At 42.1% G+C, this 142,132-nt stretch overlaps 6 protein-coding genes and 1 non-coding gene across 20 annotated transcripts in view; 4 read left to right on the forward strand and 3 right to left on the reverse strand.

The window, feature by feature from the left end:
* The first annotated feature begins 15,633 nt into the window (after window positions 1–15,633).
* On the forward strand, window positions 15,634–26,165 carry ZHX1 (zinc fingers and homeoboxes 1). Of its 6 annotated transcripts, none has more exons than XM_027645525.1 (2): window positions 15,634–19,009; window positions 22,482–26,165. In XM_027645525.1, exon 1 carries the CDS (start codon window positions 15,848–15,850, stop codon window positions 18,470–18,472), a length of 2,625 nt encoding a protein of 874 aa, XP_027501326.1. In that variant the 5' UTR covers window positions 15,634–15,847; the 3' UTR covers window positions 18,473–19,009; window positions 22,482–26,165. The 6 variants fall into 6 exon arrangements, with proteins under 6 accessions (XP_027501326.1, XP_027501331.1, XP_027501332.1 ...); XM_027645530.1 differs by having other exon boundaries at window positions 15,634–17,968; XM_027645531.1 differs by having other exon boundaries at window positions 15,634–17,968; window positions 25,333–26,165.
* A 6,813-nt stretch (window positions 26,166–32,978) lies between these two features.
* Window positions 32,979–41,547, forward strand: CUNH8orf76 (chromosome unknown C8orf76 homolog). 2 transcript variants are annotated; one of them, XM_027645532.1, is made up of 6 exons: window positions 32,979–33,120; window positions 33,213–33,311; window positions 35,643–35,786; window positions 36,565–37,082; window positions 40,012–40,144; window positions 41,258–41,547. In XM_027645532.1, exons 1-6 carry the CDS (start codon window positions 33,013–33,015, stop codon window positions 41,408–41,410), a joined length of 1,155 nt encoding a protein of 384 aa, XP_027501333.1. In that variant the 5' UTR covers window positions 32,979–33,012; the 3' UTR covers window positions 41,411–41,547. The 2 variants fall into 2 exon arrangements, with proteins under 2 accessions (XP_027501333.1, XP_027501334.1); XM_027645533.1 differs by lacking the exon at window positions 33,213–33,311 and having other exon boundaries at window positions 32,981–33,120.
* Window positions 41,548–48,508: 6,961 nt separating this feature from the next.
* FAM83A (family with sequence similarity 83 member A) lies at window positions 48,509–59,042 on the reverse strand. The gene is made up of 5 exons (XM_027645724.1): window positions 58,891–59,042; window positions 58,196–58,805; window positions 55,195–55,362; window positions 53,601–53,725; window positions 48,509–49,090 (listed from the first exon to the last, which is right to left on the reverse strand). The coding sequence occupies exons 2-5, from the start codon at window positions 58,772–58,774 to the stop codon at window positions 48,544–48,546; spliced, it is 1,419 nt and encodes a 472-aa protein (XP_027501525.1). The 5' UTR covers window positions 58,775–58,805; window positions 58,891–59,042; the 3' UTR covers window positions 48,509–48,543.
* A 1,680-nt stretch (window positions 59,043–60,722) lies between these two features.
* Window positions 60,723–60,795, forward strand: TRNAM-CAU. The gene has a single exon. It is a non-coding gene; the product is annotated as a tRNA-Met (tRNA).
* A 1,358-nt stretch (window positions 60,796–62,153) lies between these two features.
* Window positions 62,154–86,531, reverse strand: TBC1D31 (TBC1 domain family member 31). 4 transcript variants are annotated; one of them, XM_027645728.1, is made up of 22 exons: window positions 86,451–86,531; window positions 83,980–84,126; window positions 83,306–83,421; window positions 81,252–81,430; window positions 78,177–78,328; window positions 77,598–77,757; window positions 77,157–77,357; window positions 75,809–75,985; window positions 74,933–75,012; window positions 74,681–74,827; window positions 74,279–74,412; window positions 73,173–73,306; window positions 72,402–72,581; window positions 71,140–71,372; window positions 70,377–70,529; window positions 68,727–68,862; window positions 67,713–67,805; window positions 65,840–65,980; window positions 64,798–64,992; window positions 64,230–64,380; window positions 63,177–63,293; window positions 62,154–62,491 (listed from the first exon to the last, which is right to left on the reverse strand). In XM_027645728.1, exons 1-22 carry the CDS (start codon window positions 86,525–86,527, stop codon window positions 62,358–62,360), a joined length of 3,237 nt encoding a protein of 1,078 aa, XP_027501529.1. In that variant the 5' UTR covers window positions 86,528–86,531; the 3' UTR covers window positions 62,154–62,357. The 4 variants fall into 4 exon arrangements, with proteins under 4 accessions (XP_027501529.1, XP_027501528.1, XP_027501530.1 ...); XM_027645727.1 differs by having other exon boundaries at window positions 62,154–62,500; XM_027645729.1 differs by lacking the exon at window positions 65,840–65,980 and having other exon boundaries at window positions 62,154–62,500.
* A 483-nt stretch (window positions 86,532–87,014) lies between these two features.
* DERL1 (derlin 1) lies at window positions 87,015–103,015 on the forward strand. The gene is made up of 8 exons (XM_027645737.1): window positions 87,015–87,339; window positions 89,380–89,491; window positions 92,553–92,617; window positions 95,194–95,220; window positions 97,193–97,288; window positions 97,958–98,010; window positions 99,141–99,251; window positions 100,334–103,015. The coding sequence occupies exons 1-8, from the start codon at window positions 87,187–87,189 to the stop codon at window positions 100,470–100,472; spliced, it is 756 nt and encodes a 251-aa protein (XP_027501538.1). The 5' UTR covers window positions 87,015–87,186; the 3' UTR covers window positions 100,473–103,015.
* Window positions 103,016–117,991: 14,976 nt separating this feature from the next.
* The window catches only part of ZHX2 (zinc fingers and homeoboxes 2), a 75,940-nt gene continuing 51,799 nt past the window's right edge, over window positions 117,992–142,132 (reverse strand). For all 5 annotated transcript variants that reach the window (XM_027645733.1, XM_027645731.1, XM_027645732.1 and 2 more), the window contains 2 exons: window positions 124,418–127,105; window positions 117,992–119,254 (listed from right to left, as the gene is read on the reverse strand). In XM_027645733.1, coding sequence (XP_027501534.1) covers window positions 124,422–126,920 — 2,499 coding nt within the window. In that variant the 5' untranslated portion in view covers window positions 126,921–127,105 and the 3' untranslated portion in view covers window positions 117,992–119,254; window positions 124,418–124,421. The remainder of the gene's footprint in view (window positions 119,255–124,417; window positions 127,106–142,132) is intronic.

Consider the following 142,132-nt stretch of genomic DNA (forward strand, 5'->3'; position numbering starts at 1 on the left):
TGAGGCTTACTTTTCTACTTACTGTGTGTTTCTTATAATAATCTCTTCTGGATTATTTCTTCTCCTGCAATACCCTTGATGACCTGTGAGTGCTTTAGCAGTGTCCTGGTGTCTAGCCTTAATTGCTGTCATTTATAACTGTAGTTTATTATTGGTATAGACAATATTTATCACAAAGTTTGTCAGAATACTTATTGTTAGAGACCGTGAATTGAACAGTTCTGCCTTTTGTAGATTCTCAGTACTGAAGAATTTCTATCAAATAATGGACTTTGTAATAACGTTTGGATCCCTTTTGTTCCTAGTGTACGAAAAAGACTTTCTTCTGTCTCCTGCTTTACTGAGTAATCTATAGCGTTTTAGTTAAGCTTATTGCTATCTCTGAGGTGTCCCCCTAGTTTTCTGTCCGCTTGTGTAGTCTGAGGGAAAGGTTTAAGTTTTTGGTTAACTCTCATCTACTTATAACTAGTGACCCATTTGTTTGTATGTGACTTTCAAAGTCTTACTTGATAAAAAGGCATATGTCTTTGAAGTCAGATTCTTTCCTCAAATCTGAGTACAAGATTTTTTGCAGCTTTATGGAGCTGGAACTTTAAAAGAACCAAGTACATATGAACTGGATTTTATTCTGTTTGCACATAATAAATATAACCAAGGCACCATCACCTGTTCTGACTCATCTTTATTTTGATGATCAGTTTCTCTTTACTTGTCAAGCTGAGGTCTAGTCAAGATTTCAAGGTACCAAATTCAGTATTTTTATGTTTTCTGATTTTTATAAATCCTGAACCTGCTGTAAAATTTACAGAATGATCTGTACATTTACAGAATGAACAGTATCTGTTAAATTAAAGTTCTGTGTGATAACAGTTTTGGGGTCATGGCGTGAGGGAATGTTACACCCATTTTTAGCTGAGTGCACGGACGTGCTGTTCTATTCTGTATATTAATGGTCAATATTCTCTCTCCTTGTGCTTCAGATGTGGGGTCATTGATCCATAAATGTCCAAGATGGTTCGCCTCTGAGCTGTCAGGGACTTGTAAACAAGTGATGCAATTTTCAGTAAAGTACCATTTTCCCTTTTGCTTTCTTGCTATTTCCTAAATAGACAGCAATACTGATCTTAGTGTTCTACTCGTGTAGCTCCCCACTCCTGTCAGTAGCATGACCTTTGGTGAATATATAGCTATAAGAATACAATTTTGTTGTTATTAAGTTTCTCATATTGTCAGCATCATTAGTCTTATTAGTTCAAATTTATTGTCTTTATTCCAATTCATCTTCTTTCTCTTTTTTCTTTTTTTTTTTTCAATTTTCATGGCTAGTTCATGATCTTTCCAAGATCATTTTGCTGCATAAAATAGTTCTATGGCATTTCATAGTTCTGTGCCTTGCGTCACTTTAACTGATGGTGCATTTCCAGTTCTGTGGTCTTTCTGTCAAGGAACTGGAATGAAGTTCAGAAGGTGCACTCGAGTCTTTTTCATATACTTCAAAGTTCAGTGAAGTGGTACATATTCCTTAGAACAGTGTCTCTACTACCAGTGGATTCTTTCTAAGTAGCTTCAGGGATCAGCTCAAATTGAGCAAAAATCTGCCGTTGTCACTTATTAGAAGATATGTATCACTCTTTTATCCTCAAGTGCTTTGAGATCATAGTAAATGTTACAGTTCAGTGGAATTCTCTGAAAAGGAGTATGATCTAAAAGGGGCAAAAACTTGGATGTAGTGTATGTTTATTAAACCATTCAAATTATAAAAAGACACGTTATCATGCTAAAGCACAGAAGCTAGGAAAATTACTGACAGCTAAAAGAAGAATGGATGTTACATGGTTAAACAATCTTGGGGAAAAATTGTAAGGAACTTTGAATATGCTACTTTTTGCACTCCCTAAGTGATGTCAAAGGTAGCAAAGAACTTAATATTGCAAACATCCTTTAGCAGCATGACCTCTGCTTGTGCCTGGCAAGTCTAAAGGAGCTCAATATTTTCTACTTTGAAAGAACAGGTTTCACATTATGTTTGGAGCCATTTAAGAAAGTGATTTTGGTATTTTAGGTTCATTCTGTGCAGCTTGGCTTTCTCTCTCAGTGGTGTTTTGCAATGTGCTCCTCACCTTCCTTGCTTATTGGTCTCACTAGGAGCTGAAGGAATTTTACATGCTTCCAGGGACCCACAGTTTGAAGTTGTTGCTCAAGCAAGACCTAAAGGCTGGCAGTTTTGTTTGAAGAGTGGGCAGACAGAGCTGTGCAATGAGGCGTGTGTAACACCAGCCCTCGCTGCCTGGCAGAGCCGGCGTCGTTCTGTGAGTGCCAAGCTCCCTCCACCAGGCAGGAGGACAGATAAGAGCTTTTGAACTTTCTGATGGAGATGGTGAAAGTTCCAAGTGTTCAGCACTCTGAATCTTCAAAGCATCTTTGAACCAACTGTATTGGATGGAAAATAGCTGTTAGCTGAATTAATTCTGTGAATTGGGTAATTATTTTATATAGATTTTAAAGCTTGAGTCACTGGTTATAGGTTAGGATGTGATTATCTTAACATTGTTTTAGCTTAGAAAGTTGCTAAGAACTTCATAGATGGAAATGCATGTTTGTATAGTCCAGGGCAGTCTTGGTAGAGGTTTCTAAGCTTACCTTTCCTAAAAAATGAGACACACTAATGTAAACAAAACATGGTACTAATGTGGTTACTTTCCTCCCTGTATGATAATGGAAAGACATGCTTTGTATGCCAAAATGCTGTTGATTTTAAAACTCTCCTGCTGGCTCTGTGCATGGGTGTAGGGTTCTTGTTATATCAAGTCAGTTGAGATCTAGGAATGTTCTGTGTCCGAAAAAGAGTAAAAGGGGCACAATGGGGAAGAAGTCAGGAAAGAACAGTTATTACTACTTGGGCTGTAGAAGGCTGGCTGTAATACCTTATTTACAGCTGTGTGCTTCTTCAGAAAGTCCAGATTTCTCGTTAATATTTAGAATACCTTAAAAGTAGAAAAATACTGACTTCTTATACATGGGTCAGATGCCTTCAGCAAAATCAGGGGAGCTGAGGGCTCTCTGCAAATCCGAGCTGTATCAGGAGCAGTTGGGTGCTTGGCAGCAGTTGCCAAGTGAGTTAGATGGAGCAAGCATGAAGGTTCAGGGGTTCCCATTTCTCAGGAGGATTCTCCACAAGGTGAAACACATTTGTAGCTTCATTGGAATTTTTGGAGCGTTCAGCACTGCACAATGTTCAGCCTTGTTTGCAGTGTTGAATACTTAATGGCTCTCTGTTCTCCAGACTTCTCGGTGGGTATCTGTCTGACAAAAGCTTTACCATACCTGGAGTGTCACGAGTTCACGTTTTTTGTGCATGGATCAGTGTGAGGAATTGATGCCTTTACAAGATCCCTGCTGGCATTGTAGGTATCTGTTTAAATATGATGCAAACACACACAACTTCTTGTACCTTGTGTTTTTCAAACTTGACTTCTTAATGGATTTTACTTAAATTTGTTGGAGTTTGTTGGTGAGGCGAGGACTAATTTTTTTTATTTCATTAAAAGAAATAATTTAGCATGGAAGAAGACTATTTTTGGTAAGGTAATTACAACTTTGGGTGCTTTATCTTACAGTCCTAACCCATTCATTTTAACTCTGATTCTTGATAAGTAGCCTTTTTTTTTTTTTTTTTAGTTCTCTACTTCTTGGGTTCCTTTAGGGGAAGTATAAGGCTTTGTTAATATCAGCTATTTGTTTCTTTTGGGGAAAGGAGGGAAGAGGTGGGAGAAAAGAGTAATATTGAAGTAAAGTAAGTTTACTCTTTCCACACGTAGTAAAGAAATAATCACATGAGCACATCCTTAGCAAGATATATCAGTCATTGTGTATAATGTCCAGAGAGGGAGAATTTTTACATTACTGAATACACTGAAATTTTAGTTCAGAATCCATTGCTTTGAAAACTTTCTAGTATATTAATACTTTCATGGATGATGACAATGTGAACACCATACTCTGATATCACACACACACACTGACAGAGTGGGAAATACTTCTACAGCAGTTTAAGTCAGATGCATATAGACACAAGCTAGTTCTGAGGGCAGAATTTGCAGCTATATGCTCCTTTATATGAGTGAATATCCTGTTTCCAGATGTAATGCTGAATTACAGATAGTAATTACTATCTGTGAATTACTGAGCAGGAGCCCTCTTCCTCACCAGGCTGCGTTTAAGCCCTGTTGCTGCAGAGAGCTGGCAAGAGAGAGAGACAGGCTGAGGGTGAGAGCTGGCTGGAGGGCTGGGACTGGAGATTGCTTTGCACCAGAGCAGCTTCTTCAGCACTACTTTGTGCGGAAAGATTCAGTCATTTCCACCCAAAGCAGTGAAATAAAAAGCTCAGTCAGCCATTTCATCTTGAGATACCCCGCCCTCCAAAACAAATATTAAAAAGAAAATGTAGGTTTTGGCCCATGCGTATCCTAGTAATTTCCAGTGATTAAGTTGATGCTTGTAATTGGGGTCTAGACAGGCCATGTTATGCAAAATACCTTTTCTTAATTTCTGTAGAGACAGTTACAAGATTTATGTAGTCCCTTTGCTATTTTATTTAACCCAAAAACTGCCTGAAAACTGAAGTGTTTAGTTGTTTGCCTTCATCCTAGTTTCAGTTTTAATATCTAATGTTTAAATTAAGGGGGGGTTTGTCTTTATTCTTAGTGATTCGTGCTGCCTCAAAGCACAGTGGTTTCTAGTTGTGTGCTGCCTTTCCCACTGGGGGATGCAAACAAAAGAACAATAATTTCAGACTCCTCCTTCAGTTTCCAAGAGAACCTTAGCTGCTCAGGGATAGCTTTGAATTTTAAAAGCATTTTTCTTCCAAATTATGTATTGATTGCACACAAAATAGCAGTGCTCTAATATGCAATTTAAAACAAATGCATGATGGTGCTCATTTGCTTTTAATGCTGCTTTTTCCAGCAGAAAAACAAAAAGTGGATTCTGTTCCCATAAACGAGTCTTGCAAAATCCTTACAAACATTTATTAGTCTAGACACTAAATATTCTCACCCAGCCTCAGCTTGAAAATGACAAAAAAAAAAAAAAAGAAAAAAAAAAAGCTAATATTGTACTTGGCTGTCAAAAAAGGAAAAGAAGGAAAAAAAGAAAAAGCTTGCCCTAGGCTAGTGAACCAGTAACATTTTGCTGGGGCTGCCTACGACAACAGATGCATCTTACTCCCATAGGGTTTCCAGGCCTGTCTGTTCTCTGTGCTTAACTTGGACACTCTTATAAACATTCTCTTTGGGTACCACGCCCCAGTCGTATCCTGGGCTCTTCTGATTTGGTTGATTTAATAATCATACTAAACATGTTCATCTTACCTCTCCTTACCAGTATTTGTATTCCCCTATCTCACTCAGATAACCTTTAACTAATGCATTAATTCAAAAACAATCCTGATATATAGGAAATGGAATAATTAAAATAGGTGATTTGATCACAGCTAAAATCTGCACGTAGGGAACCTCGATATAAATGATTTCTGCTTGCCCTGATTTGGATTTGTGCTTTTGATAACTTAAATAAATGATGAGGGATTCTCATTGTTTGATATTGTGGTAGTTTGCAGAGTTTTGTTTTGTGAAGGGATACATTATATTGGGGAGTGTTTACCTGATCAGTCCTTTATCTCAGCATACACTCAAAGTATTCATTTTGGCTTTTGTCATTTTCTTAGAAAACAGTGAATTATACCTATCCTGTTTTTCAGTTAGTGATTAGTTCCTCTTATTCCCAATTTATGTCAAACTACATTTGATTGGAAATTAAAATTTAATTTAAAATTCACCCAAACAGCGTACCATGTCTGTATTATTAAACTATTGTAAATATAGCCTATCTAAGAACACGTTTATTCAAACGTGACTTTTTTTCTAAACCTACTGTTTTGTGAAACAAAATACGATACTTTTTTGTACTTACTAGATTAAATTTATTATTTCTGTGATGATGTATCCATGTCTGTTAAGATTTTAGCCCTCAAGCTTGAATTGGAGGTCTTACCCAGAAAAAAACCTGTCCTGCTTTTTAAACTTTGAGAGAGGACACTTCTGTCATTCAGAAAGTAATTTGTACCTTCACTGTCTACCAAGTGAATGTCTGTATAAAAGTTAGTCATTAACTGTCATTAATTCAGTGTTTTCACTAAGAATTTCCAACTTAGTTAACTAAAAGTGGTGATATGAACTAAAACTGTGGTAATACTGATTTTTTTTTAAGTGCTTTTATTCTCTTAATAAAAACTTAGCTGTTTACAGTTAGGCCTTCAGGCAGTCATTGGTGCTCTTAATAAGTATGTCTGGTTTAATGTTGGTAAATTAAATAGGTGTTGTTTCTCATATGAGAGAATGCGTTCCTGAAACATGAATGTAAATGAACAAAGTGTTTCTGAGTAAAACTTTTGATTTTCCTGCTTGAAATAATTTTGTGGCTTAAACATCATACTGATTCTTTTCCTTCCTTCCCCCAACCCTGATGCTGTTCTGTGCTGTGTAATGTTTTTTAAGCTTTTCTATTGCCTCTTAAATGTGTTTTTATCAACCCATACAATATTTCTTAATAAAATTTTACTGCTCATTGTCACTTCAGTCAGTGAGATATTTATACAGCTTTAAGCTACCTACATTTTTTAGAACAGAACTAATCCATTTTTTGATGGTGTTTAAATCTAATGCAAAAAAAAGAAAAAAGCAGCTCCACAGCTATTAATTTTAAGCGCAGTGTTTTAGTTAACTCCATATATTCCACTTAAATCCTGTTCTGCTAATTTTCCACCATTATACTTTGTACTTGAGAGACAAAAAGTGAAAGTGGGTAGTCTGTTTTTGGAAATCCACACTGTTACTTCCCTGCCAGGACTGAACATCGGAGGTTTGTGTTTCTCCTACAAGAGAGACTCACATGACAGGCAGCTCCAGCAGAACAGGGCAAAAGGTGCAGCCTCTGACTTTCCTCATCCGGTGGCTCCCAGAATGGAAATCGTCCTCTCAAGCAGCTCTGAGCAGTGACGAGAAGGGTCACGGGTCTGGTGCAGAGGAAGTCACAGAGGTGAGGTTTACAAGCAAGGTTTGGAGCGTCAGCCTGGAAAGCAGTGGAAGAGGGAACCAGCCTGGTGAAAGACTTGTTGATTTGCGCTGGGTTAGTCTGCTGCTGCAGTGAAGGCCTTCCTTTAGGTGAGCCAGGAGCAAGTGGGACTGTCGGCTCCTGGTCCAGGAGAGCCTGTGGGGTGGAATATGTGAAACACGGTCACTTCAAAACTCCTGCTCCCTGTGCCATGAGCTGAGATACTTGTTCTGTTCTGCTGACTCTTTAAGAGACTCTTTGTTACTTCATGGTGACCTGAGTACATGGTCATCTCTCTGACTTCTGCAGTGAGCAGGGTGTGTTTGAAAGGCTCTGTAATCCCCTGTCTTTTACTTTTTTTGTCACTGGGCTGATGGGCAGTAAACAGTGTTTATCCCCTCTGTGAATGCATGATGGGGGGCCTGGGTAGAGGTTGAGGGAGTAGGTCTTGTCGCACACAGAGTAAGACATTATCTCCCACAGAAATCAGCAGGAGCATCCAAGAAGTACAGTACAGTACTCAGCAGGGGGGTGGAGTCTGGTCACCATTGCAAATAAAAATGCTTTGCTTTTTGCAAAGGTTAACTTGGTACACAATGGCATTTTACTAGATAGCTGAGACTGCAGAGAGTGTTTATGCAGGCAGCTTGGCCTATCCTCCTTCCTCTTTGTTAGAGACTGAAACGTCTCAAAATCCTGAAGAGAAACATTAGAGTAGAAGGGACTTTTGAAGATCATCTAGTTCAGCCTCCTGCTCAAAGCAGAGTTATCTGTGACGGTAGATGGAGTTGTTCAGGGTCTTACCAAGTTTTGAATACTTTCAAGGATGGAAATTCCGTAAAAGTTCCCAATAGATCTTTACAACCTCTCTAGACAATTAGTTACAGTTCCTTGCCAGTGCTGACGTGCTGTTTCTCCACCATCACTACACCCCTAAAGTTGTCTTCTGCAGACCAAGAGTATGTTGGTGTTGCAGGGAGAGGCAGGCCTGAGTTAGCTTGACAGTCACCCTGGTGCTAGCCCAATTTAGTGCTGCACTAGGAATACTTGCACTTAGTGGCAGTGACCAAGTACCCTAAATAGAGAGGGAAACTTATGTGCTGTATTTGAGTTGTGAATGTGCTGTTCTGTGACCAGCATTGTTTGTTTCAAGGTCAGAGGATAACATCCTGGAGAAATGCTGTAAGATCATCTCTTCTTGCAAGCATGAACGCGAAATTCTTCTGCATTTTTCCAGTATAGAGGAGTCTGTCAGTAGGGACTAGATCAATTCTTTGTTTTGTCTGTCCTTAACTTGTGTGATTCAGCTTACAGCTGTAAAGCTGTTATATGGTACTGGAAATATTCTGGAACCACATTAAAAAAACCTCCTAAAATACCAGCTCCGAAATCGCATTTTTTGCTTCATGAGTGGCGATGGAAATCGTGTGCCAAAGAACATAAAGGACTTTTTACACACTCTGCACTCAACCTTCTCACAGAGTGGTAGCAGACCTGCGAGGCTGGAGAGGCTTTAAGAAGGGCGTGGAGTGGGAAGCAGGTGAGTCCAAAGCACACAGGGAAGGTTCTTCTGCACATGAGAGCAAAAGCCCGTAGTGGACCCAGTAGTAGAGGAGGCTCTAAAGAGCAGTTGAAACCTTGGTAATATGCCTTATAGCCTTCACCTTGACATGGGGTTACCGAAGTCAGTGTAATAGAACTGTGATCTTTTTTGCTTTTCAAGTGACATTCCCAAGTCCTTGCTTTTCCTCATTCATAAAACACTGGTTCATGCAAAGACTGAGTTTATACATTTATTTCAAATATTTTGGGATCTTTTAGAAGTTACCTAAATTGTGGGCCTGTATCCTCATATATGCAAGTCTGTGTATATGTGGAGCATGAATGTGTATTAGTGTCACCTGGTGAGGCCACTGTAAGTCCTTGTTTTCAGTTTCTTGTGATGGTTGAAATGGGAATTTCTCACCCATTGTTTCTGTCTTGAGGCTGCTTTTGTTTTCTGTTCATTGAGTTTTGGGGGAACATTCAACTGATTCAAGAGCAAAATTAATAGAGAGAGGAGGGAAGCAAGGAGAGGAAGAGAAGCAATCTCCATGTAAATGCTGTATTATCTTTCTTTTTCTGAGCAGCTCTGTGCCTCGGGGATTTGACATAGGAACTTGAAATTTGGCAAGGATCTAGCCTTGAGGTCTGAGAAATGCATTCCACTGTTTAAAAAAAAAAGGCAAAATTATGAGACATAATATATCACTACCTTTTTGTATCCAAGGTAGAATTTGCAGGATGTTTTTATTACCTGCTCTTGATCATGCTTTTATGCCTGTCATGCACAACTGCAGACTGCTTTAAACCACCTATATTAAATGGATTCTCCTTCCCTGTCTGTCTGAGTTTTTGTATTGCCATGCATCAGTGTAATCCTTAACCTGCAGCTGCTCCTTGGGCTTCTGCAAAGGCCACTGGCTGAGCAGAAGGTATAAAGGTGCTGGGAGCTGGTCAGCCCTGAGACCTAGTCCTACTTTTTAAGGGTAGAGCACTTCTAATACTCTTAATTACTGTTGAGAAATACATTTTGAACGGTGACAGGCAAATATTAATGAAAGCAGAGAGCAGCCGATGTGAAGTGTGGTTTCCAATGTGACAGGGGCGCGTACAGATAGTGGGAATTAGTGGAGGAGGGGGAGAGGAGAGCGAGACAATCTGTGCTGAGCTGTGTCACCTTCAGAAGCGCGGGGGTTCCTGTGCAGCACCAGGGATGATGAGGGAATCAGTTGGGCTCGGTAGCAAGGACACCATCTGTGGGACTGCGGCTTCGGGCTCTGAAGAAGCTGAAAGGTGTCTGGGGATACAAACTCCAGGAAGTTAAAGGAAGGTCTTGTACTTGCAGTACTAGACAAGGGCCTGGGAAAATGAATGCCTCTAGAAATTTTTCTTCTGGGAAAAAAAAAAAGGCAGAATCATGTCGAAAGAACATTTTGTGAAATCATATGTGTGCCAGATTGTTTCGTTTTAAAGAAGGAAGTCCCATGAGAATAAAATCTTTTGTTTTGATGTTTTAAGGAGAAACTTTTTTTATAAACAATTTTTAAAATGAATAATTTCTTACTGGTCTGTTTTTTTTAAAGCCAGTATGAAACATTTTGGGGGCTTGAATTAAATGTTTAAAATTAAAACTTCTCTTTATGTCAGTAATTTATTTCTTTGTCCTTTCTTTTTACTATGTAAAAGCAATCAAAACAGAGCTGTAAATATGTAAAAAAATATCCCTGACTCTGCTGCCATTTTATTGGGTATGATAAGTATTTACACAAGTCTGATACTCGCTTTCAAGAGTAATCATGTAGAGGTGTCTGATGTTAAAAGTACTGAGTGCTCACAATTTGAATTGGGCACGGTAGAGCCAACAAAATAAAAAATCTGCCTGTGTGAGGTTTAGCTGCTAAGGTGACTGTAATCTCACAGAAGATACATGCTTACAAGACTGAGGAGCAGAGACATGCACCATATATGTTTAAGTCTTCATCAATGCACCCATGACTGTTAAGTGGGACATTCGATCATGATATACATGATGAGATATAAAATCTGGTAATGGCTTTCTGTATCAAAAGCAGTGGCGGAAGTTGCTGTGCTCACTGTAGAGGTAGCTGGAGGGTATTTTGGAAGAGAAAGATAATCTAGGTCATTTAGTGGTCACTTCTGGCTTGAAATTCTGAAATTTACTTTGATGGAACCTGCTTGTTACCCATTAAACCAGTGTTGAGAGGAAGTAGCTGAGAAAGCCTAGTCACATGTCCTGTGGCAGGCTCCCTTCAGCCTCTGCTGAGCTTTGTGTCCCTCACGGGGCTGGCTTTGGCACACTCTGAAGCTCTGCTTGGGCAGCACAGTTGCTTTTGGTACTCGCCTCCCTCATTACCAGTTGTATTGGGGCAAGGCCCCCAAGTATGCCCTTATCTTTGTAGCACATGGGAAGTCCTGCTGAAATCAATGTGACAAGTTTTGCTCCCGTGTTGAATTAGTACCAGACCTTATTTTAAAATGGGAATCAAATGTGAATATTGCAGGATTTATATAGAGATGTGGCTTTGTTTTGTAGTCAGTAACCCTCTGAACTTCGCAGATAATGAACAACTGAAGAAAATGGCACTGTACAAGAAAGTTCTTCACCATTCTTGCTGAGAGGCAGCACAAATCAGAGCATATTAGCCTATTTGAGCTCTTTGCAGAATAGTTTCTGACATAGATACATGTACTCTGAATAAATGGTAATAGAAGGAGGCTAAACAAAGGATCAACAACTGCACATTGTCGTGGGTTATAAGGAGAAGGCAACATTTTCTGTGTTGAGAGAGGTCATAGGCAATTTGTAATCTAGTGGGATTTAAAAGTTAGAAGCAGTTTCTATTGCTTCATCTTCTCCTGAGCCACTCTGTGTATGTTCTTAAAATCACATTACATGGGCTTGGATTTTTTGTTGGCATGCTCTTCCTGCATGCTGGATGGAAGTGTTGTACAGCAGGCAGGAAGCAATGCCTTTTCATAAACCATACACCCTGAACACGCAGCGTTTTCTGTAAACTCATTTATTTTCTTGCTGCATCAGCTACTGCTGTTTGGGGGAAGGAAGGAAGAAGTGAGTAAAAAAATTGTGCTGGAAACAGGTGCCTTACATATGTCTTCCACTGTCAACTCTGTCTTTTTGTTCTCAAACTATAATCAAATGGGTAGAAGGTTTCTGCCCCCATTTAGAAAATATTTATGTAAGTCTCCATCTAAAACTGCTATAGAGACAACTTTAAATGCTGAATTCCACTCTGGAGTTAATCTGTCTTCATATAATTATTTATTAATCAGGATTGCTAACTGTTTCTGAAGAACCGTGTCCTGACCAATTTCCTGCTGAAAGATAAAATATTAGATCCTGGACCTTCAGAAAACTATACCTGCACTTACTGTTTTTATATTCCTAGAAAAATGTCTGTTTTGTGGGCTGATTTGCTAGGAATATCAACTCTGTGAAAATCTGAAGTGAAATTAGAGAAGGAGATTGCAGTGACAAGCATCTTGAGAAATTAAGAGTGTAAATAATTTAAGTTTTTCTTCACATTCTTTTATTAAAAAAATTCTGCTTTTGCCATAAAGCAAACACCTTGCTTAATATTTCATTACAAACCAAATTGCACAATATAATGTCAATATTAACAGTGAGGGATAAAAATACAGTCCAGATCAAAATAGAAAATCTTTAAGAATATTAAATCACATCTTGGACCCTAATATAGGTAAGGGACAAGAGAACACAGTCTCTGAACCATTAGTGATGATCTTCAGGAATTCATGGAAAAGAGGAGGAGGTCTTAACAGACTCGAGGCAGGCAAGCATAGTATCATAGTACCTACTCTTAAACAAGGGAGACACTTGAGTAGAGGAGGAGAGCGCATAGTGCATCACCGATTGGTTAACGGGGTCTTCATTCCCAGGCCAACACAGGAAGAATTTATTAAAAAACAGTCTGTAAGAACCTAAAGAATTGTAACAAGGTTCTTACAAAGGTGGATTTGTCAAAACCCCATTATGTCAAGCCAATCTGATTTAATTTTTTTTTTGGAGTCATTGGCCTACTGGAATGGAATGTTGCAAACCTTACTGAAATCAAGACACATGGCAAGGTCCCAAGTGACATTCCTGTAAGCAGTACAGGAGGGGTGTTTTAGAGGAACTACAGGTTCCAAGGGTGATGCATAATTGGTTTGATAAACTACTCAAGTGTGAGTTTTCATAATCCCCTGCTTAACTGAGAGAACATGTAAGGCAAGGTGCTACAGGTGGAATAATCACATAAGCACCAGGGAGAAAGGAATGGAGGTTTCTGTAAAGTCTGTAGAGGAAGGAAGGCTGGGAAGGGTTGCAAGCATCTCACTTTGTTGAGATTTTAGTGAATGCTGTTGTATCACTTCATAGCCATGAATTAAACAGGGTTTTGACATCACAACATCCTTTTAAAAAAAACCCTCATCTTACATAGCGTAATCAGAAGAGCACAGATGCAGCTTTCTTTTTCTGAGACCCGCTTGCATCAAAGAAACATGTTACTGTGTTGGTAAACAGTAGAGGGATAGGATAATTTGCCTATGAACTGTGAGCAAAACTGAGCCACAATGGAAATGTGATACAGAGATTTAGCTGAAAGGCTGCAGGTGATGTAATTGGATGTGGACCTGTAGGCTTACAGACACTGTGAATGCCATTGGGTACAGGAGGGGACTGGAGAAAAACATTTATTGATTTTTTTGGACAGGTTTCCCATTTTATTCCTTATCTCCAGCCTTATCTTGAGCATGGCTCAACACTGCACAACAGGTCAAATGTTGCTTTCACTTGCACTCTGGGCCATCCCAGAGCAGGACCCTTGGCAAGCCCCTGAGCTCACTCAGGCTGCCTTGTGTGTAGATCCTACATGCTGTCCTGGGAGGAGGCACTGCAGAGTACCACAGTCCCTTTTCAAAATGCAACTTCAGTCAGCAAAACTAGCTGTGCAGTCACTTTTGAAAATGGGCATTTCTGGCATTTCTGAAATTTTACTCAAGATCACAGAACGATTAGGTAATACCACCCAGCTCTTCCCCCAGAGCATTGCTCAACATGGTCTTGGCAGTTGTCTTTCTTTTGTCAAGAGCCCTCCAGCCCCACAGAGAAGCAGCATGGTTAATAATGCTCTACCTCTCAGCCCTCAAGACACTGAGACAAATGGATCCATTTAGGTTTGCTTCATGGTTCTCTCACTGCTGAGAGAAATGAGATTGCCTGCAATATGTATTTTGTATATATATTAAATAGCTTTTGCACTTCTGTGCTCAGTTTTGCAGACTGCCACTATTAACTTGTGGAAGAAGGGTATCTTTCTACTGGAATGATGATTACCCAAGATTTATTGAGTGTTGTCAGTGTCAATGCCATTTAACCATATCCTTGGCATAAAACGTGTATCATGTGAGGCTGTGCACTTTGGATGTAGTCACAGAAGTAGTGCAGAGGGTGACAGAAACATTTGGGGAAGATATTTCTGAAGAAGTGAGGTGAGACATCCAGTTTCAAAAACAGAGCTTATGAGCAGCTCTGGTGGTGTGTATGGATGAAAACTTTTATCTTTTGCCTGAAGAAAAAATGTGAAGCTAAGAATTATTGATCTTCCTTCCTATTCTGCCCTCCCATAATCAAAAAAGAATAATCACACAGTGAAAAATAATTTCTTTTCCCCTTCCCATTTCTTGTAACTGCCTTTCTTCCTTTTGCACTGTTCTTTTTCCTTTAAGACTTTGTCTTGCAAAGATGGCCCTCATTTTTTAACCTGTTACATGCTGTTCCCTTTCTAAACTTTCTGAAACAGCTACTTGGGGATGCATTCCTCTTGGACTTGAGGATACCCCCACTTAGGGAAGTAGAAGATGTTCCACTGTCTCAAAGTTCTTGTGCCTATGGGATTTTTGGTATGAGAAATCAGTATCAGATTTTAATTCAATAAGAAAACTATTACAGAGTTTATAACCCTCTGCAGAAGTTTGTGCATCATTTCCAGCAGACTAGTTGTGGTCTCTGTGGGATAAAATTCACTCCAGTCTATGCTAATTTAAGAATATATTCTTTGAATTTCTGTAAACCTCAGCTTTATTTGGTGGTACTTCAGTTTTTCTTAGAAATGCACAAAGAATTCCAAGCAGAGAATACATAATTTTGTTTGGCTTCTGCTTGGCATATCAGTCTTTAATGCTCTTTCTCTCTGGTACGTTCACACAATCAGTCATCTCTCCGTTAATGCATAGAGGCATGGAAACAGATTTTAGCTAATTGCCATGTGCTAGCAATCAACTTTTATTGGCTTGGGATTGGTCTTCAATTGGAGAATGATATTTGGGAGGCTAGGAAGAAAGGATAGTTGTCTGTCAGAGTGCCTTAAAAAGATAGTTTTGCCTGTTTTCAGATGTGGGAGAAAGGCCCTGCACATGGTCATGCTTGCATGTATAATGCAATAATAAAACACTCTAAACCTGCCTTTTCTGGGACCCCTCAGAGCCTCTGACATGAAGGACATGACAGAGTTGGTAGTGGAGATGTCATAGTGGGCTCAAGTTTAATGATAGGAACTTCAGCTCACAGAGCTGTGGAGAGAGGTTGTAATAGGTTAGGCAAAGCATCCGAAGGCAAGAGTGACCCCAGCACTGTGCCAAGAAAAAGGCTTCTGAAGAAAGGGAAACAGTCAGGAAGTTACCTGTTTTATACCATTGTGTTGTTTATGTTCTTTCACTGTGTTTACATGAACTGAAACAAATTTCAGTCTGTAATAAGCTGATTGGATTTTGCCTTTCTTAGCTTTGATTATCTCTTCTTGGAAAGGGTCTGCTGGTTTCAGGGGATAACAATGGAACCTCAAAGGACTGAATAACGTTAAGCCATAATATGTAGCAGAATAGAAGTTACTCTTTGAATTGAACTAATTTCACTGTCTCTTCTTTGCTACAGGTGGTGGATGTGGACTTTAAAACAGCGTGTCTCAACATCTCATCCTCAACTATCTATTTTAAATCTGATTGCACTACAAAGGAAAAGCTGCTAATGAGATAAATGTTGAGACTTTACAAGAACTGACTTAAAGTACCGAAAGCCATTATTACTATTATTATCAATCAAGAAGAGCTTGAAGCTGAGTCTGTATCTGGTATTATTTTCACAGTAACAGTCATGGCAAGTAAACGAAAATCAACAACACCGTGCATGGTCTTAGCCAATGAGCAGGACCCAGATCTGGAAATGGTATCAGACCTGGAGGAAGGACAACCTGTGCTCACGCCAGCAGAAAACCCCACAGCAGAGAGTGTAACAAGTGATGAGGATGTTCATGAGTATGTGGATGCAGACAATCAGAAAAATACAAATAAAGTAGAAGGTGGTTATGAGTGTAAATACTGTACTTTTCAGACTCCAGATCTCAATATGTTTACTTTTCATGTGGATTCAGAACATCCCAACGTAGTATTAAATTCATCCTATGTTTGTTTAGAATGTAATTTCCTTACCAAAAGATATGATGCCCTCTCAGAACATAATGTGAAGCACCACCCTGGAGAGGAGAATTTTAAATTGACCATGGTAAAACGTAATAATCAGACAATCTTTGAACAAACAGTAAATGATCTCACTTTTGATGGAAGTTTTGTTAGAGAAGAAAATGCTGGACAGGCCGACTCTTCTGAGGTCCCGTCATCAGGGATCTCAATTAGCAAAACTCCTATCATGAAAATGATGAAAAACAAAACCGAGGCTAAACGTATCGCTGTTTTCCACAATGTAGTTGATGACATTCCTGGTGAAGAAAAGGGAACTGAAAATGAGCCAAACTCTGAAGAAGTAGTAGAAACCCCCCCACCAGCAGTTTCTGAGTCAAAACCAAGCCATTCAGTTGTTTGCAGTGCAGCAGATGTGGCTGGTGCAGTGGTGACCCCGGCACCAGTGCTTCAGCCTGGGGTGGCACAGGTTATAACAGCTGTTACAGCTCCACAGAACTCAAACCTGATTCCAAAAGTCCTAATACCTGTAAATAGCATTCCAGCCTATAATACTGCTTTGGATAACAATCCTCTTTTGCTTAACACCTACAACAAATTCCCATATCCAACCATGTCGGAAATCACTGTTCTTTCCACTCAAGCCAAGTACACAGAGGAACAGATTAAAATATGGTTTTCTGCCCAGCGTCTGAAGCACGGTGTGAGCTGGACGCCAGAGGAAGTGGAGGAAGCAAGGAGGAAACAATTTAATGGCACAGTGCATACTGTGCCACAGACAATTACCGTTATTCCAGCACACATTTCTGCCGCTAGCAATGGTTTACCTTCCATTTTACAGACATGCCAAATAGTTGGTCAGCCAGGACTTGTTCTCACTCAAGTTGCAGGTGCAAATACGTTACCGGTAACAGCCCCAATAGCTTTGACTGTAGCGGGAGTCCCAAACCAAACACAGCTACAGAAGAGTCAGATTCACAGTGCTCAGCCTATTGCAGAAACCAAACAAGTAGCTGCTGTTCCAGCCCCTCAGCCCATCAAAAATGAATCCACAGTGATGAATCCTGACTCCTTTGGCATCCGAGCAAAAAAAACTAAGGAACAACTGGCAGAATTGAAAGTCAGCTACCTTAAAAATCAGTTTCCTCAAGACTCAGAGATTGTTAGACTTATGAAAATAACAGGCTTGACTAAAGGAGAGATCAAAAAGTGGTTCAGTGATACACGCTACAATCAGAGAAACTCAAAGAATAATCATGGGATTCACCTCAACAGTGATTCATGTGCCACCATTATTATTGATTCAAGTGATGAAATGAATGAGTCCCCAACAGGAGTCACTCCACAGAGCAAGTCATCATGGAGTGCTTTTCCTGATTTCACCCCACAGAAATTCAAAGAGAAGACTGCTGAACAACTGCAAGTCCTTCAGGCAAGTTTTCTGAATAACCCTGTCCTCACTGATGAAGAGATGAATAGGTTAAGAGCCCAAACCAAACTGACTAGGAGAGAGATTGATGCCTGGTTTACAGAAAAGAGGAAATCAAATGTCTTGAAGGAAGAGGGAGCTGACTTGAATGAAAGCAATGCTGGCAGCTCAAAAGAAGAGGCTGGAGAAACATCTGTGGGAGATGGAGCAGCAGGAACAAAATCAGGGTGTTCTACTTCAAGCAAAGTAGGCAAAAAATCACCAGAGCAGTTGCACATGCTCAAAAGTTCCTTTGTCCGTACTCAGTGGCCATCTCCACAGGAATACAACAAGCTGGCAGAAGAAACTGGGCTTCCAAGATCAGAAATTGTGAGTTGGTTTGGAGATACTCGCTATGCCTGGAAAAATGGTGGATTGAAATGGTATTACTATTACCAGAGCGCCAGTGCAAACAGTCTGAACGGCCAAGGTTTTGCCAGGAGGAGAGGGAGAGGAAGACCAAAAGGGAGGGGAAGAGGGAGGCCTCGGGGGAGGCCTCGGGGAAGCAAGAGGTTAAATTGCTGGGACAGAGGTGTGTCTGTCATAAAATTTAAAACTGGAACAGCAATCCTGAAGGACTACTATATGAAGCACAAATTCCTTAATGAGCAAGACCTCGATGAACTGGTAGCCAAATCTCACATGGGATATGAGCAGGTCAGAGAGTGGTTTGCAGAGAGGCAAAGAAGATTAGATCTTGGAATAGAGCTGTTTGATGAGAACGAGGAGGAAGACGAAATGCTGGACGATCAGGAAGACGAGGAAGAAACGGACGATAGTGATACTTGGGAACCCCCCAGACATGTTAAACGTAAACTTTCAAAAACAGACTGATGTACAATTTGGGATTTGGGGGCCAAAAACCTATGAATTAGGTTTGATGTTACAGTGAAGAGCCAAATGATTTTTCATGGCCTTCAGTTTAGCAAGCAGCTGCTTAGCATCTTTCTTCCACCTGCAAGAACATGGGCAAGATGCTACCTGTGGAGGCAACAACTGCTTGCTTCGTTGCTACAAGAGATGAACATCCTCAGGCCCAGCCTAGGACAGGGGGTTATAAATCAGATCAAGTTCAGCTCCTTTTCCACGTCACTGATGGGAAGGTTCATGTTCATCATACATGTGACTGCTTCTCAGTATTTAATTGCCTTATGTTGTTTGATTCCAAAAAAACACAGACACCTTTTTTTGTTGATGTAGGAGAACATTTTGCCTGCTCATGAAGGAGGAAAATACAAAAACCTTAGATGTCTTTTTGGAAACATCACTTCATCTTAAAGGTTTCAAGGCCTGGGTTTATTTCTTAAGGAAAGAGTTTGAAACAAAAAGAGAAGGGGAAAAGTGTGACAAAAGGAATCAATGAACCTAGGGGTGAGGATTGATTGCTTTAAGAAAATAAGGTGACATCAGCACCTTTTGCTTATCTTCAGAGTGTTTGGGGTTTACAGAACTTGGACTGAAATGTTCCTTATTGATAATTATGAGCTAACTGAATGAGTCTGATGCTAGAAGATGCTTTTTGTTACAGTTAATCAGTGTATCCTACATCAGTTTAATTTAAATGCCTGACAGACTTGATGCAGTTGATAGTAACACTCATTTTTAGCTTGTGCATTCTTTCCTTCATTGGAAATGGTAAGAGAAGTATGTATATTTCTAGCTAAAAAGAATAATTTCTTGAAATCTTACACTGAATTTTAAGGTAAACATGAGCTGGAAACTGCCTAGAAGTCATTCACAGTTGCTTAGGGGTTTGTAAGAGTACACAGATACAGAGATGAAAGGCATCTTTTGGTGTTAGTAAGAAAGGTTTTCAAGTAAGTTGTGGCAATGACATGGTGTTTAATTCTCAAACAAAATGAAGTTATATGGCTGTTAGATGCTTAGGAATTATAAACACACTAGTGTTGTTCTTCAGTGATAGCCGAGTTGAGTGATTTGTGTGCGGGTTTAACTGTAATTTATCATAATTGTTGAACTCTCCACTGTGCTCATTGCTCTTAGCACTGCTCGGGTGATCGCACTTATTTTTAGAGGTGGTTTGAGCTACCTGAACTGGACTCCAGTAGTAGTCTAATCTGATACAAAACATCTACATCTTGAGTAAGTGTATTTAAAATAGAAAAAAACCCCCACATTTGGTCTCAAGACAGTTGCATCATAGTACATTTGAATTATCAACTTAAAAGCAGTGGGCCAAATTCACACAAGTTAGTTTAGGCAGATGTTTGGCATCCTAGAGAACCGGGTACTCTGAGGAAGAGTAGCTTGTGTTCTTGCTACTGCAAGCTTGCAGTTTTAGGGATAAGTTACTTTATATTTAGATGTCAAAAGATGATGATGAATTGGTGCTGCTGCCACCGGCATTGTCTGCTTTTTACATTGGCACTAGTGGAAAGGATACTAGCAGTCTCCTTTTGCACATCTGTCAGCATCTTCTCTGTAGGCTTCTGCATCTGGTGACTGAGAACAGATTAGTGTAGAGAAAATGTGTCCTAATGTTTCCCCATCTCCAATAACCTATTCTAGAATTATTCTTTCTCCCATACTGTGAAAAGACCAAGAAAGCCCTTTCAGTCATGATTTTCTGAAGCAGAGGAGTCCGTGTTACATCTGGTTTTCATACTTGATTGTGGGTGAAGCCCAAGTCAAAGCAAGAAAGGGAATGATGTCTGACAAAAAATATTGTTAACCTCCCAGGCTCACCTTCCTCTCTGAACACTTGTAGCTGCCCTTCTTACAGATTAAACAAGCTCTCTGAGCTGCAGGAGGATGTTCTGTATGAAGGTCATTTGCTGGGGTGAGCTCTTCTGACTGCTTCAGATTACTGGAGAGAAAAAGGCAATAGCTTATGGTGTGTGTCATGAATGTGATGATGAAAACCATTCCCTGGCTTCCAAGACTAGAGTTGGTGAGGCACAGAGCAGTCAGTGGTGCTAAAGAGGACTAGCCAAGAATCCCCTCCATTGGGGTGGGGGAGGAGCAAACCTATGTTGTCATCCTGTTTCATGGAGTGTTTATGACTCTGGATGGGAGGTGGTGCAAGAGAGATCAGGATCTGGCCTTTTCAGCATTGACTGCTGCATCTGGTTGGGAGGGATTCTTGTTTGGTGGGTAATGGTATGGATGAGGCTGTTGCAGATGCCAGCAGATATAAGACACTGGCTTCAAGTTCTGCTGGGAATACAGGGTCAGGAATCTGTGCTTGCTTAGTAGGAAAGGAAAAAGCTGGAATGAAAATAGATGCTATTTTTAAGTTTCCAAAAACATTAAAACAAATCCTTGGGAATATGCCTCTAGCAAGCAAAATCTGCAGTTGCCTTAATCCTTAAGGTTGACCCAGAATTAATTTTCTTTCAAAAAAACTCCACCAAACCCCCAAACAACAACAAAGCGATGCGTCCAAATAAATATCTCCATTTTTGTTAGCAGAGACTGCATTTAGGTTACCTGGGAATCTTACCTTCTTTAAAAATGGGACAAAATAGAGATCCAAGTTAATTACATGATTAAACTGGGATATTTTCTACTTTGACACTGTTCTGTGAAATAATTGTCCGCTACAATGGTAGGCCTTAGCACATCTGGTCTCAAAAACACAGGAAGAGGAAATACATTGTTTATCAGACTAAATATAGTTGGATTGGAGGTCTTCTTTCAGTAAAGAGATCAGAGGCGGTGGCTGATGTACACCGGGCCAAATTTTCAGTTGTTGTAAATATTAGAGTTCCATGTATTCCACTGGTTATAGTAGTATTTACAGCCCAGTGACAAAACCGTCTCTTTGCAGAATATAAAATTTAAATTAAACCATGTGCTGTGGATCAGCTAATGAGAGATGCAGAGTCCCCATGTTTCCTTTGTGCTGCCTGCAAATTTTAAGTCTTTCATTTGTGCTAAGGATGAGGAGAATCTGGGTGGGTTCAGCCTGAAGAGAGAAGTCGTGTGCATTCATTATTGCTGACAGTCTGACTGTTATTTGTTTGAACCGGCAGAGTCCATTAATTACCAGTTTATTTCGTGTTTACAGCATGTGTGTATTTGCACTGCATGCTGGGAGAGGGGGAAACTCCTTCTAGAGGCCTCCCAGGTCAGGCCTGACACGAGAAGCATTGGAAAGAGCGGTCAGCATGCTGGTCAGTTGTATCTTGATTTGTGGTAGGAACTCGAGGCTACTGGTAGCAGTGGTTTAGCCCAGATTCATCTCAGACAACCTCAGGCTGCTGTGCTCCTTACCTGGGGGCCCAGGGCACACTATACAGTCACTTGAGATAAACAGAAATTGCCTGGTGGGTGGAAAGGATATGGCACCTTCTCATTCTGTTAGTTACGTGCAGGAAACTTCCTGAACTTAGCACATCAGCAAGTGACTTAATTTATTATGAATCTGAGCACTGCTGTGCTCATAAGCAGTGCACCCCTGCAAGCCCAGCTCCCTCTTGTAGCTTATGCACACCTATAAGGTGTTTTGGAAGCCACTTGGACTGAACTATATTGACAGTGGGAAGCGAGGGGGCAAGAAAATACATCTGTCCAGGGATGACTGCCCATGTGGCTTTTTGTTGATTTTCCTGACTGGTAAAGGACTGTGTCTAGATGAACTGTGGTATGTTTTCTGTATTTCTGTGGAGTTTCACCTCTTAGGTTTGAGCTCATTATGAGCCAGGCTTCAGTGATTGTCATTGACAGTGAGATGAAGAAACTCTGATATTGCTTAGATCTTACGTCTGAGTGGCTGGTTTCTCAGTATTTGTTGGGACCACTCTTTTCAGAATTCAGTTGTGAGCATGAGTTCCTGTAGAGCTAAGCTAGTGCTTTCCTCTTCATGTGCTGTTTCTGCCAGGAGTACTGCTCTGATGATGCTACTTGTGCTGTCTCTGGAATTCAGCTAAAGAGAGAATACAGATAATCCTGAGCCAGAATGGAGAGGGAAAAGAGCTAAAAGAAAGCAAGCAGTGTCACAACTGGGTGAGACATCCCAGTATTGTCCTCCTTCCTGGCATGTTTTGTGCTTGCTTCTGAGTGCAGTGAAAGAGCACGGTTCCATCTTAAACAGTACTGTTTTCCTGGTGTCAGCCTCTCAATGACCCCAGAATTAGTGTTGTAAAAATAAAGTGAGACCTATTCCTCCCTGAAGGTTTGAATGATCTAACAGTGCTGGCTTGTAAGAAGTGTTCTGACAGAAAGAGTAAATTATTTCAATCACTAATTTTTAGCACATAGAATTATCTGCTTTGCTTGAAAGCAAAGGAGAGGAAAAGGTATCTATTACCTAATGATTAGAATTTAGTGTATTATCTCTAATACACTATAGTAAATGAGACCATTCCCTTTTTTAACCTTTTCCAGTATGATTTTGAAAGTGTTTTTTTCGTTACATTATATGTAATATGGTGTCTGAGTATAACTTTGATTATTGGGAAGGAAACTCATGCAATGTCCACACATTACATGAAATAATTTCCTGATGCATGATTTGCTGACTTTGGACAAAAGCTGATTTTTTTTTTGTTCACCAACGAAGTCTGGAGGCAGGAAAATGTACTCCCTTCTCCTCCACAGAGCCGAGAAAGCATTTCTGGATCCCATACAAAGTGATTCACGGCCTTACGCAGTCCCCGTAGGCCAGAAAGCCCAAAGATGCAGACACTCTCCTCCTCTGTTTTCCTCTGAAATGAGAGCACAGCAGTAACTCTGACAACTAGTCAGTCTCTGGCTGCTGCGTAACGAGGCTGTAGTTTAAGGTGGGGAGCATTTTCCCTTTTGCACTTAACGGAGTACTGTGTATTCAGGCTGGATATCAGTATTTGCTTCTGTAAATATGATAGTACCAATTTGCGTCCTCCACCTGAGTCCCATATCTGTCTATATTCATATCTCCCAAGGAGAGAAGATAATCTTTAAGCTTCTGTAGTGTTAAATATCCCTGCCCTAACCTAAAGGCACAAAAATAGAGTGCAATGAACTACAGCTACTTTCTTTGATTTAATTTATTTTTTTCTTTGAAAATATTTTTGCTTGCATTCAGTAGTAATGGAAAGATAGTATCAATGACCGGAGAGCAGTAAAACTGTTGGGAGTTGTTTATAATGCCTGGAATGACTGTGTAAGTTAGAGATGGAAAGAGCTAGTAGAGGGCTCAGTTCCCTACACTGAACAGTGCTGGGTTACACCTGTATTCTCCATTAAGCTTGTGATATCCTAGGATAAGTAGATTTACCCAGCAGCATGACACAAACTTACAGGTGAAGTTACCTGAGGTTTGGTGATGTATTCCATAGGAAAATATTTTGAAACGGAACTTGCCACAGAAAGTGAAAAATCCCCTCAATAGCTACTTACACACAATAGATCAAATTTCTGCATTGTTCCCCACTTCTAAAAAGGGAGATTTTGAAGCACAGGTGGGTTATAGCCAGTATTTGTAAGTTTAATGGTTGGAGCTCTTGGGGGAGTTTTCTCTTTCTGTGGTGAAGAACATCTGCACTTTTTCAGTGGACAGTCATTGCAAAACTGACTCATACAACATTGTAAAACATAGAGTGATAACTGAGGATCCCATAGCACTTTTCTTGAATTAAGGTGGGATTCTGATTGGATGTTGATGTTTGCATTGGGGCAAGTACAGCCAAGGAATGCAAACCTGCTCATCCTGGTGCCTGGCATCGGTCGATGATCTGCTCCCCGGCTCCCCTGACTTACGTGTGGCTTGCAGGCAGCTGCTGACACTACAGACACCTGTCATGAGGCGAGATGGATCTTCTTTCTGGATTGCAGCACTGAGCTTTGTGTTGTGGTTAGCAATGGTACTTACCTCTGCTTCCAACCTGATGCTTGTTGGGAAGTGAGGCCTTTTTTTTTCCTTTTTTTTTTTCTTTTTATTCTAGAGCAGGTAGGCACTACAGTGATGGGTAATGTAACTGATCCTTGGTTATAATACTGTGGCATAAAAATGCTTTGGGTTTTCTCAAGTATTTTTAGAGATGAGGTTACCATGTGAACATTGGACTGTGCATAACTTAGAATGTGTTAGGACACATAATATTTGTGTCCCAGTTGATGAAAGTATTTCCTTATGCTTATTCAATACTAGATACCTATCAGGAAACTCTCCCTAAAGAGTCTGCTAGAACAACAGAAGATTCAAGTCTTCATCTATGCTACAAAACAATGAACCACAACAGCTCTACTGTGATTTTGGAATGTTGCCCCCACCCTCCAAGTTTCAGCTTACAAAAGTATTTCCAACCCTGCATAGTTGGCTATCTGCATGTGTGCTTACAGTCTGTACAGAAATGCACTAAAATGAGTTGCCCTACCTGGGAAGGCTTTATATTGTATAGAAAATGTGGCACTAGGTACTGCTCTTCATGTGCACAGGAGAGTTAACAGGTGTCAGTCTCGTTTACAGAAATGATGGCGCTTTGCAATTTTCTATAATATATTGCAATATATTTAAATGTCCTGTTTGACATGTGAAATGAAATTAAGTTAATGCATTGTTATGTATTTGAAGTATGAAGAAGATGATTCACTAACGACCAGCAAGGTTTTTAGAAAGGTGTCCAGTATGTAGCTGTCTGTGTGATCTGTCTGGTGTATGTGATGTTAAAGGAAGCAACAATACTGTCACTGTTTAGAATGAAGAGTTTCTTTTGAGTGATGCAATAGCTTACAATGTCTTTCCTTTGTAGCTGCCCAATGTGGTGAAGGGGAAACAATTCTTGAAAAATTTCAAGATAACTGGTTAACTGTGAATGGGCCTAATCTTTCGCGAAACCAAGAAAATTTTTGGACACACACAGGACTTGAATACTCAAAAGGATTGGAACTTAGTGTTGTGCCAAAGTTAAACTACTGCAATTGGCAGTTCTGCACTGTAAATAGAAGACTGATTAAAAGACAGCTTGTAAAAAAAAATAATTCAAATTTTAATACAGTACGTTTTTATTCTGATACATGATGGAAACATTCTGTTTTAGACCTTTTTTGAAGAGGCTTCAGTGACCACTAGATTTTGTCCTCTTATATTTTGTTTGGCCTAATACTATATGTTCTAGTAAGATGGGCTTTATTGCCTGTGTTCTTTGATATGTGATTAAGCTTATAGCTTTGAGTGACCAAACATTTTACAGAGTAAAAGTTCTTAGAAACAGTATAATGTAACTGATATTTCTGTGTCTTATTTATCAGGCTCTGCACAAACTTGGAAGGTTGTGCTGGACTTGTACAACTTATATATGGGAACGCAGCATACTTCTGGATATCAAAAACCTAAGCCTTTGTGGCCGAATGGATCTTGTCTTTGGATTTATTTTTGTTATTTTTTTGAGGCAAAGAAACGAATGGATGCTGCTGTAAAATATTTGTAATATTGCCATTATTGCTTTCTGTAGCAATTATTGCTTTTGCTTCAACAGATAAAGAAAATAAATCAGAGATAGAAAAATCCTAAAAGACGCTGGTAGAAAGGATCATGTGAGAACTTCTGAAAATAAACTTTGTACCAAAAATTTGAAAACAGAAATAATGAAATAAATTTCTCCTTACTGAATGTGTGTGGTTTTAAGAGGTGGTGTGAGAACCAGGAATCATGATTGTCTGTATGAACATGTCACAGACCAAATCTTCTCGAATATCTTTTTTCTTGTTATACAAAAACTGAATTTCACCAATTCCTCAGATGCATTGAATTTAGAGAACTGGCTTGGCTGAACAGCCAGTGTGAGGTCAGCTTCATGTGTGAGTCAGTACAGCTGCTCGTTGCTGAAGTGTTCTGCCATGTCAGCAGCCCAGGGACGGACGTTCATGGGATTTTTCTCATTAAGGCAGATTGTCTTTATTATGGCATTTTAAATATTTGGGGTGGGAAGAGTAGGGGTGAGTAGGAACCCCCTCCTCACTGAAGTCCCTGTCAGTTGTACATGGTGCTTTGTGGCTACTCTGATATGTGCCTTGTCCTCAGAGAAGGAGGGTCTGAGGTAAGAGCTGCTGTTGAGCTCTGCATTTCTGCCATGGCCGTCGCTCACAGCTCCCTGCCAGAGGCAGTGCTGTGTTCTGCAGTGGGTGACTCATCACACCCATCTCCTTCAAGTGTTGTGCTGCAGCTGGAGGGGCTCGAGACCTAGTTTTTCCAGCAGGATCTGGCATTGTGCCTACAGACCTATCCCCACCAAAGATGTTTAAAGCCATAGAGTGGTTCCTGTGCTGTAGCTCATGTTAGTGTGAAACATTACATCCTGAGGTCAAACAGTGACCTACACACACTGCTTTGAGCAGAAGTAGTCAGTACAGCTTTGTGCTTGGCCACATAGTTTTTACTCAGTTTGGTAAAAACAAAAGAAAGCTTATTCAAGAATCCATCAACTAATGAGGGAGTTATGAGAAGCTCCAGGTTATGTATGCAGTCACCTTTTTGTAAAAGTTACCTTTTCATTTATAGTGTTACCAGCCATTCCAGAATATTGCAGTTCAGTAGATACTTTCACAAGAGACCAGCTGGCCCTGTGGGTTGTTTCCCCTCTCTCAGCCTCCTCTTCCCAGCCTCTTTCATCTTGCATTTGTTTTCATAACAATACTGTCAACTACTATTTTTACGAATTTAAAATACCGAGCTGCTTTGTTCACTGCTTTATTTTCCTTTGAATGCCAAAAAGTCTCCTCTATAAATTGTTCCCTGTGGGCTTGGCGTTGCTTTGAAATATTGCTGGTGGTGGTCTTCAGTCTCACATGGTGGTTTCTAACATTTTGGTGGTTAAATGACTTGTTGCACTTAAAATACTGTAAAATGAAACATTTCAATATATGTTTCTACTGCTATAATGCTAAACTATAATCATTATGACTAATTCCTCTCCCATGTGTGTTTCTTCACAGGCTCAGTGCTGAGCTGATCTTCATTATCTTAAAATATTTGGTAGAAGAAAGAAAATACGGAACAAGGGAATGAAAGTGTATGTCACACCTAGTTGATTTGTGCCTTTGGGTGAAAATAAAGGTCAGTGTTGGCAGTAATTCTGCTCTTAGTGATTTTCAGTTTTCCTAAATGAAAGCCAAAGAGTGGAAAAAACATAATTTCAGTGAAGCCTGTCTTAAGGGCCTAACATGGAAGAGGGCCCACAAATAGCCTGTAATAGTGATGTGTTTTGAACCGAAGGAGATGGTACAAATAGTATTGCAATTGTAACTGCTCTCAATTCTGAAGTTTGTTTCTAGCAGCTGGCCAGAGGCTCCAGATGAAATCCAGCTGCATGGATTTCTGTGCAGGCATCACACCCGGCGCCCCCAAAGTGCAGAAATGGAGGCCCATGGAAGCCCTGTGACGGAAGTGGCTCTTTACTTTTCTTAGTAAAGACCACAGTTAAAAACTGCATCATCGATGTATGTTTTATGGTTTTCTTTGCTCTTAATTCATTTCAAGTGCAATAACTGGGGGAAGGGAGCAGTTGTGGGCAAAGTCCATTCTGGATTTCTGCATTTTGTTTGCACGTGTTCGTTGAGCAGTGCTTTCTTTCCCTGTGCTGCACCTCACACTTTCTGCAGGCACTGATACTTGTATAAGGCAAATGTGAAGCTGTAGAAGCTAAATTTAATAGCAGTTTCTTTCCACTAGTCCTCTCCAGAGTGCAAAAGCTGCATGGGAAATGAGGCAGTGGAGAATGAACAGTATGGTAGTTTCCCTTGTGGAGGCAGTCTCCATATGGAAGAGGAGAGTGGAACAGAAAAAGCCCATGAATTGTGAGGGTCACTGAAGGCCAGTCCTGAAGCTCTGAGTCTATTTCTTCAGTATAGCATATTTTTTTCTAGTTCTTTTGAATAGTTTCTCTTTGTTGCTGCAACACAGCAATATTGTAGGAAGTCAGCTCAGTTTATTTGATGTTGTTACAATAGAAGTCTTAAATGGTGTCCTGGAGGATTTACCACCAGTGGTACTTAGTTCTGCCCAGTCTTGAAAACCACAGGAGTAAAGTTTTAACCTAGAGAGGTTAAAACCTAGAGAGGTAACAAATCCACTGTGGTCTCTGTGGCCTGGTTTCATCACAAGTAGCAATTAAGCAACCAGCATAATGGTGGCCAGGGCAAGTTAATGAGTTTTCAGAAAAACTGATAAAACTGAAAAAAGGGCACAGAAGAAGGCATACAAACTTCACCATGCCCAACAGAGAGTCATAGAATCACAGAATCATAGAATATGCTGACTTGGAAGGGACCCACACAGATCATTGAGTCCAACTCCTGGCCTTGCACAGGACATCCCCAAGAGTCACACCACGTGCCTGAGAGCATTGTCCAAATGCTTCTTGAACTCTGTCAGGCTTGGTGCTATTACCACTTCCGTGGGGAGCCTCTTCAGTTCCTAACAACCCTCTGGGTGAATCACCTTTTCTAATATCCAACCTAAACCTCTCCTGACATAAGTTCAAGCCATTCCTATGGGTCTTACCACTGGTCTTTTGGGTTTTTCTCCAGTTAGAGCAGTAGATTGGAGATACCACCCTTTGCCATGACTTTGGCATTCACCTTGTATCCACAGACCGTCAAGGTACAAGCTTAGTGCTTGTACAACATGGCTGAGTGAAGCAGTTCAGACAAGACACATGGTCATGTCAGTACTGGAAATGTGTAGGCTTGCACAGGAAGATCCCTGCTCTAGGATTCATTCTAGCATTTGATCACCACCTTCTTTCTGTCTTTCCAGAAAACTTTTTTCTACTTTTCATCAGCTTTCTGGTCAAACTCCAGGCATGCTCATTCTGTTCACTATTTATCTCACTAGACAGAAAATAGTTGCAAAGCCTGTTAATAGCTGAACACATCTGTGTGCCGAGCATCCTTTTGGCAATAACAACTTTATTGGGTTTTGTTAGGCCCGAGGGGGAAGGATTATGGCCTAGTTAATATGGCTTGCCAAGGATTTGAAAGGTTGTACTGCCTTAAGGTAGAGAAGGCAAATGAACCATCTTTTGGGGGATTCGTCTTCTCTTGTCTGTCCTAAGGATCTCTAAAAAGCTTTTGGCCTCTGTTAACAACAGTTTGTACTCTTTGGTTTCCATGATGCACAGCCCCTCACCTCCCCACTCAATTTTTGTTGTGTCTTACTAGAACTTACTACCATCATAGTAAGATATGCTAGAGTTCATGGGAGCTTTAACTGCAGTTTTGTTTGTAGTTTTTAGTAGTGATAACCTGTGTTTGCCCCCAGCCACGAAATGTTGTTATTTGTATTACTCTCCCAGTTAGTCATGGACAATAACCCCTTGTGTGTGACATCATGCAAAGAAGATGAAGCTGTAAAGAACTTGCCATCTAAATAAAAGGCATGACACAGTGAGACAAGGACACAGTGAGACAATGCCAGCAAATAAAGAGCTACTCCTCTTTTCATGAGTGTGTTTAGGGAAAAGCCTGTGTTGTGACTATTGAAAACTAATCTTCCTTCAAGGTAGGAATATTTCACAATGTCTGGAAGAATCCACTTAAGGATTCAGGAGCCACCCCATCCTTTGAGGAATGCTGCCTGATGGCCTTACTGCCCTCCTCACTACAGGCAGCGCTCTTGCTTTGAGAAGGGAACTAGTCTCTCTTTTGCTTTCTTCCAAAGGCAGCTCCTTTCTAGCATATTTTAATAAAGCTATAAACCATACGAGAGCTGCATTATTCCCTAGCCAGTGTGTGTGGGTAGTGCCTACCAAGACAGGCCCTAGTTGCTGAACGAGGTTTCTTTTTTCTACCATGTGTGCTTGATGGTCTCTGAAATGTGTGATGTGTGTTCTCCTGGGCACAAGAGTGGCTGGGCTGTGATAGCCATGGAGGCTATCACAGTACAAATAATATCAGTAATTAAAGAAGCACTGGAGGACAATTCTTCTGAATTAATGTTTCCTCACAGTAGACTGGGAAGCAGGGTGAAGAGGGGCTTTACGCAAACTCCGTCTTCCATGCTCCCTTATCTTTCCCTGGCCAGAAGACTTGGGCAATAGGACAGCGTGACAAATTCCTGCCTATCACTGGAGTTGTCTCCACCACCTGGGCTGTCTCTGGGCTCACCCTGACTGCAAGATGAAGCACGGTCGCCTGCCCCTGCTCACCGAGGCTGAAGCTGGGTCACAGCCCCTCGCTGCTGCCATCACGAGGCACGCTCGTGTGAACAGCCACAATAGCTTTGCTGATGCAGGAACTTGCTGGAGACCACAACTTAATGGAGCCCATTTGTTTTACTGGTCCAGCGTTCATGTGCCGAGGTGGTGGTTTAGCCCAGGGTTGGAGTAAGACCTTGGCTGTCTTTTTAGGAAGAGATTCATCTACAGCTTCTTTTTATTCCTGAAGCTGCCTACACAGAGCAGCTGCAGCAGCACAGACTGTTGTAGGGCTTGTGTATCTGAGCCCCCTCAAAGCCTCCTCTTCCAGGGATGATGTTTTCTCCTGCATGAAGCCAAGGCTAACAGCACCATGGCAAATCGTGCCATGCAAACTCAGGCAAACAGCTTTACTTAAGTACAGTGAGAATTTGTATTTGGCAGCTACACTGATGACTTGGGTCTTAGGGGAGAAATTGAGCAAATCTCCGGTGCTGACAAGGCAGAGGAATGTCCTAAAGTTGCATTTTTTTTTTATTTCTGTAACTAATACATGAGGAGCTTTTTAAATGTCTTGAGGGGAGGTGGGGGCAGGGGAGAGCCAGGCAAGGGAGAAAAGAAGAAGAGAGGCAATATTATGCCTGTGACTTATGACAGTCAGCTGCTAGGCCCCCTGTGTGGCACTCAGGAATCATGGCTCTCCTATCACTGACTTACCAGACAAAGGCATTCTCTGCATTGCAACACAGAGCCTTTGCAGACCATGTTTTATCCTCAGAAGAAATGATGGCTGAAACCCCCAGCCCTGGAGGACTCTGCAATCCAAGCTGGCAGCCAACCAGCTTCTGTGGGATTTGCCCCTGGGAGTGCCTTGCTCTTTGTGTTTTACTTTGAGCTGGGGCCACATTTCACTTTGATTACTCATGTTTCTTTTTAGTTTTTCTTTTTGATTTATTCTTGTTTGTCTTTCTGGATTTTTGTGCCTCCTTCATTATATTGGTGTGTTGCAGCGTGACCTGCAGTCCTGGGGTAGTGCGAAAGGAATGTGTGTATCCAGTGTATGTGAGACCTACAGGCGCTGTAACTGTTCAGGCACTTGTGCAAACCTCCACAGTCTGACTCCTGTGTGCTCTGCCAGTCCTTGCCTGTGGGCAGCAGGAAGCCAGCTGGTTTTGGTGTGCACATACAAGCAGCTCTGTCCTCAACTACCTTGATACTTGTAGCAGAAAGACTGAAGCATGTCAAGTAAACTCCTGATTCTTTCCAGACTTGCTAAACAGTTTTCTCTGTCCCGGAGAGCTCGTTTGCTAAACAGTACGTTTAAAAGCAAAAGAAACTTCAACCTGCATTTATTTTTCTGAGCAAATCTACCTGCCAAAGTTGAGTTTCTACCCTGGTATTTATGTCAGGTCATGCTATATTCAGTCATAGCTATGCTGGTATGCAAGGGTATTTCAAGCACATTGAAAGAAAGAAAAAAACCCCTAACAACCCCAGAACACGTTTTACATGTCTACTTGAAGGAAACCTTTGCAATTATCCATACAAGCAGCGCTTTGGCCTCAAAAGCTGTTCTGGTATAGAGAAGTTCATTAGTCCACTTTGCAGGTTAAGGAAGAACTTTTCAGCTGACCACCTCCAAACCTGTGTGGTGATTAGATGAGATAAAATGGACCTTCCTGGATGGGTGGACAGGCAAGGTGGAGAGAGGAAACAGCATTGTACTACACTTAAAACAGCACTGTGTGTATGGTAGCACCATGAGGCAGGGCAGACAGCTGGGACAGGTACAGCCTCACCTGGGCACCCTCAATGTGCAGCCCTGTGCCTGAGTCTTGACATCCTGAAGGTCTAGGATCAGTCTTCACTTGGTCATGTCCCCATCTCCCATAGCACAGGGTAGGGGCCATTGGGAAAGCCTGTTGTGGAAAGCCTAAGATTTCACAAAATCACCAAACTGTTAGGGTTGGAAGGAGCCTCTGGAGATCTAGTCCAACTCTGAAGGACAGTCACCTAGAGCAGGTTACACATAAGTTTCCCCTTCTGCCTTGGGGCAGAACTGAAACCAAATGGAGAAGTTATCAAAACACACTCCCCCTCACTCCTGCACTGGCACGGCGGCTGAGATACTCACAGAGCAACTCTACAGTCACGCAGTTAATTTATTAAAGCACACGGGGCTCCGGTTCAGCTATTTATAACGTGATCTTACAGCTCTCCCCTCACAGTGCTCGCTGGCCGATCTCCTCCCCCTGACCCGGCGCGGGGCCGGCGGAGGGCGCGCTGGGAGCGGCAGCGATGGAGCTGGGCCCGCAGTTCGAGGATTCCCTGTTCTCCCCGAGCCGGGAGCGGCTCTCGGGCGGTGGGGCCGTGGCTCCCAGCGGCGCCAGGCACTGCGAGCCCCAGGTGAGGGGCCGGGGCGGCGGGAGCAGCGCGGGCGGGCGGGGCGGGCGCGGCGCAGCCCGTGACGGGCCCGCGTGTGCTCTGTGTGCCCGCAGTGGTTTCTCAGCGAGCACGGCGGGGACGGGGATGGCGCCGACGGGGTCACGGGCAGCAAGTTCCGGGCGGACTGGGCGTACCGGCAGCGGGACTTTGAGGTATTCCCAGGGCGGGGGCCGGGGGGGGGGGGGGGGGGGGACATATCCCGGGGCGGTCCTGCAGCCCCTGGCGCGCTGAGCCGGTGTGAATGTGCGGGATGTACCGCGGCCCGCGGCTCCGGGGGCTGTGCCGTGGTTAGTCCGGCTCGGTGGCTCCTGGGTGGTGGTGAAAGGACGGCAGCCCCCGGCCGGACTCCATCCCTCCTGGAGCCAGCACGAGCAAACCATGCAGGAATCTACGCTGCCCCGGAACTGATCCCAGCCCGGCGTGCGCGTCTGAGCAGCTCAGCGTGAGCGGAGAGGGTGTTTGCTGCCGTGGGAGTCGTGGTCAGACAGAGCTTGGCGTGCGGGTTTCTCAGCTCCTGGGGATGATACCATGTCCCACACAGGCTGTCGGATCGCTGTCAGGTAGTAGTAGTGTCGGCCCCATCATTGATCGTCCCGGCTCTCTGCTGCCTCCGCCCGCTCCGGATGACTGCTTGTGCCTTTGCCGTGCACTGATGGAGCCCGTTGCTGTTCCTGCCTGCTGTAGTCCTAGACCTCTCCTCACTGGGTACTTCGTGAGCCGCATTCCTCATCATCCATGCTTCCCCGCCGTTTGCAGTCCTATTTGCAGGATCCGGTCTCTCGTTACCTTGTTTCCTTGTTTAAATTAGCAGCTCCTGCCCGTGTTTCAGCTGTAATAGCTTCTTGTTTCAGCCCACGGTTTGCATTTCAGGCTCCCTGATTTCAAAGCACTCAGCTGACTTCTGACTCTACTCCTTTTGCCTTGCCCATTGGATTTATGGATCTTTTAGTACCTCAGTTGGCACTGACCACGCTGACTATAATGTTATTCCAACAATACTGCAGTCCATTGTATACCTGAGAGATGTTTTCCACTCTCAGCTGAGATGCCCTGAAGGGATTGATAGAAGTGTGCTGAGGGGAGAGATGCTTCAGGCTGCGGTTGGACGTGGCTAGTGACCCTCAGGAAGAGCAGATTTCTTCTTGTGTGCTGTGTTTCCCTCTCAGGAAAGAATGACACCTCTTCAAATCTGCTAAATGGAACAGACTTTTTTGTTGCAGTGATCTATGTTAAAAATGCCTTCGGTCTTACTGCTAACCTAGATCACTGTGACAGAACAAGAACCAGAACTAGACTGCATATAAAATTAAAGATTTGAAAGCACTGGCCTTAGAAAGGGGGCTGGAAATATATAAATGGGGGCAGTAATCTCTTCACTTTTGTGAATACTTTTTTACTTCAAGCTAGGCCACTTGGTAGGAAATGCCAAGGACAGCAGTGATCTAAGCTGTGCCCATCTTTAGGGCTGAGAATTTGTTTGGGATTCATAATGCCTGATCCTTGCCAGGTTATATCCCTTTGTCAGGTAACAAGGCAAACAGGGTTGTCCTCAGCCCTCTGATCTATTTTCACCAGTGGCTGCTGCACACACTGGGCAAAGAGCTCCCTCTTTTGCTTGAGAAGGAATGTGAGCCATTCTAGGGAAGAAAAATGTTTCAGCCATTTTACTAGGAAGTATTTAGGTATGTCTCCTGGAAGCTTTTTCTGTTGGAGCCATTAAAGTTTGCAGGAAATAATTAAATATTCATTTTGAGAGATAGGAGAATGAGCACTGCTCTTTAGTCTTCTCATCTGAGCATTTACACAACGGGTGAGGAATCAAGATTCTAGAGTAAGCATCACTGAATACTTAATTTAATGTATTTAAATGTTAATTGGAGTCCCAGTGAGTGCCCTGAGCATTAAGCTACAGCAGTATTACTCATTCTTGTCTTTTTCCTTAGCCCAATTAATATTTATTTCATGCACATTAGAACCACCCTACAGGAATGATGGAGATTCAACTTCCTTGCTGTATTCTCTGACTTACTGATTGTGTGAGGTGAGGTCCTTGCGGGTTCAAACCTTCCCATGGAGAATGTCAGATTTGAAACAAGATCCCCCAGATTTAGGGTGAGTGCTCAGATCATTGTGTTGGTAGCTGGTAAAAAGATGTCTCGTGTCACATATTACCCAGGTCAGTAAATGATCCCTTCTGGATCAAGGCTGGTGGGAGAGTGGTTGACAGATGTGTGGTGAGTCCTGCTGCAGCCTAAACATGAGTTAGAATTGAGGCTACTCCTCACCATCTAGACTTGGCTGTGTAGTACTGGGACCTCATCAGCTGCTGGCACAGGTGGTACCTGAGTCTGGAGAAATGAAAATGTGGACTTCAAGTCCTGAATTCCTTTTGAGACTGTAGTTGTAAACATACTGTCAGGCTTGCTTTTAAATGAAAATCTCTCACTGTTTTGTTTGGCCTTTCTTCTTGTCGACAATCCCAGAAAGCCCTGTGTGAATACTCAAACTGCCTACAGCTCTTACCTCCCGGCAACATTGCAATGAGACGTGATGTCCAAGAGGGCCAGGCTCGGTGTTTATCTCACTTAGGAAGGCACAAGGAGGCTCTGGGTATTGCAGAAAAAATGGTAAATAATGCAGTCTTTCTTTTAGGTTTTGAACTTTAAAACATTGCCAGTAGTTCTTTTATACAGACCACTTTCTGGAAAAATAATTTTCATTTGTATAATCCTTCAGGATGTTCAATGCTCAGAGTATTTGGTAAACAGAGGGTAACTGTCATTGCAGATATAATCACTCTTTATAAATCAGAACACCCTGTACCACAATGAGCTCCCTGTGCAGGGAAGCTGGTAGTCCTGGAAGGGACTAAATATCATGCTCTGCCAGGCAGAATTAATGCAATGTAATAGGAATTATAAGAAAGGGGATAAATGAGTACTTAAATCTTTCCACTATAAAAGTGACAGTTCAAAACTCCCTTTTATTTCCATATACTTGCTGCCAGACTGCCACCAAGAAGAGTATCTAGGCACAAATTGAGTTTTTCCCATAGAGAAAAAAATCTAGAGGCTCTGAAGTCTGGTGGAATTTTACTGATGCCGTTTATTTTATATAAAAGGTATTTATACTGCAAAGAAAGGCAGCTGTATAACACTGAAGGCAAATAAACAAATGACAGCATTTGGGACCTTCTTGCCTTCAGACTGGGACAAAGCAGTCTGAAGGAGGGAATGCTATCAGATCTGTATCCCATTGTATCATTTAAAATTAAGAGCACCATTTGTACAATTTAAAAATTACCTTATGGTGTTTGTATGTCTTTATTTAGGGAGACATTTTGTTAGACTCTGAAGGATGATTCTGTTCTACTCCTGTTTTTCATCTGTTATCTTTTGTTTCTAGAGAAACAGCGCTACCAACACAGATCACTTAACGACAGTTCTCAACCTGCAGTTTTCCATTTACCAGAGTGTGGAAAATGTAGAAAAAAAGATCTTGTGTTTACAGCAACTGATCTGCTTACATCCTTTCAACCCCTGGTTCTGGAAATTTCTTGCTGAAGCTTATATGGGCCTTTTACAGAATTTGTCTCCATTAGTCGTCCCAGGAACAAATCTAAATCATTCTGAAGAGGTTAGTGTAAGTGACAGTCGTTTCAAAACACCAACTGGAAGAGAGAATCATTTGCAGTCTCACCGATCAGATGGCCAGAAAGAAGGCCCTTGGTCCAGCCTTGCTGCAGAAACAAAGGGGGAGAATGCAGTGACTTGTAGCAGCAGACAAGTGGTGACAGAATTCCTCTGCACTTTGGGAGAACTGGAAAGGACAGACGAAGGGAAATGCACAGACTCCAAGTCCTGGAAGCAGAACGTGTCGAAGAAAGTTGGGATAAAGGCATGTGCCTCATTTATTAGAGCAAGGTAACCATATGTATTCTTAGAATAATGTTAACTTCTCCCAGTCGAGAACAATGTAAAGCATATTTTTCCCAGCCTTATTATTTTCAGTTTACATATCAGTTTAAATGTTTGTTTCAGAGTTGGCAACACTAACTTAGAAGCACCCTGCTATTGCTGCAGATCTAAAAAGCAAAGCGTACTAGCGTGGTAGCTGTGAAGAGTCTAAATCTGAGTGGAAAGAATAAACCAGTGTCATGCACAGTTGAGAAATAAAGCAGTTTTTAATGAGCTTATAATGTGAATCTTTTCAAGTAATTATGTACAAAGGGATGTATTCTTCAACAAATGCTCCTGTTAGATCATGGCTGATCCCTGGTCTGATATTAAAGATGCAGCAGCAGAAGTGCCCCAAAGGGAAGGCATAGCCAGTCCTCCTTCTGCGAGTGCCACCTGTCTTATTTGCTTGAAGCCTCATGCTTGAGTGAAAATGTATTTCATAATAATACCCCAGTCTGCATGATGGATGAGGTTGAAAAATGAACTCTGTGACAACTGATTGACAGGGCTGCATTAAAATGCTCTTTCCTTTTCTTTCCCCTCATCCTAAAACTCTTGCACACAGCAAAAATCCCCAAAACATAATCTTTCAAAGAGATAATTAAGAACTGGTTTTGTTAAAATAATCTTGGTTGTTTTGTTCCTGCTCTTGCTTCTCAGTAATGTATTAGTCACTGAATGTATTTAAAGGCATCTTAGGAACTTCCACAAATGTTTACAGAGAACACTTTATAACTGCCCTGTTAGGGTAAGATTTAGGAAATATAAAAAAACATGCAGTAGCTTTTAACTGTACTCAGACTAAGAGATGGAGACTTTAATTGCTACTTGGAAGAAGTTAACTGATTTAGTACTGATATTGAATATTAAAGCTACATTCATATTAATAATTTGTGTTGCTTGTTTCAATGTGTATGGTTCAGGATTGAGCCAATTATAAATGGTGGGATTTCCTTGCTTGGCTGCACAGTATCACAGAGTGTTACTGTATTTGCAGATACACTTGTTCAGGGTAAGCTTCTTCCCTGCCCAGGGCTTACGCATTATATAGGCTGTCTAACATTTTCAGGTCTGCTGGATTTTAAGTGGGATGTAAATGTTGCATAAATATATATGCAGGATAAATTGCACCTGGGAAAGGGATGTTAGTATTGCTTTTTGTAGAAAATAAGGTTCTGTTTTAAAGCATCATGAATAGTTGACTCTCCCAGTTTTGAAAAAAAAAATTGGAGAAATTGTTTTATTTAATTTTGAATGACATTTCATTCTTTTTTACATTGTTTTGATGCAAATTTTGAAACATAAAATTTTATAAATTAAAAATACTTTCCATTTTCACTTTGAATTTCCCAATCAAAACTTTACTGAATTTACAGATGGTTTGTTGGTTCAGATTTGTAAATTTTCATGCTTAGAATGCTCAAATGAAAGTTTTTGTCTAAGATCTTGAGTTTTCTCCATAAAAAATGCACACCATTATTATATCACCAGCTTCACTTAAATTCAGTAAATGTGTTAAAAAATTTGTTGTTGTTCTTTATGCATAAAGCTTGAATTAAACACAGTTTCAGCAATAACACAGCTAAGTTCCAATGATCCCTTGGTTGAATATTGTAGAATCATAGAATACCAAGTTGGAAGGGACCTCAAGGATCATCTAGTCCAACCTTTTTTGGCAAAAACCTGATCTAGGCAAGATGGCCCAGCACCCTGTCTGGCTGAATCTTAAAAGTGTCCAACACTGGAGAATCCACAACATTCCTGAGGAGATTATTCAATGATTGATTGTTCTCATTGTAAAAAAAATTTCCTCTCATATCCAGTTGGAATCTCTCTGGAATTAACATATACCTATTACCTTTCATTTTTTCTGTGTGGCTCCTTGTAAAACGGAAGTCTCCATTTTCTTTGTAGCCACCCTTTAAATACTGAAACACGGTGATAAGGTCTCCCCTAAGACTGCTTTTCTCAATTCTGAACAAACCCAGTTCTCCCAGCCATTCCTTGAATGGCAGGCTTCCCAGTCCTTTGATCACCTTTATGGCCTTTCTCTGGACCGTAATAAATTCTCTAAAACTAATATTTATCCCTACAATAATGCCCACTGTGAATTTCAGAGAGTTCACAGGAAATGCAATATCTCTGAATGTTCCTAGAAGTGTAAAATAAGCACAGTACCTGTTAATCCACCTGACAGGCAGATGTGAGACAAACGTACAGATACCTGAGTATTTCCTCTGATGACATGTTTTACACAGTCCTTGTGTGAGGAGGGCTCTGCAAACTGCCACTGCTCTCTCTGGTTGAGCAGCTGGTGATGGGACTCCGTGACATGAAGCCGTGTCATGAGCACAATGTCTACCCTTCACTGATTGGTGGTGGTGACTTCTGGGGCACTGCTTGATCATAAACTGTGGCAAAAGCTTTTAGAAAATATTCTAGGTTTGGCCTGTGTGGGGAGGATGTTTGATATTTGTCTAAAACTCCAAACTTCTAGCTTTTCAGGTTACAAAGATAATCACTGTGTAGGAAAAAAAACGTGCTGCTGTCTTGTTAGGCTGCAGTAAGGATGTGGGACACCTGGTGGGTGCAGTTATGATCACAGGTCTGAGCCTCATTTTGGAATGGTGTGACGAATATATGGGGAGAAAAATGTTTGTGCAGAGCAACCAGAGATACTTGGCATGTTGTTTTTCAAAAATACTTCTCAGCAGGTCTGTCATAGCACAGATACACCATACCTGTGGTGGGTTAATACAGACGTATTTACTTCTTTGCAGTCGGCAAGAGTCAGGAATGGCTGTTTTAAAGTACTACATTTTGGTTGGTTTTAGGTCTGCCAACTTACTCTTTTGCCAGCCGTGCCAATTTTTAACTGCTTTTCTTTTTCCAGGCTTCTATTTCAGCTTACCCAGTTGCAACAGTCATCCTTTGTGCTAGAGACTAACAGAAAAGATCAAAAAGAAATCGATGACAAAGTGGCACGACTTGGTTTTGATGAAAACTCCTTGCTGTTGATGACCAAGGTGAGGGGATGTTTTGCTGTGTGCAAGTTCTCAGCTCTGTGTAGACTGGTTGTCCTGTAAGCATGACACTCCCCTGTGCTATTGAACTGTGGCAGGACAGAAGGGAAATTAGCTGGGGCGGGCTGCTGGCAGTGTGTTACCTGGATCTGACAGGGATGCCTACAGAGCTCTGGCCTGCGTCATGGCTCTATCTCTGATCTGCTGAGATTCTCCTTTCAGGAATGTTCAGGGTTGTTAAGTTTCTCACTGGACCTGTATTTGCAGGTGTGTCATCGCTGTGCATTTCCTGGGATGCACATTTTATCTCAGGAATTTTAGATGCCCCAAAGTGAATCACAAGTCTGAAATGGAAGTGGAGATTACTTTGATGGCTACTGCAATATTAAACACTTCCAGAAAATGTATTATATATTTTCAGAAAAAGCCAGAGATAATATTTCACATTTCTTTGTTCTGTTTGAGGTACTGGTTTCTAGTTTAAAGAAATACAAAGAGAGTAATATTGCATGATTTTATTCATAGAGATTAAACATTTTTAGTGCTGTTTATGGAGCTTCTGACTTCTATCTTAAGGAATAAAAGGGAGCCAGTGAGGTTCTAACTTTGCTCTCAGCATTACAGCTTTAGTTAGTGACAGCCGAGCCACTGCCGGGCCGGCAGTCAGTCTGTGGGATTGCATCCATGAGAGGGCAGTAGACTGCAGGCTACCTCAGGGTTGGAAAAGGCGAAGGAAAGAAACTTCCCTTTGCTCGGACATGCCCCAGGAGGAGTTCAGAGTGTTGATGCTGACGCGAGGTGAGCACTTAATGCAGAGTTGGCATTGAGATTTCCGCTGCTGTTCAGAGTGAACCCCCACACACACACCCCGTGCAAGTGCAGCCAGAAGCCTGGAGGGGTTGTGCAGCTGTGAGGCTTGGGCTCAGCTCTCCCTGTCCGCTGCAGAATTCCACAGGCAAGCAACTTGAGCATGACCTGGGAGCTTCTCCAGGATGGTGTGTGGTTCACGTGACAAGGGCTTTGCTCATAAAGATCTGTTATTAATGCCATGTTTGCTGGTTTTTTTCTGCAAGTTGTTTTATTGTTTCCAATCTTCTTTTTTTACTCTTTTTGCAGGTTATGGAGCAGGATCTTATACCAGAAAAACTAAAAGAGGAGTTTCAGGGTGAGGTAAAATGCATAGGCCCTTCAGCATTGTCATCATTGGTAAATGCGTCAGTCATGGAATTTGAAGTCAAATGGTTCGGTAATCTCCAAGATGATTTATGACACTTTGACAGTCAATCCTATTCAGATATATATGTCCCACCTTTAGTAACTTAAAGGTTTTGTTGTATTTATTCTTGTATCTCCAAATGATTATGGCATGATACATGCAATAAAGTTCATATTGCATTTTTTAAGAATTCTTTTTGTGTGTCTTTTAAGAATGGATATAAATCTCTGCATTTAAACTCTTAACCTTGCATCATTTTCTGTGTTAACTTATTGTTTGTATTTCAAATTATGAGGAATCTATTATAAAATCAAGCTTTCAATTCAGTTTTCAGAGGTAGCTTTCCATCATAAACGTTACCAATTTGTATTTGAAACACCTGTGATTTTTTTGAGGCCTGCAATGCCAGTGGGACAGAAGGCTTCCTTTATGATGTGCAATTTGAAATTTCTTGGTATCAAATTCAATGTTGTTGCATTTAGAACCACGGAATTAGCCATTTTCTTAGGTAATTTAAATAATAGTAATTTTCTGTTCAGAGGTGGATAGCTAGAAATCTTAAATATATTTATGCTGAGAATTTGTCGATAATTCCATATATTTTAGGAAGAAAATCTAAGTAGTAATATTTCACTTAGGAGATTTTTTTTTCTTCAAAGCTAAGTGTTTTTTGCAGGTGTAGAACAAGCTATACTCTTGTCTTCAGAGTGCTTCAACGACGGAGGAGAAAAACTGTCAAGGTTGTTTATATGTGTAATGAAGAGTGTTTAGTCAGTTCATATCCTTTGTAAAAGCCTTGCAGGGAAGATCTTTGCTGTGAAAACTGACAGTGTTGTTTCTGCCTCATACGGCTCCTTTTGTTGTGCATTCAGTTGATAGTGACACCACTTTGCTTTGCTTTCTGAAGCACTGATACTGCGTGCTTTGGGTTTCTACAGAAAAGGGATAAGATTCTCCTGTAGTTTGTTCCACTGGAAATGGTTTACATTCCAGACATACATGGTGTGCTCTTCCCCCATCTTCTCTTAAACTGTGGGACTTAGATTCTTTGTACCTTTTTATAAAAGTGTTCTATAATGGATGTACCTTAAAACTAGGAATCTTCTAGACATATTTTGCTGTCACTTTTATTCATGTTTTCCTGTGTTTTCTTTCTGAAGTAGTAAAGAGAGATGAAAATTTAAATAGCTCACAATTGAATGGTAATTCACCATGTGTGAATTGTTTCTGCGACTTCTAGGTGAATTTTCAATCTTGAAAATACTGGTTAGGGAACCTGTCACTAAGGGTTTGGGTTGGAAGAGACATTAAAGGTCATCTCGTTCCAAGCCCCTGCCATGGGCAGGGGCACCTTCCACTAGACCAGGTTGCTCAAAGCCCCATCCAACCTGGCCTTGAACACTTCCAGGGATGGGGCATCCACAGCTTCTCTGGGCAGCCTGTTCCAGTGCTTCACCACCCTCACAGTAAAGAATTCCTTCTGTATGTCTAATCTAAATCTGCCCTCTTTCAGTTTGACGCCATCCCTTCTTGTCTTGCCACCACATATTCTTCTAAAAAGTCCCTCTCCAGCTCTCATAGCTCTCTCTTGTACTGGAAGGCTGCAGTAAGGTCTCCCTGGAGCCATCTCTTCTTCAGGCTGCAGAGCACAACTCTCTCAGCCTTTCCTGAGCAGAGGTGCTCCATCTCCCTCATCGTCCTGGTGGCCTTCTCTGGACTTGCTCCAACAGGTCCATGTCCTTTCTGTGCCAGGGGCCCCAGAGCCCCATGCAGTGCTCCAGGTGGGGTCTCACCAAGCAGAGCAGAGCGGTAGAATCACCTCCCTTGCCCCGCTGCCCACACAGCTTTTGATGCAGCCCAGAACACCTTTGGCTTTCTGGGCTGCAGGCTCACATTGCTGGCTCATGTCCAGCCTCTCATCCACCAGCACCCCCAAGTCTTCAGCGGGGCTGCTCTCCATCTGTTTCAACCCCCAGCCTGAATTGGTACCAGAGGTTTCCCTGACCCAGGTGCAGCACCTTGCACTTGGTCTTGTTAAACCTCACAAGATTCCACAGGCCCACTTGTCCAGCTTTTCCAGGTCCCTCTGGATAGCATCCCATCCTTCAGGTGTGTCAACTGCACCACTCAGCCTGGTGTCATCTGCAAACTTGCTGAGGGTGCACTCAATCCCTTTGTCTATGTCACTGATGAAGAGATTGAACCCTTGGTGTGGTGTGGCCCTCTGCTAAGTTGACTGAAACCTCTCCAGAAAAATGGAATATCACCTTCAGCCACGTCAAATTATCTTTGATAGTTTGGTGAGTTAAGGTGATTAAACCACATCCTGGTCAGTTCATTACGAAAGATGATGACTTGGCAAGTACACCTGGTGAGCATTAGTGCACTCATAATGTACTACAGAGTATTTGGTTTAGTCATGTGTGTGCTTTGCTCGGTGGAGGTTTTTGTGTGCGTTTGTGCAGCGCTATGGTCGAGTGGCAGTAAAGGCCACCTGAAGGGCTGGGAATGCTTTTAAGACTAATTGATGGTGTAAGTTTTCAGTAGGGACTGTCCATAACATGCTGTAAATTAATTACAATGTCGGCATCAACAGTAGAATATTACGACAAAGACAGCAAATACAGAAAGCTTAATGCTAAATATGTCAGCAAAAAAATGAAACAGGGACATCTCCCAGTTTCTTCTTAAATTTAAGGTCATGAGTAGCCACATGAAAAGGCTGTAATTTTTTCTGCCTCAGCTGTGGAGTAGGTTCAGTAGTTAGGACACCAGAACACACCTTTTGTAGAATCAGGTCTGTATAGATATTTAATGGGAACTCGCCACATGATTTGGCTCCACAAATAGCATTGGAACTGTTTTAACAGCAAATTAAATACTTGCCAAATGTCATTTTGTGATGGAGATGTCCAAAATACATGGCATATTTGGAAAGAGATACAGAAGATTTGGAAACTTTTTGGTGTATATGCAGGTTGTTTGACTTGAGGTTGTCTCTCAGGCTGGGAACACAGTGGTTAACTCCCCACTGGCTCCAGGAGTGAAAGGCAAGTGGCATTTCTTCAGAACAGGCAGTATTTTCTCATAACAATAAAGCAAAAATGTTGGGTTTAAGTACTGCAAAGAAAACAAGATGAATGTTGTTCTGAATGTGTCACATAGTTACTGTTCCAAATAACCAGTGCTTATTGCACTGGGCCTATAAAATATTCCTTTGTCCCACTTGTGTCTGGCTGTCTCTCATCTCAGCTACTTCAGTTCGTCCTTTTTTGGCCTGCTTCTCACTTTTTTGGCATGCCTCTTCTAACTCAGTTTTCTGTTTCTGATCATGTCTCAAGGGGGGCTTTGTGTTTTCATCTTGCATTGAATGCCTCATTGTTGCTTCTACGTTCTGCATAATTTTACATCTGCCTGTAATAGATTTCTTCATGTTTTGGCTCTTATGATATTATTGTTGGTATTTGTACATGCAGCAGTACTCCATGCTGAGTTAAATAGCAAATTTTAGTGTTGCACATTGCAAGTGAGAATCCTTTAACAGTTACTGAGGTTTGATTTTGTTATTTCCATACTTGCTTGTGGCACAGGTGCTTTGGGAAGGACCCTCCCACCCTGGTTCTGATGCTCCTGAAATGATTGCTGCCTACAAATACACTCTTAATTATTTGTCTTACTATTGAGTGTTTGCTACTTGGCTTGGAGGTGAGGGAACATGTTAGTGCTGTAACTTGTAATGTGTACACAGTTTCCTTCATGACAGAATCATCAAATGGTTTGGGTTGGAAGGGACCTTCAAAGGGAATCTAGTTCTAACCCTCCAGCCAGGGAGGTTGGCAGGGAACCTTCCACTAGACCATGGGGCTCAAAGCCCATTCTTCCCCAGCACCACGGGAAAGCAGAAAATGGATGGAAAAAAAAGGACTTGTGGTTCATGATAAAGGCAGTTTAGTAGGGAAGCATAGTCTGCACAAGGAAACAGAGGAAAACAAAACTATATTTATTTTCTACTTCCAACAGAAGTCAATGACATTGTAAAAATGAGGATGTGAAAAGTCTTCAGATTGCTTGTAAGGAATCAAGAGTTGTAACATGGGGTCCTGCTTGTGCTCCCAGCTGAGAGCCACCTTTATTGCTGGCAGTAGCAGAGGGGTTTTAGGTGGTGCCAACTTCTCCTGCCCTCTTTCTGGTATACACACTCAAAAGCTAAATGAACAATGCAAGCAAATCCATTTTGGTAACAATTTGGCAACCCAGGTGGGACTGTGTGAGTTTCCAGCCTAGTGAGCGTGGTGATGGGATATGACACAGCCGGTACTGGGTGCATTCACCCCATTTTCCTTGCAAGATCCACATTCCCTGGAAAGGTACTAAATCTGGGGACAGCATCAATAGGGGGTTAAATAGGTAAGGTAAAATGGGGTTTACTGGTGAGAGAAATTCTGGGAAACTGGAAGAAAATTGATGGTACTTCAGGACTCCATCAAGCTTTGTGTAGTTTTGTGTCAGGGTGAGTGCCTGGAACTCGGGAGAGGACACTCTCCAAGTGCTGGCCCCAGGGGGGTTCATTTGATATGAGAAAGCTGACCTTCCTGTCTCATCTGTGATACAACTGGCTTTCTGGGCTGCACCCACCAGTATCCCCACGTTCTTCTCTGGGTTGCTCTCAATCCATTCATCCCCACTCTGTACAGGTGCTGTGGATTGCACTTGGCCTTGTTGAACTTCATGGGGTTCACATGGGCCTCCAGCCTGTCCAGTTCCCTGTGGACAGCATCCCATCCCTCTAGTGAATCACCTGCACCACTCAGCTTGGTGTCATCCCCGAACTTGCAGAGGGTGCAGTGTGTGGTAGGAGTGTTTATCTGAGCACATCCCTTGCCACAGATGGGTGCAGTAGGGAGGGAGGGAGGTGGATAGGTAGGTCAGCATTCTGTCATGGCTTTTGTGATGGTTTCTGCAGCTGCCTGTAATCATGTTGCCCTTCATCACTAAGTGATCATGCTTGTGGGGGCCTGTTTTTAGCATAAGTCATTGCTGAAATTGTAAAGTCTTCCATCAAAACTGAAATTTCATCCATTTGATGTTCAAGTTCAGATGTTGCCTGAACCAACACAAGATGTTTCACTGATCCCACCAAAATTAACTCTTAACTCACAGTGGCCCTTCTGGATTATTAGTTTGACCCTTATCTACTTTTCATTAGCTGTGTTCTCCAAAGCTTCTGCAGGCAAACTATCTTGCCCAAAGAGATGAGACAAGCTCCTTCATGGATTTCATGGGTCATGGCCTGAGAAAATTAAGGTTTCAGAGGTAGTAGTCTATAAACTTCTTCCCACATCCCCCTTCTGTACCACCCCCAGCTGGGCCACAAGAGGCTCAGTGAACTGAACTACATTTAGAAAAAAAATCCTAATTAGACTGGTGGGACACCTTAATTCTGTTCCTGTTGATTTCAGAAGAAATAAAATGTGTTTCCTCTTCACCTGGGCTCTGACTGTATGGGACTCCTTCAGCTTTTGGAAGAGAAGAGAGTAAGGTGCACAAGTCAAGAGAATATGAAGAAACAAAATGATTCTCAGAGGGATCTTAATGAAAGTCTTCTCTTTTATTTGAATGGTTGTTATATTCAGATAATTAAGTAGAATTGTCATAACAATGAAAATCAAATTTCCCTTCTTCCCAAGAAATCAAAAAAATGTTCCTATGTACAGAATTTACAATTATATGCAATAGTTTATTGTTACTTTGGACTCCAACATTTGCTATCACTGGTTAAAACACCCATACTGAAGCTAGAGCAGGATGTGTCCATCCTGTACCTTTCATAATCTTCTTTAAACTGAGTACTCTTCCAAGGATGAGTTACTTTCCTCACTTGAGATCTTGTTGCTGCATACACTTTTCATCATCCACAGCCTACATAATTAAATTGTATTCCTTTCTGAGCAGGTGAGAAGTTGGGGAAAACAGGCCAGATGTGCAAGTGTGTTTAGGTTTCTGTTTTCTGTTGGAGTCAGATTAAAGATGATACAAAGAAGGTGTGAAAAAAATAATCTGCTGATAACAGATGTTAAGCATCTTGGCAACTTTGGTTTAAACTTTGTTTCATAAATTTTCTTTTCCTTACAGAAGCTTCATTTGTTTTCATGGATTATTTGGCAGAAAGTTTTTATGGTTTGGTTCAAGCTGCTGAACCTCTGTAACCCTTTGTAGCTGTAGTCCATGGGCACTACAGACATCGAGTTTCTCTTTAAAAATAAGAAACCTTGAAGAACTCAGAAATAAAGCATCATTATCTCTAACATCATGATCAGTATCAAATGACCACGGAGAGGATTTCTAAGATCCACATGCTGCTAAATGAATTTGAACTCAATCCTGGGGTGTTACTAGTAGGACTTTGCTTCTTTAACTCAGCTTCATTTTCCAGTCTGAATCTACACAGCTGCTCCACAATACGGAAAGTTGCTCTGAGCTGGTAGGATTGGAGGTTTGTAACCCAGGGTGCTGGAACATACCTGTGTTCCTAATGAGTGGAAGTGAGCATGTGGTGGGTATGAGGTGTCTTCCGTAAGTGGAACTGTCGGGCTTGGTCCATGTCATGGGTAGCAGGCCCCTTCCCAGAATCCTTGGGAACAGACGTCCTTGCTCACACAGAGAGAGCTCTGAGACAGTGCTGTGGCAGGCCCTCCCTGCCAGCCCAAAGGCAGTCCTCCTAAATCAAAATTAAGATGTGATGACAGCATGAAGGCAGCCTGCTGCTGCTGGCATCGCCTCTGTTTGGCACTGAAATAGAGCCTTCAGTCTCCTTATGCAAGTGCATAAAATGCTTAGTAGTAAACTGTGCCTTACCCCCTTTCAGTTGCCTAGACATAAGGAGAACAGTTACTGTACTCCTGCTACACAAATATGCTGCTAAGGGCAGGTGATAGGCAGCAGCAGAGTTGCACTGTGAGCAGCATTATTTAGATGTGTTTTTCCTGGGATCATGATGCACCTGAAGTTCACACATTAGCAGGCTTGGCTTTTTAATTAGGGAAACGAAGCATCCATAAGCAACAAAACAAGAGGCTTGAAATCATCCTCATTTTGTATTATGCAGAATTTCTATATTCATCAGTACACAAGTGATTGCTAAACAGGTTCTCACTAAGTTTACTCGCATTTCCAAACAAGGTGGTTATTATGCAAACAGGTTAGCTTTGTGGAGGCATCTCCAGGATGAGCTTAACCCTGTCCTGTTCGGTTCCTCTTGCCTAAGTCTTATAGGTCTGTAAACGTTCATGTTGTTATACGGAACTGGGGAGTTTTCGGCCATGTAGTGCGGCTGGTAGTAGTTACCCTGGATGGCCTTCTGTGGAGGGGGGGGTGTGAAGGAGACGTAGCTGTGGAAGGAATTAACTCGATGGAGAGGTGACTGGGGGGCGAAGTTGCTGTTGAATATGAGAGTTCGTGGGGTCTGCTTGGTCTGGTGGGTGCTGCCAGCTGAGAGGCTGCTGAAGGCATCGGAAAGAGTGTTGGCGCTTCCCTCATCACTGTAGGGGAGGCTGCACGGAGCGGCCCAGCTCCGGCTGAACAGGAAGGGCAGGGAGCGTGGGGGGGACTTTGGGCCCCTCACCGGCTTGGAGAGCGCATAGAGGTGCCGGAACTCCTCATCAAACAGCTCCACAACTTGACCTGTGAACTTGGAGAGGAGGTTGCGGTGAACCTGCCCACACAACCACGTGAAGCTGGAAGAAGAGACAAGGTGAGGGTTAGTGTTAATGCCGGCCATGAGGAGCTGGAGATCTCCACAGGGGTGATGTGAAAAGCAAATGTGTTTTACTGCTGAAGCTTCTTGTCTAAACACAGGATGAAAATGGTGTCGCAGTTGAATTTCAGGTCAGTTCACATCAGTGCTCTTTGACTTGGATCAATCTTTGTTATTGCAGCTGCCTCTAAAATCTTCAAGAAACCTTGTAAAGTTACACAACCTCCTAAAGGGAGTGGCGATCCAGATCCACTGCAGGGCTAAATGTCAGCTACAATACCCAAGGTTTGAGTGTCTGATCCATGGAAAGGAGTTTAGACCCGTCTTTGGAATCTCTCTTCCACACACAATGTTTAAATTCAGGTCTTACCAGGTTTTATCTGCACACACATAAATTGTACCTTGTACCCTGCAGAATGCTCTGCCAATTCGTAACTCTTACCCACTCAAAACTGGCATCAAAAAGACTAGTGAAAAATAACCATCCTTTGTTTCCATTTTGCCATAATCTTTCTGGTCAAGAGAAACACATAAAAACCCAGCCTCCCTGTCACTCACACCCACAAAAACAAACCACCACACCTGACAAATGCTTATTTTCTTCACTACAGAGAAAATTAAATTATAACTATTTCCTACGGCCTTTCCAAAAAAAATATACTACTTTGCTATAAAGTAAGGGAGAAACACCATAATAGTTTTCATTCTGGTAGTCCAGAAACACACCCTAGGATAACCCATAGCTTTTAAATGATTTTTCTTTTATGTGCTTCCCTAATGCAGTCAGCAAACATAAATTTGTGCTTTTACAGAACCACAAGCTAGCCTGATTGTGCTGTGCAGGCTGCCATGTCTGAGCAGCAGCAGCACCTATAAAATGAGCATAGTTGAGAGAATAAATTGTAATTACTCCCTGAGCTGACCAGGGCTTGAGCTCTGCAGCAGAGGATACAAAGCAGCACTGAATTTGAACCTGAGGTTATTCTGTGTTGGCAAAGCTCTGCCATGGTTAATCCTGCGTGACTTTATTAGCTACACTGGCTTTGCACAAGGATTGCTGAGAGACAGATTTGGTTGTAGGTGTGTGCATTTAAAATCTTGTTCTTGTCATGTTTTGACAAAACTCCTCTGAATCTCAGTGGGACTGACAGCCTGAGCTGATGCTAAGGGAGTAAGACAGACGATTCACATATGCCTGTCCAGAGCATTCCTAAAGAGGGTTGGGTTTGGGGCATACAGTGGTTTTATACTGTTGCTTCAGGAGCAAGGGGAGGAGTGAAGAAATCAATAGTTCAATGCCACTGGACAACCCTACAATATATACTGTTTCTTTTATGGTTGGACAAGAAAACACACAGTAAGCTACTAGAATACAGGTACTTCTCATCCAGTTTGTTCAAATAATTCCAAATATGGACAAAACCTTGGGAGCCAAGGTAAACAGCACAGGAAGCTAACTCCCTGCTGTGTGTGTAACATCTGCTGAGCCAGCTCAACATTGCCTTTAGTCACTAAGCAGTGCTCTCTAAACCTTTGCATGCCCTTCATCTTACTGTTAAGGAGACAGTAAGCCAGGAGTAAATACAAAAACACACACTGTCTAGGATATCTACACTGAAGGTTACAAACTCATGAAAGGGCTGAGGTGTAAAGTGGCAGGTTTATGTGCTACAGATACATCTAGTGTATAAAAGAAAATGTAGACAAAAATAAACATCAACTGCATTTGTAAACAGCTTTTAAAAGCAAAAAAAATTCAGAGGAAAAAACTGTTCTGCCCAATATTGATAATTTACTCCCATGTGTAACTTCCCAGAGTACATGACAGACAGATACTAGTTTGTGGTTCATTGATCTTATCTACAACCCTTGTAAACGGAAAGTTGGATCCAAAGATTCTCCAAGAACTGATGGCAAATAGGTCAACTGCAAAGTTACAAGGTGAGACCTATGTGATTTTAGACAAATGTTTGTAGTCACAGCAATGTATATGCTGTGCACTTTGCTGAAGAACACAGGTGAACTTGACATAGAGACTTAACAGATTTTCATAGGCTTAATTCTAAGAGAAAATTAATTGTTTAGGTTTTAGGCCCTGTTTAGCTCCTTAGTTTACAATTCCAAGTGCTCTTCTGAGAAAGGCTCAGAGAAGTCTTTGTCACTATCTGCCCAGAACGATCATTTTTCTACCAGGCCTCTTTGAATGAGGCCCATCAGGAAGAAGAGAAAGCAAGAAGAAGTAATGCCTAGATTGGGGCCAATGCTGTATCACAAATTCAGTCATTAATAGATGCTTCTCAGCCATCTTGCAAGGCTTTGTCCCAAAACCTATGTCCTGTTCCACATCCTCTCATATATGATTGTCTGAATCATAACCCACCTCTCCTTTCAGTATTGGACTTGTTTTACTATAAGTGTCCCCTCTGCACTGCTGCAGCTGCAGCTCATTAGGGATGCTCTCATCCTTGTGTTTGCAGCACTGCAGCTAAGTGCAGCAAAAAGAAATACTGCATCCTAACCCCACACCATAGACACTGGCAACAAAAACTGAGAATAAAACTGTAACTTAAAACACTTACTCATCCCTGTACTTGTGCTGACATGTGTGTGGAAGAGCCTTCAGAAGTTTCTCAGCTCTAGTCTGCCCTGTGCAGCAGGACCACGCTTATTCACACGACCAAAGCAATGGTTTTTAGCGTGGTTTTAAAAACCACGCCAGAGCAGCAGATGCCACAGACTCAGTGGTGGTTCCTTTGCCTCTAACTAGTAGTCAGCTTCAGTCCTCTTCATTGTCTATTAGGCAAATATATTTTGTCCCCAAACACTTTGGGAAACCATGACCCAGGGTCCCTTTTTAGAGCAGTATGTCCTGAAGGGCTACTTTATTTCCCTGGCCTGTTCCCCCCCGCCATTACAATGTCATGCAGTGCACAGTGAAATTTGCTGTTGTATTTCAAGATCTCTTGTACTAGTTTTAAGATCTCTTCCAATCTGATTTCCAAAAAATGCGTTGCAGAAGAGTCTGAGTTCTGTTTTACTCTACATTATTTTTGTTTATACCTGAAGAGGTTGGTGGATAAGATTCAGGCATAACAGAAATCTTTCAGATCAATAAAGTAAGATCTAACAAGAAGTGCCATACACTGATAGCCAGCTATAACCCACAAGAATCTGCAAACTGCTGGTGCTAAGAGTGCTGAAGTTAAATAGCGTATAGATTTGTTCCTCACCAGCCTCTCTGTTTGCTGCTGGATAGGGGATTATGTACTTGAGGTCAGTAGATATTGCAACAGCAGTAGAGAAAGACAGAAGTGACTGCACAGAACTTCGAGTGGTTTTAATTTTTTTTTTTCAAGATTGAAAGAGAAGCCAAAAGAAAGCTTCTTGGCTAAAGATAATAGAACTTGCCCTGTCCTTCCACACATCCTTCACTTCTACTCTCTGTGTAAATCTGCTGTTGCATTTCTACACATCTCTGGTGAGGGATTAAAAAACACGTGAAGGAACAAGAAAACCAAAGAGTGGTCAATAAAAAAAACCAAAGTGTCCACTCATTTTTGTCTGATGGGTCATTTGGAAATGGAATGTGGACACCTGAGCTCCTGCAGCCCATCCCCACATAGTCACCTAAATTTACCTTTGTTACTATAGTTATGTACTCTTCCTGGTGGCGCAGTTTTATCAGACCAGGGGCATTTAAGCTTCCAAATCGTAAACTGGGATTAAGAAACACAGTCACATCCTTTTAATTAAATAATCACCTCTTGTATTTTTGTATCTGGATTTCTAGGATACACATAGTCATTTGTGAAGCTTATCTATGTAGCCATGATGCTTAGGAACTTCATTTATTTGATACAAACTCAGGGTCTCCTGAAATTCCCTGACTGAAGGATCTTGGATCTTAATTAAAAACCCAGGTGGTGAGATGCTATATCCTCTACCTGAAATAATTACAGCAGCACAAAAAAAAAGGGGAAAAAATGAAGGTACAGCAGTCACATAGATATATACTGCCTACCTACTAATGAAACACGAGGAAAAACAGTAAGTCTCTGAAGAATTTATGTTTTAGCTTTAATCACTAAACTTGTCATATGGAGAATAAATCCTCAGATGAGCTGAGTGTCATATGATACATTAAGGGATCCCGAGGGAGATGGAGATGTATCCTGAGAACCCAAACAATGAGGAAAGCATAATATTAAGCTGTACACATTTCTGGTTCTGCTCCAGGGCTGAACCAGCAAAGATGCTTACATTAGTTTCTGAACATTTGAATTAAAAACCATGCTCCACAAAGAACTAATACCAGCTTTAAAGCAAGTTAAATGGATTTTTGAAAAATGACACATATTTGAAAACATGAGGGTTTCTTTGTTACACAAAATCTTCTTACCTGTACAAAAATTTCCATGGCACTTTTTTGTGAAGTAACATTAAAAATCATAAAAGAGTACCTAGACATGAATTGCAATGGCTTATCTCACCTGTAAGATCCAGAGAGCACATATCTCCAGTCAGAGATAAGAAATTTTTCTTTTATTTGTCCAGAAAATTTCCTGCCTGATTTGGCACAGTAAACCTCTCCAGTAACACTGCGGACTGAAATATTCTGTAAATAAAAATAAAATTGAGTGAATTACATTTTTTAACAATCAAAAATCAGAAGTGAAGTGCCCTTCCCCCCCACCTTTAGTTCTTCACTTCCCCAATGTTGGATTTCTTCATGGACTCTCCAATATGAGATTTGAAGTTTTGTGTCTAGAGGAAACCTAGCCAAGGTCTCTCACTTGCCACAGGGTTCACTTGTTTCACTGGGGACATAAACCTGCGTGGAAGCTCATCCAGATGGAGCTGTGCTGTGTGACTGATACCCCAACCAAAATGAGTGGAGGATGTGCCCACAGCTGAGAGCAGCTTGTTGCCTCCACTGACACCCAGCCCCAATCTGCCCTAGCTGTGAGCTCTCTTGTTTTACACTGGCCATGGCACAACATGGCAGGGAAAAACCTCTGCTCCTCCAACCCATCTGAGCCTGCATGGACATATGTGCTGCTCTTCTGGAACAGCTCAGACAGTTGCTGTCCTTCAGGATCAGATGTAAGTACACATGTCAGCTTGGCCCATGTGATGCTCTGCACTGTCCTTGTACCTGAGCAAACACATTTCAGACTTGCCAGGCACCTGGGCATGACTCTGCCACACACACACTTTGCAGAATCAAGATCTTAGTAAAGGAGTGGCACCAAGGTTTGACTTGCTTGTTTTGAAAGCCTGTGTGCTGTAGCTGCATACTCACAATAAATACTACAGGCTTGTTCTTCCTTATGAGTGGGGGTTTACAAACATGCAAACACTGTTATTAATTTAAATTTTTTATATATTTGGGGTGAAATTCAGCTGTTGAAAAACAGGTGTCTGGTGCACGTGAGATGCCCTCAGGCCTCCTGCATGCCCCACAGCTGCTGTTCCAGAGGTCTGTTGCCTCTGTGGTATCCCCCATCCCCATGGAGATGCCACAGATGCCCTACAGCATCTCAAGCAACCACTGAAATGATCCCTAGGAGAGGTTTTTTTAAAGCCAGTTCCCTCTGACAAAGATGAAGACAAAATAAGCTAAGAGCCAGCTAAATTTGAAGCATTATTTATCTTTAAAACAGAGATTTAACACATTTTATCAGGCACTACCCAGTGCCACCAAGGTATTGCCATGCAAAAGAGTTTCATACACCTTCTCCCCATGGCTGCCAGTCCACAGCTGCTGCAGAGCTATTAAACAGAAGCAGTTGCAATGCTTATGTTAGACAACTACTAGGAGAGTTAAGCTCTGTTTTAAGACTTCAGGGCCCTGATTAGTTTCATCTAGGAACCTGATGGAAATGCCTTACCTTCCTATAATATCCATGGGAAAATGTAGGCATCTTCAGAGAGGAATTAAGTGTGCTAATACTACCTCAGGTGATCTCTTGCTCCCTTTTAATTACAAGGTGGGTTGACCCTAGCATAACCATGCTTCTAGCTCAGAGTGCCTGAAGTTAGGCAGATGAATCTGAGCTTAAGAGCTTCACAGAGCCACAGTACCTTGAAGAGATCCTCAGTAATTTGCAACTTGTCACACATCTCCGAGAAGAGATTTATACTGCCATGATCGAGCAACAGGTAGACAAACACCATGCGCTTGTTAGCTGCCTCCAGGAGGTCACAAAGGATCTCAGTGTCTGTGAACACATCCATCACGATAGCCAGCACCTTGGGGAGAAAAAGCAGAGGCATTAGCAGAGTCAATTTACATAACTTTCAGGTTGCTCATGAGGCCACTGACCTGCAGTTTATTTGTTTAAAAACAAATTCCAACCAACACAAATATTCAGAGATACATGTGGATATTTGCTCTGGTTTTCTCCCTAAGCACCTGAATCAGTAAATCGATGAGACACGTTGCTTTGTTGTTTTATTGCTCACATAAAACCAGTATTACACACAACATATAACCCAAGATGACGCACGAAGTTTGTAGGTGAGATTTCAGCACTAGGAAATATATTGAAATGCCAATCAGAGAATAATAAAGACATAACTAAAATAAGAGACTGTAGCCCTTGCCAAACAACTGACTGGCTGTCGTAAGGCACATGTGTTCAGCAAGAATCACTGCATGATGCTTTCTCTGTTGTGACTTACACCTGGAACGGTCCTGTGTTCAAATCCTCACTCTAGTGGTGATGGTAGAGCAATGGAATGGATTCCAACAGCTCTATCTGTTGCATTTTTTAAATACTGATTTATAAATCCCAAATCACAACTGGAAGAACAGCGTATAAAAGTCACAGTACTGGGCATAAACACAGCTATTTAAATGCACAGCCTGCAGCCAGCGTGGATCAAGGGAACTGCAAATGTGACATAAAACCAGTTCCATACTCCAGTCCCTATGCCCAGCCTCATGAAGGTGCTGGTCTTGATTGATATCTGCTATTGGCCATGGAAAGGGTCACTCTCCAGGGCAATTCAGCCCAGATAATACATGACTTATGTTTAGGAAGTGTCTGTTTCTCCACTGATCAGAGAGGGAAGCCTTGATAACTGTGCTCACAGGGTATCATCTTCAGTCAAAACAAATTTTACAGTATCTCTGTAGATCTGTCTTACTAATTGCTGCCAACTTGCACTGAGTCGTACTCCAAAGCTCATGCCCACACCTAAAAACAAACTTATTCCCTTTGCCACCATGAGGAAATCCTACAAGACTAAGCACATCCTGTGCAGCCAGCATGCTCTTCAGGCAAGCCAAACTACTTGTGGGGCAGTGAGGATCTCACACCCTCCTCCTGCTGCCAAAACACAGGCTTCAGAAAGGGCCTTGCCACTGTGAGGTAAGTGGCACAATTATGTCCAGTATCTCACATCCACACTTACTGTTACCACCTCTGGTCTTTTGAAACAGCACAGTGCTGATCCAGCCTCACTGTAGCTCCAGACAAACCTCTCTAGTACTCCTTTTTCAACAGCTGTTCCCAGTTTATATTTCTGCACCTGACTTCCCTCTCTTACTTGCAGCACGTCTCGCTTCTTTTGCCTGAATTTCATTTTATGATTTCCACCAATTCTACAAATGTGTTAAGATTATAGTACCACTTACCAATTCTTTCCAGTCTGATATGACCCACAAACAGAGTCTTTATTCTGTTGTTCAAGTTGTTAATGCATATATCAAATACTAGGCTATCCAAGATGGACCCTTACCAGATGATAAGTAATAAATACTGCATTGGAAAACTGTGCTGAAAAAGCAGCTGACAAATTTATACTGTTAGTAAGTGTTGCTTCAGCACCCTCTTGTAATGTAAATTAGATGATAAAGAAGGTCATGAGAACCATGGATTTATTTTACATTTCTCACTTTTTCCCCTCCAAATCTTCTTCTCTCGGGATAGAAAATTTTTCTGGGTTGATATTTTACCTGACGCTTATTTTATCATTCCAGAGACATTTCTTCTGTTTCTGCACCTTTCTGATGCCACCAACTTAAAATGACTGATCTATAATTCCCCTGATGTAGTAAGCACTTGTAGACTTTGACAGAGCAGTTGCCAACGGAGATACTTCTCCCCTGCCATTACACGCCATGTTATCAGGCCCAGAACACCCTTGCAGGGGAATAACAAAGTGGAAGAAACCTGTTTCCCGCAGGCTTGGAAGTCTGTGGGACTTCTGTAGGGCAGCAGCACTACAGCCTGGTTTGGTTCCTGACCGTTCACCTGTGAAACTGCTGGTGCTGTCTCAAATTTATACAAGGGGAAAACTCCTGGATGATGGCACACAGCCTTGAAATATCAAATGTTTTTTCCAGGAAAACAAGAAAGCTGCCAGAACACACATGTCAGAGGCTTTTTGTTCCCCTCTAGTTGCTCAGCTTCTGGTATCCCAGAGTGTGGGGAGCCTGGCTTGTAGCTGACACCTCTCTGTGGCCCTTGTCATCTGTGTGCACCTTTCCCGTGTGCCAAGTCACAATGAAGAGCCTCCACATGGAGCCCACATGACACTTTTAGTGATGCTGGCAACATACTAGGGAGGAAAGATCTCTTTTCTGAATAATTTCCTTCCTCTGGGGATGCCTACTGGCATACCAGACACACCTGCCTTTCTCCAGCCTCCCCTTCACCCATATCTCCCACGAATCCCCTTGAACAACTCCTAATGGCTGAGAGCTCGCTTAGGTTTAATTCTTATTCATGGGGCAGTGGTCTGAACAAAGCAAATCATCCTGCTGGGGGTGCACAAGGAGAGACAGAGCCCAGCTGCTCTTTCTACAGCACATTCGATCCACTGGGTTAATGGGAGGTTAGAAGAGGGAGTGCTTTGTTTTAAGTCACCAACATAAGAAGGTGTGGGTGTGAGTACTAAAAAAAAAGAAATAAAAGGCACTGCCTGTGTTGAACAACAGGCTCTTTACAGTCACTTTCTAGAGCAAAGCTACACTGCAACACACAAGGCTGCCTTGGATCAAACAGCATGTTTACTTGATCTTTTAAGAGCAAGAAGACAACCAAGTACAGAGGGAACAGCAATTCTCTCCCCATACCTGAGTGGTCTTGTTGATGTACCGGCGTATGATGTCTCTAATGTTGCTGTTCTTCTCTGTTTGGAAATACACAGTGGCAGTGGATTTCTCCTTCATATAGGGCTTCTCCGCTGTAGTCCATGTGTGCAGCAGAGCTGGCTCACTGCAGTCAGAAATGGTGGGGAAGTAGGTCCCTGAAGGCAGTGACCTGGCATCGTTCTGCTTTGGAACAGCCGCTCCGTCAGCAGCTGAGGACTCCTGTGCATAATAGGACTCCCTGGCATTATCCTTGATGTACTGAGCTTCCACGGAGGAGAGGAAATCCACCTCACCCTCTTTGCTTAAAGTTTCGAGGTAAGAGTCTGTCCCACCATCCAGGAAGGCGTCGGTGGCCAACCGTATGCTTTCGTTGTGGCTGAAATCCACTTTGGTTACCTTTGGGGACTGGCTCTTGATGTCCTCCAGCCTTTTCCTTATCTTGCCCATGTGTCTGGAGTGGTTGGCCATGGCTCGTTGTCGCAGCAGCCGATCTGCCGGGTAGGCACCATGCATATGTGTGGGACAGGCAGTGCAATCATCCTTGTTTGGGGACTGCATCATGGCATGAAATTGCCTTGGCTGAATGAATTAACTGTGAATAAAAATAAAAAGATCTTATTACCACAGGCAAATTCACACTCCCTGAATTTGTCGGTACAATTATCTTCAAAACAAACCTGAAGTTTGCTTCTCAGGTGGTGGTGTACTCTGGCAACAATCTGTTTCCAGATGGGACACAAATGCAAAGCTGATTAGATTGCTTATCTGAGAGGCACCCACCTCAGCCCCAGGGCATACGAAGGATTCGAGTCCAATTTACCACGGCCGTCCGATTCGATTGTATTTCTCTTCCCGTCGCATCCTGTGAAATATGAGTGAGGAAAGCACTCAGGCAAAAGCAGGTAGGCTCCCAAGCATCATTGCACAATCTTCAAAACAGCTTGAGGCTTCTCTGTCTTCCCATAGTATTTGTTATGGAGAAAAAACAGTTCTGATGTTGAACTGGAACAGAGACAGCAGCCATGTCCACGGCTTCAGAACAGCAAAAAGGGTCATGGGCTCTGGTTCTACATCTACATGCTGCCAGGCAGGCTTAAAAACAGATGTGAACTTCGTCACTGTGCCCCGTCTGTAGTATGTTGCTATTACCATATACGATTCACTCATCTATTTCTTAAAAGCTTTGTGACTACGCCATCCTATTAAGAGCAAAACACCCCTTCCCAAACATCCTGAGTATTATGTGGAGGGAGGGTTGTGAGCTGGCCTCAAAGCATCAGAAATACAAACACTCATCACTTGATTGTGCACATTTAGGGCTGTTTGGTTGGTTTCTTTTTTTTTTTTTTTTTTTTTTTTTTTTTCCCAGGCTGCAGCTTCTGGAGTCACGTTGTCCCCGTGGCAGCTCACTGCTGTGTCATTAGCAGGTTCGGAGCAGAGTGACAGGCCAGAGCCTCGGGGGAGCCGGGCTGGCTGGTCTGACCGAGGAGAGGTGGGGTGGGAAGGCACCTGCCCGAGGTCTCCGCACATACCTGTGTGCGTGCCTGGATGCAGAGGCACGTGTGACACAGTTTTCTCTGGGTTGGGTTGGCCCTCGCCCTGCGCTCTGTGTCCACGCACCCATGTGCCACAGCTCCAGAGGGGAGCGCAGTACCGTGGGGATGTGCCAGTCTGGGCTCTTGGATGAGAGCACGTCTGAGCAGGGAGAGGGTCCTGCCGCCCTGGCCTCAGGGGTGCGCAGGGTGGCACAGGCAGTTTTTCAGCGCAGCTTCCCAGATTCTGGATCCGTGTCTACGTCAGATGCCTTATCGGGTGAAAAAAAGAAAGTAATTACACGTAAAGATGAGACAAACAAATATATACGAAAAGAGAAAAGGGTATTAAATGGTTCGGATTTCAATCCCCGAGCCACGGAGGGCGGGACACATCCACGTGGGGCTGAGGAGAGACGGGGCCGTCCTGAGCTCTGGGGTGATTTTGAAAACTACCACGTCCCTCCCCCCGCCTCCAACATCCGCCCGCAGCTGCCAGACGCGGCCGAAGCTCGCTAATTATCTCCTGACCTGTTCTGCGCAATTATGCTGAAAATGATGCCACCTAATTAACCTGACACGCCAGGACTGTGCTCTGCCAACGCCGATCGGAGCCAGGGACGGTACTGCCCGCCTCGGCCAGGGTCCCTCACTGTCACCCCGCTGTCCTCACGGTCAGAGTGTCCCACGCTGTCACCCCGGTCCCTACATGGCCACGGTGGGGCTCCACACTGGTTGTCACCATGAGACTCACACTGTCACCCCAGCGAATCCCCGCTGTCACCCCGCAGTCCCACCTGGTCACTCCGGTGCCCCGTTCGGCCACTACAGGATCCCCCTCGGGTGGGAACAATGTGGGAGAAGGAAGGGACGGGACGGGCTGTGCCGTGTCCTCCCGCGACCCCGGCGGGGAGCGAGGTCACCGGTGCGGGGCCGGGGCAGGGTCGAGAGCCGGCCCAGAGGCCCTTTGAGCAGCCGCCTCGTTAGCGCAGTAGGTAGCGCGTCAGTCTCATAATCTGAAGGTCGTGAGTTCGATCCTCACACGGGGCAAAGGCGGGCAGCTGTTTTGCTCCGGCCGCCTTCCCACGCTTTTAGCGGCGACAGACCCGCCCGACACTGCTCGGACCCCTCGGCGTGTCGTGACCGGCGTGATATTTACGAAGTTGTAGTTCCAGTTCCGTCTGTTCGGCTGGCGGGTTTAGGGGAGTAACTTCCGCGATCGTTCTACCTTTTGTCGGAGGGTTTCCAGCTACTGAGCCGTCTGCGAGCCCGTACAGGGATTTGGGGATGGGGCAGTGGGTCCTGCGGGGGGCTGTGGGCACACCCAGGGCCGGCTTTGGCTGCGGGCACCGGAGCGGCCGGAGGGAAACATCCCGGTTTATGCATATGTACAGCTTTGAATGTTTTACAAACCTGATGTGTGACACATAGGGCCCAAGGTGCCGGCCAAAAACACTGGAGGTTTATTTTTTCCCTTTAAATATAGAAATAATCGCATGTAAACTCCAAAACAATCATCAGAAAAGGATAATTTTTCTTATGTACCCCCTCTGCCTCCCAGAGACGATCCTCGCCTGTTGCATTTTTCTCCTTTGAAAAGGAACAATGCCTCTTCCCCGCAGGGCTGCGATGAGATTTCCATGGATCCTGGTCGCTGCTAATGTGATCTGTTTCTAGTTCCAGTCTCAGAGGATGCTAAAGCAAGGATAACCAAGTACCTCAGTGCATTTAGGTCTTCATGTAATCTAAAGAGAATCAGGAAGACTGTTCCCAGCCCCAAGTGACAAGGATCTGCTGGTATCACACGTATCATCACAGGTCTGCCCTCTGCCCGGTGCTTCAGCCCCCACAGGGCACCATGGGCAGTCCTGCTCTGACACTGCTGCCCCAAAGAGCATCAGCAAAACCCCAGGGGAAGCAGAACAAATTAGGATCCCAGTCCTCTTATTTGTGCAGGGCCAAGTCTACTCAGCACTGTGTGTAGCAATTATGAATTATTCACTTTATTTTACTTTGCCTCATTCTTTTTTACTGTAACACTACATGATGTTCTCTTCTTGGGTCAAAACCATTAGCTGTCAGTACCTCTAGCAGTATGAAGAGCAATGTATTTATTAAGATCCTCTCTCCCCTTCTTTCTCATGAAATGAACCCTGCTCGTATGTGTAACAACCACACACATCTCCAGCAGCAGAGGCTCCATACCCTCTCTGGGCCTTGGTTTCAGTGTTTGGCTCTCACTGGAAATGATTTTTTTCTCTAATTGCAAATTTCCCTGCTGCAACATGTAGAATCCACTTACACATCACTGACAAAACCACATTTCAACAGTAGTTTGTCTTCAAGTCATGGCAGGCACCTGAAAAAAGTATACAAATACTGCACGGGCAATAGCCTAGTGGTAAAAACTGAGTTTATTTATTATTTAAGTAAAAAATAACAAGAAGGTTGCAAACAAAACACATATTTTCTATCTAGCATTTATATAAAAAAATATCTCCAAAGGCTGTTATAATAAACAGTCTATGACCCATCCTGAATCACACTATACATATTTAGCTTTTCACTGATTAATAATTTCAAAGTACAGCTGAGGTCCAGAGCAAAGCATGTCACGGTGTCCACGTTGTAGCTGGGAAATGAGCTGGAGGGTGTCTACTTTTAGCCTGTGAGATCAGCCTTTGTCTGAGCCGCCGGACTTCTGCCATCAGCTCCCGCTCCTGGCGTGCCAGTTCTCGTCTTCTGTCTAAAGACACTGGAGTGCAAGAAAACTCGGACTTAGTATTGCAGCTAATGGTTTTCCACATACACTACAAATACCTATTGGAAAACAGGTATCTCTGGCACACAGTACCACTGTATGTGAGACAGCCCTCAGACCTGCAAAGAGCAAGTTCTTTGAAAGCAGCACCTGTTTTGCTGCCAGAAGGTCAGATGCTAATGGATGGTTACAGCACGTCCATGGATACATGCTCCCATTGCCTGCAGAGTTTTGTACATAAGGTGCACAGGATTTTAAATTGTGCTTTCCCTGCCAGTTGCTAGGACAGCCCAGAAAAAATGATTAGACTAATTCTTGACTATAACTCCCAGTAATATTTCGATGAAAGACAGCTCCACATCTTCTCAACATTCCCAAATCATACATAAATATGAAGATAGGAAAAGCATAGCTACAATGATCAGGTCAGAATGCGATTAAACTAAGCTGAGGTTTACTAGGACTACTCTCATAATGTGACACACTTCAGGCACTTCCTTTGTGTGCTGGACTTTTTTTTCAGGTGTGAAATAGAACACAACAATAAACTGGTTTACTATCCACTAAACACCCACACAACTAATAATGACTCAATCACACAACGAGGTGTTCCAGTAATGCTTCTGAAACTAAACATGAAAGAAAACAGAGTCCTAACTTTGAAACTTACTGTGTGGTGATTGCACAAATGCAGATAAATCATTCAGACAGATGTTTCCAGACCTCAGCACCTGCTGGACTTCTACTCCTCTCTCTGTACGTCTGGCCTTCAAATCACACGGTCTCTCTGTGGAATGGAGAGAAGGATTCTTTGTGAATTAAAACTGTGTAAGTTTCTAGTGAATTTTCCTAGCTTGAGGTGAAACAGTTTTTTTTCAGGAAGCTCCAGCTAATGGCAAGTACAATTTGCTCAGAATTAGAAGTCAATGTTCCTACCCTATCGGTCAAGGCTATGCATCACTGCACTTCATTTTAATAAATTACAGCTCTGTAATGTCATTAATTTCTTAAAATTCCCTTTAAGAAATTACAGCTCTCTAAGAAATTACATGTGCTGTTTCTTCCTATATAATTAATCTTCTGACAAATATACCATAAGATCATATGGAATATGGCCACTCATACTTGCAGTTTTAAGGAAACACCCATTTTAATAATGTGCATTTGGAAATTACTCCATACCAAAAACATTAAGTAAATAAGGGCAAAGGCTGAAAATGTTTGCCCAAAGCAATACTAATTACCTAACCTTAATACTAACCACTAATTTTGTGTGAGCCTTGAAGACATAGGGGGATAAGAGAAATATCTGCAAAAACACACAAATGCAGCATTTGGGAAAGATGTACTGGCCAGTTCTGAAAGCACATACATGTGATTTTCTTCTGTGAACAAACACTTGGAAAAGTCACTTCTGGTATAATAGTGTATATCATCACAGGACAACCTTATTTGACAGAGGATTTCTAATGGATTGGCTTAAGTTGAGGTAAACCTGTGTCCCTACCATAAATGTCACTTATATAGCTGCATCTGATAGATATTGAACTGAGATTTCTTTCCAAGTCTAGCCTGATATATTGGTTTCATGAAAGAATACTGCCAAAAAGTACTTATGTAAAGGAGTTATGCTTAAGTTTATCCCTAATACTGGACACTTAGTTTGAGTTGTTGAATGCTTCATGCCAACATCCACACAGAATTGCATTATCTATATGCTCACCAAAATAACCATCTTCCCTTTCCAGCTTTTCAGACAATTCTAATGCATCATTAATTTTGTCATCTAAGAACTGCTTTCTGTGCTCATCTGCTGCAGCAGCTGCCTTCTGCTCTTCCTCTAGTTGAGCTTCTTTCTGTATAATGTCTTCCCACTGTGCAAGAGAGATATTAAATGTCTTCAACAGATGTGTTGCAAGGAAAAAACAACAAGTTAAACCATCTGGATTATTACAGATTACACTTCACCCTTAATTCAAAATATATGTTACTAAGATGTGTGAATGTTTTATTTTGAAAAATGTCTCAATCAAACACCTGGAGAAAAGCAAAAGTCTTGGGTCAGAGAAAAAAAAAAAAAGAGAGGAACTTACAGAAATAGAAATATACTTTCCCAAATCTAAAACATTCTCACCAATTTTCTGTAGTTCTTCCAGAAACTTCCAGTCAAAACAGGAAAGGAGATTCCTAACAAAATATTTCTCTAGTATCTTTCAGCTTTATGGTCTCCACGTTATGGGTAAAAGACCAGTGTGCCAGGCCCACTTAGGAAAAAGAAATAATGCAAATACCTTTTTTTCTTCTGTCTCCCTCATGGCCTTCAGCAGTTCAGCTTCTCTCACCCTGTTGTCATGCAGGAGCTTGACTAGTTCCTCGTAGACCTTCTCCCGGTCCTGGTCGTCGCGCCTCAGCCTCTGCAGCACCTGCAGCCTCCAGTCGGTGTCAATGCGCTTCTGCTCGGCTTTGGCTACATTTCCTTCAGCCACCTAGTGAAACACCTTCCTTACCAGCAATCCACTTAGTCTGTTCCAGTTGCACAGCCCTACCTACAGACCAGGCAAGACGAACTGAGGTGTTCTCCAGTATCACTGTTGGATGTCCCTGCTGGGAGGCTGCTCCTGCAGTGCCACTCATTTACAGGTGCAGTTGACATAAGACTGATACCTGAATGCCAGTACTTTCACCCACATCCATCTGCTTCCAAAAATCGAATGCTGTTTACAAAAACTCAGGCCCATATGTTTTTTTCTAGACAAAATACAAATGCAGATGACAAGCATATGGGCAGTGGGATAGCTGCAACTATTTTTCCAACTGTGCAGTTACAAGTTTTGAGGTTGCAAATCTGAACAATTCCTAATGTCAAGCTACACACATTCATTACTGTGATCTAGAAGACATCTTCTACCGCTGAGTTTCCTGCCAAGTACAACCAAGTGAAAGATCACTTGAGGCTTACTTTTGTTTTGTTATGGTTACAAACAAAACATGTTCCTTAACAGGAGGATGACTTATTCTGAAAATCAATTTTGAGACTTATGTGCCTTCTAAGTGTTGAGAAGTGAAAAAAAAATTAATATTCCTAGCAGATCCAGGGAATTTCAGAATTATGTAGATGTTTGGACACTTCAGTCATATTTTCAAAAACCTCAAAACTTCAAACATAGCATCCTAATGTATTAATATAGGTATTTAGAAATTAGATTTCTTTAGAAAATATTTCTATATGAACTTGAACTAGTTAATTGCAATCATAATACTATTAACTAGTACTACTTGTACTAGATAACATACTGGCTACCCCAAACACATGTTAAGATCCAGTCATCTTACTGTCTGAGCTTTCTGGTTTTCTTCTCTATCTATTTCCATCAATCTCTGAACACAGTGATCTTCCAGATCCACCTTTCTTTGATGGGCATCCACCTTTTCTTTCATTTCCTTCGTAACTGCCTCTTGATCTTTGATTAGATGCTGCCAAACACACAAAGAAAAATTACTGTTGCTAAGCTACTAGCTCACATTTGTAATTCTGCCTCTTTAACATTTATTAAAATTTCATTAAACTAGTATATGAATATATCCACACATCTCATCCCACTACATATCATAGCTGTCCAAGAAAATGATAGTTCCTGCTGTTTTATTAACTTGGAATTACACTAACACTAGAGTCATGACAGTGGTCTCCCAGGTTGATATGGATGTAATTCCAGTCCTCGGATTACAGTGGAGCATAAAACCAGAATTCCAACTTAAATGAATTAGATTAATCATGAAAATATTCTCTACTTTTTATGGCAAATTTTAGCCAAAACCTCAAAATGTTTCACAAATAATAATTGTGTTTCATGGTACTGGGACTTATAATAATCACATCTGCAGCTTGAATGCAGAGATGATTTGCCAAAGCAGTACAAACCAGCAGCAGATCTAGAAATAGCATTTTAACTCTTTCTTCATGTTCACCAGGGCAAATCTACACAATTTTCCGGAGAAGAAATAACCCCTTCCCAGGCCTGTGGGAATCTACTGAGTAGCTGAGGCAAAGTAAAGATACACAACCTTCTAAGCTGGAATAAGCCCCTCACTGATGGCAGCAAAACAGTTCAGGGCATGGCAGGGAAAGCCTGTCTGCACAGATTCTTGTGGGCAGATATATATCCTCAGTTAGTTAAATATCTGCTACCTTTCTAGACTAAAGAGGATGATCACTGTAGAATCAGTTCCCCTAAAGAGTTGACTTTACATGTACTAAAATACAAATGAGCTTACCCTGGTTTGTGTTATGTAGCCACAATCCAACTGGCTGTGTATTTAATAAATAGATGCTAACAGAAATTTACCCCAGTTATGCTCAGCATGGCTTATAAAAAGTATATGGCCAAAATCTTTAGAAAACCACACACAAGCAGACACACATTTCAAAATAAGGGTTAGATAGGTGAGTGTCCACTTCATTCCACTGGATCTACACACATGCACGATGGGCACATGTAGCTATGATTTCTAAACACTTAACTTACTATTTCTAACCAAAACAAACATTTCTAAAGCCTTCCATTGGCATCCTTCCTTTTCAGTAATTTATAATAATTATTTATAATAATTAACTCATATTTAACTTTAAACAGTATTACTGATTAAAGCCCTTTATTATTTACTAGCGATCTCTGAATTATAAGTCAGTCATTTCAGAAAGGAACTGCACATTCCCAAGAAGCCATCCTTTCCTTTTTGCTTAATGATGTTGTTGGCAACTAGACAGTTTTTCATCAACTACATCAATCTGCTATACTGTTCTCTCCAGAAAACGTAGATATATCTGGATATCACAGATGAAAAGGTGGGAGTTTCTGGGATCAGGAACACACTGTTATAGACTTATTTCTTATTTACCTGTTCCTTACTTCCCTCAAGCAGCTGAGCACACAGCTAAATCCTGCAGCAACCAAATGATCTCTCTGCACAGGGTAAGAATAAAACAGGGACGATACGAGTATTTTCACCCAAAAAAAGAGATAATAGTGAGTTCTGCTAATGGTTTTATCAACAGAGGTTTTATTCTAAAATAAAGGTATGAAAGAGGAAAAGGAAAAAAAAAGGCCTCCTTTTTCCTGACAAAGTCTGGTTGAATGAACATAATTGAATCCAAGAACTTTAAAGGAAGAACCATTAAACATGTGTATAGCTCCCTAACAATTACCTGCTCAAAAAGCTGTCTTTGTGATTCAAGTTCCATCCGTCGTACTTCTACATCCTGAACAGTAGCAGCTGTTTCCTGCTCTCTCATGGATGCCTTGAGAAGAGAAACACATGAAAATATAGTAAAGAAATTCTTCTCCCTTAAAAAAAACATTATCAAGAATGTGCAAACCCCCAAGATACACCCTTTCCTAAGTTCTAGTTAATCTTCTGTCATACCATGAACAGAAAATATTGCACATCAAAAGCTCAGGGTAAGGTGGAGAAGAGGCACAGAAAGAGTTTTACATGCAGCCAAGCTTGTTAGGGAAATGTCAGGCTTGAACTAGTGCTAATAACCTGCCAGATGCAACTCTGAGTTGAATAAGGAGTCTCTGAACCCAGAAGGCTGAGGAGGACAGCAGACAGGTGGGCAAGTGGCCACTTGGCAGAACATGTGCTGAGCTGGAGCTAACGAGTCTTCCAGCACCCTGACTGAGGGAACAAGCACGCACTGTGCACTGTGCTCTGCAGAGTGTGGTGCTGAGACACAGGGAACAGCCCTGCAAAGGCTCAGTTTGTGCCCACGAGGTTCAAAAGCTTCCATTCTCAGCATTGCATGCCACGGTCCCCGAGCTGGTAACACAGAAACAGAGCCATGCCTGGCCAGAGGCCACTGCGGAGCCTCCCAATCAATGGCAGAGTTAATTTGCAATCTGGACATACAGCCCACAGACAGCTGAGAATTCACCAGCCATTTAAGGAACTCATTACATTTTTCAACACTGCCGATAATCAGACGAATCTGACTTTTCTGAGGAATTTTCCCAGTAAAGTAAGCCAGTAGAACATACTAAGTGCCAAAACCCCCCTGTAAAATTATGCATTTACCACTTAAAGCAGTCCATCTCTTACTAAATACACCTCTGGCCTCACAAATCACAGTACATCAACTACAATTTTAGTTATGCATTTTTTCCTTATTTATTTTCACTATTAAACCTTCTAGAAAAGAACTGCTTTAGCAATGCTCAACCTTTCTTGCAATTTCATCATCAAGACGTTTCAGTTCCATTTGAAGCTGATCTTGCTGGTAGTTCAGAAAACGCCTTCTTGAAGCATCTAGAAGTTGTAGTTCCTTTACTTTCAGATCTCTTTTAATAGCAGTGAGTCTTCAAAGCCAAAACAAACAGAAACAAGGGAACTTGTATACATAAAAGGTCAGTACCAAAGAGCACAAACTTACAGTGCAGTTAGCCATTAGTTACTGTGAACTCATCTCTAACTTATAAAGTTTAGGACAGTTGCTTTCATTCATGTAACTTTTCCGGTTTTCATTTATGAGGCAAAACTAAATTCACAGACACACAAACATTGTTTAATGGCAATGTCCCCAGTTAAGCTTTCAAGTCCCGGGACCTGTTTCTGTTCCACTTTAATAAGCACTAGTTTAGTATTGCAACAATCCAAAACTGGAAACCGTTCCTTAGAATAACTTCAGTGTCCTGGTACCTCTTGCTGCACAAAAATAGTCCTAAGTTTATTTGGTAAACATGAAACTCTTTCAAGGAACAAAACCATAAACTGAAGAATATTTTGCAAATAAATTTTGCAAAAAAAAAAATCTCACTGCTTTTTTTAAAAAAAACCTCTGTGGTTACAGAGGTTTAAGAGATGTGCTCCCAAAGGTGATGGTTAAGGACAGGGTTTAGCAGTGGACTTGACAGCCCTGGGTTAATGGTGGGACTCAATAATCTTAATGGTCATTTCCAACCTGATTCTACAATTACTATTAGTTGATTTAAGAAACTATGGAGATGTTGACATTCTCTTAAACCTTCACAACTGCAAAACATACAAACTAACAGTTCAGCTTCATTACTGTCACAACTGTTTGCTCATCAACTGATACATAAAACAGTCTTTTTTCTAGATCCACTAGAAATACAAGACTGGATACAGTCACTGATTGTCGGAGGACAGAAATTGTGTGAACAATTTCTATTGCATTTCTGAGACCTTTGCCTTGGCATGGCTGGGTGCAAACAGTAAAAATACTGCGCCACTAATATGGCTGCAGGCCTTGTGCCAAGGTGAAGGAGGAGTTGTTTTGGCAAGAAAACAAGTTTTATGGACACCTGCTGTTATCCAATTAGTGCTGTACACCACAGTATGTTTTCCTTATGTATCCAATGTAACCTGGGGAAGAATCACATGCCTGTGTGTCACAGGCAGCTTATAAACTGTCTGTCCTCTAATAAAGCAGACATTTTTGCCAATCATATTGATTTGTGTGCATTTCTGTCTGACCCCCTCCGCCGATAACTGATACTATAGGAACTCTCATATTTGCAGCGTGGGTTAGTGCAAGTCTGAAGTCTCAGTGTGCAAGTACACAGCAACTGACTGCTTAAAAGTACTCCCAATTCAAAGAGACCAGAAAAAAAGCTGGGAGCCGAGAAAAAATTATGAAGTGACTTGACCTCTAATCTGCTGTATTCCCTCAGGCAAGGCAGTAATAAGACCCAGATCACTTAATTTTCACACCAAAATATGACCTGCCAGACCACAGTTATCCCACATTACAATTTATAGAAATTAGTGGTTATTTCTCCTTTACTTGTGGTTAAAAATGTAATAGCAGGATGCAATAGCCAGACCCCTAATACTTCTTATATGACAATACCTCTGCCTTTGTTCTGCCAACTTCTCTTCTTCTTCCAGCAGCATTTTCCGCCTCTGTTCTTCAGCTTCTCGAAGTAATTTCTGCTTTTGATACCAGGCTTCATCTTCTGCTTTCTGTTCCTCTGCTTTGGCTTCTGATTCATGTGCTAATTGTCTAAATGGAAGGAGGTCACATGTTAATAACTTAAACCAATTATCAAGAATTTACTTGATTACTTAGAAATTAATGACTGTATTAGCAAAGAACTGCTGAAATGAGACAACATGACAGAATACAGCATCCCCTTTGTACTGATAAAGTACATGAGGAAGAGTTACAATACTGTTAGAGACAAATAGGGCATGGCAGATGAGTGCAGGTATTTTCTTCTTCACATTCTTAACAAAAACCAGTTTCTAAAGGTGCCTTGGCATCATGGCACCCACTGATTTCAACAGCAGGCTAAGAACTCCTGGCCCTTCAAAAATTGGACCCACAAAGTCAACAAAGGTTTAGGCTCTGACTGTGAGATTCCAAGTCGATCACCTTTGGCCCAATATTTTTTGCGAATTAGCAAATATTTTTTGTTTAAGATAAAACTGATGATTTGACTTCAAAATGTGTCAAACCAAATAATACTGAACCTTTAGCAACTATTTAAAGTCATCTTCCTGAATCTTCTTTCTTGTCTCTCTTCTCAAGCATATGCATTACAAAAGACAAAGGCAATTGTGTCCACCTGTCCCTCCCAGTCTGAGATTGTCGTCAACTTTCCCAGTAATACCTCTCTTTTAAGTATTCCATTTCATCCTGTCTGATCCGCTCCCGTTCCTGAGCTTGATAATCCACAATGAACTTGGGATATTTATTAAATATAGGGTACTGTCCTTTTGTAAGTGGTATAAAGTCCTCAAGCATACGCTGTGGATGGATGTCTAGTGGTGTAGCCTCCATAAGACGATAGGCTTCCTTAATCACAGCTGTGATCTCCAGGTTGTTACGGTGATGAACGAAATACTGTAAGAGACATGCTTCCATTTACATTCTACAAAAGATTATACACTTTTATGTATTTTTACATAAATATATATTTATTTTTATTACAGCTCTTTGGGAATAATTAGGTAAGTTAGCAAGATCTATATTTCAACAGTAAATCTACAAAGGGTTTATTTAGTTATCCCTACCAATTCATAGAATATTACCAGTTCAAATGACTTGAACCAAACCTCTTTGAGTTGTGAAAGTACACTCTGGTTCTTTTCCTTCTCTTCAAATGGCTGTTGTGTAAGGGATCTGGAAAGTTAAGCGTCAATTTAGAGTGTTCCACTGCCCAAACAGACAGTCCTATCACTGGATGAACCTCCCTTGACTTTTGGTGTTCAACCATGAAGATTGGAAGTTTCTCTTCTTGCAGGACTATTCTTCCCATCAAAGACTTTATTTACCAAGAAAATATCTAAATTGGTCATTACTAAACACGGCAATAATGTTAGCTCTTCAACATCAGTCAAATTGACTCTAAAAGCACATTTTAGAGGTGGAACCCTTTATTTGCCTACAGAAATGTTTTCATAAGAAAAAAACTCCTTCCCCCATGTAAGGCTAAACATAAGGAAACATTTTCATTTAGCTTCAGAGAACATTCAATAATACTGCCTAATTTTGCAAATTTGAAAACAGGATTATGAAGCAACATAACAGAACGATTGTGTATTGTCTCCAGAGGCAGAAGTCCACATTAGATCCCCAAAAAAGAGGCAGAATTATTTTGTGGTTGGTGAACTATTGAAATTTACAAAATGGCTTTTAGTGGCATTAGAAAGCTTATGAAAGCTTTTAAAGTTCTCCTTGCATGAAATGCAGGAAATTGCTCAATGTTTTACTCATTTATTGTATATTTGTCAAGTACCAGATAACTTTGTTCAGAAACATGTATTAATATATTAATGTGGAAATTAACATCTCCTTCTAACCTCTCTAACAACAGATACAATATTTTATACATCTCTTGCACATGACTGACTTGAATATAAAGAAGTTTACCTCAAAATCCGCTGCTTGATTACACTGAAGCAAAGGAGCTCTGGAACATATAGTATAGGCAACAACAATCATTAGAAAGTATGAAGGATGGTTGGAGAAGATATTGTCAAAGACTTTCAGCCATTCTTCTCTTGTTAGAACCTCCGATAACAGTGTTTCTAGGAGAGGCCAAGCATAAACCTAAATTATTTAGGAAAAAAGATAAAATAATCCATTAGTACAATTTTACCATCCCTTTAAAAGACATAACATGATTTTTCTTGCCTTATACCAAGAATCTATTGATTTTTGAAAGAAACAGGAAATAAACCAGACCATTTGAAGATAAGTTTCATCACCAACTATAAATATTCAGAGTAAATATGGGGTGATTACAAATATGTTTCTTATTTCACAGGATGTCTAAATGTTCTGTTTAAATTTGTGAAGCTAAAATCATCCCTAATGATGAACAGGAATTACAAAATTAATTCATCACACTTATGTTCACTTAAAAAAAAAGGTACATTTATAACTTTATGAGTAGATTTTCAAGCAATGTGGACTTGAAAGCAAAGAACTTCTAAGAACTACAGTAGCATGTGCATGAGATTTATGATCACAGACAAGAAAGAACAGCAGGAAAGCAATGATATATTCTTTACACTCTCATATTTAATTGAGAGTTATTTAATGAAAACTTCCCCAAAATAGAACTACATCAAAATAAGACTAGTGCCCTAGTATTCACTGCAGTACATTTTTGTATACAAAAGTTGGCTAGAACATTACCTGTGAAGTCACATTGTATTTTATTAAATGCTGGAGTAGTTCTTTGTCATGATGTGCCAAAACATTTTCCATCATACTAAGGACATTAACTGGAGGATTGGGAAAATATTCAAACCAGTGCTGGCAAAAATTAACTGAAAAGAGAATAAAAAGCCCAACACAATCCACTGTAATCCAGAGTGACAGACTCATGACAACCTTCAAGTTTGTTTACAACAGCCATGAATTTAAGAGGTAGTTTCAGGCAGCAAAGGCTGTTTAAGATACTCCCATCTCTTCTCTTTCCTAGCATCTATTCCTAAACCATTCCCACAGTACACTGCTCCTCCAGCTGCACTGGTATGAGTTTTTGTGTCAGCACACTGTGAATCAGACTGAAGAACTAAGGCTCAAATATAAAATGAAAAAACTCTGTGTGCTGTGGGACTAAGGCATCAGAGGCAGACGGCAATACTTAAACCAGTATTTCTGTCTCATGAAACTACAGCCTGGATCAAGTAATTTTTAACGTCCTAAGACTAATTTCTGTAAACTTGGATACTTGTCCACTAACAGCATGTGTTTGCAAAGCGGGTACGTATGCTTGGCAGCACGTATCTTCTGCAGGCTTAGCAGCAGCTGCAACAATTAATTTAAGCGTAAAGCACTTTAATTTAGAATGTTTCTTCAGAAGACAGCCACAGTCAGTGTTCAGACAAATGTCTAGTTTTGAGTTGCCACATGCTTAGGACAACTAAACACAATAAAACCTTGAAAGAGATCACTCCCTTTTGACTGGCAGCGGGTGAGGGGGTAGGTGGGTGTGACTACTTTTCCCACATCTAAGAGACCTCATTATTATGATATAATTATGCTAGATACACTTAGTTTTGCTGATTACACTTTACAAATACTATTAAAACTGCTAAGTTTTTGCTAGATACACTGCAAAAGGAAGTCTAATATTTGAGGTTTTTGTTTTAGGCACGCAGTTGCTACATATTAATTAGAAGAGAGCCTGATGACCTCTTAGGAAATACCTCATTCATTTCAGCAGGAAATGCTCTTTTGCATTGGAAAGCTTAACCATGTTGCAGCATATTTGAGTTTTTAAAATCATTGCTTACCTACTACTGTTGCAACAACTTCAAAGCAGATCAGCGGGTTGTTCTGGAATAATTTTACAAATGGGAATGCCAGCAAAGGAATATAAGGTGTCTCAGCAAAGATAGCAGACCAGTGAGCTAGAGCTGATAAGGTCCTGTGCACAAGGGCAAACAGGGTGTAGAAAATCAATATAAAACCAGACAAAATTATAATATGTATTTTAGAACCACAACATAGAAAGATTGTGAACTTCAAGACAGATGCAGGATTGTATGTGTTATCAAAACAAAATTACATAAAGGCACTACTATTTCATTTTAGAATTTTCCTTACAGTTGATTCCAGCTCAGAGGATACATTTCAGATCACTATATGAAAATAAAAATCTATAATATTTAAATAAATACAAATATATATTTTACCTCTGTAGAACTCTCAGCAGTTTCCTGCTTTTGATGGGATACTTATTGTGAATATTTACAAAGGCACTGTGGGTTCCCTTATCTATTAAGCTACTGAATGCCAGGTGGTTTTCAGGAAGCTGTAATAAGGAACGCCAAACAAACATCCTGCAATTAAAATGCAGCCTTAGTCAAGCAACTTCTCTTTCATAGGCCAGTAAATACAAGCAATTTTATTTTGTGCAAGCATGACCTTGCACACAAAAAAAATACCTGTACTTTGCTGGATATTCTCCAAATCCTTTCAATAAAGCCCGCAGACGCTTCTTGTTTAATCCACCCGGCAACTCATTCTACAAAATAGGGGATCAACAATAAATGTAATGATTTGCTCTCTTTTGCACTCTGATCGAAAAATTGAAGTTCCTGACATAATATTTAAAAAATAAAATGTCTATTGCTATTTGTTACATAGTCCTAGGTATTTCAACAACAAAGAAAAGATAATTCAAAACATCATTTATTGTCTCGTGAACTCAAGGAACAGCTGCCACTGATTTCAGTGAGAAGCAGATCAGACCCTAACTGACTAAACCATGTACATTTAAATGATGGATATAGCAAACCATAAAGAACACTGACATAAGAAATAGATCATATGGTGACATATGTTGCAGGAGGATATATATACACACAGATATGTGTATGTATATATGTGTGTACATAGGAGACACAAGATAAAGACAGAGAGAGAAAACGGCACAGTGATGACAGAAGGGAAATAAATTTAACAGTAATTCATCTTCTAAATAATTAATAAAAATGAAATTATTTTAGGCAGACATTTTAAAGGTGCCAGTTTGCTAGCAGGGAAGCGGATCAGATCTAGCAAATATCCAAATGTGTCACAAGTTGCTTGAACAACCTCAGAGGTACCCCAAGATGACTGGAGGTATCTCTGGCTGTGTCACATACTATAGGAGTATAGGAAGGCTAAAGAGAGAGAGAAAATGGTACTAAAATTTCCTTAATCCTTTCTCTGTTCAAACATCCAAGTGCATCGGTGCCTGAACTTATTCTTTAAAATAAATGGCAATGAAATTTAAATGCTGCAGATGGGAGAACAAAATATTTGCAACTTCTTCCTACCTCTTTATTTTCAAGGGATGCATTTCCTTGCAGTTTTAGCAATCTGGTTTGAATTTTGCTTCCTCTAGATTTCCAAGACCCCTCTGACCTTCCTGGAGTTACTTTCATTATCAGTTTATTTGTCTCTGATGTGGACTTGGACCCATCTTGTACAACTTTGAACATGGATGGTGGAGGCTAATATTAAGCGCAAATACCTTGGTTAAAATCTTGTAAGACAGATTATATAACACTATAATTTGTTGTTTATTTTACATGCCACATTTCTGAGTTTGATGGCCATAGGAAGAAGAACAGAGATACAGTTCTACCATAGATGTATATGGATTGCATATCTCTGAAAAAGAATGTCAGTGAATAAAAACTGCTTTAACTATAAGAAGGTTTATATAACTTCCAAACCAACTCAATCATGTCATTTCTTTGCTTAGCAAACACTAAAATATAATTGGATGTGTATCACGTACTGTTAAGGTTATTACTTTAGTGTGTTTCTCAGGGTCATTAAAATACTTTGCATTTCTATAGCACCAGTTAAAAAGAATACAGAAGACCTTTACAAACTTTAATTAGTCTTCAGTGTCGGGCAGGCATTAATTAATTCAACGCTGGAGATTGGGAAAGCAAGTAACAAAGTGGATCTCCCAGTTCACGTCAAACCGTCAGCAAAAGTGCAAATGGAATGCATGTGACATCTTTACACATCCTTCCTCAGCTCCAACTCCATCATTACCCAGAGCTGGTTACTGTTTACTTCAAAGACATGGTGATTAAAGATATGTGGAATTCTGGATTTAGAAACCTAACTCCCATTAATAAATTACTTTAATGAAATAAGAACTGGTATTTAGAATGTTTCTTGTTTAGGAAAGATTAGGGGTATGGTTGTGCCATAAATCATGGATGCTGGTATCCAATAACACAGTAAGAAGAACAAAATCACTAGTAATAAAAATACCATTCATGCCCACACTTTAAGAGAGCATTACTTGCTAAACATTTCCTATTGGAAATGGAACAGAAGCAGCACAATTATGCTGCTTCCATCTCCCCCCAAACATCACTCCGCAAAGAACTGATGCATGCAAATTGCTGTAGAAAGAAATAGCATCTCCCCCTTGTTCCAACACCAGAAACACAGTGATATATATACCTTAAAAACATCAAATTACCTGGCAGACTGGAGGAACTATGAAGGAAACTCTACAAACCACTTTTTCTAAACTTGTATTGTTAAATATGGCTCCCCCACATGTATCTGCAAATTACTGCTGATACAAAAGATATGTAGACAAATATTAACTTCAAGAGGATTTACTGCTGTTTTAGGAAATGTAAAACACTCTACCTTATTTCCTTCTTGAGTCAAAGCTTGGACACTGTATAAGTTAAGGCTTCCATTTTCCATTACTGATGCAATATACCGTCCATTGGGACTAATTGCTGCTGTACTAATTCCTTCTTCAGGACTCCCAATATCAAAAAGGAGTTTGCATGTTTCTATATTGATAAACCTCATAATATTATCTTGACTTAACACTCCAAGGACCTGTAAGTTAAAAGGATTCCTCAATTAATATTGTCAGAGTAAATCAAAGTGGAATACTCCATCCAGCAATGAGATTCCATTAAGCTAAAAGAGCAATTGAGCAAAGATTGAGCACAGTCACTTTCCTTTTTTTTTTGGTACAGGTCCATATCCCCAGTGTCCCCCCCCAAAGCCCTCAAAGTATAGGTCTTGAATCAACTAACCAAATATTCCTGTCTTAAGCTTTGTAACAAAACTGACCTGATTGGAACCCCCATCGAAACTGTCAGGGAGGAATTCCAGGTGACGGACAGCTCGCACTTTCTCAGGCATCTGGATTATTTTTATCAACTGCTTTGATTCCAAACACCATAAGTGAAGATGATTTGATTTTCCACCAGCTACAAAGGTCCGGCCATCTCTGGATTACAGATGAGGTAAAGTTTCCATCAGCATATTATAATTTAAGTTAGTATTAGCTAAAGAGAGAGAGGGTACATTTTGTTCTAAGCCCTCAAGTCACTTTTGAATCTGCCATTACTTTGTCATATTCTCCCACAAGAACAAAACACCTACTAAACAATAACATTTGCTAAGGTAAAGGATAGTTTAAACCTTATTTTAATGGTCATTAAAAATCAACTTTATTTATTTCAACTGCTATTGGACTATAATAAACACTGCTATTGGTCATTGCTGAAAGTACCAGTTACAGCAGACTTCAAAAGCTTATCTTATTATATAGCTCAATACTTCCATAAATTATTACAAATAAAAGAGAACCTGTTTAAAACTACAATTTTTGTAGTCTGCTTTAGAATGTTTAAAATAGCAATTTACCTGGTAACTGCAAACACCTTATAAAGTAATACAGAACCTTCTACAGGAGATGGCAACTGGTATTTACAGTGAAGAGTATCAAATTCCCATGCAAAAACAGAATTATCTTTGAAACAGCTGAGAATGGTGTTACTCAATGGAAGAAAAAAAACCTGGAAGAATATGGAAAAGAAAAAAAAATGGAATGTTGTCAAAGAAGTACACTCTAAATTGAACCAAAGTGCATGGCAAAATAAAACATGGCAGGAAACCATGACTGTGTGGCTGTTGCTGTAACTGTGCAAGGCTTGGATCCCACAGGCAGCTGGTCCTGTCCCCTGGGACAGCCTAGAGAGGGCTGGGCCTGCTCTCCCTTGCATTGGTTCACAACTTGTCATATCCTTTGCTAAGCCAGTTCAACTTGCCAAAATGACACAAATTTTATCTGTGTTATTTTTATGACTGTTAAAACTGTGTTGTGGAGGCTTCTAGTGGGTGCTACAGAAAACGCAATATAAGTAGTGGGAACGTAAACCCAGGAGCAGGAGGGGATGGGAGACATGAGCCAGAACTGGTCAGTGAACAACTGCTTCCTGCATCTTCTACAAACTAAAAAGCATTCAAACAGTACCAAGAGCCTGCAAATGCACTCTCTGAAGCATTCATCTCTAGACTTAAACTCCTTAGTTTTGCATACAACTATTTAAAATATTGTAGAATGTTTAGCAATCTATTCTCCAACTATTAAATGCAGATTTTACTGTGAGGATGAATGAAGATAGAACAAAAAAGTCTGTAAATATATATATTTTTGCAACTATTCTGAACATGTTTATTGTTTATATGCAACCTGTTTCCAAAAGAAAAAAAAATTGGATTACTTACATTTTTGGATGTCATCAAATACATTCTTGCTTAATGATAAATTATTGGTTTAGATCAGAGGTTCTATTTTGGCAGCAGCTCATGCAGCTTCAGTAAATTCCCAGTATCTACAATTTTGAACGTGAAACTGAAAATGTCTTCTGATATCTGAACATTGAGGGACTACCTGAAGTACTCACTGGCTGAGATTAACAGTCAGTGCTACAAAGTTCAGAGTTTTGGACTGAATGGTCTCTTAGGGCCTTGAAAATCTGTAAATCTGGATAAGTGGGATGGGATTCATCTTAGTGACTGGAATTTGGATGTTCGAGCCAAATTAATCACTTGACAGTGAGTAAAAATTACCTGCAGGGAAAGAGCTGCCTCACCTACCACAGTCACTTATCTTCAGACAGACTGAGCTGTCTGTCCTCCTTCAGGGACCCTGAAGAAGACCAGACAATGAAATGAGAGATGATGTCTATCATGGAGATGGATGAAGTTTAAATTTTGGCAAACTGGACTACTGAACAGCTCCTAATTTTCTGCTTTCTCGTAGAAAAATACCCCAGGATGGTCACAAGGAGATACTGAATAAGCAGTGATGCTTTGGAAATGGTCACTATAGATATGTTGTCTTCCTTCTCCTTTGTTTCACCTGCTGTCCATACACTGTGCAGCTCGGTCTCTCTTTTTAAACTAGCTTTGTCCCACACCAGCTTAACAGAAGGCATATGATAGAGTGCAGCTGGGCTTAAGTAAAGAGGCACCAAAAAGCATATGAGATTGATGATTCTACTCCACAAGCTCAGACAGTGAGCAAGAATCCAGCTTTAGACACTGAGTGTCAGGGCTGCAGTCTAATAATAAATCTAATCTTCAATAAAGCACTTACTTATCTGTATGTCTTAAATCATGGCATGGGAATAAATATCATTATTCTAAAGACAGGAAAATGAAATCCAGACCATTTGCATAATGTCCTATCAGAAATGGCAGCACTAAAAAAAAAAAAAAAAAAGAGCAGGCTCTTGCTTACCAAATACGATTTATTAATTCAACCCTTGTTTGGCTTTAACATCCTGATCCTACCAAATTCCAAGAGCCATTTATCAATAAGAAATCCCTACACATGGCTTACACAAAGAAAGATACTGAGCAGTAGAAAGATCTTGTCCACTAAAGAAATGCAGCCATCTTTGGAGGGGAGATATTATAACTATTTTAGCAACATGCACTACACAACAGTTCCAATATAACAAACAAACAAAGATGTATGGATCATTTTTTATGGTAATTGCTACGTGACTGTTTTAAGCTGTCAGAATTTCTGCCTGACCTAGAACAGAGTGAAGGCACTCAAATGAATAGCCTTGTTCTCTGCAAAATCAGCATGGCTTTTTAGTGACCAGCCTGACGAGAAGTTTGGTTTGAAGTGGTGTTTGTCAGAGTATTCACTGCAGGGCAGCACGTGTGCAAGCCATGCCCAGGCTCTGTGTCAGAACTTTCCTTAGTACTTATGCCACAGTGTGACATTTGGTGGCGCAGGCAGACCTGTTTAAAACAATGTAACTCTAAGGAAGACCTATTTAAACCACTCCCTGACATAAACATGTCATCCTTGTCATCCCATGCTGTCCCAGTATAAGTGTCTGTGCAGCAAACAGAAAAAAAGAAACCACTGGGCTGAAAAGCAGCAATTTCTTTTTGCTGAGTTCCTTTTCAGCCTTGTTTGTTCCTACATTCAGTTCTTAGTGTGCAGACAGAAGAGCAGCTTTGGAATAAGCAGCTGAATGGGGCAGGTGGTGGTGACTGTTGGACCATTATGACACCAAAACTGTTTTTAACAACACCCTTAAATCCCACTATCATTCAGGTTGGAATCAATCTATGGAGGTCCTCTGAGCCCACCACAGGTCAAAGCAAGGTCAATCTAAACCATGGCTCCAACTTCCAGGTTAAAATGGATAGTCAAGGTCATATCCAAGCAAGTTTTGAGTATCTCTAAAGATGGAGGTTCCTTAAAAGTTCCCAGCAGATCTCTGCAACTACTGAGTCAGTATTTCAGTGATCTGGGTGATGTGTTAGGATGACAGTTAAGATGATATGCCCAAAGAAGATAGAAAAGATTCAGCTGTATTTGAAATAATATTTACAAATGTGATTTTATTATGTGGTGTTATGCCTACTGAGGTGTGCTTGTTCACCCTTTAGCAACTGCTCTTTACTCACCTTCTGTATACCCACAGACTGATGAACATTGAGCTTTCTTATTCTTTGAAAGGTGTCCAAGTCCCACAGTTGTGCTGTATCAGTGGAAGTAGTGATAGCATACCTGCCTGAGCCATGCACAGAGATGGAAGACACCGATGAATCATGGCCTCTCATCCAACTAACTAACTCCTTGGTTTCTGCAGAAGTTGTTTAAAAAAAAAATGGAAAGGATATGAAAGTAATTCAAAGTGAAAGAACTACTACCTTAGTTGTATTGCCAACACTATGCAGTGGAATAGACTTATAAACATTACTAGTATATAACCATTTACCATCACAGCCCAATAAACAAGGAATAAAGGTATCAGTCTTCACATAGCTATTACACCTTAGAGAGGCATAACCTTCTCCACATCTCCAACTAACAGATTTTATAAATTATGCTCAGTTATACACAGAAAGCCAACTTGCACAGACTTGTTCAATTTAGCCTAAAAATCAATCTTCAAAAGCCATGAACAATGTGATCAGGTAAGTTCACCATGCCTCAGAGAATATCTGACATGAACACCCACAGTAACCTCTAGAAGTTGAGACTGAATGTTCTAGTCAGAATTCTCCACTTGTTTTTACTTGTGGACAGAGTGTGTGAATGATTATGCAGCTATTTACAGGTGCAAGGAAGAAAGGTTTAATGGCAACTGGCTATGACTACAGAAAGGTACAGTCAGAAAACAACACTTAATGAATTCCTTTAGGATCCAAAACATTTTTATACTGTGCACTGCATACTAAGGAAACGGCTCCTCTGTCTACATTGTCTCCCACTTGTGACTGCATGACCACTAATCTTCCCTCAGCAACCAAACTGCACTTGTGGCAAATACAGTTTACACTGGGTGGTTTGCCTGACAGCCCATGGGGTGGCTCCAGCTGACCTGCTGCTGTGGCATCAAACGTGGGAAATGGCTATAGAGCAGCTCATAAAGATTAACAGTCAAACTTTCTGCTGTGCTTACAAACAATTGAGTGCTTAAAGCTATCATCACCTGAGGGGTGACATGGGATTAGACAGCACAGCTTCTAAAGAAGGGGATGGAGCCCACCAAGTACTATCTAATACACCTCTAAGGATAGTTCACTCAATACTGACTTATGTGAATACCATTTATATTTTAAAACATTTCTGAGTATGACTTGATATCTGGAAACAGCACCATATAAACATTCAGTACTTTCTGGAATAGTTAATATTGCTCTAAGTGCACCCAAACATCTAAGTTTGTCTTGGTGTAGTTGAAAGGAAGAGAAAAACTGCAGAGGATTTCAGACCTTAATTCTGATTCTTCCTCTCTTTTGAGGAACATTGTGTTACATTAAAATCTTCACAGATAAAGCAGTCTCAAATCCTCAAATTGCAGATGAGTGATTCCTACAGCTTTTTAAAAATATTTAAATCCAGATTAAGAGACACTACAACTGCACTTTTTGATAAAGATCAACTTAAGAAGAATCAATTGTCAATGCCCTTCACCATTTAACTTCTGATCAAGACAGAGACACACAGTTGGCCTGTGAAGTTAATTTTTAACATTGCTTTTGAACAAGGATAGAGAACTACTTGAATACTCAAAAGTATTGACAGTTCTTTTATTCTATATTGTGACTTTGTTCAAATATTTTACTGTAAATATAATTAAGAACTGGTTCAGTTGCTAAACTTACATACTGTCAACTGACTTCGACTTTATTATAATAGAGCACCTCATTCTAAGCAAACATATACAGAACTGCTTAAAAAAAGATAACATATATAACTGTGATCTGTGCTGGACTTCAGTTAAACAGATGCCTGGGTGACTTAGTGGGAACGAGGAACTTTGGTAAAGCAAAGGGTTGATTTAGGTTCATTTACCCACAAGACTATAACCCCCATGGGCCTAAATTTTTCTTTTTTGGACAGATGGCATGAAATACACGGTATGATTTCCATAAAAAAACCTGTCCAAGAATTCAAGATCAAAACTAAAATTATATAGGTTTTTATACCAATCCTTCAAATTTCTCCTTACCTGTATCAAAGCACTTCACAGAATAATCTGCCAAAGCCACCAGGAACTCTGTCTTTCTGTGAAGATTAAATGCCAAAGCAGTGCAAGCCTGCATCGTTCGCTGGACAAGGTTGAACCTATTTAAAAATAGACATTCTCATTGTGTTAGGAGACTGGTTCCTGAAGTGAAGTAATAACTTAATCAGTTTCAATATATATTTCACCGAGAAAAAAATAAATCAACTCAAAAGGAGTAAGTAAATCATATCTAATTACAATAAATCTAAAAATCAGTCCTAATATTTTAAAACTCAGTAGTGAAAAGTTGAAAAGACTGGTTGACGTATTTCTGCAAATAAAAACCCACTAGTTAACTGCAATTCATGGCTCATTCATTGATCCATACTGACCAAAGAATAACTCCTTGGGGTAGTACTTAAGTTCTATGAAATTGCTGTTCTGCTTAGTTACAAGCCTCTGCTCTTTTTGAGCAGCTAAACTAATGAAATAATATTTAGGGAGGCTACATGAGACATCGGCTTGTAGTTTCAGCTCTGAGCAAACTACTATTTCCACATTCACGGGAAAATGAGGGTTAAGACCTGACCTATGGGATCCTGCCCAGGCAAGTTCCACACCCCTGAAGGTTACGGATGTCTCAGACAATTAAAATGACTTGACAGAAATATTCTTACCTGTTTCCATTCAAGTCAAACAGATATATATTCCCCTGGAGGTCTCCAGCAAGGAGAGAATCTCCAGAATCGTCAAAAGCCACATTCAGAAAACGTATTGTCTTTGAATGGTACCCTTGGACACCATGGATTATGTTCACTATAAGTCTGTGAAGAAAGCAAGCAAAACAACTGTGCTTAGAATAATTTTATTATTATGTATTTCTCCAAGACCTAGGATTAAAATGTTTCTATGTGAAAAATCTTCAATAAAACCACATATTTTTAATATAAAAAATATACTATAAAGGAAGTGATTCACTGTGTTGGAAGGTAGGTAGGAGGCATATAAAACAGATGGGGGAAATCCACCATTCACAATCCTCTTATGTGGCTCCTGGTTGCCTGATTTTCATTATTAATGAATAACACTAAGATATATCCTGATGGATCATCTACCAATGCATCTGAAAGCCCAATTCAGCTCTCAGCAAGGAACCTGGCTCGTCATTACCAATGCAAAGAAACATGCTGGAAAACAGAGCTGTGCATTACTGTAAGAAACCACTTTGATTAGATGTGGGGGTACATCAGTTCTAATATCATTTCCTTTAACAGTCTCCAAAAACATTTTGTTCAGCCTGGAAAAGAGAAGGCTCTGGGATGACCTAATTGTGGCTTTCCAGTACCTGAAGGGAACCTACAAGAAACATGGAGAGGGACTTTTTACAAGGACATGTAGTGACAGCACAAGGGGAAACGGCTTCAAAGTGAAAGAGAATAGGTTTAGATTACATACTAGGAAAAAATTCTTTACCGTGAGGGTGGTGAGACAGTGGAACAGGTTGCCCAGAGACGTTATGGATGCCCAATCCCTGGAAGTGTTCAAGGCCAGGTGGGATGGGGCTCTGAGCAACCTGGTCTAGTGGGACATGTCCCTGCCCATGGCAGGTGGCTGGGACACGATGACCTTTAAGGTCCCTTCCAACTCAAACCATTCTATGATTTTATGAAGAAAGCCATATTTATCACTATTCATCTGAGATATTACTGAACAAAAGTTTCTGTTTTTTCACTTCTATCCTTGCACTGTGCTGTCCCTTAAAACAGAGCCAGATGCAGAAATGAAACCCATGTGCAGAATAAGCTGCAAGAGCAAGGATATTCCGGGAACCTGGACAGTAAGATTTGGGAAATCTGCTACTCCTGGATTTATTAAGCTTACTAAGCAAACAATTTATTTTCTATCATCACTTAGATATAAATTCAGAGTCAAACTAAACATCTAAAACTTTGCAGGACATTGGCAGGCTGATTAAAGACTGCAGAGCACTGACTGGATGCTGTGACTGTGGCTATGTAAGATGCTGTCACCTCTCTAAGACACAGAATATGCCACCCAGCATGCACATGCAGCTGTGGAGGTAGGATACAAAGTCTGAGTAAACACCAGAAGAAGGGCCATACAGCCATGGTACAAACTAGAGACAAAACTAATTGCACCTCACTGTTAAGCCCATTCTTTTCTACAATAAAAGGGCCATAAAATTGAAACTAGAAAGATAAGGTATTTTAAATTATAATTGACATCTAGTGATGTGGGGTTTTTTATGACAAGTGAGTTATGACTTCTGCTTCTAAAACCACCCTGAAACCTGAGTACTTATCAGTGCAGTTACAGCATCTCCCACAACCTTCTCTATGCCACTCTGCCTTTCAAAAGTTCCTCTGCTACTAAACAGACTCGGGAGAAGAGAGTTAGGAGTTCACAGGGTTGCATCCAGAGTCCCCAGGGCAGAGGCACTCAAAGCAGTATCCATGCTGCTGCTCTTCAGCTTGGGCCAGGCAGTGTTTTCATTGTACACCATACTGTGATTAAACTCTGGGAATTCCCCTCGACATTTCATTCAGTACAAACAAACTGAAGCCTTAAACTGGGGTAAGTGCCCAGGCAAGCTGTGAGCAGCCTGAGCACGGGGGTTTCACAGCCTCCTGGGGGACCTGCTCTGCCTTCAGGAGGGGATCTCATCAGTGCAATAAACATCTCAAAGGCGGTGCAAAGAGGATGGTGCCAGACTCTTTTCGGTGGTGGTGCCCAGCGACAGGAGGAGGAGCAATGGCCATAAATCAAAACACAGGAAGTATCACTAAACATGAGGAAGAACTTCTTTACCCTGAGCACTGGAACAGGCTGCCCAGGGAGGGCATGGAGTCTCCCTCTCTGGAGACATTCAAAACGTTCCTGTGTCACCTGTTCTGGGTGACCCTGCCTTGGATGAACTCCAGAGGTCCCTTACAACCCTGACAATTCTATGATTCAAGGGGAACGTGTTCCCCCGCCTTCTACCCGGGCATATTCGAGCTGCCCCTCCATCCAGCCCGCAGACGCTCAGGCGGGCCCGGGCCGGCCGTGCCCCGTCCGCCCCCTCCCCTGGAGCTCCTGCTCCCCTCTGCCCGGCCCTGCCCTGCCCGGCCCTGCCCTGCCCCGTTACCCCCGCGGTGCCGCGGGCCCGGCCCTGCGGGCCCACACGGGGCCGCTCCGCCGCCCGCCCAGGTCGCAGCGCTCCATCCCAGCCCGGCGCCGCCGCTCGCGCGCTCCCGCGGAGCTCCGCCCCCCGCCCGCGCCGGGGGACGCCCCGCGAGTGGTACAGCCCACCCCCCCTTCACTCAACAGAGGGCAGCGGGAACGGAGGCGGAAACTCCCCCCCAAAAGTGTTGGCCTACCGGGGAATGGAACAGCCCCGCCGGCGGCCGCGGGGGCTGCCGGGAGTTGTAGTTCCCCTCGCGAGGTTGGGGAGCGGAGCGCGGTCAGCGCCGCGCAGTGAATAAAGTGGAGTGAAAACGTCGCGTCCCCGCAGGCAAAGCTGTTTATAACGCAGTGCGCGGGGTCACTCAGAATACGGCTTTTCCAGCGGGATTGGCTGCCGGTTTCCTCTTGCCCCCTGCCTCATAAGCGCCGCTCCAGGCGGGGGCACTGGCGGACCCGGCGGCACCGTCACCTGGGTCGTTCCCGCTCCACCTCCGGGGCGGGACTGCGGGCGGCCGAGGCGGGGCCGGAAGCGGCGGCAGCGGCTCGGCCGAATCCGGTGGCGCCACGTCTGGCTCGGGGCTCCCTCGGTGCCCGAGAGGCGGCGGCGGCGCAGCCGGACCCTCGTTTCGCCTTTCCCTCAGCGGTCGGTTCGTGGCGAGGCCTCAGCGGCGGCAGCGGCCGGGCGCGGCGGCGGCGACATGTCGGACCTGGGGGACTGGTTCCGGAGCATCCCGCTGATCACCCGCTACTGGTTCGCCGGCTCCATCGCGGTGCCGCTCGTGGGCAAGCTGGGCCTCGTCAGCCCCGTCAGCCTCTTCCTCTGGCCCGACGCCTTCATCCACCGCTTCCAGGTACGGGCCGCACTACCGCTCCCGGCGTGCCCCGCGGCGCCCGCGCCATAGGGCAGCGGGGTCCGGCGCGCGCTTGGCCTTCTGGGAGTTGTAGTGCGAGGCCGCGCCGGGGCTGCGGGCGGGGCCGGCGCTCTCCCCGGGCCCCGCGGCCTCGCACTGGAACAGCGCTCGGGGGTCACCGGGGGCGGCCAGAGCCCCTCCGGCGGGAGCCGAGCCCTCCTTCTTGCTTAACCGGTGCAGGATTAAGAGCCCGGGTTTAGCCCGTGCTGTGCTCGCAGGGCCTGGGCGGCGGTGCCTGACCCTGCTAGAGTGACAGTGACAGAGGGCTGTGGCCCCTGGCAACCCCGCAGTTCGTCTTGTGTCTCATTCTGATGTGTTTTTCCCTAATTTTTTGTTGTGGAAGTTGTTCTGCCTGGCGCTGGTTGTTGTGCCGAGGCATTCTGTGACCACAAAACCCGTGGCTGTGGCTTCAGGTGGCTCTGTGTGACCGTGTGGGTGTGACTGCGGGAGCAGAGGTGACAGTCAGCTGTGCAAACATCCCAGCTGCGGGTGGCTCTGGGGACTCGGGCAGAGCTACGGGAGAGACATGGAGCTCCTGGAGCGGGTCTAGTGGAAGGCAACAAAGATGATTAAGGGACTGGAGCATCTCTCTTATGGGGAAAGGCTGAAGGAGCTGGACCTGCTCAGACTCGAGAAGAGGCGATTGGGAGGGGGCCTTATCAATATTTATAAATATCTAGAGGGAGGTGTCAAAGGATGGAGCCAGGCTCTTCTTGGTGACGTGCAATAGGACAAGAGGCAATGGTCAGAAACTGATGCACATGAAGTCCCACCTGAACGTGAGGAAGAAAGAACAACTTTACTGTGCGAGTGACTGGACACTGGAACAGATTGTCCAGAGAGGTTATGGAGTCTCCCTCGCTGGAGATACTCAAGAACTGTCTGGATGCAATCCTGTGCAATGTGCTCTAGGATGACACTGCTTGAACATGGAGGTTGGACCAGATGACCTGGTGTGGTCCCTTCCAACCTGACCCATTCTGTGATTCTGTAAAAAAGTGCATCTTTTGCACCTTCTGGCTTGGAATTTGAAAAAGCTTCTGCTTGGGATTGTCAGCTTCCGTGCGTAGGTACGGGCCACACAAACTAACAACTAAAACCCTGAGGTGTCAGATGTAGAGTGTATTAGCAATGTCAAAAGTGTTCACAAGTTGGACATAGTATTTTCCCTTGCATTGTGATGCTACAAGTTCAGTGTTTTACTGTGCAGGTGTATAGTGGGAGAGGACTCATAGGATGAACAGAAGATGAAGGAATAGGAAAGATCTTGACCTTTATATTTCTATTATATTTGCTCATTATATCTTCAGTGCAAAAGGCTGAGTATGAAAAAAAAGTTTAAAAGATTGCTCTAGGAGGGACTGTCCATGTATCATCCCCAAAATTTAATAGCTTAGAGAACTGTTTTCCCTCTAGTTTTGTTATTTCTCCTGGAACTGTGATGTTCAGGATCCTAATGCTCTGTTTGGAACTCTTGCTGCTTAGGGAGCTCAATTATGAATGGCCACTTTCTGTCCTTGCTACATGCAGTTGGCTGTGTCCACTATTGGTTGTTGGGAGGCTCTATAGCAGGTCTAAAATGCTCAGAGCAGCGTGTGCTGTCTGGAATGGTACACTAAAGACTGTTGTGTGAGTTGCTTGGCCTCTGTTCAACAGGGAAGAATGGGGTTTGTGTGGATGCTTTTAGAACAGTGTAGCATCCTTTTGCACTGCAGTAAAGAGTCAGTACTGCAAAGATGTAATGAAAGCAATCTGGGAAGCTTTGTGTGATTTCTGTTGTAATCTTAACAGTTTTGGTTATCAGATTAAAAAAACCCCCACACCTGTAAAAGCTGCTGAAGCAGCAGGAATTGGTACTTGGACTGTTTTTAATCTTTCCTTGATCTTCCAAGTAATTGATAATGAATGGAAACAAAAAGCCTGTGCATATGAGTTCATTCTACAGTATATAAATAAATCTTTCTCTTTTGATTTGGACAGATCTGGCGGCCGATAACGGCAACTTTCTTCTTCCCAGTGGGACCTGGAACAGGATTTCTCTACTTGGTGAATTTGTATTTCTTGTATCAATATTCATCACGATTAGAAACAGGTATGTTATCCATTAATTTTTGTGCATGTGGTGAGCTTTACCTGAAGCTGATACAGGTGGCTCATCTCTGTGCCAGCTTACATTGGTCAGTGTGAAACTGCTCTGAAAACTGATTTTCTGGGCCTGGTGCTTTCCCTTGGCCGTTTAGGATCTGAACTTGATACTTGTTTCAGTAGGAGTGCCTGGTGCTTTTAGTTGTTGGATTTCAGGGAGTGAGACAGACTAAATGATATTACCTCTGTTTCCTTGTTTCTGGTGTCCTCTGACACAGAAGGGTGTTAGAGCATATGTAATAAAGGGTATATCCATTGGGAGAAAATAACATCAGTTTTTCCTCTTTTTATTAGGGATGCTTTCTTGTGTTATTTTCTGGTTTGTGTTGAATTGAGAGATACCTTCTACAAATGAAATTTGAAATACTGTTCTTCCAAACAGATACATGGAAAAGTTAAGGGACTAGTAGGATTTTTAGTTAAGGAGAAAAATTCAATGGAAGAAAGGAGATCAGATAATGGATAATTTCTCTCAAAAAAAGTGATTGTTGTTGCAAGGTAGCTTCAAAACTAGTTTTATTTTGCACTGCACCGTTCATTAAAGCTAGGCAAAAATTGTTTATGTTGAAGTAAGTAATAAAAGTGTTTTCAAAGCCAAGCTCCTCCTGGAAGCCTTTGAACAAGAATTTCAGTATAATTGTAATGGAGTCTTAGAACTGATGGTGTAAGGGGGAATGCATTGCAAGGTGATGTTTGGAAAGTCCCACAGTAAAGAGATTCCTGGTAGACCTGCCATCCAGAGACTATTGTGGAACCCCATTTAAGTCTTAAGAAGAGTAACAGGGAAAGGGAGGAGTGGTGCCAGATTGTATTTGGTTGTTTTCTTAGTGAAAGAAAGTAGTAGTTCTATAGCTAGAAGTGATTCCTCCTCTGAGCCTTTCTGCAGTAGATTATGAACATGTGAGAGTGGCAGTTCAAACATTCTACCAGGCAAAGCCAGGTGCAGGAAGAGTTCCTGGATAATAGATGCAAATTCTTTTAGCAGTAAATTCCTACTGTGGAACACATATGAATTTTGAAATTGGAAAGTCAACTGTGTTGTTGTTTGAACCAATGCATTTCTTTTTTATTACAGTCATTTTTCTGGTTATAAATTAAGTTGTTGTTTAGATTGGCCCTTCTTTCTGTGAAAAACGCTGGAATCCTTCTACATGTGGGAGGTATATAAGTTGCTGATAATGTTTAGAGGTGGAAATCAGTTTTGGTCTATGCCTCCTTTTGTCTATGAAACTGAGGAAGTGAAACTTCTATTTTCAGCATTGTACATTTTTTTTGAGCATACACTGGTGCTGCATGCCAGCTTCAAATTTAGTTGTCAAAAATATCCATATGGGTTTGTACTGTGCTTTTGCTTTTGTAACAAGCTGACCTGTAGCTTCCCGAGGAAAGGGAGATTGATGTGGTTTTGTTTTGTTTGGGTTGGTGAAGAACATAACAAATATCAACAGAGAGGGAAGAATATGAAGAGTTCACTCTCCAACAGTATGAATGATGAGATTATGAGTCTGCAGCTCTTTCCAGATGACTGGATTATACCCTGGGCCTTACAGAAGGACCCAGTGGAATAGAGCTCAACCTATAGCTGTGCTGAGCTTTCTGGCATCTGTAGTTCAGTTTTCTTAGATATTCATTGAAAAGTCAACTTAAATAGCTTGTCTAATATTCTTCCTAGCAGTCTCCTAGATAACGAGAAGTGAAAAATCTTAAGGGAGTAATAACAGCTTTGATTTCTTCCTACTCTGGAGGGTTTCCTGAGCTGGTGTTTCTGCAGCCTTAGACAGCTTCTTCTCTTTGCTTGTTTCTATTTGTTTGTTGTATAGCAACAGTAAGGAGAAAACTTCAGTTTATGATTTCTTCAACTTTAAAACTTTCCAATATATTTTTCTAAGTGTTTTTTTCCCTGTCATGTAATTTGCATGGCTGAACTTAAATAATAAACTTAAAATTGTTGTTTTAGTAATTTTGTTTTACATAGGCTATTCTAAAAAGCTATCGCTTAAAAATAGGTTTTCTTCCTTTACATTTTTTGGGACGTAAAATACTTGTAGGAAGCCAAATAGTGCTAACATGAAGCAATAGCCTTCTTTCTAGGCCTTTTGATGTTTAATTATGAGCATGTAATTCAGCTTGTCTGTGGTGCACTGAGTTTGTCACTGGTCTGGGTCTTTTGCAACAACATTCTCAGGCTTTCCTTGCCTGCCTGGGGCTCTGTGAAGGTTGATGGGAGTCTTGCACAGGTGTCGAGGTCTGTGTCAGCTTTTTGCCACACTTTGCAAGAGTGAGAGCCTCAAATTTTCATGTTTGCAAGGAGTTGTTTTAACTCTTGTCTCTGCCGGGTCACAAACCCAACTGGGCATCTAAAGATACTTTTGTTTAGTATGACCTGCAGGGAATGTTGCTTTTTTTGTTTGTTTGTTTGTTTGTTTCCACTGTCCTCAAAAAACTGACATATTTGAAATGGGAAATTAGCTTAGAAGAAGGAACAGAATGTGCTGCAAATGTGTACCTTCCTTGTCATGGATACTATTTTTTTTCTGGAGTGTAAAAAGTGTCGTATCTCTTGAGCCTGACTAGATGATGCAAAGAGGTTGCAATTTGCCTAAGTAAGGACTGTTTTTCACGACTCAGTCATTGTGCCTAATGTCTCTGGCTTTGCTGTGCACGTGTATTTTCTTATTCTGTCTTTCTGACTGGCAGTTTCATATGAAGGATGAGATCTAACTCCATTTTGAAGGCTTATGTAGTTAAAACCACTTATCTCCAGAGTCAGTGTGTTCTTTTTGAGTATAGACACTGCAGTAGGCTGTCTTATTTTTCAATCTGTAGGTTGTTCTATTCTAAGGCTTTTTAAAATTTAAAAAAAATAAATTGTAAACCACAGACTGCATGTAAAGCAACTGTTAATAACTAAGCTGTTCTTAGACTCCAAAAAGTAAAAGAAAAAAAAAGTCGTCTTAATTTCTTATCAAAATTTCAGTACCATTCCTAATAATTCTTTTTGTTTACAGGTGCTTTTGATGGAAGGCCAGCAGATTACATGTTCATGCTGCTGTTTAACTGGATCTGCATTGTTGTATCCTTCTGCTCATCATCAAATTTGAGAATATTTTGGTTCTCCTGTTTCTGCCTTAAGTATGTTCAAAGACTGGGTTTTATCAAGGAACGGTTTTGAAATGTAGCAAATGTTCACAGGCGAGTTTGTAAGTGTGTAATCTTCCTGGAAAGGTAGTGGCTTGCAGGGAGAACACTAATAAACATGCTGATAGGGGTATGTAATCTGGAGACTAGAGTTCTGCTTACATAAAGCTCAGCTCATGTTGTGTGTTGCTCGTGCTTCCGTGGTGTTCTCTGTATCACTTCACTGAGCTGCTTTTGTGGGTTGCTGTGTGAGCTAAGAGTAAATTTAGTGTGTTCAAGCTGCTGTATGCAGATAGGACTGATCACTACCACTCCCTGAAATTCAGGTACCTCATGGAGAGGTCCTTTACATGCTGAGTAAAAGTCATCTGTGAAAGCACTGTTGTGATACCTGAACTGAGCCAGCTTCCTGAAAAATATGGGCTCGTTGGTTTGAGAATGCTGGGAAACACTTTTTCCATGTGCTGTTCTATCTGAATTTTATTTTAGATCTTGAATACAAAACTGGGAGGACTTACTGATAAACCAGGTAGTTGTGCTACCATTCAGGGATTTTTAGAGGCTGGAGAAATGGGCTGCTCAGGAATGAAGCTCTGTAAAGGGAAGTGCAGAACCCTGCTCTTGGCAAGGAGCAGCCTCAGGCACCAGAGCAGACTGGAGACTGGCAGTCTGCAGAGTATCTTCCTGGAAAGGCCCTGGGTGTCCTGCCGAGCACCGAGTTGACCATGAGCCAGGAATGACAAAGGTGGCCACCGGCATCCTGGGCTGTGTTAGGCAGAGCATTGCCCCCAGGTTGAGGCAGGTGATTGCTCTTCTCTGCTCAGCCTTTGAGAGATATATGGGGTCTGCATCCAGCTCCAGGTTCCCAAGTACAAGAGAGACGTGGACATAATGGAGTGAGTCCAGTGAGAGGTCATGAAGATGATTAAAGGGTTGGAGCATCTGTCACATGAGGAGAAGCTGGGAGAGCTGGGCTTGTGCAGCCTGGGGTGTCTTGTCATAGAATCATATGTAGTTTGGATTGAAAGGTCCTTAGTCCAACCTCCCTACAGTGAACAGGGACATCTTCGACTAGATCAGGTTGCTCAGAGCCCTGTAACCTGACATTGAGTGTTTCTGGGGATGGAACATCCACCACCTCTTTGGGCAACCTCTGTCAGTGTTTCACCACCCTCATTGTAAAAATTTTCTTCCTTATACCTAATCTAAATCAACCTTCTTTTAGTTTAAACTGTTACCCCTTTTCCTTTTGCAACAGGCCTTACAAAATGCTCTGTCCCAAACTCTCTCAGCCTTTCCCTATAAGAGAGATGTTCCATCCTCTGATAATTTTTGTGGGGCTCCTCCAGACCCACTCCAAGAGGTCCATGTCTTTTCTGTGCTGAGGACTCTGTAGCTGGACACCAGTTCCACAAAATGAAGCACATTTAAATGTAAGAAAGACCCCCTTTTACTGTAAGGGCAGTCAAACACTGACAAGGCTGTGGAACCTCCATCCTTAGAGATGCTCCCATTCTGTCTGTGCTGTTGCTGCCTCCTTGTAGCAATTTGTGGTGGCACAGCACATGGAAAAAAAGGAGCAATGACATCAGAGAAGTCAGGAGAGCTAGTGTGTAGAAATGCCTTATCAATAGATTATCTCCAGTTGCATTCCACTCTGTGGAGGGAATTGCTATTCCTGCTGGTCCTGTTGAGCCACAGCAGTAACAATGTGCTGTTAGTTATGTTGTTACAAAGATGAGGGTTTTCTTTATGATTGCAGGTTGTTCACTGTGAGGTATTAGAATGAATCTAATTGTGACTTGGCTTTCAAACTGGTCATTTAAAAGCTCCCAGTTGCTTGTTCCCTATGTGATGTAAGGAGCAACCTGAATCCATGGTCTGGGAAAAGGATGGGTGTCATTTTATGTGTGCTCATGAACTGCTAAAAGCATTCTGATCATAGCAAAATCCCTCAGTGATTCTTTCTACTCAGCAGTCACTACAACAGATCCTTTGAGCTCCAGGGTGGGAGAGGAGTATTAAAAGCCTGCATTGATGCACTTCAAGAAATTATTTCTTTTCTATGACTCATTGGCAATGTATTGGGGTTTTCTCATGGCCTGGTATTTCTTTAGCTAGAAAACCAAAATTTCAGTGTTGAAGTAATGAAAGAATCCAGCGGTTAAACTTGTATTGTGCTCTTATGCAAGCAAGGACTGACTGAGTTCGTAGTTAGCCAGTTTCCATCAGGGAGGAAAGGCCAGTGCATCTGTCAGCCCTCAGGGTAATGACTGGAGGTGGGAGCTTGAAAGGCTACCAAAAGGCAATTACTGAAACTAAGTGTGTAAGTCTCTAGATCATGGGATGTTTTTATTTTTTTACCCAGTGTTTAACTTAAAACAGTGTTCCTGTGTAGTACTATTTTAAACATTAAAGGCCTCTGCATGTGTGTTCAGTGTGTCTGCACCTTCTTTTTATTATCTTAGTCTGTCAGGTTTTGCTGTATTTTCCTTAATGGTGCAATGACAGATAACTGGCTTGGCAATGGACATGCAGGTAAGTGCAGTGCCCTTTCTTAAATAATAATTTTGAGGAACTTTATGACTACTTAATAACTTTATAGAGAGCGTTATCGACTTAACTGCAGAACAGTGTTAAGCTAGGCTGGTTCATTTTATATCAGAATGGACTGCTGTGTGTGTATTGTTAATTTTTTAGTTCAGGTTAGCTTCAGCTGATGGCATAAGCCTGGATCTGACTGTCACACCTAACCCAGTTAGGGAATCCAGGAATGAAAATTGGCTCATTGTACAGTCAGGAAGTGTTCAGCCTTTTACTAAAATGGACACAAGATGTCACCTCTGCGCTGTTTCCTTTAATGAAAGTGGATCTCCATTCTTACTTTTTTATTTAAAAATGATTCTTGGGTTCATTCATCTTCTCAAATTTAGTGTGCCTTTTACTTGCCAATAGAAGATCTTTTTATGAAAAACACAGCTTCAGATTGAGATCAGAACTGTGAAGTGCAAAATCCTCACAAGAATGATTAAGATAGTGGTGTAAATTTTTGATGAGGTAGTTCTTATCACCCCAAATATTAAAGGGGAAAATTGGGAAGTGTGTCTTGGACACAGCAGAGTATCAGTATTTTCAGCCTGCCTCTTCTGTTGTGTCTTTATCTGTCCCCATCACCTAAAACCTGCACCAGTATCTGTAGTATTTTGCACAAAATTATTTTAGCATTTATTGGATCACTTATCAGGCTCCTCTGGTAGACAAAACCAAAAATCTCTAGTCAGGACTGAGTTCTGTTAAGGGCTGTCTACAACTTCGCACTTAAAATTTTCTTTGCTGTGGGGAAGACATCACAAAATTTTACAAAAGCATGCTGCAGTCACCCATACATTGTATGAATTTTAGACTGATTGTGTTGATTTGTACATTTTAAAATAGGTACTTAAAATGTTTGGGTTTTTTTAAACTGGATACAAACTATTGCTTAAAAGAGAATCAGTTGTTTGATGTACAAACGTGGTTTTCTTAAAAAAATGGGGGTTTTTTGATTGTGTTTAGTGGCCTTACTTGAAATTGGGAAGATAGAGTAGGATAACTGGCACTATTCCTATGTCAAATGCTTTCAGAAATTAGATATTCCTTTGTTTTTCCAGTAAAATGAAAAGAGTTTTACTAAAGACTCTGAAGTGCTCATGTGGTGAGTCAGAGTGCTGGTGCACACGCGTGGGGCTTGTGGAAGGCTGGGCTGGTAGTGGTGTGCCAGCGTTAATGTCGAACCTGTTGGATAGAAGCTCCCCTGAAGGGATGAGTTTCAACCTCTTCTAAACACAGGAGCTGGTTCGTAGCATTCAGTCAGTTCATGGAAATGTTGCTGGTGCAGTGTGCTTTCAGAAATCATATAGCTAAATAGTGCTTTGTATTTCTTTCACTAGAAATAGTCCAATCACCTAATATGCAGTCACAGTAAGGAAGTGTTTGAAATAGTTTCACCTCCCGGCGTGGAGTGTGGGTTATCTCCAAGCTCTACCAAGGCAGCTTTGCCAAGGCTGGCTGCAGTGCCCTGAAATGGTGATTTACGGGTGCCCCTCCTTTCTGAGGTGCTCGTAGGTGGCAGTTCAGTGGAGTACTGTTTGGGTTAGTGCCCTGGAAATGATTGTGGCACTGGTCCATGGCTGGCTCTGCTGTAGGTGTCCTACCAGGCAACTGGGTGCAAAGGAGTTCTCCACAGCTGCTCTTTCACTTGGTGCAAGTTGGAGCCCTTTGCTTTGGCATGGTCTTGCAAAAGAGAATGACCCAAGAAGGTTCTCCTCCTTAGCTTTCTCAATGGCTTTTTTACAGATCCATGACACGTGGTGGCAAAGATTCTGGGGCAGTCTGTAAAGACTTTACTGATGTACCATGCTTACAAGCCACTTTTGAAGCTTATGGCTCCTGCTGCCTCTTTTAGTTTCTTTAGTTTCTGTGAAAGTGTTTGTAACTGTTTGCCTTTTTTATTTCTTTCTTAACATTGCAGTTGCTGATGATTCCACTCATCATGTCAGTACTTTATGTGTGGGCCCAGCTGAACAGAGACATGATTGTATCGTTTTGGTTTGGAACAAGATTTAAGGTAAGTCAGGCAGGATACTGGAAAGGTTCCTGCCCATAAGATGCATATGTAGGGGGTGAGGGGTAAAATATAAATATTTTCTCTTATTAAAGATGTTCCATAGCTGTATACTCTTTGAGATGCAGCAGAGACAAATTTCTTCGTGGTTTTCCATGTGGTGTCACTCAGTGTGGCTTTACTGAAAAGATGTCCTGACAACTGAAATTCATCGTTCTGAAAAGAAAAAATTCCTGATAAACATTAGCCTGGATAAAAGCTGAATGTAGTGGCAAAATGCTGATACTTTAAATTGTTGTTTACTGGGTGACCTTGTCTGTTTCTGCCAGGTCTTGTAGTGGAAACTCTTTTGATCATTGTTTCAAGACCTTTTCAAAGTCGGAAACTTTAGGACTTTGTTCCAGATGCAAGCATGCTGTGGAACATGGGGTGCAAAAGGCATGTCTACTTATAATGTTTAAATGAGTATGTTTTGTGTAAAAATGTTACTCTTCACTCATTTTGGAGTATCTTCCCTCATAGGTTGAATCTCTTTCAGTTAATAGGTCAGGATTTGTGTAATGCCTAAAACGCTGAGGTTATGATCATGCTCATTAGTGCAGTGGGAAGTTGAGAGCAGGTTTACATCCTTAACTTGTACTTACAACTTCTCTTCACTGCATTCCTTTTCAGGCCTGTTACCTTCCATGGGTTATTCTGGGATTCAACTACATCATTGGTGGATCGTATGTATTTACTTCTATGGCCAATTTGAAGTTATAAAAGCTTTTAGAGCTATTTAACTTGCTACTGAATTTAGAAGTAATATTAAAATAAGCTTAAAACCGTATAATGTGACTGATAATGCCTAGTGTCACATGGTGATGATTTAAGATAAAAGCAAAGAGGAGGTGTGCATGTGAGAACTAGAAAATGTAGATGAAGGGAAAGTAATAAGTTTGTTTTATTTTCTAATGACTTGTATGTGTTAGGCCTTTTCCATGCTAAAAAAGTAACACACAGTAAACAAAGATGTCATTCATGTGACTAACCATCATTACTGGTTCTAGAAACAAAGTTAGCTTGCCTCTGACAGTGCTGTTACTTCTTTCCCTCCCAGTCTTGTCTATCCTGATTTTTTTTCAGTTTGTGAAACAAGGGAAAATGGCAATAAGTCCACAGAGTGCCATATTAGCACTTGATGAAGTCTTTGGTCTGTCTTGGGTTTCTTTGAGTAAACTCCGTGATGCAGAAATCCCCTCTCTGTGCACAGTCTGTCTCATTGGTGCCCTGCATTGGCTGGGGCCTCTTGGTGCCACTGTAACACAATTAGTGACAATAACAAGTTTGAGGTTGAGTTATAAAAGGAGGAGATAGCACAGCAAAACCAAATTCCCTGTTCTGGCTGTGCCTCCTACTGACTCATCCGTCACTTGTGAGAACTGCTTGCTGTTAGATACCTGCTGTTTCTATGCATGACAGAAGATACTCAAGGGCCTCCGGTCAGCTGTGTTTTTGTAAAATTGGGAACAAAACAGCTCAGTACAGCGGGAGACAGGTTGTCCAGTGAAAACAGCAGTAACTTCTCTAGCTCTGCAGACTATTATTTTAGGCACTAATAGCTGTACGGTCTAATTCCCTGATGTAAATAAGTATTTAATTGCATTTTCAGTTCAGACTGTAGAGAAGGCTTGGAAGTGTTGGCACAGAAAGTTGGCCCTTCTAAAGAATTGACTGCAAAATGCTGAGAGAAGGAAAATTTTTTGTGTCTCACAGCCCTGGCAATGCCTGTGGCAGGTGAACACGAGGTGATCACTCTTATTTTTGGAGAAGACAGCGTGTAAAACAATTCTTTTTTTTTTTATTTGCTTTACAGAGTCATCAATGAGCTGATAGGAAATCTGGTTGGACACCTGTATTTCTTCTTAATGTTTAAATATCCAGTGGATTTGGGAGGAAGGAATTTTCTGTCCACACCTCAGTTCCTGTAAGTGACCTTATTCTTTACCTCACTGTTTGTTTGGTCCAATTTTTTGTATGATTCATCAGACATATATTTGCTGGGATTTTAAAGTGTAAAATACTTTGCTAAATCAACCTGCTTTAGACTATCATGTTGACTGAGCTGATGAGTCATCAAAAATGTTGAGTTTCTTTTAAACGGTCCACATGAGAGTTCTCTGTTACCTCTCTGGATGACTTATGTCATTTGCCCACTCTTAAAAGTGAGAGTGAAAGTCATAGTTCTGCTAGTGAAGTGAGCTGTAATAAAGAGAAGTCCCTAACAATTATCAGATGGTATTAAAAAAAAAGTTTTATCCTGTAAGTCATCTTCTTTCTGTATTCCCATGTATCATTACAGTAGCTACCAGTTCAGCAACGTCTAACAATAATAGGAGTCAGTTGTAGACTTGTTCAGGACTATGATATGATTCTGCTTTGCAGTCTGTACCAGTCACCTTAACTGAGACTGCAAGTCTGAAGTGCTTTTTCTTGTGATGTGTTTGTTGTTTTGGCATTGAAATACTACAATCAGAAGCCTAAGTTTTTAGCTTCAGTTGTCCTTGTCCTCATCCTTTTGGGCTGTAAATCTATCAAACTTTAGTTAGAAACTTTCTCTATCAAACGTTAGTTAGAAACTCAGTTAACCCTCTTCATAGCATAAATTGTTGAATTACAGTTATACTTTGTGTACAGATTTTAATCAGTAGGGAGGCTTTATATTCTAATTCTATGTTTGCAAGCCTCTCTAGTAAATCTAATTTTCTGTAAGGATTAGAACAAGATCGTTTTTAAAAATGTCTTTCAAGGTGGTAACAGCTCTGAAAGTGCCATCAGTCTTGTTGGATACATGCAATTCTCCTGATTCCCAGAAATGGAAGTTCCTCCGTATTCCCATTTCTCAGTGTGCTGAGGGCTTAGATTTGGACAGGATTCTCTGAAGTTCTACTGTGAAAAGCCAGTTTTATTGCAAAGTCTGTCAGCTAAAAGGAAGTGCATGGAAAAGTAGTCTGTCATTTACCCCCAGGGTACAGCTGTTTCTGTAACTCCTCTTCTGGTTTGTCCTAGTTACCGCTGGCTGCCAAATAGGAGAGGGGGAGTGTCGGGGTTTGGTGTTCCTCCTGCCAGCATGAGAAGAGCTGCAGAAGATCAGCAGGGTGGTGGAAGGCACAACTGGGGCCAAGGTTTCCGACTAGGTGACCAGTGAAGAACTCCTGCCCTTGGAAAACATCAACTCTTCAGTTTTAACTGGATGTAGAACCGACCGTTCCTGGTGCAGAGCATGCCTAAAGAACTGAGCTCTCTGTAATACTCTTGGATTTAACTGATTAGAAGGAATGTTTCTGGCTCAAGAGAAAATAAAAAACTCCGGAAGGAAAAAAATGTAGATCTTGCTCCAGGTTAGCCAGTAGTGTCCAATTTGATTCTGCCATTAAAAATAAGCCTTCTTTATATAGTATTGTCTGTCTGTAACAACAGGATCCATTGGCTGTCTTGTTCCATCATGTGATGGAACAAGCTGATGGTGTTCTGTCTCACCTGGTATGTTAAAACTTTCTTGACCATGGTAAAATAAGGATCCAGTGTGAGGCAGATGGCTCAAACAAGCCCCTAAGTTTAGGAAGCTGACCTTTTCCATAGCTGTGTTAAAGTCCCAGGTTCTTTGGAAACATTATTTTAGTGATATCTCTCTGCTGCATTCATAAAGCAAATTGCAAATGTTTCATTTCTGTTATTAAGCTGTGTTTTGAGGAGAGTTTTTTCCTTGGTGTGCAGCATTTGATCTGCTACATCATGGGCTGGGCAAGCCTAAGAACTAGAGGGCTTTTGTTTGAAATGTCAATAACAGATATTCACAGAATTGAAATCTCTGAACTCTTCATAGCATGTTACAAGGCTTGTTCTGGTAAAACTGAAATTGTCTGGCTTTTTTTTTTTTTCCCCTAAGATCTGTGAATTCTTGGCTTCAAGGTTTCTGTTTTGATTGCCAAATTGGGTAGCATAAATACTGCTTAAACTAGAAAATGTAACATATCATTGTGGTTAATACAAAGGGTACTGATTGCAGCATTGTTTAACTGAATCTTCATCTTTCTCTTAAAAGCTTTAAGACATCAAAGAATCAAAGCTGGAAATAATTTTTTGCAGGGTCAAGATACAATAGAACAGATTGTTTTACTGCAGGACTCTTTCATTGTCAAATAAGAAATTGTGTACACTGTTTATTAGTAGCTGTACTTTTTTTTTTTTGTAAAAAATTATTACATGGAAAAGGGAATGATTCTGTACAGTAGTTTCCTTGCACTGGGTTCCCATGGGCAGAGCACATGGCTAAGATCCAGGAATCTGTAACACCAGCTTGTTACTGACTCACTGCATGCACTTGAGCAAACTTCTTACTTATCCCAGCTTTTCCAGCTGTAAGGAGGACTCATGCATGTCTCACAGCATTCTTAAAGACAGCTGTCCCTGACCTCCCTTGGATGGAGCTGCTAGTGAGCCAGTTGAGGCTTACGTTCATTAAATCCAACACTTCACATAGGAACACAATTACTCAAAGCTTAACCGAGACTTCTAAGTCAGAATGTAGTTGCTCACTTTTTGTTTTATGGTTGGAGGAAGGAGAGCATTGTCACTAGGATGAGTTTCAAGTCTGACTGAATTGCCCTTTAGCACTTGTCTGTCATTTTACTGGGTAGGTAGGGCACAGAAAGCTGTTCTGCCCCAACTTAGGTATCTCAGGTAACTGTAAGTAGGCAAAGTCAATCTGGGCTGAAACATTTTTATTACTGCTTTGCTTCTTCACTAAAGCTGGGTTTTGAAGGTATAAAAACTTGTAAATACTACGTGAGGGGAAGCCAAGTGGAAAATAAGCAGTTGGACTGAAAGTTTTCAGCTGGCCTGCTTGAAATAAATGCATGTTCCATTTCTTCACTGCAACTCAATTATGTTGATTTGGCTCATGGAAAAATGTAGAAAACTGGTAGTGTGTTTAAGTTTTATTTTTACAGGAAGTTGGAGTTCAGCAATCACTTGCCATTTTTGTCTATTCACTGATGAGTTTTAAAGATGCTCTTGTGTCTTTCTGTGTATAAAATGGTAGGTAGAAAAGAGGAGTGCAGTGTTGTAAATACAAATTTATCATTGACCAACAGCTGTTATTTGATGTGAACTTGAACAGTCTGAGAACCATCATTTTGATAGGAGTCATGGTACAGCTGGTCTTTTTAGTCATAGTAATATCACTGTGCCCAAAGCATTTGTCTTCATTTTGAGTCAGGACCCAATTGTTAAGTGAAGCTGAAGCCCTGGCATGCTCAAATTGTAGAGTATCTTTGTATGGAAGGCCTGAAGGAAGGCTTGAGTGAGTGAAGGCGTAGCAAAAGTAATTGTCCTGGCCCTTTGCACCGTGCTGGGTTTTGCTTTCTAGTACATCCTCCTCCTCTAAATTAGGAGGAAAAGGTTAGCAAGGAATATAGACTTCTTATAAGCCTTGATTAGCTTTTGAGCTGCTTCAGGTCAATTTACTTTGTTTATGGAAAATTCACTTCTGAATTCCATATTACAAGCTCACTTTGTTACTTTCTCACTTTGTCACTTGACCTGAAGCACTGTTTGTTTTCCCACATACATTTGACAGTGGCAGTCTCTTGTTAAATGAGTACCTTCTTTCTTATTTTGTACAGATAATTTCCCCTTTTTGTAATCAATTTTTGTTGGCAAAGTTTTAAATTAAAATTTTAATCTCTGTTACTGTCTCTGTTTTGTTAAATCATATTTCAGCGTAAGACAAGCTTTGTGATCTGCACATCTCTGGGGATTGTATGACAGCTGCACTGTGACACCATCTCCTGCTGTCGATAAAAGTACTCAAGAAAATTACCTGCTTTTGGGTGGGAGTCTTGTCTTCTCTGATCAGTTGCAAAATCGTAAAGGCATTTTCTTTGCCTCTTTATACCATGAGTTTTGACAGTCTGTATCCTTCCTGGACTATTACCACTTTACAGCTGTTTTTTGTATGCTTGATTATTAATCCTTTGTCCTCTGGGAGAAAGCATCCTTCTACTCACCCTTAAACTTGGTGGGATTGATACAGATCACGTACTTTTCCAGGGGTAAGCTTGGAATTCTGCAATACCCTCTCTGTCCAGACAGATGTGCAAAGCTGCCAGAATTCCTTTTGAGGCTCTTACCTCAACTGATTTGGAGACAGACTCATTGGGCATCCTGTGAATGACTCCTCTGGTCCTCGTTGTTCATCTGACTGCACTTCTGCTTGTTACCACAGTGGCATCAAAGAAAATCACGGATTTGGTGCATAAAGCACTGTGTGAATTTGTTGTGCTCCTTGAACTGGAAAGTCTTGGTCGATACTAAATACACCAGATAGAACAGCGTGGCAAGTGTGTGCCTTTTGATTTTGCTCCAGTTGCAAAAAGAGTCAGCAGAAGAGCCAAGAATATGAAATCAAATGCTTCATCTTTCATTCCTATTGCTTTGTCTTGGCAGTAGCTCCTCTCTGAATACAGCCTGGTGATGTGGTGTTGCCAGTGACTTAATGAGAAGCTGGATCTGTTGCCATCTAATGGTCACACTAGAAAAACTGAGAGTTTAATTCTCAGAGTAGCATATTGCTTGCAATACAACGTAAGATTCTGTGTTTGTATATCCCTGTGTACCTTATCAGGGAGGAAGACTGCTTTGCCCTGATGGTTAAGGTAGTGACTGGAGAGATAACACTAATTTACAGGCTGAAGCTTCTGATATAACAGGTCACCTAATGACTTTGTAATCCTGTTCTGCATCCATAAAATTAAGATGATTCATATTCTCCCTTGTTCTGTTACTAGACTTAGGATGGTGGATCAATTTGCACTTGCTGTAGTATGGCAGAGCGCTAATTTTGGTGAAGATGTTCTCAGCATTGCCATTACCTTCACTAGTAAATGGCTTTTCTTGTTTTATGTATCTGTAGATTCTTATTTTGCCACCAGTGATAGTAACAGTGTGAGTCAAAGTTCAGAATTGAGTCTATTGTGATGATTTGATTAAGTTAAAATTTGTAACATGTGCATATTAAGCAGAAATACTTAAATCAACAAAAGTGATGATGTGCTGAAATGATGAAAACACTTCAGCTGCATGTATTTTTCAAGCACACTGTTTAGGTGATGAAAGAAATTCTGTTTGCAGCAGTGGCTCACCCTTTTATCATCTGGAACATGATCTAGGAGTGATTACACTGCTTGGGAGCAAAAGGGCATAAAAGGAGCTGTAACTATGGGATGCTGGCAAGGCCTCTACAGAATCCTGTTGATGTTGGAGGGGCAGAAAGTAATGATGAAACCTTAATTCTGGTGCTTCCTTTTTTTATTTTGCCCCTTCCTCCAAAGGACAAAACACTTGAAAAATGCCATTAGAATCAAATCAGTTTTTAAGGCCAGGTTTCTCTGGACTACTAAACCAGCCATAAGTCTTTGTGATGAAGATCATGGCAATTGGAGGCAGTGTTTAAATCAAAACCATCAGAAGCAGTCTTTTTGCATCTGCATGTTTATTTGTATTTCTTAAGGGTGTATTTAGTCCCTGGACTGGCCATGGATTAAAGGACAGCGGGTGGATCCCTTTATCAGTTGTTTGATTCACTTGTCATTGTCCTCAGAGGTGTGAGAATGCTGCCTGTGCCAACCCCTGGGCTTGCCAAGCTGCTTGTTGAATCTCCTCAGATATTCACAGAACGTTCTGAGTTGGAAGGGACCCACAAAGATCATCAAGTCCAACTCTTAAGTCAGTGGCCCTTATGGGAAATGAACCCATGACCTTGGCATTATTAGCACCATATTCTAACCAATGGAGCCAACCTGCTCCCCCTTCACACTACAGAGTTCAGGTCACCTTGTGGTAGGTAGGTAGGTAGGTAGGTAGTTAAATGGAGGAAGTTTCTTAGCAGTAATGTTTCCCTTTGCTTTCAAGTTAGTGTATCGGTTAGCCCTAATTAACCTGTAGATTAATTAGTAGTTAGCTGTACCAGACCCTCAGCCTGTTTTAAAATCAGAGCTCCCTCAACTACTCCAACTAAGAAGGCTTTTTGTAGCACTTGGCTTCGTTAAGACTTGCTTGCCTGGCACTGCTCAGTGTTGGTGCTGTGAAACCTCCATCAGGCCATGGTTACAGAGTTCACTCACAGTCAAGAGGGCAGATGAAGGGGGCTGTCATCCCTTTGTCCTTCCCACCCTGTGCTCTGGGTGGGCTGCATCTCCTTTTGGATTAGGCTGGGATTAGGGTGGAGGGGCTGCTGCCCCCCGCTTTGCAGTCTCTACAGTGCCCTTTGTGCATGAAGCTGTTCATAGACAACAGAGAGGGTCTCAGATCAGTGCAATCAAAACTGGTTTTGTTACCTGGTACTTGGGCAGAGGTGAGTGTTCATAGCCCTCTGTGGGGAACAAATACTGTGATGGAGGAATGCAACTCAAGTTACATCTTTGCTTCTTTTTTTTATAAAAGTAGTTTGTGTGTGGCGGTGGTGGATGTATGAGGTAGAGAAGCCTAAGGTGCTGTTTTTTGGATGGAAGGATAATTTAAATCAGTCAGGAAGGAATCTAAAGTTGCTGAGAAATTGTTTTTTAAGTGGACTTGAGAATGGGAAGAAAAAACATTAATCAGGGATTGTATTTGTTGATCAAAGAATGTTTTTTAAAGTACTTTTTTTCTGCAATATGGGCTCAGAAAATGACAGTCTCCGTTCAGACCGCAAAGCAAAGCTGTCTCTGTCCTCATCTACTGAATCCTTACTCCTACAGGGGGTGGAGGGTCAAAGGGAGACACTGCTTGGTATTTGTATCTACAACTAGACTCAGGGATAAGCCTTTGGCTAGAAGGAAGCCTTGATCATGTGCATGCAACACCACTGTAGCTGTCTTTTTAAGCCGTTGTTTGTTGACTGAACTGCCTGTGCTTATCACTGTTAAGAATTTAAACAATTGCAAAGAGAAAATGGCATGTGTGTGCCTTGGGCATTGGCGTTTTTTGTTTTAGGAGCTTAAGCTAAGGAGTTAACTGTAACTGATGTTAATGTTTTGGTATTTTCACTCTGGAGCTTTTACATACAGAGTAATTTTCTTAAAAGCTGATTCAAAGCTCAGGTGCTAGAGGTTTTGGGCTTTTTAATGTATAACAAGGGGAAAGTTAGTCTTCTCCTGTGTTCTGTTCTGTCTCACCCTTCTTCCCCAAGGTATGTAATTTAAGATCAAAATCCAGTTAATGTTGAAAAAGTACAGCAAAGATTCTTGGGGAGCATCAAGAAGCTTGAAGACCCCAAAGCTTTAAGCAATTGGTGGCATTGTTCTTTCAGCCCTTGTGGTGTGTAAAATTAGAAACCAGATTAAATTTTGAAGGGATTGATATTCTTAGAAGATCATGGTCAGGATCTACAAGCAGGAGTGCAAAAATTTTGCAAGAGTTCAAACTTTTGCTGAAATTAGAGGTGCTCTGGGTCATCCAGCACGGGAATATTTACTTTTTTTCTACTCCACAGTTCAATCTTAGCAGTGTTCAAGTTGAAGTGCATCCTCACTTGTTCACAGGGACGGATGTTCCTCTCTGGCTGTGTCAACATCTGGTTTGGCTTTAGTAGTACAAGTAGCACATAGCCAGGGGCAGGGGCTCCCCAGGGAGACCAGCACACCTAAACACACTGAAAAAAAATGTGGGGGAACTGGGTTAAGAGGAAGGAGAAAAGTGTGAGGCATGACTTGACTGTGAGCTTGCTTTGTTTGACTTTCTATAGTCAGTTGTGTTGAACTGGTGGGCTTGCACAGCCCAGGAGAGAGTAGGACAGACAAGGATGGCGAAGTGGCCATATTATTTTGAGGAGGCTCTGGTTTGGCCCCTCATGGGTAGTAGAGCCTTTCCCAAAGTGTTTCAGGGAAACCTGAAGATATAAACTGCTGTTCCTGAAGGCTGAAGAGGGGAAGGTGGCTCCTACTCTGCAAATAAAGGCGTAAAACCTTGGTGTGTGCAGAGGGAAGGTTCTTAGCTGGAGAGCAGACTTGTGTGTGCTTGCAGCATGTGCAGGTTTCATTGGAATAGTGTTGGAAAGAAATTGTGTTGAGGGCAGGGAGGTTTGCAACATGGGAATAATTCATGTGATACTGAGGAGGAGGAAATGCTTCAGCTTTTTATTTCTAAAATGACTCTTCATTTAGCATAGGAGATATGATGGGTTTTCTGTTTGCTTTTAGAGCTCAAATAAAACCTTAAAAGCTGAAATCAGAGCCTACTATTTTGATTAGGGCAAAACATTTTTGCAGCCTTTGTTTCTAAAAGTGTTGTGTTGGCAGCTTCTTACTGCAATAAAATAAAAAAAAATAATTTTGTGACTTGTCTGAGATGGGATTTGCATGTTGCAAAAATGCCTGTCTTGGATCATTGTCAACAGGTTTCTATCTCCTTCACTCTCTGAGCAGGAGAGGTTTAAGAACCTGTAGCTTCTGAGGAGAGAGTTTCTGCATTCATGGTGAAAGCTTCCTAGCATGTCTGCTGCTCTTATTGGGGTAGTTACAATTCCTGTTTTAGTTTTCGTTTATATTTTAGTAAGAGCAGTATTATTGCATTTAAATCTACCTTCCTTCTTTTTCATCTGAAACTTCACTCAAAGTGTTATTAATTTAATACTTCACAATAGCACAGGAGGAAGAAGAGGGATATTCACAGCTCTACTGCGTTGTACCCACACCCACTGCCTGCATTCTGCAGAGGCAGGAAAGACTTACAGGAATCATCAGATGCCTCTGCAGACTGTAAATCCTCATGAGCTTAGAAAGCCTGAGCAGGCTGGCCATGACAGCCATTGTACATAAAGAACTCCAAATGCAAACAGAAGTTGAGTCTTGATACTTAAAATCATGTGCCCGGTAGCAATATTTGTTTGATAGCGATTTATAATCTTTTCTTGCCTCCTCTACTGGCTGTCAGGCAGGCAGTAAATTACCAATCTCTCTTTTTTTATCTGCCCTGTAGGTAATAACCACTTTAATACCTCTTCCCTTGCTTACATCCATCTCTGTTTTCCAGATATCAGCTACTCATTCTCTCAGATGATCTGATGAATGGAACTAGTTAAATTCAAGAGTTCTGGTTCTTAAATGCCATATCTCCTTTTGGAGCTGCTACCTCAGAAGAAGAGTTTTTGTGCTTTCTGTCTTACCCATTCTTTTTCTAGCTGTTTTAGCTGAGTGTCTTTTGAATTCTCCAAACTTCTTGTTTCTGTTCCTTGGAGCCATCCCATGGAGATGTGCATGGACCGTTTTGGGAGCAGAGGGGAGTGTGAAGGGCCACGGCAATGGCATGTCACTGCAGATAAACCACTCTTCCCAAACAGAAGGGAAGCTGTGATTAACCAAATGGTGGGCTCTGCTTGCTTCTCACCTGGGCTGTCCAACACTGGAAGGTCTCACCAGGCTGTGGAGTTCTTGGATGGACCATTGTCTTCACAAGAGATGGATTTGTGGGGTTCACAGAGCCACCTGTTAAGGAATTGCTTTTCTCATCTCTAACATTTCCTCCCTCTTTCGCACTCATCATTCTGTCCTTTCCAAATAGTGAATTCCTCTGTGTAATGTATTTTTTAAGAAAAGAATTAAAACCAAGAGCAATTGATACAAGTTGATGTCACTTAACCTTCCTGGGCAAGGTTATAGTAGCATTGAAGGAGAAAGATCCTCTGTTAGACATGTATGTGTGATGATACTGCACTTGAAGATCTATTAATTCTTTAAGAATCGTATCAGTCTAATTTCTTGAAAGCAGACAGGTAACAACAGGCCCTAGGGCTGTATTATCTGGTTGAATAGGTAAGTGGGTAGGGGGATGTTCTAGCTGGATGCAATCCCCGTGCTGAAGGATCTGAGATATCTCTGTAGCTGCTATTAGAGCACAGTTCACAGGGACCAAATATTCACTGTATAATTTAATGCCAATATGAAAAACATAAGCTAATGGTTCTGGTCCCCTATAGAAGTGTTTTGTCCTCTAAATTTGTCCCTGCCAGTTCCTCAGAGTTGTCCTAGAGCTTTCCATGTTCCTTCATGCATCTTGAATGAGATCAATAACTTCCTAGGCTGGAGTGGCTTGCTCCAAAGGGCTGCCCTCTGAAGCTGAAAGGAAATCCTGTTGAATAAGGAGAGTTTCTGTTAATGTGTAATTGAGTTGTGATAAGACCAACTAATAAAGATAAGGTTCTCAACAAGTGGCATGGGACAATGAGCAGAGAAATGAAGTATGGAAAACTCTGTGATTAATCATAACCCTTGGCTGCATTGTTCAAAAGAAAAACCATGCTGAGGAGGATGCATAGGCGTGTTACTGAAGGGGAGGAAAAGCAGGAGTAATCTAGGGAAAAGAGTGGAAAGCAGGAAAACAACTGTACTTCTGTGACCATGAAGGCAGCACCCTTACTCTGGGGAAGGTTGTCCAAGAATAGTTTAATCTTGATGCCTCCAAAGCTAACAGGCCAGAGGGAATCCAATCCCACTCTATAGGTTAATCTGTTTTTTAATGCCTGGAGATGGGCTTGTTCCTGCTTGCTTTCTGGGGACTTGGGTGGAACACAAGGGTCTTGGCGGTGAAGAAGCTCGGGAGTGCCAGTGGGTTGGCAAGGGCTGGTACAGTCGGGCTGGGCTGTGCATTCCTTCCAGCCAGGGTGAGGGACAGGACAGCACATGGCATCTCCCTCATGTTTGGTGATCTGTAACTCAGTGCTGATGCCACTGCCAAGATCACTCAGGTACCTTGCTATATTACTGCTTTTTTTTTTTTTTTTTTTTTATCTAAGGTGTAAACAAATCTCTGGACAAAATCACCCGCTATCTAACCTAAAAAGCTTTTATCTTTTTCCCTTTCAAAGGAGTGTCTTGAAATTGTAAGCTTTGTTAAGTAAATGCCAAAAGGTAAGCTTACTCTTAGATGTTCCTTGCTGGACAGGGAGCAATTGTAAGCCAAATATTGCCCAAATTAGGGCAATTCTGTGGACTTGAATTTATTTCTGAGTATGCCACTGTGTGTCAGGCTTCAGCTTTGCTACATGTTTGCCAGAAAAACAGCCACTGACTGGCACTGCAACCCCGGTAAAGAGCTGGGGAAAGGAGTGGGAAGGGAGGTGGAAAAAAGAAGTGCATTGATGCCCTGGATCTGCAGGAATTCTCTTTTTGAATATCCGTTACAGCAGAGAGCACGTGGGGCATAACTGTCTTTTCCCCCCACCTCTGTACATCTGTCTTACAACCCCGGTGGTGATTTAAGAAGCAGGTAGTTTGGATCATATTCAAAGGATTGATCTAGTGTTGAACAAGCGTAAGTGTCAATTAAGAAATCGCTATCTGCACATGATAATTCAGGAAGAACATAATTCAAAAGAAGTGCTGATCTTTCTTACCTGTCTTTTTGTTTCTTGGCTAGCTTAGGTGCTAGCTGAGTATGGTTCAGGAGTATCAAATTAAAATCAGTTATGTCAGGCATGGGAATAGGGCAATTCTAGCTGGTATCAAGAAATGGATGATAAAAGCCTGATAAGCTCTGTGTAGCTTTTATATTTAGTCTTATGTTTGGCATGCTTTTTTAAAAAAAAATTATTGATGCTGTGACTGTGAAGATGAATGAAGAAATTCAGTGTGCAGGATGCTGAGGAGACATTGGTTTTGGCTCTACAGAGACCTGGGATGAGGTTCTCTCAGTGTTGCTGGAAGCATCTGTTAACAACAGGCCAGCAGAGCTGTTCATGTAAAAACTACCTTCTGCCTGTGTCCTTTGGTTCTTTTGCAACTGTTTAGGTAAATCAACAGCTTTTGCTAAGAAGTTGGGAATAGGAAGAGGACTAGGAGTTATGACTCTGGCAAGCTGGAACTGCAGGTGGCCAGAAACAGTGGCTCTGGGAGAGGAGGGAACTGCTTTTTTTCAGAAGGGGTGTCAGCACTAGAGTGGAAATTTAAACACCACATGATTTTGCCTGTTGAAGGTCAGTGCAGCAGCATCTGCAGCTACCCTGAACTGGTGGGTGGTGCTTTTACTGAACGAAACCATTTTTCTCCTGCCAAGGGCCACCTGGAAGTTATTTGTGAGTAGGGGAGTAAAGCCTTGGTGACTTGTATGACTTCAGTTCCAAGTCACTTGTATAAAAAAACCCACTCCTCCTAAATGAATAAGTGGAGGTGGGAGGTGTAAGAGACTCAAGAAAATAATTCAGCCCCCCTGAAAGGCCAAACACATCATCAGTAAGCCCATTCTGTGGCTTAACTTGCTGCTGCCTAGCTGAGGACAAAACGTGGAGGACATCATTTGGTGCCACCACCCCACTGCTTGCTCCCTCAGAGAGGCATACTTCATCTTTGTTTAGATGCTGAAATGCCCTTGAAAGCAAATTCCTCTGAGAGGAGGTGATTTGGAGATAAATGTGCTTTTGGCAAAACCTTGTCTGTGCTGTGGGGCTTTAATGTGCTGTGGTGGCAGTAGCCAGCACTCTGGGGCAGTGCCAAATGCAATGACACCATAGCGCTGCGTGGCCAACACTGGTGCTTGGTTCAGTGTCCTTCCCTGAGATGGCAAACCAAATATTCAGCAGCCTCCTGTGACTTGGACAGGCAAAACTCCTGCGCTGGAGGACAAAACTGCGCTCTTTGGATAAACGCTTATCATTCTTGAAGCTGGCACAGCAGAGCAGAGCAGTCCATGCTTCAAAAAGCAAAGTAATTAATTCTCCTTGCTCTCAACCACAGCAGCCTCTGTTGTGCAATGCTGCACTGCAACCAGGCATGGAGCAACTTTCTTTCCAATCAAAAGAAGTATTCATTTCTTTGCTCTGATACTGCAGGGTTGGTCTTCCTTTTAATGTTACTGAAGACAATGTCTGCCTTTCCATGACCTTCAGTGTGTGGCTTTGTGTTAAAATTTGCATCCCCCCCCATTCAAATGCTGGCATTAAAAAGAAGAAGAAAAAAAAAGATTAAAATTCCTTTTGTTTAAATCCCTAATAAGGGAGCCTTTGAGCATGCCAGCCTTCAGATGCAGGGATAGGTCTTGGCTTGCGCTCCTGGCTCTGGGCTCTTCACCTGGGCCGTGTTGGGTCAAACCCATGGGCCCCCTCACCCCAACACTGGTGCTCTTTGCCTGCTGTTTGCTCAGTTGTGGCTGAAGTCTGAATCTGTGCTGGAGAAGAGACTTGGAGCTGTGCTTCCAGTTCTGGGGTACTTCTGCATATACATCCCATTTCTGTGACAGCTGCTCCAGTTATGTCCCCTTGCTCTTAGCATGTGCAAATGTGTCACAAGTAATAGTGAATAACTACCCCAAAAAATCAAAGTTAGTGCTGATTTAAATTCCCGCTTGCATGGAACCTCCCTGACTTTCCAGCTTTCCCGCTCAGCATCCTCTCCTTGCATGGAGACAGTTCTGGGGAACGTGGCCCTTTGGGTGAGACAGCAGCCCACCCACAGGGCTAAACAACTGAAGCTACAGCCAACAGAAGTGAAGGTAAATGTTCAAAAGTGCCTTAGGAGAACTGGAGTAGAGTTGTAAACAACAGACCATCAGGGAGCAGCCTGAGTTTGTGTGAAACCCCAGCTACAATGAATAGGCACTGAGGAAGATCCCTTTATGAAGAGGTTTAACAGTCAGGCGATAAAACATGATGCTGCTGTTTAATACGTGTCTTGGGAGCACATCAAAGCAGGAGGGAAAGTCAAGTATTTCCACTTCCCTGAAGAGCTGCATCATCATTCACCAGCACTGGCTGGTGGCCCCAGTGCTTAGATGAGAGGGACTGCTGGGGTTATGGGAGGTTGAAAAAGCAAAATATGTCAACTTTGAACATTTAGGTACAGATGTGTCTCACATGCCATCGTGTGGCAAAATGCTTTTTGGTATTATTAATGACTTCGTGTGAGTGGTTCAGGGAGGCCAAAGAGGCTGAACAGTTCTGTTCCTCTCAGTTGGAGAAGATAGCAATGCTCCTAATACCATGAGGGATTTAATCACACATGCATGCTAATGTGTTTATAAAGCACTCCACTGCGTGCCGTGAGCTTCTACTATAAAGGAAGAAGAAATTCCCCCTCCATGGGAATAAAAGAGCAGCTGCAGCAATGGCCAGAAATGCCAGCCAGGGTGGGGGATAGCACCTGGCACCTTCCCCAGGTGCCCCCAATGCTGGTTTGGCTGGGTTGGAGTTCATTTTCTTCACAGTAGCTGGTATGGGGGTATGTTTTGGATTTGCGCTTCATAGAGTTGAAGATGTCCTTGCTTATTGCAGGGGGTGTTGCCTTAGATGAACGTTCAAGGTCCATTCCAACCCAAACTGTTCTATGAATCTATAATATTCCATATCATATGGCATCATGCTCAGCAATAGAAGCTGGGGAACAAGGAGGAAGGGGAGATATTTGGAGTGATGGCATTTGTCTGCCCAAGTCACTGTTATATGTGACAGAGTCCTGCTTTCCTGATGAGTGAACACTTGCCTGCCCATGGGAAGTGGTGAATGAATTCCTTTTTTGCTTTGCTTGTGTACACAGCTTTTGCTTTATCTTTTAAATTGTCTTTATCTCAACCTGTGGGTTTTCCCACTTTTACCCTTCCAATGCTCTTCCTCATCCAACTGAGGGGGAGTGAGCAAACAGCTGTGTGAGGCTGAGTTGCCAGCTGGGGTTAAACCACAACCCCCCCCCCCAAAATGGGTCTCTGGGAAAGGAAGAGGGAGGGAAAACGTTTATGGAGAGACTTAAAGGTGGAGGGAATTAAGGCTGGAAGGTGAAAGCTTTGCCTAGAGAGTTGTGCTGGAGAAGAAGGATGTCCTGGCAGGATTGTGTGGGATGTGGAGAAGCCCCAGCACTAGTCCTGACCTGCTCATTTCTGCCCTTCTGCCTTTGCCTCTTGTAGAGGGAAAGGCTTTGAGTGAAAGACAGAAATGCCAATGAACCAGCAATGATTTGATACAAATATAAAATGAAGCTTCCTCGCTGAGAAGTCAAGACAAGGCCAAGCTGAAGTCCAGCTCTTGCCCTTTGCACATTTATTCAGCAGTCTTGTGAATAACTACACACATCTCAGGTTCTCTGTCCATAAACTTGGGTTAATGCTATTATTCCTTTCACTCTCTTATAGATATGTTGCAAAATGATTTATTTTTTAGATTAAAATTGCTGCACACTAAGTTTTATATGAACTGGACTGGGAGGATCTAGATTTTTAAGAAAGATTAAAAAAAGGAGGAAGGTGATGGAAAGTTTGTGTACTGAGGAAGCTCCAAAAATGTCTCATTTACTGCGCCTGAGCCAACTTGCTGGATGTGTAAAGTACACTTAAATTATGAGAATTTTAATATAATTGGAACTACCATTTTGGAGCATCAGGTTTGGTGGAAATAAGAAAACACTAGAACCCCCCTGCTTTTTCTTGCTGTGCTCAAGACATGTGGTGTGTGATTTAGTCTGACAATTACCCGGTCACTCAGCTCTTACCTCCGTCCTCGCCAGAGCTTGCAGTAATCTGATTGGGATATGGTTCAACTGCCTAACACCAGAGAAACCCTGTCCTGTTTTTTTCAGCTGCTTTTTCATTCCTTCACTGTGTATTCTCTTGCTTTCACTCTCAATACATTCACTTTTCCTGCTGTATTATGAATATTTCCAGTATTATGTTCAAGAGTCACAGGCCCCCATTCACAACTGCTTTCCATTAGTTACTGATCAAATGAGTACAGATGACTTCCCTCTCATGTCTTTTTCCTTAGCACATGATAATAAAAAGTTCATTTCCATCACTGGTGTGCTCTTTTCTTGCTATCAGGATGCCAAATGGACTTCCTACAATGTTGTCTTATGTGCCTTCAAAATTATTTCTTTTCCCCTTTCTGTAAGCTAGTAAGATTTCAGGATGTGTCTTTTTGCTACCTAAAAATATCTGAGGGCCACAAGAAAATAAAGTTTCAGTGGTTAAATTCCTGCTAATGGCAAATATAATACATAAATATTAATTATCTTTTTTGCTGTTTTACCTACCTATGTATTTTTCTGGATTTTTAGGTGATCATCACATAATTATCACTCTCCTCTTAATCACTCAGATTTCTTGCATAACCCAGCCCTTTCCTTCCAGTCTGTGATGGTCCATGTGGTGCTGGGACACCCTTTCTTTTGAGAGTGAGACCTGCAACTGCTAGGTTTCACCTTGCAAATGCAGGTTACTCACACCACTCAGTGGCTTACGAAGTGACACATTAAATGAAATTCCCAAAGGTCAGAATCCAGAGACTTAAGGTTAGAAATGGTGCTACTGTAGAGGTGCGATTGGAAAGAGTTTGATTGTTTTTTTTTTTTGTTTGGTTGGTTTGGGGTTTTTGTTTTGTTTTCATTTGTTTGTTGTTTTTTTCTGGTTTGTTTTTTTGTTTGTTTGGTTGGTTGGGGTTTTTTTTGTTTGTTTGTTTTCAGGATTTTTTCCCCCCTTTTGAGAAAACTGAATCATTTAGACTACAGGGAGGTCATACACGCTGAAGTTGGTGCCCCAAAACTTCCCGTGGCTAAGGGTGAATGGGGCTTTGAAGAACCTGATCTAGTGCAAGATATCCCTGCCCAAAGCAGTGGTGTTGGATGAGACGATCTTTAAATGGTTCCTTCTGACCCAAACTATTCAGTGATGCTCTTCTTCTCTACTGTCTGAGCAGTCTCTCCCTATTGACATTTAATAAGGCTTCTGTCTGACCTGTCTGAATTTGTACCTGTGTTGTTATGTGCTTGGAGTCCCCAGATCTCCAACAGTGGTAAGGAGCTTCCCAGTATCTTATGGACTAGGCAGAAATAGTAATGTGTCTATACAACAAAAATCCATCCTTTTGTCAGCAAAAAGCAGACTAAATTAAGGAAGCAGAGGCCACCTAATTCAAGTCATTCCCGACTTCCCAGTGATGGATTTTTCTACAAGTCACATTTAAAAAAATGTATTGCACATGTGCAAAAATCTGATTCATTTTTGCATGTTTTTGTGTTAACCAGATTTTTTTCTGATTAGAATATTTCAAAACACTTAGGTTAATGGTGGAAGATGTCAATCAAAACTTGAGCACCAGGGACTGCTGATCCTGGGGGACCCTGCCCAGGAAAGGCTGTCCTGAGCCGTCTCCTCACAGCAGGACTTTGCCAGGCACAAGGCCCTGCTCACAGCCACGCACCATGGTGCCAATGCCAGGGTCCTCCACGGGGGATGCAGGGCCATGCAGGAGGAAATTCTGTATTAGCAGCCTGTTTTTATCCATGTGGAACAAAACCCCAAGCCCAAGCCTATCCCTAATGGCCGCCACGCACAAACAATGTCCTGATTGTCCCTGGCCACTGGGACTCTCAGAGAAACACAGTCACTGTGTCCCTATTAATTAAAAACAAAGCCCGCTTCCAATGCTCAGTTTCTGAACCCGTTCTGGCAGCCACACTGAAGCAGTCTCTGGGGGGACACAGGTTACTTTAAGCTGAGACAAAACATGGGCTCGGCTTTCCCCAACGAGGCCCGGCATCTGAAGGTTTGGTGCCACACCACCACCTGCCTGCACAAACCTCCTTGGTGCCACTGGTCTGCCCTTGCTGGCAAAGACTGTGCCAGTCTTTTGCAAGCCTGTTTGTTTGCTGTGGGACAGCTTCAGCTTTATTATCTGTGTGATGACAGACTCTGAGGCCACCGCTATTGTTTCACTTGAATTGCAGAGATCTTAAAGAGCCCCAGTCATGGGCCTTAATCCCACAGCGTCTGGGATGTTCAAATACAGAAAGACCCAGGTGGGTCTTGTTCCTCCTAAATCTCCTGCTGAGCTCCCTGGGCGTTAAGCAAAGTAAGTCAGTGCTCCAAACACACAGATGTACAACATGCATCAGACATGAGAGATGCAAACAGGAACATTAAGCTGCCAAGTGGCCGTTAAAAACTTCATAAGGGTAATTAAAATATTAGCATCCTTTCATGTAAGCAAAGCAAACAAAACTGGCTATTAGATTCAGTTACAGAGTCCTGCATTTTCCTATTGGTCACTTGATGCTTGCACCCATTGATCTGACAACCCATGTGGGGGTACATAAATGACTGCACTGGCCTCTGCCTCTGCCACAGAGATCAACATCTAAGCTGTGTGATGGGAGATGTGCAGACTCATCCTCTGTCAGCCTTTGTCCATGGAGGAGCTGATGTCATTTCCCCACATTTTGTTGTTACACAAATGCAGCAAGCAAAGTGGTGTCCCATGCAGTCACTCCTCCTCATCAATGAACCAGACAACTTTATTGTAAGAAAAGTCACTGAGTGCTTGCTGCCACCCACTGTAAACCTCCCTCAATACTTAAATGTTGTGCTGATGATTAATAAAAATAACTACATATGGGTGAGTCACAAGAATGGCTTCATTCATTCATTCAGTTGTGACTGCAACCAAAATAAAAGGTGTTTCCCAACTCTCCATTCCCAAGCACGATCCAAATCCCTCCTGCAGGAAGGAGTTGACTGACACGGAGGGAATGAACATCAGTATTCACTGAGTTCACTTCAATCTGGTCAGTGTTTGCCGAGCTGAATACTGGAAGCTGAATGCTGCAAAACCAGTTAAAACCCTAACTGTGATTCTAAAGGCAACAAGTCCTTGTGCACCAAGATTGGGATGAGTTTGGATTTTAAATGGAATAAAATAAAGAGATGAGAAAGGAGTTACCAAAATGTTTAGCCTTTGCTTTATTGAGTTACAACAACTGAGCAACAAGTTAGAAAAGTCAGATTTATTCAAACTCCCTAGCAACCTATTTGTGCAGCGTACTGAAAGGTGGGCAAGTTTTCCAAACCCAGCTCATCAGAGGAATGCACCGGACGGCTCCTGCACCCAGGCTCCTGCTCTCTCTCCATTTCCTCCTCACGTGCACGGACAGACACTCTCACACAAATCCATATTAGCAGTATTTGAAAAAAAAAAAAAAGAAAAAAGTGCAATCAGGAACGTAGGATCGACCTAAAAATTTAGTGGTAAGGGTTAATAAGAAATTTCTGTTGTGCGCTACAACATCTAAAGCTGGAGGGCAGACTGCCGGTTATGGTGTCCATCACTGTACCAGCCAAAGAAACACAAGTTTGAGTTATGAAGCATCTTAATTTCCTCACTCCAACCCCTCTGGGGGTTGTACTGCAAGTTTAAACAAAAAGTGCTAAAAAACCCCAGCAAATCAAAACAAAAAAAGGCATTCTAGCCAAATCTTTAGAGACCCACAGCTGGGGCTGGCTGGTAAAAAGTAAAGTACAGGAGCTGGAGAAGACTTGCCTTGTAGGAGCACATATAAAAGCAGAGATTTAAATACTTCGACCAGTAGCAGGTGGCCATAAAACAAAATAAAAAATTCAAAACAACAAGGGGAAAAAAATCAAAACCCACCACTCCAGAACATGTTTAACTGGGCTGAAATGTAAACTGGGGTGGGGATCTGGGCTCAGATGCTGATCTGCACCAAGACGACGCCAAAAGATTGCAACTCTGTCTTAAAACACTTCAGAAAAAAAATTCTCCTCTCCCTCCCCCACAAAAGACACTTCCCTCCCCCAAACGAACCCCAAAATTCTGCATTATATGCAAGAATAACTTGCATCTATTAAAAAAATTAACAAAATTTTCATGTTGTACAAATCTGTTCCAGTAGAGGAAGAGGCCGGGCAGGAAAGTGGGTGGGGGAGAAACTGAAGAGAAATCTATGTACAAGGACCCTTTTATCTTTCTTTTCTTTTGAAATGCAGTAGTAGGACTTTGGCACTATCAACGATTCCATGATGACACTCCACAAGAGTATTTCTCGCTGTGCCTCCACAAGTGGCGCTTGAGACTTGGAGTCGCAACACACTATCTCACCCCAGGGAGGAAAATAGAGTCGTCTTCTATTTTCAGACAGCATTTCCCCTCCAATGTCAGGACAGTGCAGCTGAGGAGTACCCCTGCAAAAATTATAAAAGTAGCATATTATTTTTGAAGGCACTATGAACAACTAACTAACTAGCTGCTAACTAACATGGTATTCCAGTTTACATCCCTGCACACACAGTAACACTGTATTTTCTATTAACTGTACTCTGAAGTCTATCCTTACCACAGCCTGATGTAGTAGGGTGCTGTAGTTTTGCTGCATGTTAACACCCAGCTAATAATCCCCTATGGATTTCTAACATGGATACACAGCCTTGACTCGGTAGATTCTCACACTGACTCAAAGATGATGTGCACACGTTTGGGGCAGTTACTTTGTGACCACAGGACATGTAGTGCTAAAACCGAGAAGACCTCAGGTCTTTCTCCCCCAGTAAAGTCCCTCATAATACTTCTTGTTTTGCACTATTTTAGAAAATGATACAAACTGCAAGACAATGGAAAAAACTGGATGTGCCTGTGCTCTGCAGAGCAGCTCCCTGGCTCTGCTATGACTCCTGCACCTACATAAAGGCTGCACTATGGACCAGAGATTAAAAAATAACCCCCCAACACCCAATCTTCAGATAGCCACCAATCTACATGTATCCCCAGTTCCCAGCACAGAGCAAGGGCTCTATGACAAGGGTTATGTTCAGCATGTGCTTCCCCTCTCAGGTGTAAACGTGCAAGAAGTGCAAACATCCACTCATGCTGGAGCTGCATGGGATGGCTTTCCTGCACCATCCTCCTCACCCATCCTGCAGCAGTGCTTCCCGAAACCTGAACTAACCCATTATTTCACACCTTGTATAGATGTTGCTATTTGGTCTGTTATTTCCCACAGAAATAGTGAGCTCTGTCTGGCATCTGCAACGCAGAGAACACAGTCACACCCAGGAAAAGGACTGGCTCGCACCAACATCAAGGGGAAAAGTCCTCCCCATCCTTGAGACCTTTCCTCAAACAGGCCCCCGCTCCTCTTGACTCACTGGAAAATTTTAATTGCAGCGTTGGGTTTTGCATCTCCCCCTGAAGTCCTTCATTACATTAGAATTTAGGTCTTCAGCGCGCCTCACTGGTTTCAGGGAAAAAAGCACATCCTCCCTACTTCATTCTCATTCCTTGAAATGCTTTAGGGTGACCCAAATTCTGCAAAAACCAGCAGTCAATCCTACACTGATTTACTTCAGGATGGTGCCTTGGAGCACAGCACCAGTAACAGGCACTGTAGCTAGCCTTTTAGATGAAACCCTAAACCACAAGAAGAGTGAAAACTTGAGCAGAAAGCAAGAGAAGCCCCAGTGCTGTTACCTTTTACCAGTTTTGGACACCAAGGAACATATTGTGCCACCAGCAAACATGTGATCTCAGCTCCTGTAGCAGTGCAGAAGGGGTTGGAAATGCCAAAAGAAACCAGACTACCTCTGAGGCCTAGCATCTGCATACAGCATCTGCAAGGGGCAACTGCCTTCAGACTTTTTTTTTTTCTGGGACATCTCTACAGAGCAATGGTCACAGCCACCCAGAGGCAGGGCACACATCTTCCAGGGTGTCCACCTACCTTGCTCCCACTGTGAGCCATAAACTTTAGTGTCTACATCTTGCAAGGTTCAGGATTAAAAATGGAGGTCATGAAATAACTCTAAAAAAGACAGTTTACTGCAGAAAGGTGGTGGTGGTGGGGAAAAACTATGATTCTGAAAAAAACCAAAAGCTCTGATCTTGGGAAAACCCCACAGGGAGACAACATCATGAAGAAAGCCAGCAGTAGCTGCTAGCCACTCAGGCACACTCTGGTCCTGCTCTCCTGAGCTGTAGTTTGCTGTACTTAATTTAGGACCAGTTTCTGTTTGTCAGTTTTGCACAAATGGGGACAACAGACATAATTTTGACCCGTGCTGTAGGAAGACAGGAATATTTATACTCATGGAAAGGGATCTAAAGTACTCTCGACAGAACAGTTGGGCCATATTACAAGGGGGACACAAGGTTGCATGATGCAACATCTGGAACATTTTCAGTGATGGCTTCAGTGCACCTGACAGTAGCCACTCAACATCCTGAGGGCCTTGTTACTCTATGGGGACAGGTCTCTCAGCCTCAGTGTTCAGAAAACCTGACCTGCTCCACAGAAAAAAATCCAGTATTGCCAAAAGCTTCAGATATGGACTTAGTAACAGAGCCTTTTCTTAGTTCTGAGATGGTACTTCAGAGCCCAGCATGCATCTTGCTCTCAAGGAGGTCAGGCACTTCTGAAACTTCCTCTAGTTGTAGCAGCAGCAGAAGCAGAATCTGCTGAACAGGGATCAGCTTTGAAATACTCAATTTTTTAAGGCTTAAGGTCTGTCTAGGCTGCAACACAAATGCTCTCCAATAGTTCCAGAAACTCGAAGCTACACACCAGAGCAGAGAATGACCAAGACAGTATGGAAGAGATGAGGTTTTACAAAAGCTGCACACAAATTTAGCCAACAGGAGTATGGAGATCAATCACCAACAAATGATCATTTTAGACTATGTACATCAAGCTGACAAAATAGCAACAGCATCAATATCAAAGGAGCATGTTTCTGCCTGATGTAGGGCTCAGCAGTGAAAGGTTCACCCAGGAAGTGTGGCTGTGTGAGACTCAAGAGAAGTCCCTTGTCAGCTCTTCAGTCCACCTCTTACATATGGTACCTGAGGAATATGATGTTAGGAAAAATCAGGCTTTTATACGAAAACAGGCAGAAACAAGCTCTCAATCTTGCACAGTCTTTCGTTTAGTCATACCTGAATGTCACTTAACACATTGTTAGCTGAACATCAAAGCTTTAGCTGAATATTTCTGGACAAAGAGTGAAAGCTTATCCTTAAGGAAAAGGGAGACAGTAGCTGAGATTTTTCCATGGGTCCCACCAGTGTGGGATATAAAGCTTCCAAATTTTGTGTCACAATAATTGTGATAATGCCTCCACATGGGTGCCAGAGAGAAGGCACTTGCATTTCTGCGCTGAGACTTACAGGCAGAATAAAGGAAAATTAAAAAGACTTTGGGCTTTTGTCAAGTCCCCAGGCCAGCATGCTGAGAGACAAGCAAAGAGCGGGACAAAATGTCCTCTGATCTTACTGCATGCTGTTTGCAGCAGAAGTCCTGCTCCAGTGCACCTTTTCTCAGTAGGTGTATTTTACATGCAACCACCGGAAAGCTCCTCATCAAAGGATCACTCAGCAAAAGTTTAACTGAGATCAAAGTTCTTATTAAAATTCCTCTCTGATAACACTTGAGCACCCCCAAAGCCCTGGAGCTTTATGGTCAGCATCTGTACCAGGGCACAGAGGCAGGAGATTCACTCCAACATACCTGCACTGACAAAAGTGCAGGCACCAAACCTATGCTGCTGGAAGAGGACTGTTGCAGCCTTGTTTCATAGTACAACAGGTTTGTGAGAAAGAGTGGTTTCAGGCAACTCCCCCAGCTCCCACCTTCCTCCCCATTCCCCCTCCTAACCCCTGGTCTGCTCCCTCTCCTCACAACCAATATTCATAGCTGGAAAGAGGAAATGATCTGGAATAACAATCCTGAAAACAAATAATCCCACAGTGCATTTATTCATCACACATTTGATTTTAAAAGGCAGATCAGATCCTGTCTCTCCCTTCTTATGTGGCTGTACAACAGTGGCACCCCAGCGTGCCTCCAGCCAAGGTTCCCACATCCTTCTTCCTTTAATCTGTGCTTTTGCCACCTGTTACTCATATCCCTAATTACCAACTTCTGCAAGGATAATGCACAACAGTGCCTTGCACTGCAGTCTGAAGCTTTAACGTATTTTGTTATATAGATGTCATAACATTTCTCAACATTAGCTGACACAATTCATAGTTAAAAATAATACCACTGCAGGGTTTTCCTTTTTAACTCAGAGAAGATGTCCCAGGAGACTTCTGGACAAGTATTGCACATGGAGAAAACGGAGTGCTAGTCAGCAGGGCTTGCTACCAAAACCTGCATGTCTGCAACCGGCAGTTCAATCCAAATACTGCCAACTATAACAGTAAAGTCTTTAGTGCAAGCGTAGAGGCACTTTATCAGTCCTGCCTGGATTTTGTATTTTGTATTTCTTTTTCTTTAAAAAGAAATGCTAAAGTATATTTTAATTTTAGACACCAGAAAACTACTAACTCCTTCTAAAACAGGTGTTCTCTCACTATGGCTGTTAATGCAGGATGCTGAGCTTTTTGTAGGGTAACTTCTAGCTTAAGGAAATTCCAGTTTGGGAGAGACAGATTCGGTTGAGCACAAAATGTTACAGGCTCCAGTGAACTCAATTCAACATGCAAGTCAAGAAATGCTGACAGTGTTTGCTCCAGATTTATACCTGTGCAACTCCGATCAGAAACAGGCTTCAGACCTCCAAATAACACATCCTTTCACATTGTGAAAGATGGTACAACCCCCCCTTAAAGCAAGGCCCTGCAGCTTGCTTTTTAATTCAAGATCCTGTGAAGAAGAGCTGCTAAAACACCCACACAGCTTAGTCTGGGGCACTTCCTAAGCCTCTAGTGTGAGCAAGCAGAACAAAGAGAGGCTGGAGACAGCTCTCACCTGCAAGAGAGCACATTTGCATGAGCCACTTTAGTCCCCACAACATTTTTCTTTTTTTGCTTGCTTTTGCATAAAGAAGCATCTCTGTCCTGGGCCCTTCCCCCACTGACCTTTTATTCCAAGCAGGGCAGGATGCTGCAAAGGAAGGACCTGAGGTGCAAAAACAGTCACAGCCTCTATTCACAGGAGATCAATGATCTTTTAGCAAGGGGGATATTAGCAACTAGTGTTACTTACTATTTCTTTGTGTGGCTCAGCTGGTATTGTTTTGTATCAAGTGCTGCAGAGGTTTCATAGGTTGTTTAAAGGCAGAAAGTTTAAGGTTTAATCACTTACTGAAAAAAACCCTAGAAAAATCTCCCTTATCCAGGACTTAACCCACAAGGAGACAAGAAACAAAGGAAATGGCACTAACTCCTCTGCTACCACATAGCTGGCTTTACTTCACAAGCAGAATGGGTCTCCCTTTTGATCAGGCATCCAGCAGGCACAAGGATCCAGCAGGGATGGGTTCCAGGGATTTATACTGAAGAGGGGCTACAGGATGCTGGAAGCAGACCCAGACAGAGCCAGGCTCAGAGAAACAGGGCACCATCAGCATTACCTGTCTATATGTGGGAATTGTCTCCAGATATACTTTCAGAGTCATAGTCTGCCAGCTCTGTCTGGCCTTCGGGTGCCGTTTGGCTCCAGCTGTCTGTACAGTCCGACGCAGCGTCGTCCTCACCCACTGTCACCTCCACCCAGTTCACCTCCGCCGGCTCCTCGTTCTCCTCGCTGCCGTGGCCGTCGTGGCTGTTGCAATCCACCCTGTCCATACCCTCTCCTTGATTCCCCAACAAAGAGTCTTTCAGTGGTTCACAGTCTCTTTTTGCTCTCACCACTGGTTTACCTCCATTCTCTTCATTCAGTTTTTTATGATCCTGGTAATGCTGACGAGACACCTCGTTACCGTTCTTTGGACTCTCAGCATGTTTGGAGCCCTTTTTCTGGCTTTGTTTGTTATGACCATCAACAGCATACTGCTGCTGGTACTGGTCAATCCATTTAAGTGACCCTGTTCTTAGTGAAGACCGGTTTTCCTTGAACCAGCGGACTATTTCAGTTCTTGTGAGCCCAGTCTGAGATGCTAACTGGTCATACTCCTGGGGCGATGGCCACTGGGTCCTTGCAAATGTGCTTTTCAGCAGATGAATCTGCTCTTGTGTTTTCTTAAATGTGGTTGAGGACCCAGATAACGCACCAGGAAGCTGAGAGCCACTCAGAAGTTCTGCCTGGCTTATTGCACCATTGGGAGTTCCTTTTGCTTTAATTTTTCTGTATGATCCCATTGAGTCCAAGACAGCTTGCTCCATGCTGTCCCTTATCTTTCTCCGCTCAGAGAACCACGAATCTATCTCCCTCCTACTCAGCTGAGTCTCCACTCGAAGCCTGTCCAATTCTCCTTGGGTAGGAAAAGAGCATCTTAGGAAACTCTCCTCAAGGGCCCTACGCTGCTCTTGGGTTATCTCTTTGAATCTCTGGGGAGTGAAATCTGTGTATGGGTGAAATGACCAGCCACGTCGACCAGCTGAAGGTGCTATTTGATCTTTCCCTAAAGCATCGCCAGGAATTTGCACAATGCCCCTCTGACTTCTGTACCTGTGGTCACTGAACCACTTCTTGATCTCACTCCTGGAAAGACCTGTTGCCTCTATAAGCCGGTAGACTTCTGCATCGTCAGGAAACTGGCTTGCCATGAAACTGGCCTTTAGCTCTGCTATCTGCTCCTTCGTCTTCTTCCGTTCACTGGCTGGTGTCAGCGGCACAGCTGTCAGCTTGGCAGGAATCTCAGGCACCTGAACTACATGAGGACGCTTGGCCTCTGGGGCACTTGATAAGGTCTGTATTGTCCTCTTTTGCCCCTGGTTTGGGGCAACAGCGAGTGTAATTGGTGAACAGGAAACAGTTGAACCATTTGACACAGGAGTCAAAACCAGACCAGTCTGGCCCAGTATCTGACAAGGCAAAGCTGTCTGGATGATGGGCTGCGGCATTTTTGCAGTTGCCAAAGGAGCTGGTAGGACAGTGATGGTTTGGGGAACTGCCTGGATAGTACCATTGAACATTTTCTTTCTTGCTTCCTCCACTTCTTCAGGAGACCAACTTATACCATGCTTCAAACGTTGCGTAGCAAACCAGATTCGGATTTGTTCTTCCGGATGTTTCGATGCTGCTGTCAACCATGACAACTCTGCTTGTGTTGGGTACGGAAACTTATTAAAGGAGTTGATCATGGTTGCATTAGTGTCCAGTGCAGAGTTGTATTTGGTACTGTTCAGAGGGACTGGGACCTTGGGGACAAGGTTGATATTTGGTGGTAGCTGTACAGAGGGCATAACGTGGGCTAACACATCTTGGAGAAGGTCTCCATTTATACAAGCAATAGCTTCAGTGGCTTCAGTTATGATACGGGGGAGAGCACCATCCACGTGGTTTTCCATAACTCCCTCTTCTGGCTTTTTGGATCCCTTCTTGGTTTCCCCTTTAGGCTTTCCCAGTTTCATCATTGGCACTTTATTTGTGCTAATTCCCCCATGAAGTGAATCATCACACTCTGCATTTTCTAGCCCCCCACCCGTGACAGCAACATCATTAGTGGTGGTCTCAATGGACTGTTCTAAAACAGTCTGATTATTGCGTTTAATTAATTTCAGTTTAAAGTTAGTCTCTCCCGGGTGGTATTTTGTGTTGTGGTCAGATAAAGAATCGTATTTTTTGGTTGTGAAGTTGCATTCAGCACAGACATACAAGGGGTTGAGAATGACATTTGGATGCTGAGTGTCAACATGCTCTGTAAATTCATTTAAGTTTTGTGTTGAGTAAGGGCAGTACTTACACTCATAACCACCCTGGGGTTTCTTAGACTGATTTTCAGCTGGGGGCTTTGCCTCAACCACTTCACAGTCTTTGACTGAGTTTTCTGAAGGCCAGGTTTTTTTGGAATCCTGCTGTGGTGTGCCAGTCCCCTTCTCTTTAGAAGTTTCTACACCCTCGGCGCCTTCCTGCTCCACGACTTCAGAAGTTCGCACCATACAGGGAGTTGTCGACTTTCTTTTGCTGGCCATGGCAGCCACTGGCAGCACACTGTTGCCCCAAATGGTGTCTTGTTTTGACAGGATAAGCAACCAACTCAGTAGATCTTGCAAACAGCTCCAAAACACCTTGATTATTTTACTCTGTTTTGCTTAATGAATTTCTGCTCTGGTTGTGACCATCAGCTCCGCGAGTGGACCTGTCAGCTGCATGACACCTGTGAAACAAAGCACACCTTGTCAGGCACTGATTTAACAGACATTTATCAGAAAGCCACAGCTTGTATGTGCATTTGTAAGGGTATTTTGGATAATGCCAAACTCTTCCTCCTCCCCATCATCATATTAAGAGTCAAAAATCTCCCCATGAAGAATAAAAGCAGTGGGTAAATTGCAATGAAGTGCACCATAGGAAGAAAATGACTTCGAAACAAATAAGATGAACAGACAGGGGATTTTAATTTCCACTAGACTCAATGTGTTTAGCTGGAAAAGAAAGAAGATACTACTATAAATACTGCATCTTTTTATAGAAGCCACAGTTTCTATTAATTATTATTTTGAAGCCTGCAGATTTGAAATTGAGTGTGATTTATATTAAACTTAATTACTTCCCACTGTCACTTACCTTGTAAATATGTCTACTAAGTGACTGTGGTTACTAATGATGGGTGATTTCTAAATAAAGCTATAGAGCCTGCCTTGGTTGTAAAAGTAAAGGCATAAAGAAGAGTTAATGCAAATCAACACTTCCTAAGGTCTGTGCCATAAGGAAAAGTGGGCTCAAAGAAACTGCAGCCGATCTGTGGAGGCCTATTAAGTGTTTTCTGGAAGAAAAGTTTCCTTACAACACCACTTTTCACTCAACATTGACAGAGGTAGCTACCAAAGGTATCAGAAGCCCTTAGATACCTTTTAAACATGGTCCCTTCCTGTGATATTCTCACCAAGTCCTAATTTGTGCATTTTATTCTCTACAGAATTTAAAAAAAAAAAAACAACTAAAACCCAAAACATTTTAAAGCACAATTCATATGTTCAAGTAGTTTTGGGAGTTCCCAAATGCAAGAATTCTGTAAAACAGGTTCTGATGCCAACATGAGTCAAACAAAAGCATGAAGAAAAACTACACTAGCTGTTTCAGGATCTACCTGCACTCATCAGGAGTGGGTGAAGCGAAAGAGAGGAATTTAGCTGTCAAAATTTTCATTAATCAAAAGAAGATTAAAAAAGGTCACTTCCCTATTTGACAGGATGCTTTTTCTAATTTATCACTGAATCCAATTTGCTATTCTTCCTGATCAGATGGTCTCTGGTTTCATAATTCCCAATCTTAATGGAAAACTCAAGAAGTACTTGGAATGGGGTGGGAGAGGCACTGGGGTTTACAAATTGAGGGAGGCTGGAAAGTGGAGATTTGCAGAGTGGGTAAGGCCTGCACTGATTTCTGTAGAAGTGTACTAAATGGAGAATCTGAAATAGAGATCCAATGCAATATGTCCCTGCCCATTATAGGGAAGATGGACTGGATGATCTTCAAAGGTCCTTTCTAATACAAACCATTCTGTTAGTCTATCATCTCATATCTAACCAAATGCAGATTTTCTCCTTGTGAAGCCTGTAAATGATAAGCTGCAATCAGAATCCAAGATATAAAGATCTAATGAAATAAAATTCCACTGTAGTTACATCTGGACACATCAGCAGTTTATAACCACTCAAATGCTGTCCCTGAGCCTTCTCCTCTTGCTTAAGCCCTGGCATGAGAGTCAGAAATAGCCACTGTAAAAGCAGTTGCTAACTTCTTGGTTCTGTCTGCAGCTGAGGAATACTCTGCAGGTCTCTAGAGCACATTTCTGTTGCTCTGCCCATCACAGATCATACCACTTCTGTATATATGGAAACTCAAAATGATATACTGCCAGAGGAAGCACCTCCAGCTGGGAATAAGAGCAGGGATGGCAGCTTCCAGCTCCATGTACTCAAACTCCAGTGTGAAGCAATTCTCCATACACAAAACACTTCATATGCGAATTCTCCATGCAGCACCTTCACAGATACGGCTCTGGTGAAACACAAGCTGTGAAACACCAAACACACCACAGACAAGATGCCATGCAGATGCTGTTTGTTACAGTGCAGATGCCTCAGCATATCTATACAGTGCTTTGTGTTCACAGCCACTGCCACTCCTGCACTGCCCAGCCCTGACACAGACCAGTGATGCTCCCGCACACTTGCTCTGATGTGGTGAAGCATGAGACCATTTGGTTGACTTTCAGGGGTGCATTTAAGCTCCTAGTGTGCTTCTCTGGGAAATGGAGCATCTTTGCTGAGCTCCATGAAACAGAGATGGGGGCTGGCCACAGGCTTATGGCTCTGCCTCGGTCAGGATTAGAGTGTCACTTCCCTCCAAACTGGGATCATCGGTGCTGTCATCACCATTCCCCAAAGTGTCAGCACCTCTGAGCCAAAATTTCCTCTTCTGTTTCCCTTTTTTCCTTCTGCCTTTTAATAATAAACAAGCAGATGAACAGTGGAAGAAATGATGCCTGGTTTTCTGTAGATTTGTGTTGACTGACCTTTAAACTGGATTATACAGAATATTCTCTATCATTTTCACCTATTCCTTCAAAATTCCCTTCTGCTTCCCCTCACAATTATCTTTCTGCAGACATTTTGGCAGTGATCTGTCCCACTTAGGAAAGGATCAGAAGCTAGAGACAAACACACAACTGTCCAAACACCCATCTTCCTGGTCACCCATGTTTAATCACACTTGCAGAAAATGAATTATCTTTGAAGTTTCTTCCCTTATAGTAAATTTGGCTGAAACAGGTCAAAAGATAAGAGAAGGGGGCAGAATGGGCTCTGAAAGCCCAACTGCTGTTGGAAACAGAGTGAAGGTGATCAGGTCACCCCACTCTTTCCTGGAGATCTCACTACGTTTGTGACACTAACTTTCTCAGATGAGGGAAGGGAGGTGTAAGGCAGTGCCCTGGGCCACGGCAATGAAGATCCGGATGGAGCCATGGCTCCCAGGATACTCCTCTGTGGCTTGCTCTCCCTCCCAGGCCACAGCTGCACCCGCTCCCTTTCTAACGTATGACCTCATGCAAAATTCATGTGGCAACATCGCAAAAGGAAGAAAATTCAAAAGACATCAAAGACAGAGCAAGACTTATTTATATTTCACTGAATATCCCCCCCTCCTCCACAAGAAGAAAGGCTAAGAACAAAAAGATAAAACAATGGGATGGAAGAGTGGAGAAGAGACCTTGATAAATTAGAGGACTAGGCAATCACAAACTATATGAAGTTCAACAAAAGGTGATGCTGGATTCTGTAGCTGAGATGGGGCAACCCTGGATGTATGTACAAACTGGGGAAAGAATTGCCAGTTGGTCGAGGAAGGGGATTGTCCCACTTTGCTCTGCACTGGGGTGGCCTCACCTTGAATATTGTGGCAGTTTTAGGCACCACAATGTAAGAAAGATATTAAGCCATTAGAGAGTGTCCAAAGGAGGGCAACGAAGATGGTGAAAGACCTTGAGGGGAGGCCATGTGAGGAGTGGCTGAGGGCATTTGGTCTGTTCAGCCTGGAGAAGAGGAGACTGAGGGGAGACCTCATTGCAGTTACAACTTCCTCCTGAGGGGAAGAGGAGGAGCAGGCACTGATCTCTTCTCTGTGGTGACCAGTGACAGAACTCAAGGGAATGGCCTGAAGCTGTGTCAGGGAAGGTTTAGGTTAGATATTAGAAAAAGGTTTTTCACCCAGTGGGTGGCTAAGCACCGGAACAGGCTCCCCAGGGAAGTGGTCACAGCACCAAGTGGGACAGAGTTCAAGAAGCATTTGCATGATACTCTTGGGAACATGGTGTGACTATTGGGGATGGTCCTGCGGAGGGCCAGGAGTTGGACTTGATAATCCTTATGGATCTCTTCCAACTCAGCATATTCTGGGATAGTCTGCAATCTAGGTCACACTTTGAATCAGTTAAAGGTTTCTTAAAAGTCAGACTCAATGTTCTGAATTCCTCAGTCTCTAAATGCTCAGCAAACTCTCTGTTGCACTCAGTTGCTGAGCTGATCTCCCAACTCTTCTCAGGACAGGAGGACTGGCCCCAAACAAGGATGTTCTCATACAGAGGAAGGGCCAAGGTCCCTCCAAAACATATATAAGTGGGTGGAAAAATAAAGTCTGTTTGCTACAGTTTTTCTAGAAAATTGTACAGATTGTTGTTTCTCTTACATCTTCTATTCTGCATGTCTAATTGCTGTTTTCTAACCCTATATTTTGAATAGTTTTTTCTGCCACACAAGAATCACTATCCACCATATGCTGCTTTTTGGAGGTCAGTAAAAAAAAACAAATGACTTTTAGTCCAAGATGCGCAGTTTGGGGTGCTGATAACCATATAGAGACTGTCTCTGTCCCTTCAACCCACACCCTGAAAGATGGGGAGGAAAAGAGGCCCAACAACTGCATAACCAAGAAGGGTTTATTTGGACCTCCAAGCTATGGCCCTTCCAGGACCTCAGTAGGGATGTCATTTGGCATAAAACAATACAGTTTCAAAGGAGGATGGGTCCCCCTCCCCACGACAGACCCCCGGTAGCTGCATCATATACATCTGCAGGTCCTGCCACATCCCATCTGAGGACATTAGAGAAAGCATAGGAAGCATCCCACAGCTTTCAAACGTGAGCTGCTTGCCAGAACATCAAAGCCCCAGCAGACAGTTTTAAATACATGGTGTTGCTCCTGACAAAGCTGCTAAATGATGCCACTTCAGCTCCTCCGATTCAGGAGTGAGGCAGCTCTCTCAGGCTGTCACTCCACTGGAATTCAGCAGGCAGGCAAACCTGACCCCACAAACCTTTGGATTTTACTTGCAGATGGCAAAGACTACCAAAATTTGCAGGGAGATGAGAAGTTACCCTACAGCAATGGCTTAGCAACCAGCACACCCTGATGGGAACCCAAGCTACACTTCATCACCTGAGCTGTGTCCACAGCACATATATCCTGTCAAGGAGCAAAATCCATATCTGATGTTCAATGAATAGGGTTGCACCATGGTCAGGTCAACCTCTATCCCCAGAGCTGGCTCTGTTCAGTCTATTATTATTGTTTTGTTATGGACAAGACCCTGGAAAAATGACCTCTTTTTAGGGCTGCTGCCAGTGTGGAGTGCCACAGGCGTGGAGTGCAGGGGTGCTGTCAGCAGCTGGCTCTGTGAGCAGCCATTCCCCCCTGGGCATGGGGGGAAGTCAGTCCTCACCTGCCACATCTTTTGCTCATCTTCCCATACTGCACGGGGTTGGAAACATAAAAACAACCCATTTTTTTGAATTTTCTTTTTAAATGAGCAAATTCACAAAACAGAAAAAGGCAACCAGGTGAAAAACAAAAGTGCTTGGCTCCAAGCAGAATGTGTCATTGCGACACAAACCTCAGAGAAGCCATGTGCAGGAACAAAAACTTTCCATTTGTTTTGCTTTAGCAAAGCCATCCAGGATGGGAATACACAAGTCAGAGACAACATGTTCTTTTAAAACTATCTCCCCAAAAGTGTGTCTCAGCAGTTATGAGTGAGGCTCTAATCTGGCTTTAATTTCTGAAATTTGTTTAATTAATGAAATAATCCAGCCACAGTCCTGTGACCTATCAAACCCTGTTAAAACGCCTCAGAGACTGAAGCGGGACCTCGATGGCACTCTGTGCATGACTGAGGAAATGCCAAATTTCCTATCTGGTCACCTGGCCCCCAGATTTGGGAAACTGGGGGAGAGAATCACACAGGGAAAAGAGACCATGTTTTTTGGGCCTGGATGGCACTGGAAAACTTTTGGCTGTGTAGCTATGCCACCTTCCAGCAACAAACTGTATGGTTCATGCTAATGGATGCAAAAAAATACATTAAAAAAGCTTTCTCTTGCTGAATACTGAAATCTTTTCACTCTCTCTCATCTTTACCTTGTGCACATAGCTAGTTTTATATCCTACTTCCCCCACAACAAAAGGCAAATATTTGTGTAGAAACTGAACTCCTTTTCTGCAGTGGTGTTCCCACAGGTTCCTCCAAAGTGATGGCAGAGCAGGAATTTTCCATGGCAGCTGGGACACAGCTTGGTAGCACAAAGCATCAGTCAAAACCCTGAAACCTGTGGTTGGGGAAGTGGTAGGACAGTGTGGACACAGGGTGAGATATTGCCTGTTTTCCCTAATACCCCAAAACATGACTGAGTCTGAAAAAGGCTGTCTAAAAGATCACCAAATTTGAAAACATGTCAAAAAGCCAAATTTGAAGAGATGTCAAATTAAAAACCTTAACTTTTGCAGAAAGGAAAAAGCGCACCAGAAACATCACGACTTACATGCAGATGTAAGCTGCATCTTGCTTACAGCTTAGGGCTGGAATAAAGTAATACAGAGGCTGAAACAGGTTGAACCCCCTAGCAGGTGCAAATGGATCTTTGCTTCTCACAGATATACCCTGCTTTTAAAGACAAGCAAACCAACCAGAAAAAAACCCTCAAAACTACTTAACAGACACTTGTGTAATTTGCCAATAAAATCTTTCTTATTTTTCATCTCACTGTGTTGGTTTGCTCTGCCCTGTGCTGGCAGAGAGTTCCCAGTACCTGGTCCTATTTGAAAAAATGAACAATGGGAAAACCACTACCACAAAGATACCTGCAAACAGGCATAGAAATACAGGGGTGTTCACTCGCAAGGGTTGGCTGATGTTTAAAGAGGGGGGAAAGTATTTTATTGCTTTACTGCTTAGGAGCTCAGTCTCCACAAACAGCATCCTCTTTGCTATGCAGGACAAGCAACTGCAAATTCCACCCATGTAATTTAACACACACCCCCTGTCTGAACATGACATTCAATATCACAAAGATACAAACTCCTCCTTGCAGCTTTCCCACACCCCTTCCCCAGCCCAGGGACACAGCAGAAATGACAGAGGAAGTGCGCAGCACAGAGCTCAAGCAAGGACCTGCTGGGCACAAATCTTTCAAGTCCATGGGTTCTTTTGCAGCACTATCCCCACTTTATCACTAACTAAGTGGATCTCAGCAAACCTCAACATGAATGCCACACTCTGCCCTCAGATGCCAGCCAGGTCCTGCTGCCCAGTGCCTTGCAAACACCACAGGTTGCTTTTAAAGCAGATACCACCTGTACCACCTTTTTCTTGAGCTGAAGAATTTTCCACCCCTTCCAGGGCATGTGACCAACCACACCACGACAGATCTCACTCATCTGTTCATTTCTGGTTAGCTCTGATGGTATCCTCTCCCTCCCACAACCTTCCAAGCTTGTGTGTGTCCCTGTGAGCATCTCTGCTTTTAACACTTGACTCCAACCTGTGCAGCTGACCAGAAGTCATGCTCGTAGAGTTCAGAGCAGAGTAGAAACTAATGGACATTACTAGACAACATCATAACACCCCATGACCATCTGCTCTTCACCCACAAAGGCTGCAGCAATGCAAACACAGAGCTGAGCTATTATCCTGCTCCATATCAGAGACACTGAACTCACATTCACTAAGGCTGCAGTAATATTTTTTCCTACAGATACAAGGATGAGAGGTGAAATAGACATTTCACGGTGCAAAAAAGGAACGTGCCTAGGGTGATGTTCTTCCTTCCTTACAACTGTTTTCAGCATGCAGCTGCTACAGTAATATCAAAAAGCACATCAGCTAGCACAGCAAAAAACATGCTGTTGCTCTCCACTGTGATAAAACACTTAAAACATTGCTTAATTATATGCAGCACAATAAGCAGAAGCTAACCAGGGCAAATAATTGCTGCATGATGGATTAGGACTGTAACAATTTACAAAAGAAAATCATAGAAAGAAAGACAGGTTTTGTGAACTAGGGCAGAGCTTTTAAAACAGCATTTAAGTCAGAGCAGCCTAGAGTTTCAACACTTCTGCAGTTCTTTGCAAGCTGAATAAACCACAGTTAATGGAGAGGTATACAGATCATTACAGCAATAATTTTTGCAGGTATGTGGAAAAAATAAAATTGAAAGTGCTATACATTTTCAATTTGCATATGTTGGTGTAGACATTTCTAATTATAAAAATAATTCCCACATAGCTATTTGTAGCAGGGTGCTGTGGCCATGAATTTTTGTCTACAGAGAATCAGCAATTGATAATTTTTCTTTCTTTTAAGGACCAGAGACTCACACCTTTCAAAGGCCATCAGTAAACCAAACTGCTTCCAGGACTCCTGACTCCCCCAGCAACATGTCCTGTGAAACTGCGCGCCAACACAGGAACGGGGGAAGAAGCAAATCCAGCACACATCCCACCTCTGCCATGCACCTCTACAGCACAATCATGGAGAGACTCTGTAAAAACACTTAAAAAATCCGAGGTTTCAGTGGAGGTGGGCTGAGGGTAGGATGAAACAGGTTTCAAAAGACACCAACAGTTGTAGGAAACCCTGAAGAAGCGTATGTCTTAATTAATCACGTTAAAGTTGCCTTTTAATGTTAACAAATAAGCTGTGATGCAACCACTGTGTAGAGACAGAGAAATTTCCTCTGAAAAACACAGGTATTTGTGGAAAAAAAACCCTCTTAGGCTTGACCAAAATAGGTTGTGTGGCAGGACCACGGAACAGGTTTATTTCAAAGTACTCTACTCACAGGCTATTCTTTTGAACTAAAATGTTTTTATTCATGCTGCAAAAAGCCAAAGACATGGGGAAAATGGTGGGATGAACGTGAGAGGCCAACCTCTTCCCAGAGAAGGTGAAGTTGAACATTGTGTGCTGTGAATTTTCTATTATAAATACCAATCTGCAATCACTGGCTTGTACTTTCTTTTCCTTTTTTAAATGTAGGCTTAAGTTCAGACTAAAAACTGGATTAGGTCTGGCTTTATAGCTTTTTTTGCTCTCTGGAAAAGTGTTAGAATAATCCACTTGTGATGAAAAACAGCACTTTACAAACTGGTTCAGGCCTTGAAAGAATATTTATATTGTAGCAAGTCACTTACTTCACATATAACAGCAGCCTTAATCTCAGGGTAGGCAGGAGATGGTCCTTCTCCAGGACAGTACACACTGGAGCAGATAGGGCAAACAATGGGCAGGAGGGAGAGAACTGGAGTGCCAAGGTGGGGACAAAATCTAGGTTTCCTTGCTTCCCAGACACTGCTTTCTCCTCCAAAAAAGGGTTGAAAACACACAGCTTGCACACAAAACGGGGCACGTGGGCAAACTGATCAGCAAGTGCTACAGCTCCCACTGGGTTGTGATAGTGGTGCAGTCTGGGAAAAGCTTTTTTTCTTTGTAGTGTGTGTGTCTGTCAGAGGCACCTGCATCTATGTCTTGATGAACATGTGGCTTAGCTGGTGCCCTCCTCTGGAGTCACAGATTCTCAGGGACACAAAAGGACCCAAAATCCCAGTAGCAGCTCTGACTGTACACACTTAAAACCCAGAAGGTGACAGTGGGTGCACTCCTGGGGTCTTGCTCTCTGCTTTGGGAAGAAGAAATACAGACTGACCTCTTCCAACCAAGAAGATGCGTGAACCACCCATGCAAGGTACAGTCAGATACATCAGCAAATGTTCTCAACACCTGCAGGGGGAGTGAATCTCTCTCCAACACCCTCCCTTGGTGGCTTCCAGGGGCAATGAGCTCCAAAATAATAGTCACGTATCCTATCAAAATTATCTCCTTTAATCAGTAGTGTTTACTCCTAGGGTGGGTACTTGCATGTTCATAAGAGAGAAATAAAGACCAACAAAGTTCTTAAGAGAGAAATAGAAATGCTATAAAAACATCCATTCTAATTAGTTTAATTACTTGTCTCTGCAACTCACTGAATTCTCATAATTGGACTGGATTAAAGTCACTGGATTTAAGTAATTTTTCATATTGAGTTTTTATCCAGCATCATATAGTGGGAGGACAAGAGACTCACAGATACATACCCAAAAGTTATCTATAGACACTATCTTCAGCTATGTGGGTAAAACCTGGATGTATCTCTTTGATTTTATGCAGGAAAAAACTAGTTTATTCTAATAAAACATTCAGCTTCATTTCTCTTCAGATATGCTTTTAAAAAGAGTAATTTTTTTTTTCTGGGAAAGGGGGGTATTCTTTGCTTAGAACAATTTTTAGTAATCATTTCCCATTTCTTTAGATCAAACATCTTAACAGTAACGTTGGTCCCCTTTCTCCTTTGTGTCATCCATCATTCCATAATACTGCCACCTAGACAGGGTACACTTCAATATTACTATATATATTTTACACACACACACATTCTCACTCATCAGATTTTTTGTTATGATGGAGAATCTATCAGTTAAATGCCTCCAAAACAGAAAGAAGATGGGCTATGACAGAATCAAGACACTTGATTTCTTTACTCCACATGCTTACCAAACACAAGCAACAGTACAGAAATTTTCCTGATTTAGTACTTCTCACACTGCTTAGCTCCCTCATCACATTTTTCTGCTCTGGGAGCCACAGCAGAACTTTAGTCAGTTGAGTGTCAACTCTTTCCAAATAAAATGATCAAGGCATTCACGAGTGCTTTTGCACATTTTGCAGATGTACATTCTGGACATCCCTCTTGCACGGCTACAGGGTAGAAATAAGCTCTAAATTTCCCAAAAAATAAAAGCTTTCACTTCTCAACAAGTAGCCCCTACATCTTGGCTCTGACAGGCACACATCAGAGCAAGAAACAGGGATAAAAGTGCCCAAAGGACCCAACAGGAGGGGAATGAGTGAAGGCTGAGGCCATCAGACTATTCGGTGACCAATTCTAAGAAGTGTTCTGATTTGAGGGAAAAAGAAAGCAGAAGAAATCTATGTGACTAGGATGTCCTGTCAGAACAAGACAAGCAATACACACAGACTTATGCGATGCTTGGCCAACTCTATTTGTCCAATATGGGAAGCAGCCTTTGCATCAGCCTCATTCAACAAAATTGCAGCACTGAAGAAGCCTACAGAAGTCCCAAAAGAGAGGAAGGAGCTCAACAATTAATAAAAAACATTAGTAACCTCTGTTTGTCTGCAGCTGCACACCTCCCCCCTTTGACTCATTCATGATGCGTTAGAAAAACCGCATATGGTTTGTGATTTATGAAGCTGATGAATCACTGTACCTCTTTCCTTTCCCCCCCCCCAAGGGCTTCTCTGTGTATCTTCACGTTCCCCAAGGAGAAATACAGATGAAAAGATAAAACACTACAAGCAGATTAATATAACATCTCCCTCTCACAGCATGGTTTTACCTGTGCCTCCCAAACTCTGCTGTTCTCTCTTGCCCCTGTTTCCCTATATCCGCTCGTCTACACACCAGTGAACTCAACAGCTGTCCCTTCAAGTCATCTAGACTGACACTGCTTATACAGTCTGAACCTTTGCACCACTGGGAAAAGCTTCAGTATCCAGTAATTTTGTCTTTTAAAACATCAGGTTTGGCTTATAACCGTAACAATTAAAAATATTCACTTCCTGAATGGAAACTCTTGAGCTATAATGCCAGACACTATCAAAGGAAGCCCAGAAGCTGGGTTTGGGGTACAAAGCAGTGTCTTGCAGCCCAACATTCACCTCAACATTTCCAGAAGCAGGAATTTTAACACACCTCTTTCAAAACAAAGCCACCCCCAAAAACTGCCACATGAATTTTCAGAGGACCTGAACACCCAGTGTCCTCCAAACTCAGCCAGAGAATACCAAACAAATCTAATGCCCAAGGCACTTCAGGGCAGCTCTAGTTTTAAGCACTAACTCACACGGTTCAGTACCCTGATGAACCGAGAAGGCAAACCTCAGGCACCCCCTGTCAAAATGCCACGTTCTGTTTGCCATGTGCAAACAGACCCCATATAAGTACTGCTGCTGGCTCTGGGGAGCACACTGCAGACACCCATGCTGCGTGTGGCTATAGCCAGGTCAGGTCTCCCACTCACTAGACAAATTCAGATGAATGACCTTACACTGCTGGCAGATGATGAACATGTGCTTCCCAACGTGTATCTCTGTTTAGGAGACTCCTGTGATACAGATGAACCCCTAAATTGCCAGGAAAAGCCATCTCCTTCTTCAAACCTGACACAATTTCTCCACAATTATAGTCAGACCCTACTCCCAACCAAGACAGAGACAAAAAGCAACATGCAGGAAAGGTGGTTGCTGCCAGTTAAGTGGAATGAGGTGCTTAGAAGAATACTTGCATGTATACTTGCAGTGCTATGCATCAGTCTCGGCTTCCTGGTGATGAGCAATTTGGTTCTGCTGAGGCTCATTGCAAATATCTTGGTGTAAATAACTTTCATTCTCATCTTGTTGCACTTTATATTTTGTTGTGCTCTACTTGCTTAAAGGAAAGACTGTTTCAAAAGCAGCCTCTTATCAGACCATGGAAAATGTAAGTTCCACATTTGGAGGCTTTTGTTCTCTAAAAGCAATGACATGACTTCCACCCACCATGTAAAACAGGTATCTTTTTTGGGTCCTTTCCTCTCACGTAGGAGTCTGGCTTACATAGTTAATGACCTGTGGTAGTCAGAGGATCCCACTGGCCCAGTACTTGGAGGCTTTACAGCTGTTAAGACACCTATCCTCACAGCAGGCTTGTGAATTAAGGCACTGCTCAGACGGGCAATTAAGGCATGAAGAGACCGTGGCTGAGGCTTTGTTCAATGGCCCAGTCAATTTACAGCTTGCTGCCACCAGAAGGGACTGGGTAGCAACAGTGCAAAAATCATGTCTTACACTCAAGGTCTTCAGCAGGGCTGGAAACTGCAGCAAGGTTTTTTTGTGCTACAGGCTGCTCCCTTCTCCAGTAAATTCAGGTTATCCTTCTGGCTCACAAGTGGAAAAGATTTAACAGCTCCTGCAAAAGGAGCTGTTACTCTTAGATAGGTCTCAGCAAACAAGCACTAAAGTCACAAAACCACCAAAACTCTCACCAGGAGGCTCATGGGAGGAAGCAAAAGTCTGATTATCAAAGGTCTGAACTATCTGCCCTCTCTCAGAAATCACCCATCGGGCCAGGTGCACGTACACAGGAAAGAAGCTCGCCTACTGATGGTGCCAAACCTCTCTCTATCCTTACACAAGCTAAAAGCTACCTTTCTCTGCAGCTGCTGCAAAGCATATCATTAGCAAAACCACACTATTCCTCCTGGTCTTCCTTTGCTTGAATGCACAAGAACTCTTCCCCTTTCCATCTTTTTGCCCGAACTGTGGAAAAATCAAGTATTTTAGGGAGGATTCCCAGGTAATCATGATCTTCTCACGACAATACCATCTCATACAAAGTTTGTGGGCACCATCAATATACTTGTTCTCTTTTCTCTCTGGAGGCCCTGGAAGCATTGACTCACACCTTTTTCAGTCGTGTGCATATTTTTCCTGCTTGTTGGTGATACAAGCTGAGAATTCCTAGTATACGTCACATTATCCCTTGGTCAGTTCCTCAGTCAGCTCTGAGGTCAAATTCTGGAAAAGTGACCCTCTAAAAGATGCCTAGCTACTTTGATTTCTGTCATCCTAATCACATGCTGTGCCTGTTGAAGTTCTTTTACTAAAACTGCTGTACTTCATCTCTTGTAACACCCTATCAGATCACTTCTGCACATCACTTTCCCCTTATTGGCTTCAAATTTTATCTCCACACTTTGTTTTCAAAGTGATTTAATTATCTCTTTTCTTTGTAAGCACCCAATCGTCACACCCATACAAAACACTTTGCTCTAGTATAATCCTATAAACTGTGTTACAGAGGACCTACCACATGTTCCACAGAAGAGGCTGAGATAACAAACAGCAAGACCAGAAAGATCCTTTGACACGTTTGCATGCTTTCCCTTCACTGAAGACACTGTCCTCAGCTTACCGAGCATTTAAGGCATATAAGACTAAAAGATACCAACTGTTGTCTGCCATCAGAAACCAGAAGCCACCTGAAGCATCACTGATGTTCCACATGTTTACACCCTATGAAGTGTGAAATTAAAACTTGCTTGGAGTTGAAGTTATTAATTAAGTACCACTGTCTTCTGTCATCCAACAAATATGCTCCCAATCAAATATTTATCTTCCTTAGGAAAATCAAAGATTACATATACAATTTCTAATTGGGGGGGGGAAGAGAAAACCCTCCCAGAGTTAGAAGCTTTTAAAAACTGTGCTTACTCATGGGGAAAAGGCCTGTCTTGCCCTATAGTATGATGAAGTTTCAGGTGGCTGCATACAGTTTAAGTGTCCCTACCAAACAAATCAGGGCGTCCACCAGGCAGGCAAACAAACGCCATTTTCCCCCTGGAAAATCATGGGACCAAACAAGCTTCCTCTTCCTCCCTGTGTATCCGTTGCTGCTGCAATTTGTCACAGGGCAGAGCCACTGCCCTCTGTGCACAGTAATAGTTCTGCTGGGAAAATCTGGCATGGCCACAAAGGACCTTTGTTCGTGCCAGAAGTTGGGCACGCAGTGCAATCCTTCCCCCTTGTCACACAGAGTTGGGTTTCCGTAGCTGGGACAGAAACACTCCCCTGACGACTGCAATCCACAAACCCAAACACTGTCCTCCTCCCCCAAACATGAGATCCTTCTTCCCATATCAAGTACTGCAGGACAGTGGAGTTGCTGCTTTGGGGAGCATTAATTCCAGTGAACTCTAACCAGACTTGCAGCAAGGATGAGTCTGAGGGAGTGCCAAGGCTCTGCCCTCAAGCCTCTCTGCACAACTTTTGGTACCTGGATCCTACTAGACCACCTGAATATAAGGCTCTCCCATTTTCAGATATATTCCTGTCCTCAAGATTCCACAAACTTGGCAGACAGATCTGATCTAACAACATGCAATTCTTTTGTGTAACATTTCGCTGTTTGTGTTTTATCTGCCACTGTGTGCATGTAGTATATAATTTTTTATTTTTTCAATGCAGCAGCTCTGAATCCATCCTGTCCCACCTTTCCTCAACTGGCCCTTGCAACGAGGGTCCTTAGGCCAGGACAGGAGCTGCCAGCACCCAGGAGCTCTGGGAAAGGATGCCAATATGGGGTGTAGGGAGTAGACAGTGAGCACACCCTGACACAATGCTGCTGGCAAAAAGTGGGATTTAGCAGGACTTGAAAATCTCTGTATTTCCCTTTCACTCAGGAAATACAAAGAAATGATTATTGGCTCATTCACAAACTTCTTAATACCCCAGTTCAAAAGAAGT

Source organism: Corapipo altera, unplaced genomic scaffold, assembly GCF_003945725.1.
Source record: "Corapipo altera isolate COAL_440 unplaced genomic scaffold, ASM394572v1 51, whole genome shotgun sequence".
NCBI classification, from domain to species: Eukaryota; Metazoa; Chordata; class Aves; order Passeriformes; family Pipridae; genus Corapipo; species Corapipo altera.

What these genes read in the sequence shown, in the direction of transcription:
- ZHX1 (XM_027645525.1), top strand. Translation starts at nt 15,848, where the DNA reads ATGGCAAGTAAACGAAAATCAACAACACCGTGCATGGTCTTAGCCAAT.
- CUNH8orf76 (XM_027645532.1), top strand. Translation starts at nt 33,013, where the DNA reads ATGGAGCTGGGCCCGCAGTTCGAGGATTCCCTGTTCTCCCCGAGCCGG. An exon ending in TGGGTATTGCAGAAAAAATG is followed by an intron (nt 35,787 to 36,564) that starts GTAAATAATGCA and finishes TTTTGTTTCTAG; the next exon opens with AGAAACAGCGCTACCAACAC. An exon ending in GCCTCATTTATTAGAGCAAG is followed by an intron (nt 37,083 to 40,011) that starts GTAACCATATGT and finishes TTCTTTTTCCAG; the next exon opens with GCTTCTATTTCAGCTTACCC.
- FAM83A (XM_027645724.1), bottom strand. Translation starts at nt 58,774, where the DNA reads ATGATGCAGTCCCCAAACAAGGATGATTGCACTGCCTGTCCCACACAT. An exon ending in ACATCAACAAGACCACTCAG is followed by an intron (nt 55,363 to 58,195) that starts GTATGGGGAGAG and finishes TTTCTCCCCAAG; the next exon opens with GTGCTGGCTATCGTGATGGA. An exon ending in GTGCTCTCTGGATCTTACAG is followed by an intron (nt 49,091 to 53,600) that starts GTGAGATAAGCC and finishes CTCTTCTTCCAG; the next exon opens with CTTCACGTGGTTGTGTGGGC.
- TBC1D31 (XM_027645727.1), bottom strand. Translation starts at nt 86,527, where the DNA reads ATGGAGCGCTGCGACCTGGGCGGGCGGCGGAGCGGCCCCGTGTGGGCC. An exon ending in AGTCTGTGGGTATACAGAAG is followed by an intron (nt 78,329 to 81,251) that starts GTGAGTAAAGAG and finishes ATATTCTTCCAG; the next exon opens with GTTTTTTTTCTTCCATTGAG. An exon ending in AAGGTGTTTGCAGTTACCAG is followed by an intron (nt 77,758 to 78,176) that starts GTAAATTGCTAT and finishes TCTGTAATCCAG; the next exon opens with AGATGGCCGGACCTTTGTAG.
- DERL1 (XM_027645737.1), top strand. Translation starts at nt 87,187, where the DNA reads ATGTCGGACCTGGGGGACTGGTTCCGGAGCATCCCGCTGATCACCCGC. An exon ending in GGTTTGGAACAAGATTTAAG is followed by an intron (nt 97,289 to 97,957) that starts GTAAGTCAGGCA and finishes ATTCCTTTTCAG; the next exon opens with GCCTGTTACCTTCCATGGGT. An exon ending in CTGTCCACACCTCAGTTCCT is followed by an intron (nt 99,252 to 100,333) that starts GTAAGTGACCTT and finishes GGTTTGTCCTAG; the next exon opens with TTACCGCTGGCTGCCAAATA.